The sequence below is a fragment of the Pituophis catenifer genome, unplaced genomic scaffold, assembly GCF_029215685.1.
Source record: "Pituophis catenifer annectens isolate HBS135680 unplaced genomic scaffold, rPitCat1.0.hap2 SCAF_6, whole genome shotgun sequence".
NCBI classification, from domain to species: domain Eukaryota; kingdom Metazoa; phylum Chordata; class Lepidosauria; order Squamata; family Colubridae; genus Pituophis; species Pituophis catenifer.
The window spans coordinates 16,780,734-16,902,629 of NW_027256886.1; the positions used below are offsets into that span (position 1 = coordinate 16,780,734).

The window sequence follows — 121,896 nt, forward strand, 5'->3', positions numbered from 1 at the left end:
AATGTTGGAAACCAGAGGCAGCTAAAGATTATCTGAAGGCGAAGAACACTCAGATTAGACATGTTAGTACAGAATTGAACAAATTATTTTAACAATGGATGCTTTTATGGAGATTTTGGACTTATCGATTGAGAAATTAAGTTTAAGAATATCTAACATCATAGATAGTGGCCAACACTATTGCAGAAGAAGAACAATTTATTCTGGATAAATTTGAAATTGATCTGAATGTGGATTTAAATATGAAAAGCTATAAGAATGTTCTATAAAAGGATGACACACTGAATATACAAATGAAACTAACTGATGGCTTGATATTTAAAAGGGACATGCAAGTATTAATTGAGAAGAGTGATTTGGATTTTTTAAATTAGATTTACAAAAGAGATTTGTTTAAGCTTTGAAGGATTTGCTGGAAGGAGACAAAGAGAAGATCAAAAGAAATCAAACTCGATGACAATATTTTAAGGGATTAAAATCTGAGATGGGTGAAGTGCAGGGAAGGAACGTAACAAATAACCTTGGCTTATTTGATCAAGGTTAAAATAGTTATGTAGTGATTTCAGGTAGCCCTTAGTGGTCTTTTGATGACTAGGAATGAATGAAAATGCTTTAAGTTTTTATTGATAGTTAAGAAATGAATTATGGGAAGAAATGTGCATTTATGTATCTGAAAAGGCAGTGATAATTTACAAAAAGTGTTTGTACTTGTCGTGATAAGGGGGAGTTACTTCTTCATTCTTTTCTCTTTTAATCTTATTAAGTTTAGAAATGGAAAAGTAAAAACTGTATAAAAATAATAGAAAAATATAAAGAAAAAAGAATGAAGAAGTAACTTCCCCTTCATTATTATTAATTTTATTAATTATTTAATAAATATTTAATAACTTAATTTTATTAAGTTTAGAAATGGAAAAATACAAACTATATAAAAATAGTATATAAACTATACAAACTATATAAAAAAAGATATTTATTAAATATTTATTAAATAATTAATAACATTATTTGAAAAATAAAACAAAATGTAGTCCCTAAGGCAGGGGTCTCCAAACTTGGCAACTTTTAAGACTTGTGGACTTCAGCTCCCAGAATTCCTCAGCCAGCAAAGCTGAATTCTGGGAGATGAAGTCCACAAGTCTTAAAGTTGCCAAGTTTGGAGACCCCTGCCCTAGGAGATGTTGATCAATTTGTGTGCAATATGAAGGCCCGCCCATTTATTTACCTCTTATCAAAAAAAAAATTAAACACAAGCCAATATGTTAGCTTTACTTTTAAGCATGAGCCGCTATGGATTGCTTCCATATCTTTACTACACTGATAAATACTCGATGACAAGGTTGTTGATGTCCCACCATGGCTTACATTAGACCTAAAATATTGAGAAAAATTCAATCTAAACAATATACAATGCTGATATATAACATTAAGAAAAGCTCTGTCAAATGATATTATTTTGATCGCCCAGATGATAGAATGATAAGAGCTGACTAGATTGGGAAAAAGGATAAGTAAGCCTCTACATGCACACTGCACCGATATAATTCATTGTTTAACTGCTCACTGATGAGCAATGAACTAAACCACTGTTTCCCAGTGCTACACAATGATATTCAGAATACTGGATTTATAGTTTGAATGAAATGTCTTTAATTCAAATTAAATAATAAAAATATATTATAAATAAAAAAAAACCGTATGAGCTGGTCTGTGAGTGTTAAATGTACTACACTAAACTTGTACGTTAACAGAAGAGCTTTTAATGCCTCTATTAAAGCCAGGTGTCACAACCTGGATCAAGTTAAGAAGCACATTTGCCATCTGTACATTATTGATTTCTTTGAAGTCAGCATAAAGTTATACAGACACATTATTGATGTCCCGGTTCCATGATCAACACTACAGAGTTCGGTTTCCTATGGATGCAAGAACAGCTTTAGAGACTTAGATTTTGTCAGAATCTGTATTTGCAAATGCACAAGTAGATATGAATGGAAGTAAAGAGATTCACTTAACAATGTATAGTTAAGCTGCAACTTTAATTTAAATATGCAGTTAGCATCTACATTTATTTCCTCTTTATTTTCTCCCTGGAGTAAGCATAGGTTCCAAATGGATTAGGATTCCAGTACGGATTCTAGTCTTAATAGGACACATTTATGTCCACATTTATATTTTTAATTAGTCATGTTTGAATGAGTAAATAACAGATTTATTCTATTTAATAAACTTTTATAAAGCTACAATAGCAGTAACAGAGTTGGAAGGGATCTTGGAGGTCATCTAGTCCAGGGGTGAAATCCAGCAGGTTCTAACAGGTTCTGGAGAACCGGTAGCAGAAATTTTGAATAGTTCGGAGAACCAGCAAATATCACCTCTGGCTGGCCCCAGAGTGGGGTGGGAATGGAGATTTTGCAATATCCTTCCTTTGGTCCTTATCCAATTAAGATAATTGGCTTGTTTAGGCTTTCTACAGCTCACTGTATACAGAAGAAGAACATGTAGTCATCTGGATAATTGTTGATCTCCAACTTCTGCAGCATTTACCAGCACAATCATATTAAATACTTACATATTAAATATATTGATTAAATGTAAATTAAATTGAGTTTGGTTTTCTCCTGGCCTCATCTGGCATTTTGTGAAATGTGGCCGGTGGCATGCTAGAACAACAATAGTAGAATACTTGTTCTACTAGAGGGGGACGGAAATCTACATTTACCTTCAGGTGGCAAAATTATTTGAGGGGGTTGAACAATAGATGGAGAAAAGCCTCTCTGCTTTTTCCCTCAAGGCAATTTTGACATGTATGATTGCACCACTAGATTTCATATGTCTCTCACCTACAGGTAACAGCTAAGTAGCCTATTAGTTTTCAGCAACTTTGGCTAGAGGGAATAATAAGAGTAACAAAAAATGGCTTCAGACACGATGTTTGATTGGGAAGCTCAATCTAATTTATAGCAATCCAGTTCTAGTGATAGTAATACATTCTTTCATGATTGTGGACTAACAAGAAGCAGAAGCGCATATTGGAGGTATGAGGGGTATATACTTCCCATAACTGAAAATATTGTGAATCTAAAACACAGGGGAGATACTAAAATTGAGAGTTCTTCGTTTGTTCATTTCAACCCAGATGATGACTCCATATAGGAGTTGCTATGCAAAATCCTTAAAAAAAAACTATAAGGATTTTGCACCTTAAAGTCCCCCAAAATTGGATAATGAAGCCATTTTAAAGTGAATTTGAAAGTTTAAGGATTGCTAAATTAGCCATATGTTGCCTGTAGCTAAACTAAGGGATCTGACATAGCTATCCTTTTGATAAAGCCTATTTCAAAAATAATCTGCCAATATATTTACTGAAAAAGTAGACAATGAATCTTGCTTATTTACAGATGGTGTCCATCACAAATGAAAGCTATATATCTATAGTGCTGACAACTGTTTATTTTCAAATATGTTTCATGATCTTCCTAATAAGTCATGCTTCTTACCTCTGAACTCTGGAGAGTTGTATATTTAGGTAACTTGAATAAGAAACACTTGGAAGTATCACCAGAAAACATCTGGCTGAACTTAAGCTTCAAATGTTTACTTCTCCATGTCAGTTTTTGCTCTCTGCAGAGAATCAAATCTATATGATGCCATCAAATAACACATTTACTGATTCAGCTAATTTTTATTGATTTTTTAAAAAAAAAATGTAAATGCATTTGTGATCTGCCTGAACTCAAGGTTAAGCACTAAAATTACACTATGGAATATCTTACAAGGTTTCAGAAAAGATAAGTAGATAGGATTTAAGACATCACAGGGACATTCGACGAACTCTTGAAATATCAAGTAATACATGGATATGGAAAAGGATGCCAAGATCCCCATGGTGTTCTTGATGTGTCTAATGGTATGGTAATGGAGAAAAAAATAATATAGATTTTTCTCTAGCTGTGGAAGCTCAGAGTCAGACAGTTTTATACAACACACTGTGCTATGTAGGATATGAACTGGCTTAGTATAACAGAATAACAGAGTTGGAAGGGACCTTGGAGGTCTTCTAGTCCAACCCCCTTCCCAGGCAGGAAACCCTATACCACTTCAGACAAATTGTTATCCAATCTCTTCTTTAAAACTTCCAGTGTTGGATCATTTACAACTTCTGGAGGCACGTTGTTCCACTGATTAATTGTTCTAACTGTCAGGAAATTTCTTCTTAGTTCTAGGTTGCTTTTCTCCTTGATTTGTTTCCACCCATTGCTTCGTGTCCTGCCCTCAGGTGCTTTGGAGAATATCTTGACTCCCTCTTCTTTATGGCAGCCCCTGAGATATTGGAACACTGCTATCATGTCAGTCCTAGTCCTTATTTTCATTAAACTAGACATACCCAATTCCAGCAATGATTCTTTATATGTTTTAGCCTCCAGTTCCCTAATCATCTTTGTTGCTCTTCTCTGCACTCTTTCTAGAGTCTCAATGCCTTTTTTTAAATATTGCTTTTATAGTTTTAAAAGTTCTATTAATAATTATTGTATTTAATAATTATTATATAATAGCTTTAGGTAATTATTAGGTAATATATGTTTTTAGATAAGGATTGCTTTATTTATTTTACTGTTTTATTGGATTGCTATATGCTGTCCCTGAGACGGATGGCCATATAAACCTGATTAATAAGATAAATTTAGCAAAATCACCAACTAGATCCAGAGATCATGCTAAGCTAAAATTCAACCATGGTTTCCAGAATCATTGGCAGATATACCTGATTTTGTGCATCAGGCTAAAATGAAAACCATAATTGCAAATTAGGCTCTTGGTCCTCATTATGGCTTCCACATTAAATCAATTTCTTAATATCGTTTAATATTAATCCAAAAAAACCCCAATGCCAATATGTGTCAACCTGATCTGTGAAATTAAATTAAATAATAGCTAGCAATGTTAATTTTAGCTCCATCCAGTCACCTGGACTCTACCCTAATAAGGGCTACAGAGTTGTAAAAAAGGGAGTTTCATGTTAATTTTAGGCCCCAACTCTGAAAGTCTTACATTCCTGTACCAAAATTCTTTCTGTAAACCAAAGAAAGCATACTGAAATGATGCAGAGCAACTTAGAATCAAATAAGACTTTTATCTCTACATAATTTTAATCAAGATTTCTTTCAAATACAATGGTCATTGAAGCTGTGCCAATCATGTTTTATGCAGCAGAGTAAAAAGAAGAAAAGAAAGAAACAAGTGAAGCTATGGGTCACATTAATGATAGATCTGAATAAATATCACTGTGCACTAATATTAGATTCCAGTTTTCTATTCCGCTGAGATTTCTCCAGCTCTATGCATCAGTACAGCCTAATTTAAGATATTTGTGATAACAGAATTCATTTATTCCGATACGCTTACCAAAAAGGAAAAAAAAGAGAGAGAAAATAATCATAATTGTATTTTCCCCCAGTGGGCGCAAAAGAACTTAGGAGAGGAAAATTTGTTCTGAAAAACTGTTGAATGAGGACTAAGCTGTAAAGATTCCCTCCATCACCCTTCAGACTTAAGAACACTGGATTAGTTTAGGTTTGAAAACAATGGGCAGGGAAAGGAAGAATCTTTAAATATTCAGCTTTACTCTTGCCTTGTGCACAGCTTTTTAACTAAAATTTCAGGCATACTTATGTCATGTGGACTCCAAAACACTGTCAGCTTCAACTGTAAATGAACCAGTTGTAACTTGCAACTAACTTATGGAGAAGCCCATTTTATGAAGAACCACAGGCATATAAATTAATACCAGCATAACAGTTGAAAAACTATTCTATTCTATTCTATTCTATTCTATTCTATTCTATTCTATTCTATTCTATTCTATTCTATTCTATTCTATTCTATTCTATTCTATTCTATTCTCACTGTTACTAAGTTCACACATTCTACTAAGATTTGTGAACCAGGGATGGGTTCAAGGGGTGGGTTCTACTTACCTTTACTACCGGTTCATAGCGGGGCCGTGCAGAAGCGTTTTGGTGACATCGGGGGCGGAGGGCGGAGCCTCCCGACGGTTTTACTACTGGTTCTATAGAACCGGTGTGAACCGAGGGCAATCCACTACTTACCTTTACTACTGGTTCGCAATGGGATCGTGCATCTGCTCTCGCTTTGCTCACGTGCATCGATGCACAGATCACCTATGATGACATCCAGAGCAGTGGGCGGAGCCTCCCGCCGGTTTTACTACAGGTTCTTGCGAACTGGTCCGAACCAGGGGCAACCCACCACTGGTGTGAACCCAAATAATTGTGGCTTATGAAGGAAAAGTGGCTTAGCACAGAGGAGGAACCTAGCCATTTTAAAAACCTTCAACAGTTTTTGTTTTTCCCTACCCTTATAAAATAGGATACAGATAGACCTTGGCTTACAATCATTTAACAAAGTTACAACATTGCTGAAACTCACAACTACTTCTCATATTCACATGATCAAAATTCGGCCACTTGGCAATGAGCTGGTATTTACAACAGTTATTTGATCACAGGGTCATGTGATCACCATTTCCCCAGATGGCTTCTGACAAGTAAAGTCAATGGGTTGCTGGATCTGTTTAATGACCACTGATTCATTTAACAACTGCAGCAATTCATTTAACAACCCTGGCAAAAAAAAGGTAGTGAAATTGGACATGAGTCACTTAACAACTGTCTTGCTTAACAACAGAAATTCTGGTCTCAATTGTGGTCATAAGTCAAGGATCACCTAGGTGTCTATGGAGGTTCTGGGTCACCCAGGTCACAGTTGTCCCAAAGTTGCTTTTTCAAGAGGCAACTGGACTTTCTGGGTTTTCTTTGAAGACGTTTTGCTTCTCATCCAAGAAACTTCTTTTCGCCTGATTGCCTAGGAATTTAAATTTGTAATATACTAGCTAAACCTGAGCTGAACAAGATGCAATGCTGTGAAAGCAATAAACATATCCTCTGAAAGACACAAGGGCCGATGCAGGGAGGAAACAGCAGAACCTGAGAGGGGAGGGGCAACTTAAATTCCCTCTACCAATGCACAAAGATATAGTGATTCCTTCCAACAAGCTCCTATTTGCACGAGGAGATTTTTGTCCTTGAAAAACAGGCAACCACAATTCTCACCCCAATTTTATTTTATCATAACATACCTATCTTGCCCAAACCTAAAGTCTCTTTCCACCTTATAAAAACATAATCAGGTAAGACCACACCTAGAATATTGCATCCAGTTTTATTGCATCCACACTATAAAAGAGATGTTGAGACTCTAGAAAAAGTGCAGAGAAGAGCAACCAGGATGATTGGGGGACTGGAGACTAAAACATATGAAGAACGGTTGCAGGAACTGGGCATGGCTAGTCTAGTGAAGAGAAGGACCAGGGGGAGACATGATAACAGTGTTCTAATATTTGAAGGGCTGCCACAGAGAGGAGGGGGTCAAACTATTTCCCAAGGCACCCGAAGGCCAGACAAGAAATAATGGATGGAAACTGACCAAGGAGAGATTCAACCTAGAAATAAGGAAAAATGTTCTGACAGTGAGAACAATCAACCAATGGAACAGCTTGCCTTCAGAAGTTGTGGGAGTTTCATCACTGGACGCTTTCAAGAAGAGATTGGACTGTCATTTGTCAGAAATGGTGTAGATCTCCTGCTTGGGCCGGGGTGGGTGGGTGGACTAGATGACCTACAAGGTCCCTTCCAACTCTGTTAATCTGTTAATATAATGAAGTCCATTTTAAGGTACAAAACTGTGAAATGCAGTTTACAGATCCTTTTTAAGTTTTTTTTAAGGAAAAGGAGCAATTTGTTTCCCAGTATAAGCTCTATCACACAGGAAGGACAAAACTGTCTACCTTAAACATACCAACGGCAAGGTCAGCAAAAGGTGCTGCATTGCTTACTTGGGAGAAGAGGGTGATGGATAGATGTAGGTGATCCTGTTGGTAATGGAGCCTAAAGTCTGTATGATTTCTCTTCCTAAGCACTTTGAATGGAGCTTGGAAAGCAAAACTTATTTTGGTCTGTCACGCACTAGCAAAACAACTGTTAAGGTACTGAACAGAAGGTGACTCACATTAAAATAACTTTTAATGTTGGTCAATGTTAGACTTCACTTAGATGTGTGTGAAACCCTTCAACATCTCCAAAAGCATTCCAAATGTGTTAATCGTATGCTAAGTGCAATTAGCACTTGATAATCGTTATGAAACTGCTAACAACAGTAACCACAGTTTATAAAAGTGTTTATTAGTTCTTTGTTCCAATACCCTAACCTTTTCACACCCTTGTCTTTAACCCCGATATACCACATGGAAATCAGTTACTATTAATATCATCATCTTCCCTCTCATACAAGAACCATCTTCTGCTCTTACCCCATATTATGACACACTACAATATTCATATTATAAACACACTCCTACTGCATTCAAATATTCAAACTTCTTGTGGCCAGATGATTATGATTTCTCTTTGCAGTAGCATGTTGGATTTCCATGCTTGAGATGAAAAAACCCCATTTATCTCATGGGTGTCAAACTCGCTGCGTCACGTTGCCATTACGGGACATTTTGTCACGTTTTCCCATTCGCGGAGCTGGGGTGGGCAGTGAAGATCAGAGACATAGAATCAAAATCATGTGAAGTATTAGTACTGCTTTATAAATCCTTAGTAAGACCACACCTGGAATACTGCATCCACCACATTAGAAAAAAAGATATTAAGACTTTGAAAAAAGTGCAAAGAAGAGCAACTAAGATTATTAAGGCCTGGAAACTAAAATATATGAAGAATGGTTGAATAGAGAAAAGAAGGACTAGGGGATGACATGATAGCAGTATTCCAGTATTTGAGGGGCTGCCACAAAGAATAGAGGGTCAACTTATTTTTCCAAAGCACCAGAAGGCAAGACAAGAAACAATGGATGGAAACTAATTAGGGAAAGAAGCAACCTGGAATTAAGGAGAAACTTCCTAATAGTGAGGACAATCAACCAGTAGAACAGCTTGCCTTCAGAAGTTGTAGGGGCTTCATCACTGGAAGCTTTTAAGAAAAGACTGAAATGGTATAGGGTCTCCTGCTTGAGCAGGGGGTTAAACTAGAAGACCTCCAAGGTCCCTTCCAGCTAATTAATCACAAAGCACCAGCAATATCAAATTCCAATCATTTGTTTGCTGTGATATTTTGTGTTAACTGAAGTTTCTAAATCATTTTGCAAGGCCAGGCAACATAATCCGAGATATGCGGTCCTTGTTTTTTTTTTTCCATCGGAGAAGAGGGGCTGGAGGGGGACGGTGGCTCCGGCGGTGATACGAACGGCCGTGGGGCGATGCCCCCCCCTCCCCCTCCCCCCCCCACTCAAAGCAGCAGAACCAAGGCGGTGCTGGCGGTGGAGGCCAGTTGGCGGCGCTGGTTGCCCCCCCCCCATGCATCTGTTATGGTGCTGGGGTGGGGGGTGACACTGGCTCCGGTGCGACGTCTGCCACAGAATGCTGCAGTGGTGGCTTGCTGAGAGTGGAGAGGAGAAGCCGAAGTGAGGGGGCCTGGACTTACAGATCGGCAGAGGAGGAGATGTTACCCTCCTCTGGGGATATTGTTTCCCCCCCCCTCCTTCCCCCTGCCTTCCCCCCCCTTTTTCATGGGGGGTGGGGCTTACGAACTACTATGCTCTGGACATCCTGGACCCCCCCCCACTATGTTCCACTCATGCCCTCGCTGGTAGGAGAGACTGAACACCATTTGAAAGAACTGAGGGATTTTTGTATCCCAACGGGGAGGATAGAACATTGTTCCCGTTAACCCTTGTAACGGGACCGGCCATCGTGAGAGGATGGTTGGCTATTAGCCTCTGTTGGAGAAAAAGAACATTGGACCTTCTCCCTGTCGTGAGAGGACAGTGGAGTCCAGCTCTACAAATGGACATTTTTGTGATCTGTATGTTCAGTCACCCCTTTGGACTATGATAGACCCCCGGACTGGCCTTTTTCCCATCTCTGGTTCGGTTGATGCTCCAAAAAGCCGACCTTCTTGCGCTGCGAGACTCCCCCCTCTCGCAGGCCTGGCCCTCCACATTATCGAGGGCCTATCTTGATGACGGGCTTTGGAACCCCGAGAGATGGCATGTAGCGAAGAGGGGGTTGAGGGGTTTTTTAGGAAAATTTTTTAAAAAAATTTTAAGGGGACCCGGGAGGGAGGGGGGGGGTTGTAAAAGCGGACCTGGGGGGGTCCAGATAGCAACCGAGCGGGATGATGGGTCGATTAGTTGCAGCAGGAGGGTCGCGAAAGGAAATTCAACCGGGAAGCAGGGGGATGACAGGAAGGGCTGTGAAATTGAAATAATGAGTGGGAGGGGCAGGTATGACGGACGCAGGGGGCCATATCAAGTGTCGGGGGTGCGCATACGCTGTTTACGAGCGATTGCGCACTCCGGCCCCCGATGCGTGACTCGTGTCCTGGGTTGTGTAGAGTCTCAGGCCCTGGGTCCGCGGCTGATGTTGTGTAATGCCAGGTCGGTGGTTAATAAAGCCCCCCTCATTTGTGACCTTATTTCGGAGGGGGGTGCGGACCTGGCAGGTATCACGGAGACCTGGTTGGGCCAGGAGGGGGGGGTCCCCCTCGTTGAGATGTGCCCGCCAGGTTTCCATGCATTTCATCAGCCAAGGGCCCAGGGGAGGGGTGGGGGAGTGGCGGTGATTATTAGGGAAAGTCTTTGTCCGAGGGAGACCACTGTTCCTCAGATAGCCGGATGTGAGTCCCTCTGTGTAAAGTGGGGCCGTGGGGTGCAGATGGGTTTGCTGACTACGTACCTGGCTCCCTGCCACGTGGCAGCGACCCTGCCCGAGCTACTCGACGTCATTGCCGGGGTGGCGGTTGATACCCCCAGACTTATTGTCATGGGGGATTTCAACCTTCCATCCGCGGGTGAGGCGTCAGAGGTGGCTCGGGAGTTCATGGCTTCCATGACGGCCATGGACCTGACCCAGTTAGTTCAAGGCCCCACTCACATAGGGGGACACACTCTGGACCTGATTTTTGTCTCTGGTCAGTGGTTGAATGATCTTGGTAGAGGGGACCTAGATATTAAACCCTTGTCATGGACAGATCATTCGCTCCTCCAACTAGACTTTCCTACCGCCGCCCCCCGCCGCAGGGAGACGGAGCCAACTAGATGGTTCCGTCCCAGGCGCCTGATGGAACCCAAAAGGTTCCTGACGGAGCTTGGGCCGTGTCCTGAGACCCTAACACACGACTCGACTGAAGAGCTGGTGGCCGCCTGGGAAAGGGCGGCCGCTGGAGCTTTGGACCGCGTCGTGCCTTTGCGGCCTCTGACCCGATGCCGATCTCAACTGGCTCCTTGGTTTTCTGAGGAGCTGAGAGAGATGAAGCGTCGGAAAAGACGCCTAGAGAGCATTTGGAGGACTAGCCAATCCGATTCCGACCGGACACAGGTGAGGTCTTATATCAAGACCTACCTAGTGGCGATAAAAGCGGCAAAGTCTAACCACTTTTCCGCTCTTATCGCATCTGCAGAGAACCGCCCAGCCGCCTTGTTTAGGGTGACCCACTCCCTCCTCCGGGGGGGAGTGCGGGAAGATCCCTTGCAGGGTCGCGCTGAGGATTTTGTGCAATTCCTGCACGATAAAGTCGCTCGGATTCGGGATGGCTTGGACTCCGACTGGATGAGTCCACGGGAGGAGACGAGGGCAGGTCTTGAGAATGTTACCTGGGAGGAGTTTGATCCTGTGACTCCCGAGGATGTGGATAGGGTTCTGGGTAAGATTAGTGCCGCCACGTGTTTATTGGACCCGTGTCCCTCCTGGTTGGTGCTGGCCCCCCGGGAGGTTACACGAGGCTGGCTCCAGGGGATTATAAGTGCTTCTCTGAGTGAGGGTGCCTTTCCTGCCGCCTTGAAAGAGGCGGTAGTGAGGCCCCTCCTCAAGAAGCCTTCCCTGGACCCGGCTGAATTAGCCAACTATCGTCCAGTCTCCAACCTTCGTTTTGTGGCGAAGGTTGTTGAGAGCGTGGTGGCACGACAACTTCCCCGGCACTTGGATGAAGCTATCTATCTAGACCCGTACCAGTCGGGCTTCAGGCAGGGGTACAGCACTGAAACGGCATTGGTCGCGTTGGTGGATGATCTCTGGAGGGCTCGGGACAGGGGCTGCTCCTCTGTCCTAGTCCTATTAGACCTCTCGGCGGCTTTTGATACCATCGACCATGGTATCATGCTGCAGCGGTTGAGGGGGTTAGGAATAGGGGGCACCGTTTTGCGGTGGTTCTCCTCCTTCCTCTCCGACCGCTCGCAGTTTGTGTTGGCAGGGGGACAGAGGTCGACCTCGAGGCATCTCGCATGGGGAGTGCCACAAGGGTCGGTCCTCTCGCCTCTCCTGTTCAACATTTATGTGAAGCCGCTGGGTGAGATCATCCGTGGTTTCGGGGTGAAGTGTCATCTGTACGCTGACGATACTCAGCTGTACATCTCCACCCCAGACCACCCCAACGATGCCCTTGATGTGATGTCCCGCTGCCTGGAGGCCGTGCGGGCCTGGATGGGGAGGAACAGGCTCAGACTCAACCCCTCCAAGACCGAGTGGCTGTGGCTTCCGGCGCCCCGATATGGTCAGCAGGTGCCATCGCTGACTATTGGGGGTGAATCTTTGCCCCCCACAGAGAGGGCTCGCAATCTGGGTGTCCTCCTGGACGCACGGCTGTCTTTAGAAGAGCATATGACGGCCGTGGCCAGGGGGGCCTTTTATCAGGTTCGCCTGATTCGCCAGTTGCAGCCCTTTCTGGATCGGGACGCCTTGCGCACGGTCACTCACGCCCTTGTCACCTCCCGGTTGGACTATTGTAATGCTCTCTACATGGGGCTCCCCTTGAAGAGCACTCAGAGGCTCCAACTGGTCCAGAATGCGGCCGCGCGGGTGGTTATGGGTGCAACCCGTTGTGCCCATGTGACACCCCTCCTGCGCGAGCTGCACTGGCTCCCAGTGGTCTTCCGGGTGCGATTCAAGGTGTTGGTTACCACCTTTAAAGCGCTCCATGGCATAGGACCCGGGTACCTTCGAGACCGACTTCTGCCACCAATAGCCTCCCACCGACCAGTTCGCTCCCACAGAGAGGGTCTCCTCCGGGTGCCATCAGCCAAGTTATGTCGGCTGGCGACACCCAGGGGGAGGGCCTTCTCTGTGGGAGCTCCAGCCCTGTGGAATGAATTGCCCCCCGAAATACGAAAGATTTCCGACCTCCGGGTGTTTCGCTGCGCTCTGAAGACCCTGTTGTTCCGCCAGGCAGGGCTATTAACATAATGTTTTAAATTGGGGTATTTTAAATTTCTGGGATTTTAATTGGAGCCTAATTATTTAATGATTTTAAATTTTAATTGTTGTCGTGTTTTTTGTGTTTTTAAATAGGCTGTACACCGCCCTGAGTCCTTCGGGAGAAGGGCGGTATAGAAATAAAATTATTATTATTATTATTATTATTATTATTATTATTATTATTATTATTATTATTATTATATGGATTATGCAACAAGTCTACTTTGGGGTAAGTTGAAACATAGCTGGCACACTAGGAAGAACCTTGAGTGATAAAGGGCATCATTGCCTTTAATTATTATTCGTTACTTATTAAATTTATATGCTGCTCATGCCAAAGATATCTCCAGAAACAATCCCAAACTATGAAACTGATGCTTAAAGTGAAGTGAATACTACTCACCTCCAGAAATAGCACCTTTGTCTTTCTGGACTAAGGTTCAATTTATTTGGCATTCACCCAACCCATTATTGTACCAGGCATTGATTCAGCAATTCCACTGCCTCATCTGGATCCAATAAAAAAGAAAGGTGGAATTGGATGTCATCATGAAGATGACACTTTAAATCTCAAGATGATCTCACTCAGCAGTTTCCTCTGGAGGTTGAACAGCTTGGAAGTAACATATAGCTTTGCAGCCCCCCACCCCACCCCCGGTGTAAACTCCATGAGGTCCAACAGAAATCCTACAGCATCACAAAACCTAAAAATATGTTGCATTTAAGAATGTTTGGGTCTGATCAGTTATCACATGCTGAAGCACTTCGCCCAGGAAGGAGATGTTCTGTTGGCTGTTGACCTATTTTTTTTTAAAAAAAATATCTTCTGAATATTATTCCCACTACAGATGTATTCGCGCTACAATTTCCACTCCCCCTTGTATGAATGAATTTATAGTGTTCTGAATCCAACTGTACAACTGTTTCCTACTAGATGTGATAACTGATAAACTAGGGGCGTCAAACTCGCAGTCCGCTGGCCAGATGCATCACTCACTGTCCACGCCCACCCCCATTTTAGTGAAGGGGAAAAAAGTTGCAATACATCACATGACAATGTGATGATGCGTGTTTGACACCCCTGTAATAAAGCATGAGGGGTTGAGGTCAAAGGCAATGAAGCAGGTCAAACTCCAAAAAATACTTTGTCCATTGCATCAAGACGTAAATAAATGGTCAACTGTAGTCTGGGGGGGGGTGGCCAGGATGTGTGTGGCCAATTTGATGTCACTTGTGTCAGGGGCGCCTGTAGTGGCCCAAGCGCTCTGCCAGCAAAATCTCCCAGCAAAAACTCCCAAGTTCTGTTTTCAGCTGCGACGGCTTCCTGCAACTCTCTGCCAGTGAAAACGGAGCTCGAGAGGGCCACGTGCAGCCCTCCTGAGCTCCATTTTTGCTAGCAGAGGCACTGCGGGCAGGTCCTTCGCTGTTTCCAGGCTGGCCCCGTGGGCTAGATCTAAGCGGGTCTCAAGTTTGACACCCCTGACATAGATTAATGTCAATGAAACCAATTTATGATTCACCAATTGGCACATGACCACAGCTGTTCGAGCCCATGAGCCTGTTTTAAAGAGATTTCAGAGAATAATTCATCTTTTCTTCCCTCCCTCAGAAATTGTACCATTGATCCTCTCTCTTTAACAATCCCCACAGACCTGAATGCTGCAGCTAGCAATATAAAACAGTTATCAAGAAAATAAATCCAATTAAACTTTTTGCTATAAGGCTGAACTATAGGCTAAAGTCCAAACCACACAGTTTTATTCAGACAGAACATAACATGCAAGCATTTTGACCAACCTCACACTTTGACTCTTAATTATTGTGGCACAGCTGCAGCCTAGTTCAATCTGCTTTCTTGAGGCAAACACAGGTTCAGACCATTGTATTCATACATTTAAAAAGGAATCTGAAATGACAACAAGGACAATTCCATTGTTTTGTACATTTGATCCACTGTAGACAGAAAGATCTTCAAGTTACAAGGTAAGAACCTACTATGGATTGCTCATGAACATATTGCCTACTTGATAACAATCAGAATTCACAAACTGGTTTGAAATAGGCTTGAATATTATGATTGAAGGACTAGTCTGTAGCAACAACAAATTACAGAGAATTTCTCCATAAGATAAAGAAGAGAAGAGAGGGGTTACTGGGCTGTAGAACAAAACATATCTGAAAACAACCTGAGACTCTACAAATGTAAGAATCGCAATAAAGATATATTTCTCAGATTACTAAACCATGGAAGTGTGGGTGTGTGCTTTGCCTGAAGAATTTAGTATTCAGAAGACTCTGCTTTTGAAGAGTTTCCCTCCAATACTATAAATCAACTAGAAAAGTGGAGAAAAACCCTATTATATTGTTAATAAAATGTAAACACTGCAATATTTTATACATTTGCTGAGGTATAAACACTTTCCCCCCTCAATGTCTTTCTGACATCAGCAAAGAATACAAGTATTGATACTGAATAAGCATATGGAAATAAGGTACTCATAACTCCACAGAGACCAACAGTGCAATTCTATCTATAGCATAATATTTATTCAGAACTAAGCTCCACTGAGTTCAGAAAATTAACACCCAGCAAAATTGCCTAAATATGAAACCAGAGGAAAACTTTGTATATGATGTGGCTACTGGAATAGAACATCTTCTGGATGAATACTGTCCTCATCTCAAAAGAAAGGAAAAAATGATGCATATACAGTGCGCTTTGTTGTGATATGATCTAGCATTTTTTCATTATAGGTGTAACTCCTTGTAGAGCATAGGAATAAGTATATACTGCAGCCACACAAAAGCAAAGCAAAAGTTGTATCTTGTCCAAGGTTTTCAGTGTCAATGCGATCAATGAAAGTATTTGCATTTAGAATCAGGCTGGAGTTGGCTCCAGGTTCAATCCCAACATCTGCAATTAAGAGGAACTTCAAAAATAGCCTAAAGAATTTCTGCCTGCATTCATACAAAATATTTACGGGGATTACCTACTGAATTCTAAATTGGGGTTTGCCAAAGTTAAGCAGACTAAACTGCCACTCAAACAAGCTTAGCATGGCATTTGAATAAACCTGCATGATCTTCACCCAACCAAACGAAACATATTGCATGAGTACATCTAATATTGACTAGTCCCAGTGTCCCAACAAGGAGGCCTCTTCTAATATGCCAGATGTATTCATTCATCACATCAACCCACCCATCTCACCTAAGCAACTGGGGGGGGGGGGTGTTTCAATACAACAAATGTACTATAACATAAAACATAAAGAAGAACAGAGTTAAAAACAGAATTTAAAAGGTTAAGATTAAAAGTTGAAAAGGAAGGGGAAAAAACCACCCTCAGGACCCCAACCACCCCTTTGGTTTCCTAACCTAAGACTCTTCAACTCTATGCCAATTGGCAGAGCCAGGTTTTCACTCTCTCTCTGAAGGCCAGAAAAGTGGGGATCTAACTCACCTCTAGCGCAAAGGGTTCCAAAGGGAAGGGGCCACAGAAGAGAAGGCTCTCTATCTGGGTCCCCGCCAAGCGAAATTCTTTAACCTACGAGATCCCTGCCCTGCCCAGATGTTTTGTGGATACAGGTAATATTGGTTAGTCTTTTGGCTTTTCTAACCAGGTGGCTTCCCTAATAATCAGATTACAATTCCCGTTTTCCCATAAAAACTCTTGATGTGTGAGAGTTTTCTCTCTCTCTCTCTCTCTCTCTCTCTCTCTCTCACACACACACACACACACACACACACACACACACACTGAGAGGGGGGAGGGAGAGAGGGAGGGAGAGAGAAAGGGAGGGAGGGAAGGGGAGAGAGGGAGAAAGAGAGGGAGAGAGGGAGGGAAGGGGAGAGAGGGAGAGAGAGAAAGAGAGGGAGAGAGGGAGGGAAGGGGAGAGGGAGACAGAGGAAGAGAGGGAGGGGGGAAAGGGAGGGAGGGAGGAAGAGAAAAAAGGAGAGAGGGAGGGAAGGGGAGAGGGAGAGGGGAGACAGAGAAAGAGAGGGAGGGAGGGAGGGAGGGAGGGAGAGAGAGAGAGAGAGAGAGAGAGAGAGAGAGAGAGAGAGAGAGAGAGAGAGAGAGAGAAAGAAAGAAAGAAAGAAAGAAAGAAAGAAAGAAAGAAAGAAAGAAAGAAAGAAAGCAAGCTATCCAGGGATGGAATGGGAACGGAAGACGCACATTTTTGCAAGATTTCCGAAGAGGATTTCAGGCAAACTAGCTGAAATGTTAAAAGATTCCTCGCGGAAGCGGCCGCACTCTTCTCCCCGACCTCCGTTCCCACAGTCTCTCCCCCTTCCCACCCATCACCCCCCCCACCCCCCACCACCACCCGACCCACTTACAGGTCGCGCCGAAGTTGCCCCGATTCCCTGGTAGCCCCAAGACCACCAAAGGTAGAGGCTGGGCTCGGGGTCGCCGCCACCCTTCGTGGAAGAGAAGAGCTGGAACTTCAGGTGACGATGCCAGGCAGGCAGGCAGGTGTGGCGGGAGGACAGCCGGGCAGAAGCTTGGCAGAAGAACCGCCGCACATCCCAGCGCTTTGATGGCAAGGGCTCACCGAGCGCTGCCACAAGGGAGCAGCGGCTGGAGAAAGCGTCCGCCCGCGGCAGTTTGCGCCGGCTTTCTCTCGCCCACCCGGCGGAGACTTCGCGGGAGCAACAGGCTCCCCTGCAAGCTCCACCTTCCCGCTACCGCCGCCAGAGCCTTCCAAATCACTTAAGCTCCCGCAGAGCCAATCAGAAGCTTTCGGGATTTTCGAGCGTTCCGCCCACCGCTTAGAACGGGATGGCTGAGCGGACTCCGCGGTGGACTCGGTGGGGGAGGGGGGGGAAGAAGTTGCTGGGCCGGTCGCTACCTACGACGCTCGGCTGGCTCAACGTTGGACGTTGAATGTTAGCCCCTTTGGCCCCAAAGGTGCTTTTTCAGGAGGCAACTGGATTTTCTTGGTTTTGGTTTTTCTTTTGAAGACCTTTCGCTTCTCACCCAAGAAGCTTCTTCAGCTCTGACAGGATAGTGGGGAATGGAACCTATCCTGTCAGAGCTGAAGAAGCTTCTTGGATGAGAAGCGAAAGGTCTTCAAAAGAAAAAAAACAAGAAAGTCCAGTTGTCTCCTGAAAAAGCACCTTTGGGAACAACCATGATCTGGATGGCTGAGCATCTCTACAGACTGTTAGCCCCTTCTGGTTTTTGAGAAGGGATCAAATTCTCTTTCGTGTAACCATCCTTTGCTGTAGGAAACAGGTGGCTGCATCCTGGAAGCACTTAGGTGCCCAAGTAAACAAAGCCCCTTTGAGCTTATAAAAGTTGGTGAACTCAACCCAACCGAGGTTTCCAAGGCTTTGTTCTTCCAGTAGAACGTGAGGAAGAGCTTCTTAGAAGCTCTGCTCCATCAAAGTAGCTCTTCCTTTAACTTCTAAGGACCAAAACGTTTCCCAGTACTGTACATTTGTAAATCCATTGTTGAGATATTAGGAGACTGAAGGCTAAAACATAGGAGGACCCGTAGCAGGAATTGAGTATGTCTAGTTGAATGACTAAGGGTGACATGATAGCAGTGTTGGATAACTATTTGTCTGAAGTGGTGTAGGGTTTCCTGCCTAGGCAGGGGGTTGGACTAGGAAACCTCCAAGCTCCCTTCCAACTGTTATTCTATTCTATTCTATTCTATTCTATTCTATTCTATTCTATTCTATTCTATTCTATTCTATTCTATTCTATTCTACTCTACTCTACTCTACTCTACTCTACTCTACTCTACTCCAATGTCTAAGGGGCTGCCACAAATAAGACATGGGTCAACATATTGTTGGTTGCCCTAGTTACTATGTTGTGATGGTTTAACAGAGCTAAAATCTCCATATTCCTCAGCTCAATGAAGTTTTCCTCTGGATTCCATTCACTAGGAGAAAATTCTTCATTGCCAACTTTAAAATGTGCAGACTTCAAATCATACATCTTAAAGTTGCCAAGTTTGAAAAGCACTGATTTAGGCCAATATGGTTAGTGTTGGTTTCAACTCTGACTTCCAGCTGAGAGTCTTTCTTAATCTTAGCTAGTGATATCACAGATGTCTGCAGAACAGGATATTTTGCACTGAAAACTTAGGCACAATCACTGCATCTCCTCCAATCAATAGTAATTAGTCTAATTAGGTCTCAAATAGCTTTTGAGTTCCCTTTTTAAAGCAAACAACTAAGAGGACCAAGAAACTTCCTGTTATTTTGTACTCATTGAAGATGATCAGGGGCTAAATATTAAGTTATGTAAAGAGATTTAATGAGTTGGATCTTGGGGGAAAAAATGACCCAGATGTTGATGTAGAATATTACAATACTCTTCAAATATCCAAAATAGTGTTATATTAAAGAAGGTCAGGGTTTATTGTCTCTCATTCCAAAACACAGAAGACTGGATTCAAGTTTCAGGAAGAACATCCCAAATGAATTATTTTTAAAAAAAAGATACTTAACCATTAAAAGCATTTTGACAGTAAAACCAATTACTGGAGTAGGCTTCCTTTATTGGATTAGATACTCACCTCTATGGCATGTTTTAATTTGAATTTCTGCCCTGAGTGGTGATGATGATGATGATGATTAATTTAATTAAGTACAGGACAAATTCAGAATAAAACAAAACTAACACAATTACAAATCAATCTAATATTAACTCAGAATTCTTAAAACAATGCAAGAACAATACATTTAAATCAGTGCCGGGGTTAAGATCAAATCTATTTACATCCATAATAATTTAAAATAGATGATAACAATAGAACTGCCAGCTAAACAGGAATAGTGTAAAATATCAAAACTTTAGGGTAACCCACTAATCAAATAAAACAGTCTTTAAAACCCTATCACGGTATAGGAATTTTGCTACAAATATATCACTTAATACTTTGCTGCAGAATAGTCATAGTAACTTTATGTAATTACAAGTAAATTCAAATGTAAATGAGGTTCCAGGGAATTAATTTTAGCAAGCCCAGGCCACGACTTTTGGGAATATGGCCTCTAGTAGGTCAGTGAAAGGGTATTCTGTATTAACCTAATGTTTCATTTTACTGGATGGTATTTACTTTTGAATAAACAAGTAGGGTTAGATTGTGCTAACCTAAAATAACCAAAAAGATCTACAGTAAACATCATGATGGCCATCTATTTTTTACCAGCCAGCTATTGGTAAAGAATGAGTCACATATCCAAAGGATATTTGAAAGAACTTTCATAACATTACTTTATTATGCTAAGTGCTTTTAACCTAACAATTTTTCAGTGTGACCATTTTTCACACTTACAACAGTTGCAGCATCCCCATGGTCATGTGATCAAAATTCAGATGCTTGTCAACTAACTCATATTTATGACGGTTGCAGTGCCCCAGATCACCTTTTGTGACTTTCTGACAAGCCAGGACAAAAGCAAACCAGAATCACTTAACCCTATTACTAATTCAACAATGCAGTGGTTCATTTAACAGCTGTGGCAAGAAAGGTCGTAAAATGGAGCAAAACTCACTTAACGAATGTTTCACTTAGCAACAGAAATTGTGGACTCAGTTGTGGTCGTAAATCCTGTACTTTTTATGCTGCATTTTAGTAACATTCACATGTCAGATGTCATTTCTCTGACATGGAAGTAAGTTGCACTATTAATGCAGAAATTGACTCTTAGTACAACGGTAGCTAGTTGTAGCTAAATAAATCTTGTTTTTAAAGCAACAAGAACCATTCGTGGTAATAGATTTTTCTCAGAACTTAATACTAGGCTGATAGGAGAGGACCGTATTATCTAGTTAGGATAGTTATGACTTCTAGTTAGAAATCCAAAACATTTTAAAGCTCCATATTTTTAAAAGAACAAACTGGTTGAACATTGTTATGCCAGAAATGACTGCTTTCAGATTTCAGGTGAAGATTCTGCTGCTTTATTTCTGTTTCTCCTGTTTTTGCCCTAGGAAAGCCATCTATTCAGTGATGCTGGAATCACCTTGTGATAAAAACTGAAGCAATATATAATAGGGAGCGAAACAGACAAACGTTGGCCACATCCTAGGAGATTAGTTTCAGGGAAGTACGAATGTGTTCAAACCACTCTTGCCTCAAATATTTCATACTTTTATTTGTTTATTAAATTTAGAACTCCATGGCACTCTGGATAGCAGACATTAAAAATAGTTAGAACAATAAAAACGAGAATAGAATCAGACCTGTCCAGTACAATTTCAGTACATAAAGACTGTATTCACACAGTAGTTTTAAGGTAGTTGTTAAATATCTAGCAATTGTATTCAGACAACCTGTTTAGCTTAGTATGAACCTTGATTTATTTTTCCTGTGACTTAGCATATTTGGTCCCCCAAATTTGGTCCTATTGCATTTGCTGATAGAAATAGAAAAATGTATCTTTAAAGCAAAGCAAAGGAGATAGAAATCACTCTAAACAAGCTACTGCAAATATCCCGAGACAGCCATGATTTCAGTCCAAGCTGACAACTATAAATTCGAAGGATGGAAGTTAGACATTCCACAGTATATTTTTTTTCTAATATCTTCTTTTTTGTGCAAGTAGCATTCTACAAACCCAGAGAAATAAATAACTAAATTTAATTTAGTGGAAATAGTGTGTGAACTCAGCCATAGTATTCCATCTATTTTTACTTTTGGAAGTTCTCTTGAACAACTAGACAAGATGCAGGATGTGGACAGTGATGGTGCCAAACATTGGTACCATACAAGGAGCACTAACTTCAAGCTTATTTCCACAATTAAGTCCAGCATTCAGTCCACAGCTCACCCAATGTGGCAAAATGGTAAATGACCTTCACTAGGTGGTTCAAAAAACAATTTCATATCTGAATTAATGCTAAAAAAATACTCTACTTTCTCTCCTGCTCTTTCTTGGAGACCTAGGTACACCATGGTGCAGATGGTTTGGGTGCAAACACTTGAATTTGGTTTAACTTCATCTCAGTTAACTTTTGACTCAAGGTAATTGACTGGATCAATGGAACCTTTTGAAGTGTTTCCACAAATTCTCAATGCTTCCATTCGAACCAAGTTAATATGATGTGGACACAGAACTCATGTGGGAAATCTCTTTTGCAGTCCAGAAGTGGAAGAAAGAAAGAACCTCAGCTTGCTTGTAACAGTCCACTTGGAGAAGCAGGTGCTGGTCCCTTAAGTCTCATATCTTGCTATTGCATAATGCTAAATAGCACAGAAAGAAGAGATACAGTTGTTGTGGCCTGCCAGCAATCAGTGGAGCTGGTGACAGATTTGGACAGTGAGGAGGTTGGGGAGGAACACGGGCCAGTCCTGGAGTTTGGGGAAGGCTCTGAGGAGGCAGAGAGGGGCCAGGGCCGTATGCCAGTTATCAGCTGCCTTCGGAGTCAGACATCAGTGAGGCAGACGAACAGCTGGAGCCTATTACCAGTGTGCGCATGTGCAGAGTTGCCAGACGAAGGGAACAGCTAAAGAACAAGGGTCGACTTGGGAGTAAGGCCACAAGTGGACGATGAATGGCCCCTCCCAGAGGGAATAAAAGAGGAGCGAAAGGTGAGTGGAGTTTGCAGGAGACAATTAGTTCGCTTAATTGGTGTGTGACTCTCCGAGACTCCTTGCCAAGTTTTGAAGATATCGGCCTGGCAGTTTTCCAAGCCAGAAAAGGTCTGTGACTGTAAATTCTCCCTTGAACGACTTTGCTGGATGTGAACGAGAGGAATTCACAGTAACTTAATAAAAAGGGTTTTTTGTCAGGACAAGGAGTCTGCTTCATGCTCTTGGGAAGCCTAGATCAGAACAACAGTATGAATAAGATGTGGCATTAGGACTGGGAAAACCCAGATTCAAGTGTTTTCTCTATGGATGACTTTGGGCCAGTCATTTACTCTTAGCCTAACCAACCTTACATAATTGCTGTTGTGAGGAGATTCCCAGGAAACCTTGTTTGATCCTTTAGATGAAAAGCAGGATATATATTTATTTATTCACCCAGCTGGCCTTCATGGTTGAGATGAGACTAGAACTCATGGTCTCCCAGTTTCTAGCTGGGTGTCTTAACTACTAGACCAATTTGGAAATATACTCAAAATTACAAAAAAAAAAAAAATTCTAGGATTTGTCCATATAGATTGACATCATCACTATATTTCTCTCTTGGAATTTCCTTGTGCAGCATATTTAATACAAACTGCAAGAATTACCCTTGTTCAGAATGCAGCTCTCCTAAGTGATCCAGATACGTAAATAGATGCACATCATAATTCCTGATTCAAATCTTTATTTATTGAATATTAACAAATATTACTAATTCCTTAAAGTTAATACAGATGCCCACTCTGGTGCATTCTCAGCAACTTATAAAATATTAGATTAAAACAAACAAAAGAAAAGGAAGACAGCCCAGAATGAAAACAACCATTAAAACAAAGCACATTCGCCTAAAAAACAACCACGTTAATTCCAGAACTGAGAACAAAGCCAGGGGCTTTTTGGAATCCCAGGAGAGAGGATCCCATGTGTATCTCTGGGGTGCTGTTCTAGAAAGTGGGGACTGTGACAGAGTAGACACTCCCTATGTCTTTTAAAATGACAGCTTTTAATAAACGAGACCTGGAAAGTACCCACTCTACCTGAATGTACTGGGCTGGCAGAAACAATGGGAGAAAATGGTACCTCGGATATAACTAGGTCCTATACAATGATGTCAAACATCCAGCCTTTTAAATTGTATCTGGAAGCCAACTGGGAAAATAAAGACAGTATCATGCAAATACAGCAAAATCAGAAAATCCTGTTCCATATTTATTTTGCCAGTTCACAGCAAAAAAATATATTAGCAAGTACTATAGCACATAGAGGAGAAAAACATATTGTTTTGCAGTTTTATAGACAATGAGAATGCTTCTTCTCACATAGGATATGCCATGTGTAGCATAAAGCAGAGTCAGGGCACTTAATCTCCAAAGAGCAGGAGATAGATAGATAAATCGGCTTTAATTCAATGGTCTCAAGCAGGGAAGATGTTTTAATCTCCAGTCATTGCTGGAAAATGTAAATGAAGTAATTGGAAATTGGATGGGTTTGGTGAGCATGCATCCTAACACCAGCAAACTGTTGGGGCAAGAAATGACAGCTATGTCATATTTATTTATCAGGAGGCTTAGAAGATCTAACAGTTACAGTGCCCAATAACAGCAAAAATGGTAATGCTACAGGTTAGAAACACTGCTGCTTTCTAAGGCAATATGCATCCCTGTAGTTAGGCAAATCACATTAATGTGCAAATGAGATTAACGGTTCAAGGCTATGTATAAGCTCAAAGATAAGTCCAGTTATGTTAGAGGGTTCCAAAATTTAGAGCTGCACACATCTTTAAAGGATAAAATTGGCAGAATTCCTAACCTATCTTTCCATTTTCTTTTCTTCCTTGGGAGCCCTCAGGAGAAGATAAGTTGCTAAAACTCACAAAAGTTTAAGCTTTGCTCTGGATGCACACATAATTCAAAATTAAAAAGAGAAAGAAAAGTGCTTGGTATTCAGAGGCGTCCATTCCTAACCCCATGAATCTGAAATGATGAAGCGTTGTGACACAAACTCTATCTTTTCTGTTATCCACAAGTACACAAGGGGCAAAGCTGTTATTGCAATATCACAATACAAGTTTTATTGTGCTTCCTCCTCCCTCCTCCCTCCTCCCTGCCCCACTGCAAATCCCTATGCCATAAGGAAAGTACACACCCAAGAATGAGGTATACACAGTGTAGTAAATTCTAAAACCAGATTAACAAACACAATTTCTTTCTCTTATAACAGGCTGAGGCAAGCCATATGGAACTATCCAGTGCCAATTTATCTTAACTGTGCCTAATGTTCTGTACACATACAGCCAATATGTTCAGTAGGGCAGACCCGTAGATGAAGTGGGCATAGGCTTATCTTGCTGTGCAGTTCTTTATGTATGTGGTTCTTGAACATTAGAGACACATCCCTCTTTGTTCTAACCACAGTTCATTGACTAAGTCACAAGAGCTGAATCGACACATAACATTCAGCCATAAATCACAAAACAGCTACATTCTCAAATTCCATTAAGCCAAAACCAGAGAATCCACACGATAGGTTAATATGATGCTCGAACCTAGCACAACTCAGTCAGCTTCCTAGGAGCAACTGAGAAGATGTTGTCAAGGTCAACTATAAAAACAGTCTCTCATTTGGAGATCTTAATACCGCATTACTTCTTTGGATCTCCTCTCTGCCCTTGCTCAGCCCTTGCTGAGATGACACAGTAAAATAATATTTGTGCTTACAACTGAGTTGTCTCTCTGACCATGCTAGAGTTCCAGACCATGTTACCTCATGGAAATGATGGCAAACCATACACAGTCCTCTTTTTTCAGTTCGGATTTCTTTGTTGATGATAACCTATGGACAGACTCACCTGTGCATCAACACTCAACTTTCGTTTTTGCTCTTTTTTTTTTTTTTAATTTGATTTATATGCCACCCTTCTCCGGAGACTCAGGGCGGCTTACAATGCGTTAAGCAATAGCCTTCATTCTTTTGTATATTTTATACAAAGTCAGCTTATTGCCCCCACAAACTGGGTCCTCATTTCACCTACCTTAGAAAGGATGGAAGGCTGAGTCAACCTTGAGCCTTGGAGAGATTCGAACCAGCAGTAATTGCAGGCAGCTGTGTTAATAACAGGGTGCTTAGACCATTATACTATCAAGGCTCTGTTGAGAAGGTAGAGCTAATCTATATATTAGCCGAAAAGTTCAATGCTTCTCTGGGTCAAAAGGCTAACCTCTGGTTGGGAAAAAAACAACAACCCTATTTAGATATTGTCACAGTCATTATGTTCCAGGCAATTTTCAGAGACTCACCTTTTCTACTTCAGTGCTTGCATCTGAAACATGAAGATAATAAATAAAAGTGTTGTATTTGCATATTTAAATATTCCTCGTGCTGTAGTTATTAGCCAGCTTTGGCAAATTGAAAGGCATTGTGCTAATGTTCCAGCAGTAAGGAATTCTAAAAAAATGGTTAAGACCTTAATCAGAGCTAAAACAAAACAGTACAGGTAATCCTCGATTTACAACACTTCACTTAATAACCATTCATAGTTACACTGAAGGCACTGAAAAAAGTGATCATTTTTTCACACTTATGACCTTTGTGGCATCCCCATAGTTACGTGATTCATATTGACAACTGATTCACATTTATGATGGTTGCAATGTCCTGGGCTCATGTGATCACATTTTATGGCCTTCTGACAACCAAAGTCAAGGGAGAAGCCAGATTCCCCCCTTAATAACCACGATACTAATTTAAGAACTGCAGTGATCCGCTTAACAAATGTGGCAAGAAAAGTCATAAAATGGGGTAAAACTCACTTAAGCAATTCCTCACTTAGAAACATAAAGTTTGGGCTTAATTGTGGTCGTAAATTGAGGATTACCTGTATTAAACAATGTGGAGCAAGACAAAAGATCAAAGAAAACAATAGGCCATTATATAAACCAGCTAAGCTAAAACAACGTTCATAATCACACGATTTGAAAAGCTTTCCATAACATTTTAAAATGATCACCAAAAATAACATTTTAAGAATGGCTTTGAGCAGACATCTCTGGAGATGTCAATTTATGGCTGGAGTGCAACTGTGACAAATTCATACTCACCCATTGTGGTCTGTCTTGGTAAAGTTACTGAAGAAATACTGCATGTAGGTAGAATCAGTAGTTCAAGTCCCGAGAAGTAAATTATTTTAGACCCAAGCTAGTTATTTGGACAGATACCTACAGCAAATTGAATGAAGATGACAAAACACTAGCATAATCCATCCTGACATTTTGGGGGGCTTCTTATCAGACTAGGCAATTGTTTACAGGCTGGATTACTGCAGTGCACACTATTTGGGCTACGCTTGAAATCCCTTGTCTTTGCTTTCTGCACATAGTGCATAAATGTAACTGCAAGGCTGTTAAGTGAGAAGATAAATAAGATCAAGTAGCAGTAATCTTGAAAACACTTGGACTGATTGCTTCTGAGCAGCCTAGATTAATCCTTGTACTAGTGCAGAATGGCTTACATCAGTGTTTCCCAACGGTAGCCATTTTAAAATGTCTGAACTTCAACTCCCAGAATACTCCAGCATTGCTGGCTGGGGTATTCTGGGAATTGAAGTCCAGACATCTTAAAATGGCTACCGTTGGGAAACACTGCCTTACATGAATCTGAATTCCTGAAAGACAATCTCTCTGAAACTAGCCAATCTATGTTGAAACCAGTGAGGAAGTTTCTGTTCTCCATCCCAAGCAAAAGATTTTGTCAAACTTTCTTCATTCTTTTTTTAAACATACCGTATTTTTCGGAGTATAAGACGCACCTACCTTTTTTGGTGAGGAAAAGAAGAAAAAGAAATCTGCCTCTGCCTCTGCACAATTTTGCCTCATTGCAGCAAACAGCAAACAGCCTGCTTTACTTTCATTTTTGTTTTCAGCATAGCTTGATTAGCACAAGGAAAAAAAAATCTGCTCCAGCAATTTACCTCTTTGCAGCAAGCAGCAGAGCCCTGCACAAAACAGCTGAGAGCAAATCAGCTGAGAGTCGGGAGGCCGATCCAATCAACTTGTGCTAATTAGGCTGTACTGAAGCTGAAAGGAGCTGTTTCTTCTTGCTGTTTGCTTGCAAGGAGGTAACTGCTGTGAGGCAGAGGCCAAAGGGTAGGAGGCAGTGGGTGGGCGGGGCTACATTCGGTGTATAAGACACACCTAAATTTTCACCCCCTTTTAGGGGGGAAAAAGATGCATTTTATACTCCAAAAATACGGTATATTTATTATGTTTTATCAATGGGAATAAAATACAAAAAAAAAAAAAAACCTCAGAAAAAAAACATACAACAGTAACTGTTAGGAAATGGTTATTGCCTAATTGGTTGGCCAGGAAATATATAAGCCAACATTGTATGTTTATATTATGTGAATGTATTATGTAGCTTTAAGAACTGTGCTGAGTCATTCTGTATCCTGATTGGCTGAGCTCTGTAGCCAATGTATTTAAGGAGAGCTAAATTATGGTTAGTGGGGACACTACACCATTTTTACCTGCTGCTACGCTGTAACTCTTTTTGATCTCTCTATGGTCAATTGATTGATCATGATTATTTATTTACTGCTTTCTGATATTTATTGAACTGTTTTTATATTGTTCCTGATTGTTCCTTGTATTTTTCTACAAACTGGTAAGAATAATTTATATCTCTGGATTGATTTAATATTGCACTTTATATGGCTAAGACTTGGATTGTTAAAGGACTATGATTTTGCTTTTCCCTAAAAGTAAAATACTATAAAACCCAGTTTGTCTGTATGTTATTCACAATCACTCTCAAAACGTTTCCGTGCGTAAAACTCTAATGGTACCCTGCTTTATAAACCACAACTTCAGATGGATATTCAACAATATCCTTAACAGTAACAACAACAAAAAATGTGTACAAAAAAGAGGGAAAAAATGACCCAAACATCCAACATTAAACATTAAAAAAAAAAAAATCCACCCTGGCTGGATGCTGAAAAAAATAAATAAATAAACTTGATAAATTCTCCTCCCCTTATATAATGGGTCTGTATAAACTTTTACATCCTTACACAAATAGACAAATATTTCAAATGAAATATTTAATTTATTTAATAATCAAAATGACCCAAAATCTAATACTATATTTTTAAAAAGTGAAAGAAAAAAAAGAGAGAAAACCAACAGTAAATATGTTAGACCAAATATTACACTAGTCTTCAAAGCTCTGTTAACCTTCTGTTGTTGTATTTAATAACTATTAACTCTAATCAAGGCAGATAATCTCTGCCTTTCATCTCTGAGATGAAATTAACTTTTTTTTTTCTTGAAATTGGCTTTTTCAGGCCTCTTTACTAACTCAGGCCTCTTCTCTTACTCAGTACCCTCAGCTCAGTTGCTTGTGAACTTCACTTTTTAAATTATCTTAACACGCCCTTCAATCCCTTTATCTGGTTGAAAGAAGTAAAAGAGTTATCTTTTATTCTGGTTTCTAGGTCTCATAATAACTTATTTTCTTTCTCCTTTCAATGTTAGGCAAGCATTGCCTAACAATGCTTGCCTAACATTGTTAAGCATCTGAGAAGAACATCCAAGCAGAAGGCAAAAAATCCACTCAAGCAAGAAAAACAAGGACAAAAATATAGTATCAGTTTCTTCCCTTCATTCTGGATACAAAGGCAGTGTTTGTAATTGCATTAAACCATAATATGAGTAAATTTGGTTCTGGATTCATATATCATCTGACTTGCCAAATATAGTTTATCAGCAAGGCATGGTTTATTAAATCATTGCTTAGCAATATGTGTAACTTTACACAGAATTCATGAGTTAATATACTAAGGAACAATGTAGTTTGTTTCATGCATGAGTAAGGACAATATGGTTTGTTCAACAAATGCTGTTTTTAAAAGCCTGGTTTTAGCATTACATATGCATACAACCTCAATGATACGACTTCAAGATGCTCTCAAGTCTCCAACATTTACATGGAAAATATTTAGAGCAGGCATAATCATTGTAAATACATACAGTAAAATCTGGCATTTAATCAGAAACCAGGATCAAGACTTGTGAGCAAAGAAATTGTCAAGCGCTGGGTAAATCAGGAGATTCAGGTAGTTTAAATGACTGTAAAGATTTATTGCAAGCTTAAGCTCTCTACAAGAATCTGAAATACTAATGGAAAAAAGGAAATTAGCAGGAGTTAAGAAAGGCATTCAAGGAGGGCTGGACTTAGATGTCTTGTGGATATGCAGGGACTCATGACTAATGATGTGTTTGATCCCTCCTTTGGGCTCAACCTGGTCATCTCCTACAGAAATATATAATGTTTCAGTCTAAATAACATTATCTCACTACTTCCCATGCATTCAGGTTAATACATTTGGATTCATATTCTGTTTGTTCCTAATCCTAACCCTGCCTTACTTCCAGACATCTATTATTTAAAATTTGAGCAAACTTGGAGTATGTTTGTTTTATGTACACAATTGTTACACTGCTGGTTTTTGTTATCATCTATCTATCTATCTATCTATCTATCTATCTATCTATCTATCTATCTATCTATCCATCCATTATAATCTCATTATAATGAGAGTGAAGAACTAGGCAGGTGAGAATTTACCAAATAGATTGCTTGAGATTTTCTTGCTGATCCTAATCTGTTGACATTTTAATAAGTTCAAAACTGAATCTTCAGGATAACCATAACTTTATTAATATTTAATTTAGAAATGCCCAGTCCCATACATCAAAGACAATACTGTTGACTATTCATGGCAATAAAAGGATTCCATTTCATTTCTCAAGAACCTGTATTGTAGAAACCAACATATCAGAATACAATGAGGAATCCACTGTAGACTGAAATCAGATATATAAAATGGATTTGGATTATTTTGTAATCTAAGGCATCCTATAAAAAAATGAAATAAGTACTGGGATGTGCAAAGTGACTGCAATTTTTCTTGGCAAGATTTTTCATACCATGAAACCAACATTATTTATCATATTGTATACCATCACAGGGAAGTCTTATCCCTCTGTTCCATAAACCAGAAGAAGCTATTGCCTTTACTGATTCAACTGCTGGAAAAGATTTAAATATGATACAAAGCAATGTAGTCACATTACTTTTCGAAGCTAATGGCCATAAGTTTTGGAGGGGTGATTTGTAATAGGCTTTGTAAAAGCTTGAAACTTGGATGGGCAGGCTAAATACAGATTCTGGGTTCACAGAAGATATAGTGTGGCAAGTTGTACTTTAATTCAACACAATGTGTCAACTCAGACATTGTGCTTTGTAAACAATTTGAATTTGACATGATGAAATGATTAGAATAATAGCTGAACTCTGCTATGGTAGACTATTACCTATCACAATGTTGTAGAGCACTGCACACCAGAATAACTAGGCACAAGAACAGATTTTTTCCCGAACGCCATCATTCTGTTAAACAAATAATTCCTTCAACACTGTCAAACTATTTACTAAGTTTGCACTACTATTAAACTTCTCATTGTTCCTATCGCCCATCTCCTTCCACTAATGACTGGATGACTGTAACTTTGTTGCTTGTATCCTTACAATTTATATTGACTGTTTTCTAATATGATTAGTTTCCTGATGGGGAACTCATCAAATTTGCAGATGACACCAATCTGGCAGGAATAGACAACACTCCAGAAGATAGACTCAAGATACAGAAGGATCTTGACAGACTTGAACGTTGGGCGCTATCTAACAAAATGAAATTCAACAGTGAAAACAGCAAGGTTCTACATTTAGGGAAGAAAAACAAAATGCACAGGTACCATATATGTGGTACCATGCTCAATAGTAGTAACTGTGAGAGGGATCTTGAAGTCCTACTGGACAACCATTTAGATATGAGCCAGCAGTGCGCAGCAGCTGCCAAAAAAGCCAACACAGTTCTGGGCTGCATAAACAGAGAAATAGAATCAAGATCACGTGAAGTGTTAATACCACTTTATAATGCCTTGGTAAGGCCACACTTGGGATATTGCATTCAGTTTTGGTCGCCACGATGTAAAAAAAATGTTGAGACTCTAGAAAGAGTGCAGAGAAGAGCAACAAAGATGATTAGGGGACTGGAGGCTAAAGCATATGAAGAATGGTTGCAGGTATGTCTAGTTTGATGAAGAGAAGGACTAGGGGAGACATGATAGCAGTGTTCCAGTATCTCAGGGGTTGCCACAAAGAAGAAGGAGTCAAACTATTCTTCAAAGCACCTGAGGGTAGAACAAGAAACAATGGGTGGAAACTAATCAAGGAGAGAAGAAATTTAGAACTAAGGAGAAATTTCATGACAGAACAATTAATCAGTGGAACAACTTGCCTGCAGAAGTTGTGAATGCCCCAACACTGGAAATTTTTAAGAAGATGTTGGATAACCATTTGTCTGAAGTGGTGTAGGGTTTCCTGCCTGGGCAGGGGGTTGGGCTAGAAGACCTCCAAGGTCCCTTCCAACTCTGTTATTCTATTCTATTCTAATATGATTTGATTGCTTATTTGTTCCCTATGACTATCATTAAGTGTTGTACCTTATGATTCTTGATGAACGTATCTTTTCTTTTATGTACACTGAGACCATATGCACCAAGACAAATTCCTTGTGTGTCCAATCACACCTGGTCAATAAAATTCTATTCTATTCTATTCTATTCTATTCTATTCTATTCTATTCTATTCTATTCTATTCTATTCTATTCTATTCTACTCTACTCTACTCTACTCTACTCTACTCTACTCTATTCGATCACTTAGGTATCATTGTACAAAGAATTACGGTAGATGGAGGTTCCCATGGTATTTCTAGAAGTTAAGATTGTCTCAGAGACTTGAGTTCTTTTTTATTCATACTTTAAGACAGGGTCCCCCAACCCCCGAGCCGTGGCCTGCTATTGGGCCTTGATCCTTTTGAAACTGGGCCATGGAAATGGTAGACGACTGTAGACAGATGCATCTCCATTTGCAACCACGTGTGCACGTGCTTCATTTGCGTGAGCAGTGGGCGTGTGTGCCCACCACTCACGCAAATGGAGTTGCATGCATGCACGCTTGCTCACCGCACATGCAGGATTATCCCCTCTCCCCCCCCCCAGTCCGCAAAGCTGAAAATGTTGGGGAAATCTGCTTTAAGAAACCAGAAGTATTGAAACACTCCCTGTATTCTATACCTCTGATCAGCTCACAAATGATCAAAAAAGCCTTGAATGGTGTTTGCACTGAGAGCTTTGAAAGGTCTATGGGAATTACATAAAGAATTAGGAAACCAAATGACACTGAACCAGTTTGAGGAGATTACATCCAAAGATCATTTTGCAACCATTTGCTCTCTCTGTGGAGGTTTTTCAGATCTGTATATTTACAGATGCATTTCTCTCTCATGTATCTTTCTTCTTTAAGCAACAACATGGACAACTTAAAGAGGAAATCAATAGCAAGCTTCTCAAAGAATTATTTATAATGCACAGTATAAAAAAAACCTGAGAATCAAATTAATAGTGTTCAAGTATTTTAGGTAGCACTAATCATTAGAACGAATTCATAATATGGCTATAACTGTTATGGTTTTATAACTAGTTATAGCAATTTATTTGTACACAAGTCTTTCCCAATAGTATGCATTTTTCTTTCAAAATCAGCTGCTGCCATCTGGTGTGCATATGTTAGAGCTACACAATAACCTATAAAGATATTTAAAGTCCTTTCAGTGATAAGTAAGAATTTCCAATGTCTTAAGTTCTGGACATACATTTTTTCAGAAGCCGGAAGAAAGTTTAGAGACAATGGAGCTAATGGATTCAAGTCTCCAAGACCAGATGGATTATATCCCAGGGTACTGCCTGAACCACTTTTGTGATTGTTGTGCTAATCATTAAACCACTCTTGTAATATCTGAAAAGTCCTAGTAGGATGGGGGAAAGAGGTTGAAGAAGGGATATATTATAAGAGCCTTGGTGGCGCAGCGGACTAAAGTGCTGTTAATTAGCACTTAGCTGCCAGCTGCCTGCCGAGTTCAAATCTCACCAAGCTCAAGGTTGACTCAGCCTTCCATCCTTCCGAGGTAGGTAAAATGAGGACCCGGATTGTGGGGGCAATAAGCTGACTTTGTATAAAAAAGAACACCGCTTGGGGGGGAGGGGCGAAAGCCCTACTAAGCAGGTATATACAAAAGTATGAAGGCTATTGCTTAACGCATTGTAAGCCACCCTGAGTCTCCGGAGAAGGGTGGCATATAAATCGAACCAATAAATAAATAAATAAATAAATAGATTGGCCAATTTATAGTTAGTGTTTTGTCTGCATCCAGTCAGTATTACTTTAAAAATCACTTTAATGTGATAATTTAGGCAATAAGTCACAGCTATGCTATGAAATAAATATTGTACAAATGCAATTTCCTTTCTGTATCTTTCTCTCTCTCCCTCTCTCTCCACCCACTTAACAAAGAATCTTGATACCTGCATGTATATACACAAATGGTTATTAAACTATTCTTTACCACCTGGGATTTCCAAGACCAGCCAATGAATGCCAGTTTTGTCTAGTGGTTAAGACATTAGGCTAGAAAGCAGGAGACTTTGAATTCAAGTCCCACCTTAGGCACGAAACCAAACTTGGGTGAGTTTGGGCCAGTCCCTCTCCCTCAGCCCAATTCACCTTACAGGGCTGTTGTTGTGGGGAAAATAGGAGGATGAAGATGTGTTGGATATGTTTGCCATCTTGAATTAATTGTAAAAAATAATAAAGGGAGAATATAAAGAAATAAAAATAAATAATTAGCTAGGGAAGATGGACATTACAATTACAGTCCACACATATTGAGAAGACACCAATTTGAGGAATGCTGTTTTATAGATTTATAGCTTGACCGCACTGCCAATTAAGGTACCTAAACAAATGGAAAACTTATGCCATGTGTATGTGAAGAATGCAAACACATATCCAATACTAGCTGGATGCCAGTGCTTCGCTACAAAACTATATGTTTGGGTGTGATAAATTGACACTTAAAGCCTGAAACTTAATGTAGAATGTGGAACTCCATAGCATCAGAGCGTATTAATATAAGGCAACTGGCAGTTGGAGCAGAGGGGGAGGGGGAGTAGAATGTCCCAGCCCACAGGCCAGATGTATCACACGCTGGTCATGCCCAGGCCCAGTTTAGCGAAGGGGTTGCATCAGAGCATGTTAATATAAGGAAACTGGCAGTTGGAACAGAGTTCTTTTCAGGTGGGGAGGGGGAGTAGAATGTCTAGCTCCTTAGCATCAGAGCATGTAAATATAATACTGTATATAAAATACTAATGATCTGATGGTCATTTTGAAAAATCTTTTCTTACCGAGCACCTAGAAGCCAAGAGGAACATACATGCCAAATTTCAAGTTTGTAGGCTTTACCGTTCTGGAGATTTCATGATGAGTGAGTGGTATTTGGCTTTTATATACTATATATAGAAAAGCACAGTCTAAAGGGCCATCTTTCTGATATCTTGTGAGTCATGTCATTTATGTGAATGATGCTCACTGTCACTCAGGCTTTAGTTACTTCCTGACAGGATTACTGCAATGTGCTTTATATGAGACCGTGCCTGAAAAACACTCAGAAACTTCAACTGGTACAAAATGTATCAGCAAATGCAGTTTTGGACACACGAAGTTTTCCTTGCCTTACATCTCTGACTACACCGACTCCCATGAATTTTTATTTATTTATTAAATGTATATGCCATCCATCTCACTACCCAAAGCGACTCTTTGGCATGTGTATGTTTCAGATGCAATTCAAAGTGCTGGTAATTACTTCGAAAGCCGGCATTGGACAGGTTATTAAATATTCTTGCACAAAAAAGAAAAATGAGTATCTGTAATTGTGCTACTATGACAACAAATCATAATTTCCCCACATTTTATGATCTCCTGTGGCTGCTGGGCATCAGTTTTCCATGTCCAGTTAAAGTCCTCTCTGTCTACATGTGGTCTGACCTCCAAGGTCCCTTCCTGCCCTATGATTCTAGTCTATTTTGGAATATTTCCACTAGGTGGCTTTTAAGTTTGCTTCCAGAATCATCTGATGGACTGATACTCCCAGAACTGTCAGGAATTTAGATCTGCCCTTTGTTTAAGAGGAGAGATTAAGTATGTAGGTCTTAATTTTTTGCAGCTGCCAGTCCTGTGCAGTGGTGGGATTCACCAGTTGTAACAACTGGCTCGCACTTCCGCGCATGCACATTACGATAGAAAGTTACCTTCTACTGAATCCAGAGTGAGTAAAACAGCTGTGGTTTGACAATCCCCTCTGCTGTGCCTATCAGCTGGGCTTAAAACAAAAGAAATATAGGTAGGTTATAATGGAGGGGCGGGAGGGCCCATCTGATCATGGGAGCAAACTGGTTCGCTCTCAGCTGATCATCAGAGCTACCGGTACCCCCAAACCGGTCAGAACCAGCTGAATCCCACCCCGGTCCTGTGGATTGAATAATAGAAAAAGGAGTGTTGAATGTCTTGATGGGGATTTGAAATACAATTGCATTAGATTGGGTTGTTTTCTATCTAGAGCAAGGCCTCTTCTATTCCCCATGGGTGCAGCAGGTAGAAGTACAAGTAGTTCTTCACTTACCACAATTGAGCCCAAAATCTCTGTTGTTAAATAAGGTATTTATTAAGCAAGTTTTGCCCCATTTTACCACCTTTCTTGCCACAGTTGTTAAGTGAATCACTGCAGTTCTTAAATTAGCAGCATGCTGCTTAAGCGAATCTGGATTCCCCATTGATTTTGCTTGTCAGGATGGTTGCAAAAGGGAATCACAGCAACCGTCCTAAGTACAAACCAGTTGCCAAGTATCTGAATTTTGATCCCATGATCATGGGAGGCTGCAAAGATCGTGAGTATGAAAAACGATCATAAGTCACTTTTTTCAGTGCCGTTGTAACTTTGAATGGTCACTAAGTGAACCGTTGTAAGTCACGGACTACCTGTGCTGTTTTGCTTTAGCTCTGATTAAGAACCATTTTTTTAAAGAATCCCTTACTACCGGAACATCAGCACAATACCTGTAAATTTGCCAAAACTGGCTAATAATTACAGCATGAGGAATATTTAAGTCAAGGATTATCTGTAGCGGGTGTGGTGAGGGGATTACCAGATGATGGCTGGGCTGGGATGTACGGTTGATTATTGAATATTTGACTGGTTAAATGGTGCTCAGATACAGAAAAAAGGGGTGGTATGGGCAGAGGTGGGTTTCACATAATTTTACCATCGGTTCGCCGCGCACTGAAAATGTGAGTGCGTGTGTGCTTTCCATGCATGCGCTCAGCCTTCTGTGCATGTGCTTTGCTCGTGCACGTGACTTGCACGCATGTGCGTGGCTAATACATGGCTAAAAAGGATGGCATTGAGTGAGCCAGGTGGGTGGTGGCGGGCCCACCCACAGATTGCCATTACCGGTTCTCCCAAACCACTCCGAACCAGCTGAATACCACTTAATGGGAATTAAGACTGATGGGAGAGAGAAGTCATACAGTTGTGATGTGTAAGGGAAGACAAAAAGGTGGTCCCCAATGTTTTTGTTATTTTATCTTACGACCACAATTGATCCCAAAATTTGGATTGCTAAGCAAGGCAATTAAGTAAGTGCTTTATTTCAGGATGTTTTTGCCACGGTGGTTAAGCGAATCACTGAAGTTGTTAAGTGAATCATGCAGTCATTAAGTGACTCTGGCTTCTCCCATTGACTTTTCCATTTTGGAAGCTGGCTGGCAAAGTGACAAATGGTGGCCATGGGGATGCTGCAATGGTCGTGAGAAAAACGATCCTAAGTCACTTTTTTCCAGTGTTGCTGTAACTTTGAACATTCACTAAATGAATGGTGGTTAAGTCGAGGACTACCTGTAGTGGAAATCTGGTGATAGGCTGTTCTTGGGGAATGAAGAGTCAGTGCTTGAAACCGATGTCACATTCCAGACTCCAGTGTTCAGCCCCCGATGTCAAATGTCTGTATCCTTGCTGGAGACTGTGAGTTTGGTTAATTAATTCATGACATGGTTTCCATTCATTTTGAGGCAGAACAGCAAAACCTTGCAATTTAACACAGCTAAGAAAAACTGCACTGAAGCACAGACATCGGAGTGGGGAGCAGAGTGACAAAATGTGTGTCGTGTCATCATGTAAACTTCGTTAACTTATAAAATTGCAGGTAGTTTTAAGACGCAAAAATGTATTTATTTATGTGTTACTATTTATTTATTAAGATTAGAAGATTAGAATTCTTTATTGGCCAAGTGTGATTGGACACACAAGGAATTTGTTTTTGGTGCATATGCTCTCAGTGTACATAAAAAGAAAAGATACATTCGTTAAGAATCATAATGATAGTCTTAGGATACAAATAAGCAATCAAATCATACTAGGAAACAATCAATATAAATCGTAAGGATACAGCAACAAGTTACAGTCATACAGTCATACGTGGGAGGAGATGGGTGTTAGGAACGATGACAAGATTAATAGTAATAATAATTAAATTTATATGCTGCCCATCTCTCCTATAAGGCAGCTTTGGGTGGCTAATTTATGCCATCACATCATCAAATGCATGTAACAATTTTTCCATCATGGTTAGTTGTGGATATCTTGTTTGCAATCAAGCAAGGAATCGAACTTATAGACTTCTTTACTTTTCTAAGCCTATTCCCCCAAAACTAACATTCCTCCCTTCAGAAAAATTTTCAAAGTTTTCATTTTGTTTCACCATGGTCCTAAGCATTAAAAAAAGACATTAGATGCGCTGTCTGCCATGAATAGTTTGTTAATCCCTAACCACTGATTTAGGTTTTGTATTGTCTAACTAGCTCCACCCTGCTGCTCCCATTTTAGCAAAAGGAGCCAAGAACATTTAAATTCTGCTCTCAACATTGCACGTATTCTGACTCTGGCTACCATTAATCATCTCAATGTAAGACTTGTATCCTAATTTTATCTTGCATTTCATAAGAACAAGCCTATCCTTTTTCAAAATTCTCTGAAGCATGTAGACATTTGCACAGATAGATATTTCAGATCTGGAAATAGGACATAATATCAGGTACTGCTAATAAAACTGAAACTGTAGAGATGTTTGCATAGCTTTGTTTGCTCACAATAGCCTGGGGATCCACTCTAGCTCTGAAGTCAAGCCACCTGTATACAGATTTTGACATTTCTGTAAATCCTTTCTTGAATCCAGCCACTTCTCAATGTTAAGGTGAATAGTTCAAGCCAAATGTATAAGAATATTTCACTTTTCATTCATAAAGGGAGACCTTTCCCTCCTGCCCTAGCACATTTTCAGAGAATATTTCTTCTCGCATATTTACAACTGAAATAATTCAAGAATTCAACAAGCCTCTCTTGTTCCGAGTCTTTAAACAATTGATATTTAGGAGTAAAACTTTGAAGCATTATTTAGCAACTGTTATTAAAAGTTGTTAACATACATTATCTTTCAGTATTTGTCCAATCCTGCTGACACTTGGGAGGGCCATATTAACACCTTACCTCACCTACCATCCTCCAGAAGTCCAGCTCATCCATCTAAACCAATGCGTCACGCGTTGGCCATGCCCATGCCATTTAGCGGGGAGAAGAGTCGCAATACGTCATGTGACACTGTCATGACATGAGTTTGATACCCCTGATCTAAACCATCCAGAGTGCCAGATGAGTCACAACTGTCTTACAATGGGGTACTCTGTAAGCAGTCAGTATCATTGTAGCTTCCTTCCTTCCCTCCTCCCTTCTCTATTGCCAGTCAGTTCTAAGAACCAGACTTATGACCAGTAAATAAAACTGTCTTCACTTTCTCTAAATTGTTGGCTTGATTGTAGAATACAAATGTTTAATATGGAATATAAACAAAGCAAATCCTCCTCAAAAGAGAAATACTTCATTATTTGAAAAAAATTATTTCCATTCTTCCATTGTGGGTTTCGAAGTGTCGATTATGATACATAGAAAGGCTGGAAAATTGTTGAACTGTGACTTCATCAAGTAGAGATTGTGGATGAGATGCTATTGATGTCTTCTCTCAGTACCTAGAGAACAACAGGCTTCAGCTAAACGTTGGCCAGATTGAGTGGATTTGGGTTTTGGAGCCTCCTCTATCTGGTGATTTATCTTTTTTGAATAGGATTGCACTGCTTGAAACAGATCCAGTACACACTCTTAGGGATTCTTCTGGACTCATGATGCCTGCTCAAAGAGCATATGGCAGCCATGGCCAGCAACGGATGGACACGCATTACTGGTAGTTGGAAAGTTCTTCAACAAAAAGGAAATCAAGTTCTAAGAAAACTTTACTTAAAAATTGGAACTATTTAGTCAATTAAATAAATCTGAAGAATTAAAAGACCAATCAATCAGCAAATGTTTTATTTTAAATGTAAGTATTGACAAAAGCAACAGTTAGGATATTATCATTGCAAATTTGCAAAAGGGATGTGGCGTCACTGACTGCAATAGGCGGGCATAGAAATTCAGTAAATAGATATATTATGCTCACCATAATTTACATCCCATCTTCAAACCAAAATAATCTAGAGATAAAGACTCCATGAATGAAATTTCAAGATTAATAACAATAATGTACAACAACACCCTCATCATTTGGGGTTTATTGTTCAACTTTCTTATAGCTCTCGATGTCCAGATGCTTTTGTCCCCATCTCAATGCTATTCAAACGTGAACTGCTTACCTTTGTTAGATCAGCCATAGTTGACTGCTATGACTGCTTTAAAGATTAATAGATTTATTACCTCATAAGGCTGGGGACGATGACAACGGTCATACAAAACTTCTCTGGGCAGAAAGTTAAACTTTTACTACAACAGTGCAGCAATGCCAAGCTTCTGGAAACTATTCCAATTCAAAGGCTATCAACCGGTCAACTATAAACAGGCCACTCGCATTTTTAACTCATCTCTTATCCCACTCTTAAGATGTAGCAGCCCACTATTAAAAAAACGAGGCTAAATTAATTATGGAGTAACGCATGTAACCATGCAGCAAAACCTCCTTTTTTAAAATTAAGGCTTTATTTTATTATATAAAATACAAAGAAGGTAAGAAAAAAGTAGGAAATTAAGGGAAGGAAAGGGAGCGGGGGAAAAGGGGGTGTGAGATACAAGGGGAAAGAGAAAAAGCAAGAAAAGGGGGCACTGACTTCCAACTCTTCTGAGCAGTGCACAAGATAAAACACACTCCAACCTCAGCTTTTTGCTTTTACCCATTTAATATATAACAGCAAAAACCTCCTTTTTAACCCATGTAGTCTGCCGGTGCAAACCGAAGCTGCCTAAATAATATTTTAAATCCATTGTATGTAAAAAAAAGAAAACAAAAGTCCAAAACTATTTGAGGACCGTCATCTATAAACGTTGGAAAGCACAGGGCGAACATATTTGGGTTGCAAAGGATGGGACGAGCCCCCCACCCCACCCCACCCCACCCCACCGCCAAGGCGGCAACCCAGAGATTGCAAAAAAAAAAAAAAAGCCAACGCTTGGCTGCAATATCGGCGTGTTCCGTAGTTTGCAATACGCGTACAGTTCCCACCACCCCAGCTGCAGACGCTCTCATATTTTGCTGGAAACCAGAGAAAAAGACGACCGAACCAGAACGCCCCCTCCCCTTCCCTCTCACATATTATCCTCCTGGCGCGCGACGGCCCCGCCCTCCCCGCCAACAGCCCCACCCACTTCTCCATCTCTCTTTCCCTCCTCTCCCAAAGCCGGGTGAGAGAGAGAGAGAGAGAGGCGGTGGGGGAGGAATTGGACTCTCCGCGAGTCCCAGACAGACGCGCCGAACGTCCAATGCGCGCGCGCGCTGCTTTCTCCTAGAGGAGGGGAGTATCCAGAAGCTGTGCCCAATGAGGCGGCGGCCGGAGCGGGACTTCCTTCAGGGATCCCGCTAGAAGGGAAAAAAAAAAAAGGCAGCCCGGCAGCGGAGGTGACACGTAAGTGCGGGGTTTGAATGGTGTCAAAAAGAAAAAAAAGCGAAGGCGGAGAGCCGGAGAAGAAAAGCTTCCTCTTTGGGGCAGTTTGGCAACAACACACACACAAGAAAAGTAACTTTAACCGGGAAAGGCGCTATTGGAAGAGTCCGGTTGCCTTGGTGGAAGAGACTCTCTCGCCTTCCACCCCATCCCCTGCCAAAGCGAGAGGGGCGCTGGGCAGAAGAGCCCCTCCAGTCCCGGGAGAAGGAACCGTCCCCCCTGCAGCAACGCTTGGCTGATGCTTCACCTTGAAATCCGGCAGAGGAATTGATGGAAGCAAAAGGACGAGCCTGCCTGGAGATGCCCCGTTTCTTCTGAACTTGCATCTTGCTGGGGACGACGCCTTCCTTTCGGATGCCCGCTTGAACCGACCCTCTCGGGAACCGACCCTCCCTGCAGGCAACGCCTGATCTCGGTCTCCTAGGAACCTGCAGCTCTTTGCAAAGCTGGCTTGCTATGACCTTGAATCCCTGGCAGGGGTTGTAATAAGCTGGTTAAAGTTTGCACCGGGGGCCTATGGCAGCAGCCCTGCCAGGACCTCCTCGTCCCTGAGGTCTCTTCCTTGGTTCATGTTGTGATGCTGAGGCTGCTGAAGTCCTAGGTGGACATCGACTTGGATTCCCCACCTCCAAGGTTGGGACTATGGGAAACGGGATGTGTTCCCGAAAACAGAAGCGGATCCTGCAGTCTCTCTTGCTCCTCACCGTGGTGTTTGGCTTCATCTATGGGGTGATGCTGTACTACGAGTTGCAGAACCAGCTGAGGAAGGCTGAAGCTGTGGCCCTCAAGTATCAACAGCATCAAGAGTCCCTCTCGGCACAGTTGCAAGGTAAAGTTTGCCTTCGATTCCTCCTACCTTGGAGAGTTCCTTTGGAAGCTCCACCTGTTTCTCACCTGGTGACTTGGGCCATGGTTCCCATTGCACCATACAGAGGCTTCACTCACCATACTTTGCTGACATGCCTTTGGTTAACCCAAAGCCAAATGTGCTTAGTGTGCTATGAGAACTTACTCCTTTGAGTTTTTGGGTCCTGGCAGGTGTGATATTCTAGTGAGATTGGTGACGCCAGTGTTGAAATTAACAACAACAACAACAACAAAAAAAAAAAAACTATGCACAAACAATTTTTTTTTTAAAAAAATGATTTATATGCCGCCCTTCTCCGGAGACTCAGGGCGGCTTACAATGCGTTAAGCAATAGCCTTCATACTTTTGTATATTTATACAAAGTCAATTTATTGCCCCCACAAACTGGGTCCTCAATTTACCTACCTTAGAAAGGATGGAAGGCTAAGTCAACCTTGAGCCTGGTGAGATTCGAACTTACAGTAATTGCAGACAGCTGGTGTTAATCACAATGCTATCAGTCTGTTGAGCCACCAAGCCACCCAATTCTTGGTTGGGTGTGCACAAAGTCTATTGGTTTACAAATTAGTTTTTTTTTTGCCAAGTTCTAATTTGTTACTCTTTAACATTAGTAGAGTTGTTGGCGTAGTGAAATTCCATGTAGCAAACTGTATCTAATAGCCTTTGATAGACATAATTCAGAAGTCAGGTCAATCTTTTGAAGTGTTCACTGTGTTCTTAGTTCAACTTGAAAATGAGATGGAATCAGTAACATCTGGAAATCTAGATTCTCTTTTAGAATCATCTTGAGAACTGTCATATCTTACAATAGACAAGTCCTTAAATTATCTCTGTATTGTGTAAGAATTGCTATTGATTAGCACTAATTAGCTAACGTAGTTTCTTTAATAGGTAAAAGACGCTTTCAAGTTGAGTTTGACTTCTTGAAACTATATTCATGCAGTATTCTGGACACATAATAGGAATACTTTGCAACTGCTTTCTTATTTTTACTTTATAGTCCAGCCAACCGCTCAAAAAATTGCTAAGCTATTTCCTATTCAAGTGTCTTGTAGCGCCAAGCAGTGTTGAAAAAGCATACCTTTTCTGATCAGTCAAGGCAGACTAGGTGCTGCCATCTGCTGAAGAATTGTTATAATTAAATGATGCCAAAATGCTTAATTGATAGAGGACAACATCTTTGTTGCTGAATATTCTCTTCTTATGAAATATACATCTATATATTGCAGTCTTTAGTGCTCTCAGAGCTTGGTTGTTTGCTTGCAAGCGTTTCATTATCCAAGTAGATACCATTACCAGTGTACAGGTAGTCCTTGAGTTATGACTACAACTGAGCCCAACATTTATGTTGCTAAGTGAAACATTTCTTAAATGAGTTTGCCCCATTTTACAACTTTTCTTGCCACAGTTGTTGAGTGAATCATTGCATTTGTTAAATTACTAACATGGTTGTTAAGTGAATCTGGATTCCCCATTGACTTTTCTTGTTGGAAGCTGATCACATGACCCCGGGACACTGCAGCCATCATAAATATGAACCAGTTACCAAGCATCTGAATTTTGATTATTTGACGATAGGGATGCTGCAATGGTCTTAAGTGTGAAAAATTATCATGTCACACTTTTCCGAGCTGTTGTAACTTTGAATGGTCACTAAATGAACTATTTTAAGTCAAAGACTACCTGTATTCTCTCTCTCCCTCTTCTGCTCTCCCTATACTTTCTGGATAATACAGATTTCTCAGGGACACAAAAGTTAGTGATCTTGGAACTAGCATGCTGTAAAAAAAATGTAGAAGCTAAAATTTGCAGAAAAATGTTTAAGAGGATCCTCAGAAGAAATTGAATATATAAAATTATATTTGGTCAAAATCAACAGTCAAATAATGTGGGAAACAGATCAGTTTGTTTCTCATGTCATCCATTCTGTTAAATTTAACTTTATTTTTAAATTTATTTGATCCTTGCTATTGTGATTTGTGAATAATGAATTGTGGTTTGATACGTTGTAGAAATCTACCCAGTTGTAATTCATTCAATAAAAAGGTAAAGTAGGTCCTGTGGATTTTACTCCGCTAGTCATTGCTGACTATAGGGGGCTATACTCATCTCCATTTCAAGGCCATTGACCCAGTGCTGTCTGAAGACATTTCCGTGGTCATGTGGCCAGCATGACATCACGGAGCGCTGTTACCTTCCCACTGGAGTAGTATATATTTATCTACTTGGGTTTGAGTGCTTTTAAACTGCTAGGTTGGCAAATTCATTCAATAAGTACAATTAAAACCAAACCTGGGTTTATCATGTTTTCTGAATCCAGTCTGTGTAAATGCCCTATATTGAAGAGAAGTAGCATTTTGATGAGAGTTGGATTGTTTTAAACTAAGGAATCTTGTTTCTCTGAAACCAGATGTGCCAAAGCTGAAGTCAGATGTGCAAAAAGTAGGGGCTTTTAAATAACTTCAGAGATTGGGAGGGGGGGTTTACTAACCATCCCTTTCTCCTTTGTTTTATTGTTATGATGACCCTGGACAGGCATTAGATATGGGAGTTTAGCAACTAGCTGCTGGGTGGCTTTATGGGCAATCTTAAGTTTGATGATTGATCTGTCTATCTGTCTATCTGTCTATCTATCTATCTATCTATCTATCTATCTATCTATCTATCTATCTAATTTGGAGGCTGCCCAACTTGAGAATTACATAGGGTGACCTATAATTCAAATTTACAGCTCTATTTCTTGATAGTACTTGGAACCTGCCCCAATTGCAAGAATTTCTGGGTAGCATACCATAGCAAAAAGGAATTAAAAAAGAAAAAGAAAAACTTAACAATAATACTCCAATCAAAAACAGAAGGAAATGTTTTTAATCAGCTAGGGCTCATTGAAATAAATGGATTAAATTGTTTTGGACTGTCGACAAGGGGGAGGTGACACATACTTTTGGGGACTACAATAGAAAAAGCTTGCCACATTGTCTACACTCTATGCACCTCACGAGGCCTTCTCTAGATTATTGAACCAGACCAGCAATCCAAGTCTGACAAGACTACACCTGATACTGCCCAGTGCTGCACTACAAAAGGCTTTAAAAGTAGTGACCCATTGATTTGATCCTGGAAATGTACAAGCAACTAATGAAGCAACTTCAATATAGGTGTTATTTTACCTTGCAAGGATTAGTCTAGCAATAATCTGTCACATTTTGTACCAGCTGTAGCTTCCAGGTAATCTCCAAAGGTAGGCCCAAGTAGAATCTATTGCAGTAGACCAACTGAGTGATCAAGTTGTGAGTTACTGACATTTGCATAATATTTTGCACTAGGGATTAATAACATATTCCTCTTCAGATTTTGTTAATCTCCAATTTTCCTCTATTCTGGCTTGCGTGTTTAAACCACGTGAGGGTTATTGCTCCAAATATTTGCAGACTGGATCCATTATACATAGCTGCCCAAAAATAAGGCTTGTTAAATTGAATCAGATATGTGAATAAACATGCATATATTTTTAGATGTATAATACATTATTATTATTATTATTATTATTATTATTATTATTATTATTATTATTATTATTATTTAATTTGATTTATATGCCGCCCTTCTCCGGAGACTCAGGGCGGCTTACAATGTGCTAAGCAAATAGCCTTCATCCTTTTGTATATTTATACAAAGTCAGCTTATTGCCCCCACAACTGGGTCCTCAATTTACCTACCTTAGAAAGGATGGAAGGCTGAGTCAACCTTGAGCCTGGCGAGATTCGAACCTGCAGTAATTGCAGGCAGCTGGTCTTGATAACAGGGTGCTTTAAACCACTGTACTACCAAGGCTCCTGCATCATTATTGCATCATTACTTTAGAATTTATGAGATTACGAGTTCCAATTAATGAAATAAATACATGTTTTATAAATGTGAATCATCAGATATTTAGCCATTTAAAAAGAGGTATATTGAAATAAGATTTCATCCAGATTTCCTGAAGTATTTAAGACAAGTCAATCTGCTGGGGAAAAATATGGTTCTAGTGATCAATTTTGCTTGCTGGCTAATGACATGATGCTATAATGAAAGATTGTTAATCTCTAATGCGTTTGTGAGAATTAATGTTCCATAAAGCAATGTTGAGAAGTGGAATCTAAAAGCATAATTACACTGGAATTTTGGAATTGGGATATTGGAATTTCCATTTAGTACTGACATAATGGATATAAACATTGATATCCCATCTCGTGAAAATCAATTGTGTTGGAGATGAATATTGGAAATGCATTTTTGAAGGTCACAACATACAGTAATTAATATTGTTAAAGCATTAATTATTAGAGCCATATTAGTAACTATAGTAATTTTCAGCCTTTATATGGCATACAGTTGTTTTTCCAAAAACATTGCATTCAGAATCTTAATTAATTTAGTTATTAGTAGATCTGAAAATTATTACATCAGTTTCTATTGCAATCCAGTTAAAAAATTAATCCATGAGTTTTCAATTTTTTTTAATGTAACCATCCATAGACATACATGCTTCATAAGAATGATGTTTTCTGACTTAGTTCTGACAACCTGATTGTGTAGATTGGCAGTAGGGCACGGGCAACATTCCTATGTCACATCTGCAAGACCTTAGAATTAAACAAACATAATTTTAAAATTACTAGAATTCCATGAGATAATAATGTAGGTCATTTTGTCTTTCTTAGACAAGCTCTTGCTTAAGACAAGTATGGTAAAAGAATTTTGTATGCTACTGCACTCAATCTCTAAAATGAGATCATCAACATCTTAAAGATTTTGGGTGAATTCTTTTGGAGAGTCGATGTTTTCATAAAAAGGACACAAGTAAAGTCCACAGAGTAGGGGCACACTCACAGAGCAAGGTCCAGGTTTCCAAGTCTAAGCAAGCTAATCTGGTTAAGCAAGTCCACAAAGCAGAGTCCAGACACACAACAAATGGTAGTCCTCAGGGCAAAGACAGAGCAAAGACAAGGCAAGAGGCAGTCCTAAAGGCAAAGCAAAGGGCCAAAAGCAGTCCTTGCAAAAGGCAAGGTCCAAGACAAAAGACCGAAAGCACTCCTCAAGGCTAGGCAAAGCAAGAGGCGAAAAACAGTCTTCAAAGCAAGGCAAGGCAAAAGGCACGAGTCAAAGCCGGGGTAGTGTCAGCCAAAACAAACCATTGTTCCTGGCAAAGACTAACTCTCCATGGCTTCTCCTTAAGTCACTCCACTCCAGGTGTTCCTTGTGAGGAGGAGTGGGGCAAGTAGACTTGCAGCCCTTCTCTGAGCTTGTCTACACTCCGCTCTCTGTACCCCTCGGATGGAGTGGATGAGGCAGCTGTTCCTCATCAGAGGAGATCTGTTGTCTATCAGCACCACTTCCTGTCATCAGCTGATCCTCCCCTGTGTCTGTGCAGGCAGACAGCTCTTCATCCGGTCCACCACCTCCCCCCAATGCCTGAGGGGCCTGGGACAGCATCGTCCTCAGCTACTGGCCTCTCCAAACATGCCAAGGGAGATGTACCATGCCTGCTAGATGGTCCCGTTTCCAACTCCTCCTCCGAACCAGGCTCTGATGGGGCAATGAGAAAAGATGCTGAAATTATATTTGGGAGCGTAGAAGATATATGCCCGTTCTTTGAGTGGTTGTTCTTTGTTCAAGCATATGTCTAAGAATGTATGAAATATACTATTAATAAATAATTATTATATATTTTACATAGGTGTGTACTATATACTAGAATACAATATATACTGTATTCCCACACCCCAGGTTGAAACATGCTAGGATTATTGAAAACTGGCAGACCTGTACAAGCCAACTACTGTGCCCCAAGTGATGAAACAGATATTTTGGCTAGAAACCGACAATGTGGCAGATGGACCACTCTGGCAGCTTGGCATGTTTGTTGAACGTATTTGGAGAGCAGTTGCCGAGTACGAACATCCTGTCCCCATACAAGGTTAGAATTCAACGTGTCAGCTTGCTTCTACCGATTTGTTCTTGGCAATCTGGAAAACTACCAGTCCTTTCTCCTGGTTTTTTTTTTTTTTTCCCTAGTTACAGGAAACTTCGGCAAGTTGCTATTTTTGGAGCCAACGGTGGTATTTTCATAGCAAAATAAGCGCACAGGGCCATTGCACCATAGTGGTCGGTCAAGAGGAAAAAGATCATGGATCACAGAGCAGTTTATTTGAATAGGTATTCATGAGATAATCCGTTAATACGTAATCTGAATACATTGGGTAAAGTCTCATCCAAGCTCTGTTGAATCTTCTGTTCAGACAAATAGGAGGCTAAAATTCTGGGAAGGGAGGTGTGTGTGAGTATGTGTGGATCACTTTTCCAACTATGCTTCAATGTGTTTATGGTAGGGAAAAGACCCACCAACACCCACTGTTTGAGATTATGACTTGTGCTCCAATTCAAGAATTCTGTCTTCGACTTTCTGTTGACAAAAAGTCATACAGATGTCTTTCATTTGCAAATGATCAAAGAATGTTGCAGTCATCAGGTGATGAATAATGAGCATTGTATAGTCCTCTTGCAATTCTCTGTGTTTCCTTTTGGGTTGGTTAGCGCTCTTTGTCTCTTTTGTTCACATTAATAAGTTGAGGATAAATAGGATTGTGGAGCAGGGAGAGGAGGCAGCAGGAATGTTTTAAGCACAAACGTCTGTTCTGGATGACAGCACAAAAACCAAGGCTGTATTCTGCTATACCCGCGGAAAGCTCAGTAGGAGAGGAATGCTATCTACCATTGAGAAAACTTGGGTTACAATGAATTAGATTCTTTTTTTCAGTTTGGGGTCACACTAAAATAATAACCAGTTATGTGTGTACTAATATATAGGTTTATTTTTAGAAGCGTCAGGGACTATTGTTAATGGTTGGCTGTTGTGTATTTGTACAGCTGCTTCCTAGTTAGAATTTCTGGGTCTTAGTTCATTCATAGTGCTAAATCATGAATGGTTTTTTGACTCTGGCTTGTTAAAATGACCACGCCATTCAGTTCACAATACAGCTAGTTTTCAACTTATGACCACAATTGGAACCAGATTTTCCATAGGCAAGAAAGTTGTTTAGTGAATCATTTCCAGCTTCCCCCAATGACTTCGCTTGTCTGAAGTCACCTGGGAAGGTCACAAATGGTGATCACATGACCCCAGGACACTGCAAACATTGTAAATATATGCCAGGTGGCCAGCACCCCAAATTTTAATCACATGACTATGGGGAAATATGATGGTTATAAGTGTGAGGACCAGTCAAATCTTTTTTCAGTGCTGTTATAACTTCAAATGGTTGCTTAATGAATGATTGTAAATTGAGAATCATCTGTAACCTTATGCTATTTTATGAATGATAGTATAGGTCAGGGGTGACAAACTCAAGGCCCGTGGGCCAAATCCGGCCCGCAATGTGGTTGGATCCAGCCCGCGGGACTATCCTGGTCTACCCAATGCAAAGAGGAAAGACCCGGCCAGCATGGCTTCGGCCCGGTCTACCCAATGCAAAGAGGAAACATGCCAGCAGTTTGGGGAGTGGCGTCAAGCTGGCCACGCCCACCCAGTCGGCCATGCCCACCTGGCCCCCCAAAATCAACCACAGCCCTGATGTGGCCCTCAATGAAATTGAGTTTGACACCCCTGATGTAGGTAGTCCTGTTCATGTACACTCTTAAAGGAAGGGTAATGGCTTGGAGATGTTCCTCAGGCATGGGTTCTTGGGATCCGGATATGGCCCCAATGCAGAGGTTCCTTTTTCTTAAAATTGTGATATTGATAAATATTTACTTCTTAAATTGTGTCATTCTTCAAGCCAGAGATGTTCTCAAGGCGGTGTTGGGGGAAGCTTTAAAAGAAATCAAGAGGGTAGTCTTAATTGTCCAATCAAAGCCTTGCCTCTTTTTATATATATACACACTGTGTGTAAAAAAGGGGGTGAATTGTCAGTCCCATAGAAATGACCACTATCTTGATTTTCTAAAAATCTCCCTGCAAATACTGCCGTTTCAAACTATCTTTTAAAATTTGAAATGTTCCAGACTAATAGTCGAAATAGAGAGGCAGAAATAAGCAAATATCATAAAAGAAAGGAATAACATTCACATAAATTGCACCATATTGTATTTTTTTTCACTGGTGGAATGTGTGTGACCTCCCAAAGTTTGGCAATTTGCACACCTGGCATGGTTAATTGATTGCTGTTTCAGTTTATATATCCTTCCAAAACTTTCAACGTCCAAGAAAGTTGAATTTTCTTATTGTTTTTAAAGAGGAATATTTAAGCACTATATATAATAACATACCTCTGAAAGTAGAGACAGGATGCAGATTTGTTATTCCCACGATCACTGACCAATATGTTCTGTATACACAGACATCTTCCATTCCACAGTTTCTGAAATATGTATAGCTATTTGTAAGAGCTTGACTTGGGATTGTTTTTAATGGCATTTTCGCCTCCCAAAAATGTATATACTTTCTCTAATTATAGAGCATGTTTTGCCTGCAGAAGGGTAAATAGTATTTCTTCTTGTTTATGTCTTACCAAGACGTGAGTACATTATTAGAGAAGAACTGAAAAGGTATGATGCCATGCCCAATTTTTGCAGACTTCAGTGGAATTAAGATAATAGCTGTTAAGCATATATAATTCCATGCAAGATTGTGATTAAAAAAGGCCTCTCTATAAATAGTTACGTTTTTTTCCAGTCTGGTTTTACCACTTGTTCTTTTGTGAAATGGATACTGATGTAATTTTGGAGCACTGGAATGTTAGCTCAGCACGCTACACGGTTTTAAATAGGAAACACTCCTATTTAAGTCCTTGGTCTTGAGGAAGAATTTTAAAAAATGCCTGCCCAGACTAGCTAAAATAAATATGATAGCATGTAAGGTCTAGACAATTACCACACCATGTTTCAAATAAAATCAGTCAGCTAGTATTAGACTGGAGTTAACGTCTACCTAAAAATAAGACTGAAGGAAAGTTGGAAGTTGTCTTTAAGTCTGTGTCTCAAAACAGAAACATTTATAAATAATTTTTTTGTTTTGTGAATCAGCATCCTAAAATTATACTGTGATGTCCTTTAATGTTTTTCAATTTCTGTTTGTTGCATCTGAAAGTCTCCAACAGTAAATTAATCTTTTGCATTGTATTAGACAAATTCTTTTGTCTAATGTATTTGTACCGGGGTGAAATGCTCCCGGTTCGGACTGGATCACCTGATCCGGTACCGATGGCGGTGGGTGGTTCGGAGAACCAGTAGCAAAAATCCCTGCCTCCCCCCCACCATGCCCAGCTGAGCCGCACGATCATCAGAGGCTTTTTTTTTTCTTTTAAAAGCATTTTTTCTACAACCTCTTCCGACTTTGCTTTTAAAAGTAAAAAAAAAAGTTTCTGATTATCGCACGGCTCAGCTGGGATTGTCAGAGGCTTTTCAAATCATTTTTTTCTGTAACCTCTTAGCCAAAGAGGTGGTAAAAAAATGCTTTGAAAAGTCTCTGACAATCCCAGCTGAGTTGTCTGATCGGCAGAGAGGTATTTTTTAAAAAGCCTCTCTGATGATCCCAGCTGAGTTGCCTGATCGGCAGAGGCTTTTCAAAGCATTAGAAAAAATGCTTTGAAAAGTTAAAAAAAAAAAAAAGTTGGCTACGCCCACAGAACCGGTAGTAACAAATTTTACATTTCACCCCTGATTTGTACTAATGCCTAATAGTCTGTCTGCAGTAGACTTGATCGTGAAAGGTTGACTTAAAGTTTGATGTGTACAATCCAACAGTACGTCCAGAAAATAGCTTAACATCATAAATAAATTTTTAAAAGGCTATGTGTACTTAACAATAGTAACTTAACAGGAGTAACTTATTTATTTTATTTTTTTCAATTTACATCTTATGTTTTTGATTAAGCAAGTACTAATGGAGTTAAGAAGAGTTAAAACATATATTAACATTAATCCTCTCTAGCTATACAGTCATCTCTAAGATTCTTTCTGAGCAGCATGGAGTGAAACCGCTGACAAGGCCTGACTTAAAGAGATGTACAATGCAGAGAAGGTGGTGCAATTGATGTCGAAAGTCCAAGTCTCACTGTTTCTTGCCTTTACGATCAAGATACCCTGCAGAAAAGAACACATTTTGGAATTAGGACTAGAAATAACAGGCATAAGCTCAACTGATACCTGGTGACTTAAATATGAGAAACCTATTAACAGCCAGAACTGTATTTATTTATTGGTTCGATTTATATGCTGCCCTTTTCCGGAGACTCAGGGCGGCTTACATGTCGTTAAGCAATAGCCTTCATACTTTTGTATATACCTGCTTAGTAGGGCTTTCGGGGCCCCCCAAACGGTGTTCTTTTTTATACAAAGTCAGCTTATTGCCCCCACAAACCGGGTCTTCATTTTACCTACCTTCGAAAGGATGGAAGGATGAGTCAACCTTGAGCCTGGTGAGATTTGAACTTGCAGTAATTGCAGGCAGCTGGTGTTATCTTAACAGTGCTTTAGTCTGCTGCGCCACCAAGGCTCTTTATGGAAGTCTACTTATGGAAGGTGTGCTCTGAAAATGTTTAAGAAGATGCTGGACAACCATCTTTCATGTATGGTTGAAATGGTTTTCTAGCACTTTACAGAGTATTGGACTAAGGTGATCTTTTCTTTCTTTCTTTTTTTTTTACTGATTCTACAATCAGTGGAAAGTTATCGCTCACAGAAGACCCAAACCCTACAGAAGAGACAAGTAGTTATTTATTGACTGTGTAATAAGCACTAACTGCCACCACAAGCATGACTAATTACAAAACATTCAATTCCAACAGAGCAAATTGTTGAGATTACTCCCTGATGTGTCTTATAGCACAGGAATGACATTTTCATTTGCTTTATTGTTTACAAGAATATGTTAAATCAGACATCAAAAGCAATGTGTCTGCTCTATGGACTATGGAATAAAGAAAGGCAGATGCTATACACTTGAATCGGTTTCAAATGATTTCACAGCAAATTGGGAAAATAGAGAAGAAACAGAGGGATACCAATACTTTTGGATGCATCTGTATATTGTGTAGATGTGTTATATCAGAAACAAGCCATAATTTAAAGCCAGGGATTGATTCTGTAATGGATATTGCTACCAGATTTGGGATGCAACAATCAACACAACTATGAAGTGGCAGCAAAAGCTTTCAGAGAAATCTGAATCTAGAGTTGCTTGGATATTTGCAGCTCATGTTTAGTAACCCTCATCTTGGAAGTTGACATGAAACAGCTGCTATAAATAGGATTTTCCTATTTCCGGATGGCTGCTAAAAGGAATGAAACTAGGAGTAAAACGTCAAGTTACAATGACACAAACTGAAGAGTTGATTCTTCTAGCTCTACCCTCTGTTAGTGATCCTTACAAAAGATCCTAGAGCATGGGGGAAGTACCAGAGGACTGGAAAAGTGTCGTTGTGGTCCAATTTTCCAAAAATGGGGGAAAAGAATGCAACCAGGAACTACAGACCAATCAGCTTGACATCAATACATGGGAAAATCCTAGAAAAGATAATTTCTTGAAAACTCCTGATGTGCAAGTAACTAAAATAAACGCCATTACACTGAATGTTCTCCCAAGAGAAGATGAAATTTGTCCAACAGTTTTTAAGATGAGGCTTGTACTGATAGTCTTTTCATAATCTAATCCCGTGATGGTGAGCCTATGGCACGCGTGCCAGAGGTGGCATGCAGAGCCCTCTCTGCTGGCATGCATGCCATCGCCCCAGGTCAGATCTCCATGGTGTTTCTTTTGTCAGCTTCTGTTTCTCTACAAACGACGAAACAGAAGCTTACAAAAGAAAAAGATCTTACTTCTTGCTGCACTGCCGGTGTTGGAATGCCCCGCCTCTTGCCAGCCAGCTGGTTTTCGGGTCTCTGCTGTGCATGCGCACGCATATCTGTGCATGCACATGTCCGCATATGTCTATGCATGCACACCTTGCAGTTTGGGCATGCACCTGTGCGCAGTTTGGGCACTCGGTGTCTAAAAGGTTGCCATCACTGGTCTAATCCCACATATCTCCATTGAAATGAACTGGGAAGTTATAATTAACTTTGGCTTTTTTGCTTTTTTCTTTTCTTCACAGGAGCAGAGCAAAGTGGGAATAAATATGTGGTAATGTCTTGAGCTTACTGTGCTGCTTATTTTTAAAAGCCAGAATTTAATGAATTTAGGCAGTCAGAACTGACATTTAAGCCTTCAGTAGGATGCTATTTTAATAGTGCTGAACAGAAAATATCCTTTAAAAAAAGAGTCTATGAGTTTTCTTAATTAAAGAGAATCTCTTTTTGACATTTGTTTCAAAGAAAAAAAAAAAACTTTGCTAAAATTCTCCTAGAAGGATTGTGGTATTCTTATGCTTGGTTTAATGAAAAAGTAGCCACGGTGCCAAATATGAATATCCTATCTCTTCAGAAACCTATAGACATAGGCATTCTACCGGAAAAACATGAGGCATTCTACCGGAAAAATATGATAAAAAGGTTACATATCTGGTCTTGCATATATTAACCGCAACTAGAATTGTATTTGCACAGCAATGGAAAAATGATGAGATTCTGTCTGAGAGGAATGTAATTAAGAAAATATTAGAATGTGCAGAAATGGATAGATTAATGCTCACTATTAAGGATAAAGAAGAAACTGATTATTTTTTGATATGGTACATATTCTATTAATGGCTAGACAATAGAAACAGAAGTTAGAAAGGAGGTTATAAAGAGGAAATGTTAATGTGGAGAGTTGTTAAAGAAGATGATGTTAAGTATTGTAACTATATTATTATATTATTAATATTATGGTGATGAATACTAAAACAAATTGTTTTACGACTTCGTCGTAGCCGATACTAACCCTCTGACCCCCAAACCCTTCCCTTTCCGTTCCCCAATTCTCATCTTCTCATTGGCCGTCTTCCAAGTCAGTCTCCCCAACTTCTGACCTCACCCCACAGGAATGTTCCCCCCTCCCATCCCATCTCCTAGGGGTTATTATCTACAGAGAAAATAAGTAGGGGAAAAGTCAAGCCTCATCTTTTTATGGCAGCATCAGAATGCTGACACAAATATGTGGATTATGATTGTTTAAAATTAACTGTATCCAGATCACACACTGGGTGTGTGTTTGATGGAAATTGAATGTTATATAAATAAAACAAATAAAACATAAAGAAAAGAAAAGAAAAGAAAAGAAAAGAAAAGAAAAGAAAAGAAAAGAAAAGAAAAGAAAAGAAAAGAAAAGAAAAGAAACCTATAACCACAGTAAATTTCCATATTTCAGTTAAATGTGGGGAAGTAGTGGTGAGCAACTTGTTCTTATTCTTTGGGAAGTGTAGGTTGTTAGTGTAATGCTTTGGAGTAATGGCAAATAGAAAATTAAGAAACAAGTCTTTAAGTATCTTCCCATTTCCGTTAAAAAACACTAAAAGAATTTCATAGAAACTCTCAATTGCGTGGGACAAAAAAACTTTTTCCGTTTGAGAAGACTTTTGAACAATTCTCCACCAATCTCTACCCTCTAATGGGAAAAGTACCACACTCCATGGCTAGATTTTGTCTTTTTAAACTTGAATTCAGGGCTTCAGAAGATCAAGTAAATGTGCTTTTCAGCTCTTTATTATTTTAAACATTTAAGTTAAATTGAAAAGTGAAAAGTTGATGTTTTCACATGTCATTTATTATTGTGATTAATTTTTTTAAAATTTTATTTTGATTTATATGCCGCCCTTCTCCGGAGACTCAGGGTGGCCTACAAGGCGTTAAGCAATAGCCTTCATACTTTTGTATATTTTATACAAAGTCAGCTTATTGCCCACACAAACCGGGTCCTCATTTTACCTACCTTAGAAAGGATGGAAGGCTGAGTCAACCTTAAGCCTGGTGAGAATTGAACTCGCAGTAATTGCAGGCAGCTGGAAGCTAAATACTACCTTTAACAGTAGCATTAATCTGCTGCGCCACTCAGGCTCTTGCTTAATTTTGCTTAATTTAGCAAAAACACTTCATATGACGATTTGAATCATAGATGAGATAGGGAGAGAGAGAGAGACAGAGAGGTCAATAGAAAAATGGATAGGGAGGTGAATAGGTAGGTGGATAGATAGGTGGATAAGTGATAGATAGCTGACAGACAGGATAGATAGATAGATAGATAGATAGATAGATAGATAGATAGATAGATAGATAGATTTCGTAGAAAGAAGTATTAGGTCTGCCAATCAAGCTGCTTGATTTTCTTTGCTTTTATCTGTTCCAAAATAGAAACAGATGGGAACCAATATTTGTCCTGAATGTCATTAACTTTTATCACCAAAGGAACAAATTGATAGCTTTAACTAGTCGTGGTCTTAAGGGCTGGTAGTGTTTTTTTTTTTTTTGCTTCCCCCTTTATCTTGCAATAAAACCCGCATTCCGGCTGTAACCGTTTTTAGATAGCAGCAACCACATCTTTCTTGAGGTTTTGTCTTTGTCACTAATCTTTTGCAAAGAAGGCCTGAGCCAAGAAACAATAGCAGCAGCAGAGGTTGATTCATTATTATATCACATGGGAAAGTAGGTTATCAACATTTTGGTGCTTATATCAGTCTGACCCATCAGATCTTGCAGAGATCTTGCTACGGGTACCCTTGGCCAGTGATTTACATTTGGTGAGTGTCAGGAGACATGCCTTCTCTGCTGTGACGTCCACTTTATGGAACATCCTTCCCCCTGAAATTAGATTGGCCCCATCCCTTTTGACATTCTGTAAAATCCTCAAGACCAGGATATGTGACCAGGCCTAGGAGTTCGAGACCTGGCTTGATGACTGCACTGTTGAGGAGGGCATTTCTTATTCTTCCTCCATTTTCATGGTATTTTGTATTTTGTATTTATTTATAGATTTATTATTTATATATTTATTACCAGGGTTTTTTAGATATTTGTATTCACTGTTCTTATATTTTTAAACTATCGTCGTGCACTGTCCAGAATCACAATGATGATAAATAAAGAAAACATTAAAAAAAAACACTTTTGTGTCTCGCTGGAAAAGATGTATTTCAGAACTGATTGCCAACCTATAAAATATAGATCTAGACATACTTCTAAAATACACTTGCTAAGGTAAAGTCAACCAATCAATCCTACTTTATTGGTCTAAAGATGTTCTTTCAATGCTACAAACTCCTAGAAACCTTGTACCTTGGAATAAGTCAACAAAACCTACTTGGACTCCATTTTCTTGAAAGCAGTGGACGAGGGCTTAATCAGAGCTAAATTAAAACCTGTTTGCTTCAGGGTTATTTGATAGTGATAAATCTTATTACATCATATTTGTGTTCAGTGTTTGCCAGATTGTTTTCAACCTGTTCACTTCAGGGTCAGTAGGTAATGATAAATCTTATTAGATCATATTTGTGCTCAATGTTTGCCAGTTTGTTTTCCTTGGAAAGGTGACAAACAGGGTAGGAGTTTTTACACCCACACCCACACCCACACAAACACAAACACAAACACAAATACAAACACACAAACACACAAAATCAACCCATACTGAATTATTAACTTGTAAATTTCATTAGCACAAAATGTGCTGATGGGCAGTAATTAGGGTTGTTTTAAAGAGACATTAGCTAATTTCATGGAGGACAGTCTTAAAGGTTTATGTACCTCTAAACTATATGACTCAAAATTCCAGTTGTGGGGAGCAGTGATGAAAAGGAGATATATCTCTGTGTCTTACTTTCAGGTGTACCAGAAGCCACCTTGAGAAAGAAACAAAATGTTGGGTTAAGATGGTCGTTGCCCTAACCCTAATCTAGCAGGACTTTATGAGGCAGATAGTTGGTTCAGTATTAGTCTACTTTCAGAAAAGAGTTTTCCATCCCTAACTGAAGATGTTGGAGACTTAGTCTGAGATTTTCTGTGTCTAAGACTAAACAGCATATTGCCCCTTTTAAAGAGACCCTCCTGTTTGTTCCCCATAGGATCTGAATCAGGCCTTCCTAGCCAATAGACCGAGCCTTCTTGCATTTTCCTTATTTTTGTTTATTTTCTTCTAAAACTCATATCATTTTGAATGTCGTTTCATTAAATTTATATGGAATAGTAAATTAAATCTTATCTACCCCGTGAAGTTTGATATCTGATTTTCAGATGGCAATGTAATTATAGAAATTTACAACATGCAAGCTCCTAATAGCGTCCTTTCGGCTGAACAACTTGGCCATGCCTTGTGGCAGGGAGAAAGGAGAATGCGAAAGGGATGAATAAGCTCTTGGTTTTCAGGAGCTCTTTTTGCCAAGTGGAAAATTTTGGGGAAACAGAGATTCTGCTTTTATAGATGGCCTGTTTGTTTCTGTTTTTGTGTGGGGTTTGGAGCTTATACGCAGTAGATACATCTACCTAATACTGATTTTAGAAGTGTTTATTCTCAAGCAAAATTCATAAGCATTTCAGGACTTATCCTAACAAAATATCTTTAAAAGATGTAATAATTCTTAGGTTCGATCTACAGCACTCTGTTAAATCTGTAGTGATCTAATGAGCTGTACATGCAAAGAGGTTAATGCAGCAATATTGTATTTTGTGCTGTGCTCAGAATAAATATCCTTTTTGAATAAATCATTAGTTTGTTAGGGAGAAGAGAGAATTAGAAGGGACTTTCAATAGAAAGTTTCTGGGCGGCTAAGAAAGAAGTGTTTCATACTTGTCTATTGAAATCTCCATTAAAATGAAGATCAAAAATATGACAATAAAGTACAATATATGTCAAACTTTAGAAACTTTCCAAGAAGCTTAGCTCATTATAAATGTGTCAGAGATTTTGTAGTATTTCATAAATTGGACAAAGGTAGAATCTGCATACCACTATCTTCCTTGGTGCAGTACAACTTTGTGCTGCTACAAATTTGCCTGGAATATGAACATGAAATCAACAAAAAGAGATTTTAAGATCTGTGAATTATTATTATGTTTTGCCCCCTTCTGAATTTTTCACTGAATGTTATTTAGAGCTTCATGTTAGTTCATCTATAAATAGAATCAAAGTGAACAAATGACACCAAAGTTGAAACAAACGTTTGTCTAACATGTAATGTGCCAGTTTGAAAGCACAAGGAATTACAGTTACACCATATTCTGCTGCAATAATTTTAACTGAAGTTTTCCTGTAACTGATGGACAGTATTTCAGAACACTATGTAGAAATGTCGTCCCCCTTTTCAGTGGCAAACGGCTTCAAACCAGTAACATTTTAAAGATTTTCTAAAATGAACTATTCATTTCAGATCCTCTTCAACATTTCAAGGGCATTTAGGTCTGGATTTGGATTTGATTACTCTAAAACATTTAATTTACTCTTTATGCTCTCTGTTTAGATATGCTTGTACATTTGGGATATATCATCCGCTTTGCACTTCAGCTGATAGGTAGATAACCTGTGAAATTCTTTAGTAAAAAGCAGACTTTTATAATAAGAATTTATTTTGGTAAAGTCAACAGTGTTTGCTGAAATTGATAAATTCATTAATTATAGAAAAGGTACTATCTACATTTATTGATGAGTGGTAACTTCTTAAAGACTATTTGTGTAAAAATGAAAAAAAAATCAACTTGTGATTTATGGTTTTGGTAATTAGGTAAGATATATTATAGGAAGAAGAGTAATAGAATGGTATTTTAGGAAGAGAATTTAAATATATATTTGTAGTTATAACTGCTATGAAGTGTATTGGAAGCCACTTCATTATATCCTTTTTCTAATTTTCTTCAACTTTTTTTAAAATTCCCTTGCACTTTTTGCTTTTACTTTGATTTCTTTCTTTCCCCCTACTTTATATTTGGTTCTGTTAGTTTAGATTGTTTTATTTTATAATTTTAAATAAAAATTATATTTAAAAAAATAACAAGTTCTTTCTGTTCCAAAGAAGCATGTCATCCCTAAACCATGATATGACCATCCCCACAATTGACAGTTTGTTATAAAGTTCTTATTGTGTAATTTAATGCTTGGGTTCTAGTATACATTACATCAGTGGAGCCAAAAATTTTCACTTTGGGCTCATCTATATATAGAATATTCCTTTAGAAGTATTGAAGATAATCCAGTAGCCTTTTGAAAAAGTTAAGATGAACATCACAGTTCTTCTAAGTGAACTGTGGCTTCTGCCTTCTTGCTCTTCATGAATCATTACCTAGTGCTATTCTGATGATGGAGTTGTGAACATTCAGGCAAGATAAGAGAGCCCTGCAGATCCTAGACCTTCTTTGTGAATTCCTGTGTGGGTTTATGCTGTGCTTTTGGAATGATTTTGACAGGACAGTAACAAACACTGTTGTTCCAGATCACCTCCATTGTTCTTCTTTAACTGAATTGTTGAATGCTCAGAGTTCTAGAAATGGCTTTGTATGGGTTTCAGACTGATAGCCATCAATGTCTTGCTTGCAGAGGCTTTCAAATATTTTGTTTGAACAGAATATGGTGTGATTTTAAAAATCTGCATGGTCAGAACTTTACTGTAATAAGTCAAAGTCTTGAGATTTATGTAGGACTGGGCTAGCCCAAATCTGCTCTGGTCATTTAATGAAATACTAAAGACCCTGACCCTAATCATCCCTTTAATTGAATTGACTTGAACTAGATAATTATTTGGCAAATCCCAAAAAGTATATAACTAACATAAATTAAAAAGGCACCAAACTTTGATATTATTTGTTCATTCAGAGTCTCTTTATAAGTACCCCATGATGTTCTGATAACATTGGTCCTTTAGAATCATATATCTAGCTTTATGCTACTGATATTTTTTATCAATATGATATTTTCATGATATAGTTGAAAACTTCCATTTTGCGTTGAGGAGTCTTTAGCTGGAAGTTCAGAACTCTGAACTGAGTGAATTGTTTTGACTTTGAAATGGTACAGGATTATATTAATTTACATACAGAAATAGAGTTGTAGAAGCATGACAGGCTCCATCCCTTTTAGCCTTTATCTCTTTAGTAAGAATGATTTACAGATTTAGACCTCTGCAAGGGAAATTAGTAGTTTTCGTAAAACTAGTAGTAATATCCTGTTTCTCCAGTTCATCTGCGCTACCTGCAGTTACATAATTTCATTGGAGTCATATGGAAAATTTGAACGAAGCACAGTCATCTACAACGGATAGTTTGCAAGAGATCAGAGCAACACAGCAGAAACCATATGATAATTCTGCATCTTAAGTGGATAGTCTAGAGAACTTCAGCCTGCATTTACTCTAGTGCTGACACTCTGTTTTCTCTAGGAATGTAAAGAATGTTTCAAATTAAGACAATTTCAAATTTCCAACCTTCTGTTTTGAGCTCAGTACATCTTATTTTAAGTTCTAAACCACTGGACTGATGCAGGATGGTGTTTCAAATGCAAAATGGGCCATTTCAAGCATTTGGAGACTTTTCTGAACTCCAGACATTTCTACTTCAAATTTCAAAAGTCTTAACAACAGCTCATTTCAGAACTGAAGCAAAAGTTCTGCTCTCAATCAGGATATTTCACATTCAAAATTTATTTATTTATTTATTTATTTATTTATTTATTTATTTATTTATTTATTTATTTATTTATTTATTTATTTATTTATTTATTTATTTATTGGTTTGATTTATATGCCGCCCTTCTCCGGAGACTCAGCCCAGCTTACAATGCGTTAAGCAATAGCCTTCATACTTTTTGTATATACCTGTTTAGTAGGGCTTTTGGGCTCCCCTAAGCGGTGTTCTTTTTTATACAAATTCAGCTTATTGCCCCCACAATCCGGGTCCTCATTTTACCTACCTCGGAAGGATGGAAGGCTGAGTCAACCTTGAGCCTGGTGATATTTGAACTCGCAGTAATTGCAAGCAACTGGCAGCTAAGTGCTACTTAACAGCACTTTAGTCTGCTACACCACCAAGGCTCTTGTCTCCTTTTCCCAGTCTAGGAGTCTTGAACTGGGCTCAGTGTTCAACTCTCATGAATTATATACACCACAGGAACTCAGGAACTCAAAACCTAGGTTCAAAAATGCTTGTGAGAAGTCATTGTTGGGTGTGTGTGGGGGCCAGATAAACTTCCCTGTCTAGCTGTCTACATCCGAAACCTTCTCCATTGCAAACATCCACTTGACTTCATTTACACTGGGAGAACAATAGGATGATGCATTCATCCAAATATTCAGCCATTTGGGACTTTAAAGGCCTGTATCAAGCCTTTGATTAGGCCTTGGAAATGAATTGGCAGCCAGACCCGATCAATAGTCCTGAATGTAAGCTATGATCCTGTTTTGGATAGGTTCACACATTGTGCTGAGCTGGTTTGTTTTAAGCCCAGTTTATAGAACCATCTATTCTGACGTGATTTCCAGATAACACGGGGCCATGAACCATGATTTATAAACTATAGTGGGTGGGTCCATTTATCATACTAACCTGAAATTGAATAACATGCAATATATTTTGAAGTGAGTTGTCCCTTCTCTGGTACTCCCATCCCAGGAGCAGTAGCATTGCATAACTGAGACATCCCCCCCCCTTTAACATACCAGTATGTTATGACATTACATACATGGGGCAATACCTCTGCCCAATAGTGATGAAGGTACTGTTACAAATACTGGATACATTATGCCCATAATGCCATAAATTGCACTCAAAATATATCTAGCAAAACTAAGAAGAATGCAACATGTTCTGAATTTGAAGCCTTATCCAGGGTTCCAAGATGCACTGAGCAATTCTAAACCTAACTGTCTTTTGTCATAATGATCTTTACAGGGAAGTCTGGAAGTTAAGAGATCTGGAGAATGTGTAAAACAAAGCTTATTGTTTCACACACACTCCCCAGCTTCCCTAGCTCCCCACTTGTTGTGGTCCACCAGCAGCCTGTGGAGCTGGCAACAAAGTCGGACAGTGAGGAGGCTGGGGAGGACAATGGGCCAGTCCTGGAGTCAGGGAAGGCCCGGACGAGGGCTCTGCGTCGGAGGCAGAGATGGGGCCAGGGACATCTGGGAGCGATGCGCAGACTCCGGAGCCTCCAGAGGCGGATAGCAGAGAGGCAGAGGAACAGGAGGAGCCTGTTCCTAGTGCATGCATGCGAAGAGCTGCCAGAAGACAAGAGCAGCTAAAGCAAAAAGGACGACTCGGGAGTAAGGCCAGGAGATGATTGGTCCCTCCCACAAGGCTTAAAAGAGCAGCAAAGACTCTTGGGCTATTTGTAGGAAAGCAACATTGCTACATTTGTTTCTTGTTTCTGAACTTCGTGGGGCTTTGTCAAGAAAAGCCTTTGGCAGGGTACCAAAGAAGACAAAGGTTTGTGATAAGGCCGAAGGACTTTTTCTGAAGGACTTGTTTTGCAATTAATTTGGACTAAGCTGAGAATGAAGTAATCCTCAGCTGTTCTAATAAAATATGTTTGTTTAGGACTGATTGTGTCTGGTAAAACTACTTGGGCCTAGGTCACAACACCACCCTCACCCCTTTGGTGCTTGTCAAAGAGATTTTGAACAAGGCTGTGAGTTCAGATTCTTGGATACGAAGGATAATCTTTGTTCTTTTTCAGGATGGTGAGAGATTTCTTCTGTATGTGCACGTGTGTACACACATATATACCTGAGCAATAGGGGTCTGAAAACAGTGGAATTTGAAATGCTTGAAGTCCAGCTCAGTTGTTTGGAGAGAGTGTTTCATTTCACATTTGAAATGTTCTCCATACACCAAACAAGCAAAGACAATTGGTGCAATTTCTGGAGAACTGAATTTCATCATATATCCACTATCTGTAAATTTTAATGTCAAGCTGAAGCAATTTAACTTTGTAGGAACAATCCACCATCGTCTGTTCAAGCATCAACTTGAATGTGTAGAATATTTTGCTTGGTACGTGCATTTTTATTGATACCTCCGTGTTCCCTCACACACCCATTTTCAAAACATTTAAATATTTTTCTCTTGACAGTTTATATTCATTGCTCTTAAAGGTAAAAATACCTTTGAGTCAAGCTCAATTGCCAACACCCACAGGGATGTAGTGTGGTTGGCCTATCTAAGTTACCTTCTGATCCTTGATAACGTTGTCCACGTGCTTGCTACTTGCTGGGAATCTTCATTCTTACCATCCCTAAAATATATATTTCTTTTTTAGTTGAACAGCTACTTATTTCCCTGCAATTTTTCCCTCTTTTTCAGTGGTGTATGAACATCGATCAAGACTAGAAAAATCTTTACAGAAAGAAAGGCTTGAACATAAGAAAGCAAAAGAAGGTAATATTTACATTTCAGATGAATTTTAAAATATTTTATCAGCAGAGAAATGACATTTGTAGGGTAGGAATTCATATAGGCAATTTAGGGTGGTATGCTCCTTTAAAGTTGGCCTGGATTGAAACTGTCTTTTTAAAAAAATGACAGGCTTTTGAATGTTCTGGTGGTGATGGTTGGGTGAGATTTCCACAGCTATGCAAATAAGAGCTGATTGTTTTATGGTTTCTTACCACCATCTAGTGGATAAAACCCATTTTATCTGCAACAATTTTCTCTGCAAGCAGAGACATATTTCATTCAGCAGAATGGAGCCAACCACTCAGTCTGGTTGAATTTCTGTTCTGCCAAAAATGACAATAGGCATGGTAGTAATCCAATTAACAATGAACATTCTGGTGTTTGAAGACTGGATACATATTGAAAAGTCAGGTGCAGACTGAACTAAAGGCTTAGCAGAGGGTTGAGTTAGTCATTTGTGCCCTTTTCCAGAGACTAAGGAATTTTATCTCTCAGTAAAGCTAAACTGAAAAGAGATGAAGAAGCTTCTTGGATGAGAAGCAAAACGTCTTCAGAGAAAAACCAGAAAGTCCAATTGCCTCTTGAAAAAACACCTTTGGGACAGCCATGACCTGGATGACTGAGAATCTTCACAGTCTGAAAATTAGTTTCTTTACACACAAGGATAACTAGATACGTGTCTTTGTGATTGAACTACAGTACTGCATTTACAACATTACACTATCTGTATCTGGATATCTGATGCACTCACTTCAAATCCCATGAATTAGCATGAGTTGCTTTTAAACCTAGTTGTTATCTATTTTAATCATGACTGAAGTGCTATTGATTTTAACTGGCGCCAAGTGCCATAATTTGGGGGGACTCTGCCACAGGCAGAGTCAGTTTCCATATTTATCAGTTCTCAGGTACCGCTCAAGGGTATATGGTAATTGAATGCAGAGAAATTGTGTATGGCTGAATTACTGTGTGAAATCTTGACAGTGAAAGGAAGTTTGAGCTAGAGTTGCCTCCAAAGAGAATAGCTGTGATTCTGGGGTTTTATTTATGTATATGTTCCTGAAGATCATTCATTTTTCCCCTTTTCATTTTTGTATTTTAGACTTTCTTGTTTATAAATTAGAAGCACAAGAAACATTAAATAAAGGAAGGGTAAGTCAGCAGAAGTAATTGATAAGTTTTTCTGCACGTAAGGATTTTATCAAAGCCTTTGAAAAGTCAAAGTGTAATGAATAAGATCTAATTGTCTGAATTCTGAATAACTTTAAATATATAGTCACTTCCTGAAAAGGAGGGATTTTAAGCAATGGTGTCTTCCAGGGTTCTAGTACTGGGATTGATGCTTTTAAATATGATAAATGATCTAGAGTGTGTCACCAAATCAACTGTAATTTGGAATTCTGAAAATGTTTCTGGTGTTTTTGCAAAATAGCTGCTGGAAGGGAGTGATTTTACCCAAGTCCCATGGACAATGGAATCAAATACGTAATACTCCTTTCCCAGAATGCTTCCTGTCAGATCCACTGTCCCTTTTCTCATAAAGTTAACCCCAGTTAACAATTTACTTTTTTTGGGGGGAAGGGCAGGTGAAGACATTTCTGAATGGAAATATTGGTCTTCAGCTGTCCAAAATTTTTATTTTCTGAAAAAGCATGTAGGGCCCATTGGGAGCCCAGCTGTATTTTTAGAAGTAAGGATTATGCTGGAAGCTTGTACTTTGATTTTGTACAACACGACAGCTTTATATTAAAAAAAAATGTAGAAAGTCAGGTGGGGTGTGGAGTTTGGCAAATGACATATGAGGCTTCCTCAGAGACATCGATGCCTCACTAAGAATGCTTGAACTGGAGGAACAATGTTGTTAAAGGTGATGCCACATTACTTTCAAAAGTATCATCTGAAATAGAAAAATTTGTTATTAAAATGGAAAATTTAGGAGCCCTGATGGCACAGTGGCTAGAGTGCAGAATTGCAGGCTAACTCTGCCCACTGCTTGCAGTTCAATTCTTACCAGCTCAAGGTTAACTCAACCTTCCATCCTTCCAAGGTCAGTAAATAAGGAAACAGATTGTTGGGGGGAATATGCTGACATTGTAAATCTCCCAGAGATGCTGTAAAGCACTGTGGGGCAGTATAATAACCTAAGTGCTATTGCTATTGTTAAAATAATTTTCAAAATAAGCATAAATCCTGCAATGGGGGAGTTTTTAATTGTATGCCATGATGAGATCTGAGATGCTGGTGACTTCCCAAGAAAATGATCTGGTAATGGACAATTAAATAAATTTAAAAATTCCACATTGGGGATAATTAGGAATAGAATTGAAAATAATTACCGTATTTTTCTGAGTATAAGATGCACCTTTCCCCCCCAAAAAAGAGGGTGAAAATCTGGGTGCGTCTTATACTCTGAATGTAGTCCTGCCCAGCTTCTCAAATGGAGTTCTCAGAGGGTGAAAAAAAGCATCAGAAACGAAGCGTCAGAAAAGAAGCCCCCAAACAGAACTTCAGAAAGAAAGCCCCCAAACAGAGCTTCAGAGGTTTTTTTCTGAAGCTGTTTCGGAGGCTTTCAGAGGCAGAAAAGAAAGTTTTTTTCTGAAATGGAGTTTCAGAAGTCTCAGAGGGAGGGAAAAAAAGCAAAAAAAAAAAGCAAGGCACAGAGCTGACAACTAAGGAACCTGTTGCTAAAATTCATCTCTGGGAACAGCTGATTGGGGGTATTCCGGGAGGCCGATCCACCTGCCAATCAGCTTTTTTCTTATTTTCCTCCCCAAAATCTAAGGTGCATCTTATACTCCGGTGCGTTTTATACTCTGAAAAATACGCTATGTTGAAACAGTTCTCAAAGTGATGCCAACAATAGCAAATGCAAGGAAGTTGCTTGACCTTTTGTAACAATTCTAAACAGGATTTTGGGGATTTTTTTGTACTTGTTCCACCATTCCACCAATGTGCCCCACATTCATGTCACCCTGAGGCAGGTTAGTCAGTTGTGAGTAGGATCCCTGGATAATTCATGGCTTTCATATGAGGGAACAGAGAAATATGGCAGACAAGCTATGGGCAAACTTTCCATTATCTTCGCTGCTGCAATGTTTTTAGATGATTGGATTTCAGCACCCACATCTTTAGTCAGTCTGTAATCCAGATTTGTTTCAGTGTTGTCTAGAAATGCTGGATTTCTACATCCCTGAACCTCCCCAAGTTGGGACGTCTAGCAATTGAATTCAACACTTCAACACAGCACTGAGCCAAGAAAGTATGCAGCTTAAAATCTGTGCACCTCTATGGGCAAATTCAAGAACATGTTTGCAATTTCCATAGGACGGAGAAGTGCCATAGCTATGCCAAAAGCAGTTGAGGTCTTATCTAACTATGTGTTTCTTTTTGTTTGTTTGTTTGTTTTGCAGCAAGATTCCAATAGCAGATATAGTGCACTGAACGCACAACATCAGATGCTGAAGGTAGATACTTGAGTTGTTGTTGTTTTCTTAATGGTAGGGAATTTATAGTCCTTACAGCCCCGATCCTTCACATGCAGTTAGTTTCCTGGCAAACAAAGGAAATTTTATGTAAAAGCTGTAAAAACAGCCTTGATAAATTTGGCAAAGGTGCTTTACAATCAATGTAGGTATTCCTGATGGACCTAAACACTTTTCCTGAACCTTGTGGCTACCATATGGGTTCAACAAGGGTGCCTATGCTAGATTTGGAGAATCTTTTATCTGCTTAATATTAGAATATCCATGCCATTGAATGTAAGATTTAACTTGAAAACTGTGGAAGAACTGAAAGACTTGAAAACTGAACTTGAAATCTCTCAGAATATCATTCCACCATTGAACCTACCTTCTGCTCCCCTTTTCGGCTACATAAAATAGGCCCATCTCTGTCTTTATCCAGTCTTTAAATAGAAGATGATGGGTGGGTGATGATGATGATGAAATCAGGCTTCTAGTCCTATTAAACATTTGTCAAAATCTCCAGTTAAAAAAAAATCTTTTTTGACTTCAGTGAGTCTGCTAGATTTTAGGAGAAAGCTGGCTTCCTGATTGCAAAATGTTTTCCATCCAATCGTCACCTCAAATTTCTTCATACTTTGAAGAGAATTAAAGATACTTTTCACATACGAAACCCCCACAAACATTTCATACGTTTGATGTGTAAGTACAGAAAGCAATTGGGTGTGAAAGGTTTATGGTTTGGAGTGGGAACCCCGGGAACCTTCTGAGATAGTACAATTTTGGGAAGAGATTTTAAGGATCAGAAATATTGTGAAATATTGTTAATATCAGTAAATAGGGATTTACTGATCTGAATTTCAAGATATGCTAAAATGTCATTTAAACTTAATCTGACAGGGTTCCATCTTCCCTTTTCTTCCTGTTTTACATTTGTGATATTTTATTGTTACTGATATACACCTTGCAGGAAAAAGAAAGGATGGAAGGAAGAGCATGTGTAGCAGGGTAGGGCTTAACCATGCCTTAAAATGGGTTGAAACTTTTTTCCAAACTATTTTTTTCTTTTTCTTTTTTAATATATTTTATTATTTTTTTAAGACAAACAAACATTTAATACATCAATCCTCCCTTCCCTGTGACGCCTCGGTGTTATCTTCTAGGCTTCTTTTCCATCTTCCATAAGTTTCTTCTATCTTCATATTTATCCAAACCATTCTAACATTTCATTTCTAAAGCAATATTATAATGATCATTTGTACACAATCATAGTATCAATCATTTATATCTCTTTTCCAACCAACTATAAAAATAATTCCATGTTTTAAAATATTCTGATTCCTCCTCATCTTTAATCATCAAAGTTAATCTATTCATTTCTGTACAGTCTAATTTTTTTTATTACTTCTTTTTCCAAAGATATTTTCTCTGATTTCCAATTTTGAGCATACACAATTCTTGCAGCTGTTATTACATGTATAATCAAATATACACTTTTTTCTTATCTTTTCGATGAGAGGAGGCTATATTCTAAAAAATGTCAGAAAGTATCAAAATAAGGACAGCTAGTTTGGTGCAGTGAAGGCATCAGGCTAGAAACGGAGAGACCATGGGTTCTAGTTCCGCCTTAGGCACAGCTTGAGCCAGTCATTTTCTCTCAGCCCTAGGAAAAATAGCAATGGCAAACCATTTCTGAAAACCCCCACCAAAGAAAACCAGACTTGTCCTGGTACTCTCTGAGAATCAGGCATGATTGAACCAAAGGAAAAAAACAATCAAAATAAAGAAGTAGGCTAGAAATGGTATACTGAGAGCATCATCATCAACACCGCACAGTCCCCCCCTCCCCCTAAAAATGATCATTGTCTCATCCTTGGAGTGATGCTGCATTGAAAAATCAAAAACAAAATTTGGCAGCTACATAGATCAAGAAATCCTTGTGCTGTTTTCTTGTTTTGATTTTGTGCTATGCAGAGCCAGCATGAAGAACTAAAGAAACAGCACTCAGATCTGGAAGACGAGCACAAGAGACAGGGAGATGATTTCAGCCGAGCAGTTGATGAACACAAGCAAAAATATGTGCAGTTACAGCAAGAAAAGGAGCAATCGCTGTCCAAGTTAAAAGGTATAGAGGGATGCTGTTTAAGTACAGTAGTGGCCAAAATTGTGGAAACCTTTTGGGAAAAGTGTATTTTCTAAAATTAGTTAATGACACCACTTTTTTGGGGGAGTAGTACCATGAAATTATATATCAATGGAAAGATAATTTAATCAAGAATGTAATGCAATAACTTTTATGAAGGATCTGCTATTAGAATAGCAGTTACAGTATAAAGAAGAAAAGTGAAGCACGTAGAAAAAACGAGATATACAAAAATTATCATCATAGAAAAAATAAGATATACAAAAATTATCCCCATGTCAGTTAATAACTTAATTGGATAACCTTTAGCATGAATTACGGCCTTACAACGTCTTCCCATAGAGTGAACCAAGTCTTTTAGTTCTGCAGCTGTTATAATGTGAAACCAAGATTGAATGATGGCTTCTATTAACTGAGTTTTATTGCTGGGTCGCTTCTGACTAGCAAGTTTCTTTAGTTGGCTCCATAGATTTTTCAATTGGGTTACGGTCTGGGCTATTCCCAGGCCATTCCAGCAGTGGAATATGATTATCTTGAAACTCCAAAAAAAAAAAAAAAAAAAAAAGTGGTGTTATTAGCCATCAAACCTCAAAAATACACTTTTCCCAAAAGGTTTCCATAATTTTGGCCACTATTGTAATTTTGGAGTTGGAGAATGTAGGCCATCCTGTAGAGCCAGATCTCATTTGACTAGTAGGTAGGAATGAATTATGGGTTTTTGCAGTTTGATACAGCGGTGGGAGGCATCTGTTTGGGCAAGACAGGTCTATTCATATTACGATTGAGTTAGTTAATATTTGAAAACATAAATCAATTAGAATTCCTCCCTCAAAGATATGTCTGTTCGAACACTTTTTTACACTGAATTTTAAACAGAATCCATGTACAATCTGCAAGAAGAAAACAGACAATTGAGGAGATCCCACCAGGATATTCATACTCAGCTGCAAGATGTGAAGGTAAGATCTTGATCTCCTAAAAAGACATGAGTGGCGAGAAAGAGAGAAATGCCTCTTTCTTTACAAAGAGGAATAAAAATGTTGCCATGATGTATGTAACACAGTGAGAAAAATGTTTCACTTTTGTGACTTAAAAGAATATGGTCAACATTTTTTTAAGTACACATTGTAGCATTTTGGAATTGTTCACACAGATCACCAATGAACAATTTAACGTATCATCACTCTACTTCTTGCCCTCTGAATAATTAAAAAGAGAAGTAAACATATTTCTTGCATGTAAACTGTTACATTTTGATTTTTTAAAAAATCAGTAAATTACTAAATAAGCCAATATTAAGCCCTGGTTTTTACATGTTAAAAAATCACATTTCTATCCTTTAAGCCACATTTTTGGCTTCCATATATTGATAATAGGAATGTGACTTCCTATTCTGACTTTCATATGGTTTTGTACACACATACCCATCACACTATTCCCTTTTTGAAGTTGACAGGGTAATTCAGAGTTCAGAACTGTAATAAGAAAATAATAAGCTGAAGACATTAAAGGGATGAGATAATAAAAGAAGAGGAGATCTACTTAATTCTACTTTATACTAACGCTGTTCACTCCAGATATCTATCCTTTCAAATCCTCTTTGCTTCTACTATATCTGTATGGTATTTCATACTGTGTTTATCATTTATTTCATCAGCTCCAATTTTTTGAGTTTCTTCTCAACCCATTCATTCTTCCTTCCTGTATGTTTTCTGCTCCAGCCACATTCTTTTTTTTTTTCTTATGACTGATCAACATCAAGATTTTTCATACAAGTAGTCCTCAACTTATGACAGCAATTGGGAGGAGAATTTCCTTTGCTAAGGGTTGCAGTACTGAAGCATGGCTACATCACTTAGCAGCAGCAATCCCTGCAGTCCTGATTGCTGTTGTTAACTGAATGTCATGGTTATTAGGCCAGGCAACTTCCAACCTGGCTTCCCACAAGCAGGGTCAGTGGGTGTTGTGGCCTGTCGGCTACCGGCCCCTCCAACAGCTGAATCAGATGAGGAGGTATGGGAGTCAGGGTCAGCATCAAGGCAACCTGAGAGCTCCGAGGAGGAAGAGGGAATGGAGCTGTCAGAGAGAGAGAGACAGAGGCGGAGCCTGGGCTGTCTGCCAGCCCTCAGATGGAGAGTCAACAGCCCCCAGGTCCGGAGGTGGCTGATGAGGAAGAGGAGGAACAGCTGGGTCCAGTGCCTGACACGCAGATGCGCAGAAGGCAGAGGAGAGGAGAGCAGTGGAAATCCGTGGGCCGATCCTTGGAAAGGAAGAACACCTCTGCTAGCGAAGCCCCACCCTAGCTCTGGGGATAAAAGGCAGGAGGTGGAGTTGAATAGATGTGGCAGACACACTATTCATCTTCCGGCTGGATGGACTTGTTAGCCTGGGGTGAGAGGGAAACTTTTTGCCAGGGTTGCTGGCGGTCCTAATAAAGGAATCTTTGAGTTAACTTTAGGGGATTTGTTGTGTTTGGGGAGCTGGGTCAGAACAGGGGGGAAGCTGAGATGAAGTTGCAAGTCCCAAATCTACAGGTAGGTAAAGTGGGAGATGGAGTGAAGATGCACATGAGGTGTGGTGTGGGAAAGATACATGAGGGTGCGAGGGAAGGTCTAGGAGGATGCAAAAGGATAGGAGGGGGTGAGAGAGACTCAGTGGAGGTCAGGTAGGATGCACCAGATGCAAAGGGAAGTGTGGGTTGGAAGGCTGCCTGAGGGTGTGAGGAGGTTCACAGAGGCACTGCATAGGTTGGGGACGATAGGGTTGGAGTGGGTGCCCAAAGTTGCAAGGGGGTGCACGAGAGGCCCAGCATGTGTTGGAGAGGGGATGCTAGAGGTACCACACAGGTCAGGGAGCATGTGAGGAGGTGTCTGGAGACAACAGTCAGAGAGGGAGTGTGAGAATCTTCTGCTAAAATGATTATGCCAAAGAATCACTTTTCTTATTCAATGCTGAGTCTCTGAAGGTTGGAATCTGAAGGTTTTTCTGTACTTAACATGACTCATTCCCAACCTTGGATTCACATCACCTGTATAACCCCCCCCCTCCCCCCCTCCCCTTTCCCCAGCATTCACTCAGAATGTTGCACAGTTTTTGTGAGAATTCATTCCTCATTTTTTTCATTATAACAGTTCACTGGAGCGTAACATGCAGCACTTGCCTATAAATTTCTATTTTCATACACTCTTAAAACAGTCTGAGTAATACTAGTTCATAGTTTTTGGCATTCAGTTTAGCTCTTTTATTCCTAATTGAACTCACACCTTCACATTCATGCATGTATTTATCAACAGCATTGCACAAGTTCCAACTACCTTCGTTCAGATTTATTACAATCCTCTTAGATTCTCAGGCATACAATGTACCTATTTTTCTTTCTTTCATTCATTTCAGTTATTCATTCAACCTTTTTCCATTTACTCCATTAACATTCCAAGTCTGCAGTCTTCCATAAACCATGCTTGTTGCCAAATGGATCATAGATAGTTCACAGATTAATTATTTTGGCTTGTAATTCTCTAGGAATTATGAGCTGCAGAATCAGTTTAAGACTAGAGTAAAAAAGGCAGTATCTACAGAGAACATTTGTCTGTGTTCAATTTATAAATGAATGGATAAATAAAACATATAAATGTTGCTTGTGGTGTATTGAAATCAATACAATAATTACACCTAATAGTTTTTTTTTAGCAGATGAAGTTCATAGAAACGTCCAATGCATTAGATGGTGGAAGAAACTTCCTTATTTGTTCAGAACCATTTTTCTCTTGAAATGTATGAGGAAATAATTTTTATTGATGGGAAATGAGGAATAATATTTTTCTGTAGAAATTCATGCACAAAACCACTGATCCTGAGAACAAACTAGCTGGTATGTTGGATAGTATAGTATAAGATAGGATAGGATAGGATAGGATAGGATAGGATAGGATAGGATAGGATAGGATAGGATAGGATAGGACAGGACAGGACAGGACAGGACAGGACAGGACAGGACAGGACAGAATATGTGTGTATATGTGTGGATAGTATAAAACTAAGCTTTCCTCCATGGGATTCATTTTAATTAGGAAAGACAACCTATTTAACTTTAGAGGCTATTTGGGTTCTGATGTATAAGGCTAATTAAGAATAGAAAAATCAATTTTAGCGTTTTTTTCTTGCTAAGTCTTTATTTTAAATGATGGCGTATTAAATCTCCCACACTTGACTATATTCAAACGGCAAACTTGTACACTAAGATTTGTCAGTCATAGTTTATGTCTGTTCTCAATCTATGTTTTCTAGTTGTGACTGCATAAACCCACCCCTCATTTATTAAAGCTTGATAAAATGCACATACAGTGTAACCTCATATTAATGAACTTAAATGGCATGAATGAAAACCCTGTTATAATTACATCATTTGTCATAAATGGTATAATCTGTGTCATGCATAACGATGGTGCTGAAGATAACATACTCTTTGATTTAATAGTGAGAAACCACTCCTTTTAATTTATGTGTTAAACTGAGACTTTGCTATATATTTAATAAAAGCAAGGTTAAAAAGCAAGTGTCTTGCTTGACAATGCTTGACAGCCTCCTTAAGAAATATCTTTTAAGTTTTGAAGAAACACTTGGGCTCACATTTGATGTGGTATTTTCTTTTGTGTAGTTTCAGCATAAGAATTTAATCTCCCAACACAACCAGCTTGTAATGACACTGGAAGAACACAAGAGCGCACTAAAAGCTGCGCAGGTCAGCCACCAGATCGGCATTGCGTTAACAGTGGTGGTTTTCTTTTCTTCCTCCCCCTCACCCCCCAAATCGTCTAATATTTCTTGCTTCTTTTTTTCCTGCTGATCATAACTTTTATGCATGTAAGCGTGGGTTCTCTGATTAATAACCAGCTGCCCTCTGGGGCAAGATCTGCATGCCTAGAAGGATTTCTGCTATACCAGAATTGTGAAGCTAAGAAATCAGTGCCAAACTTTTTTGGCACAGCTATAGTAATATGCAGGTAGTCCTCGACTTACAACCACAATTGAGCCTACCATTTCTGTTGCTAAGGGAGGCAGTTTGTTAAGTGTCTTTTGCCCCATTTTACAACCTTTCTTGCCACAGTTGTTAAGTGAATCACTGCAGTTGTATAATCTGAGGCTGTAGTGACTGTAGAAATCATTTTGCAAGACTGAATACGTTCTCCCAACCTTCTCATTTTATTTTCATGTGAATCAGGGAGGGGGTTCAGATGTTTCCTCAAATTAGTTTCTTGGAATAAATTCAGCCCTCCCTGTATCCAACTGTTGCTTGGGTAGTGATTCTTCCTCTATCCATCAAGGTCATTCTATATTCATTCTACTTTGAGAGTTAGATTCTGCCTCATTTCTGCCAGAGCTGTAGCTATGTAATTTACACCTGAATATAATGAATATTTCTTAAAGGTAAAGGTTCTCTTCACACATATGTGCTAGTCCTTCCCGATTCTAGGGGACGGTGTTCATCTCTGTTTCAAAGCTGAAGAGCCAGCGCTATCCGAAGACATCTCCGTGGTCATGTGGCCGGCATGACTAAATGCCAAAGGCGCATGGAACACTGTTACCTTCCCACCAAAGATGGTTCCTATTTTTCTACTTGCATTTTTTACGGGCTTTCGAACTGCTAGGCTGGCAGAAGCTGGAATAAGTAATGGGAGCTCACCCCGTTATGCGGCACTAGGGATTTAAACCGCTGAATTGCCAACCTTTCGATCGACAAGCTTGGTGTCTTAGCCACTGAGCTACCGCATCCCTTTTATTTATATATATATCTATATATCTATATAGATATCTATATATATCTATCTTACCTAAGAGTAATTATGTTGTTACCCTGAGGTAAGATGGGCAGCCAATAGGTTTTACAAATAAATAAATGTTGTTGAAGGGAAGTAAAAATAAAAGGAGCAGCATACCTAATCTACTGCCCCAAATTATAAAATATTAGCAAAACTAAAGCCAAGGGAGCCTTAATAAGTCCTTGGATCAGGCTGGGGAGCCAGAAGATGTCATGGGAGCCAATGTCCTCTCCTGCTTCCAATCGTGGCCTTCTCTCTCCCATCTCCCGTCATATCTTCCTTAAACCATAGTAACTCAGTGAAGTTATGTTGATAAACAGATTGTAGTTTGATTTGTGTGCGTATTTGATTTGATTTGAATTTCAAAAAAGGAAGAAAAAAAAAAGATAAACAGCAACAGAAAAAAAATCCTTATCTGTTTTGCTTTGCCTGTCCATATCTTCTCTTTTTATGCATAACATCTTTTTTTTTTCCCCTTGAGGGAGAACAGACATGGCTGGTCCGCATATCTTTTTACCCTGAAACTAGTCTCAGGGCTCAGAACTGTCCCTTGAACACAGCATATCTCCTTGGCTTTCCAGTTGATGCCAATTCCATTGTTTCTGCTTTATAAGCAAAGGCTGGTCATGGTATTTTTCCTACATTTGGATTAAATGTCTTCTATGTGGCATTAAGCTAAAAACTGCTGTCATTGACATCAGCAGAGCCTTTTCAAAAGCTCTTAGTTTAATTTCCTATCGGCTGCTGATTGGAGATGAGTGCTTTTCATATCAGGAAGTGGATGAGGACAGGGAAATATGCTGGTGTGGTAAAGTATATGGAAAAGCATTTTGGCTCTCTGGTTTAGGAACTCTATTGCAGTTGCTTCTTCAATATTCAGTTTTGGTCGCCATGATATAAAAAGAAGCTGAGACTTTAGAGTGCAGAGAAGAACAACAAAGATTATTAGGGGATTGGAGGCTAAAACATATGAAGAACGGTTGCTGGAATTGGGTATGTCTAGTTTGATGAAAAGAACTAGGTATGATATGATAGCAGTGCTCCAATATTTGAGGGACTACCACAAGGAAGAGGAGGTGAATCTGTTCTCCAAAACAACTGAAGGCAGGACAAGAAGCAATGTATGGAAACCAATCAAGGAGAGAACCAAGCTAGAACTAAAGAAAAATTTCCTGTCAGTTAGAACAATTAATCAATGGAACAAGTTGCCTCCAGAAGTTGTGGTTGTTCTAATACTGGACATTTTTAAGAACAGATTGGACAACCATTTGTCTAAAACGGTATAGGGTTTTATTTCTATGCAGTTGTTGTTGTTTTGTTTATAAAATCTCTTTAAACTTAGTCTCTATCTACTTGGCGATTAAGTTGGTGAAAATAATTTTATTTTTATCTATGTAGTTTTATAATTTCTTCCCATGCTCTCTGGCAGTGATAATTTCACTAGGTGTTTTATAGTGAAAGGTAGGCCCAATTTAAGGTTTGCTAGATGGATGGTGATTGTGGACCCTCATGCTTAAAATATTGTATAGTAATAGTCATAGCACTTAGACTTATACCGCTTCACAGTGCTTTACAGCCCTCTCTGAGCAATTTACAGAGTTAGCATATTGCCCCACAACAATCTGGCTCCTTATTTTACCGACCTTGGAAGGATGGAGGACTGAGTAACCTTGAGCCAGTGAGGATTGAACTCCTGGCAGTGAGCTGAATTAGCCTGCAATATTGCATTCTAACCACAGCGCCACCATGGCTCTTAGCCACAGGTATAATAACATAAGCACATTGCAAAAAGCCAATAATCACTGCTACTCCATTCACTCAATCATGTCTTCCTTTCTGTAAGGCTATTAAAGTTAACTCCACATGCAGCCTTCATCACATGGATTTATAGGGAGTTTTGAACTAGATGGTGTCTATTGGTGTGGGTCCATCACCAGGCCTTGCTCTTGTGACCTAGTAATTGTGCTGGAGAATGAGCAGTAGTTTGTTTCAAGGAGCTATTCTGTCACCTCTCTCTGTGTGTATGTATTTTATCAAGAGTCACTCTTTTTAAACACTATAGACAGCAGCAGGCTGAATTTAGCCTGCTGCTGAATTTCCCAATCTCTTACTCTCCAGGTTCTCTCCAAGAGTCCCCAAGAAGTCCTGGGGTTGATCCATTCTTAAACAAACACTTTTGTTTAAAAAAAAGGAAGGACTATCCTTATGGGCAACCGAACAAGACAGTCCTCCCTCCCTTCCTCCCTCTCCCCCTTTCCCTTTCCCTTCCTTCCTCCTTTCTTTCTTTCTTTCTTTCTTTCTTTCTTTCTTTCTTTCTTTCTTTCTTTCTTTCTTTCTTCCTTCCTTCCTTCCTTCCTTCCTTCCTTTCCTTCCTTCCTTCCTTCCTTCCCTCCCTCCCTCCCTCCCTCCCTCCCTCCCTCTCCCCCTTCCCCTTCCTTCACTCACTCACTCACTCACTCACTCACTCACTCCCCTTCCTTCCTTCCTTCCTTCCTTCCTTCCTTCCCTCCCTCCTTCCCTCCCTCCCTCCCTCCCTCCCTTTTTTCCACTTCATTCCATTATGCTTTCTATTTGTAGGTGGGTTTTTTTTTCCTTCCCAAAGATTGAAGGAAGATGTAATAATTCACTACTGACAGTTTCTTCTGCGTGGCATGAAAAACTAATCCCCTTTCTGGGCTATGGGGATTTTCTGCTAGACTTTGCATGTCTGCTGTAATGTATTAAACTGATGCACTCTGCTGCATAGAAAGATGTAGCTTTAGCACATGGACATTTTTGATCAAATGTGCATGTTTAGTTAAAATACCTGCATCAGCTCGGAGCCTCTTGCTTCCCTGCATTTATTACGGAGACCAGCTTCTCTCTCAGTGAAATCTAATGATTACATTTGATTTCTAGTCTCAGGTGGAAGAATACAGGCAGTTGAAGGACACCTTAAAAAAGATGCCCAGTTTCCAGAAACCTGAAAAATTTGAGTCGCCACATGGTTTGCCTGTGACACCTGTGCCTTCTCCTCTGAGTGATTCCAAAACACAGGGCACAGATGCCGCTAAAGAGCAAATAGAGGTAATATGAACTGACTGTATTAAGGCAAAGCAATCTTATTTAATCATCATCATGGTTATTAGCATTGATACAGTGCTCTGAACATTACTGCAGCAGTAGTCCGTGTAACAATCCTATTAAAAAGGTCGCTGTTATCATTTCAAAGGGCAGGAGAAGAGAAGCTGAGCAGGACAAATGATTTAATCTGGATATCACATTAAAACAAAGTTTTTTTTTTTTTTTTTAAAAAAAGCTAGAATGGTAATTTCCTAAGATAGTTTTCACTCAGCCAGGATATGAAAATTGTTTAGTCTTCCGACAACGAATTGTGATCATTATGGCAATAGCAGCGTCCAACTATGATAAAGGACACTTATTTTATTCTAGCAATTATTTAATAAACACCAGGGCGTTGGCCACAATAAGGATCTGATTTACAGCCAAGGCTAGCACTGGAATCTTTCTTACAGAGCTCCCTCTTGGGATAGGTGAAAAATTGCCTAAAAATGAAACTCTCCAACATCTGTGGGGGGGGGAAATCATACAAATTAAGGAAAGTATTTTCGGTTGCAGGATCTGATGTATTTCTTCATTTTCTGCTGCTGTGTCCTCCATCTTTAGATGTAGACAGGCCACAATCTGTTTCTGTATTAGAGGAAATTTGGGAGAGGAATAGAAGCTTCTGGAAAATCCTTGAATCAGATTCCAACTTCATCAATGTCCCTGACTCCTGTTCCTCTGTTCCAGGCATATGAATTAGTAGTGAACCAGATTTCCAAATGGCAGAACATAACTATAACATGTATAACAAGCCTCAGCTGGTTTGGCGGAAGCCTGAAATTGCAGGAGAAAAATATATTTTGGGGTGGGGGTTGGGAATTCTTGAAAATGGACAATAGGACGAAGGATACCAGAAACTATCAATTGGCATCTGAATGCAATTATTGACAACAGACAATGACAATTTGAACTATCATAAGTAAAAGTTGTCTGACTATAATTTTGACATCAACTATTCTGAAGTGAGTTGCAAGACCCATTTGCCAGTTTTACAATGGTCATTTTAAGTAATTTGACCTGACTCCATTTTTATTCAAATGACTTAAATTAAGCATGGTACATTTTTCACATCATAACCCATGTTACACCAGTATGTTGTCTATTGGCATGTAAGCTAAGTTTGTGAATCAGTCTGACTAGGGTTAGCAACTCAATGCACCCCAATTGTAATAGTTTTCCATTTTTTATATTTGTGAATAACTTTTAGTAAGGGTTTTAATTACAATAGTAAAATCTAATACCAAAGAAAGTAGACTAGAGAGAAAGAATGAAAGGTGCAAAGGAGAAGAAAAAAATAGAAAGAAAAGTAAACGTCTATGGAGATTCTCAATCATCCAGGTCATGATTGTCCCAAAGGTGCTTTTTTCAAGAGGCAACTGGATTTTCTGGTTTTTCTTTGAACACGTTTTGCGTCTCTTTCCAAGCTCTGAATCTGAAGAAGCTTCTTGGATGAGAAGCGAAATGTCTTCAAAGAAAAAGCAAGAAAGCCCAGTTGCCTCTTGAAAAAAGCACCTTTGGGAGAAAGAAAAGTAAGAATATAGTAGAGAGAAAGAAAAAAAGAAATATGTAAAGTGACTTCCAACCTTCATCACAAGTATTGTATAAACGATTTTTGCACCCCCTCTTAGTTTACAACCAAAGTTCTCTTTATCCCATATCCCATCTCTTATAGACAAATCCATAAAGCATAATCTTTTCAGGCCTTGGATGGATAGGCAAAAAAAGTCCATTAAGGATATCAGTTCCAGACAAAGTGATGGTGGCAGTTATAGTAGAGAACACATAGAGGACATCCGTTTTTATTCTAACTGGGCTGCTAGGACAAATTCAACTTTATAAGTATAGCAATAAGAATTGAAGAATGTAAGTTCAATTTAAGGCAGCTACTCAACTGCCTTGAAACTCATTGAATTTGGTACTCAATGCATTTTTATATGAACATATTGTCCCGGTATTCATCCGACAAGCTAGAACTTGTCAGGGCTTCCTTATGACTCACTATATTATTCCTTATGGGAAAAAATTGTTTGGTACTCATTGTTTGTGGTAATCATTGTGCTTCCTAGAACCAATTAACAACAAGTACCGAGATACCACTGTACAGTGGAATTGTTGGATTGGATCGACATAGCGTGAAAGGACCGTGGTGAAATATGATTTCTAGATGTTCAGATTTTTAGTTATGGAAAAACATCAGTGTCATCTGGGTAGGGCTGCTTGCACTTCCAGCACTACGATGTAGGACTCATTTTGTTATGTGTGTCCAAAGTATAAAAGAATCCAGCAGAAAGCTGTCAGAAATGGCAAGTCTTCATTTAAAATGAAATAAATCATAAATATTCATTTAAAAAAGGTTTCTTTGGGGATTTTCATGTTTACCGAGTTTGATTTTTTTTTTGCAAATGTCACAATTAATGAAATGTTTGCAAGAAAAAAGAAAGCCGACTCTGTGAATATCAATATTCCAACATTTTAACCCTAAACTACACATATTCTCCACTGTTGTTATTGCAAAAAAATGATCAGACTTAACTACCTAAACTTGTCAGAAAGTTTAGCAAGGATATTTACAGAGCAGGTCCACATGAAGTCATAGATGGCTCTGGCCATTACTCTTTGGCCTGCTGAAGACCAAGAATTTTCACCAGTTCAAATAGAGGTTGACGATGGTTTCCAAGGACTTTGTACCTTAGTTGGACTAATCATGGGGTCTTCTGAGTAAGATCTACAGTACATGTTTGATGTCAGAGTGGTAAGTCAGCATGGGATGTGCTAAGTCATAGCCCAGAGTAACTTACAAAGTAATAGATATTTCAAGAACAAAGCAGCATGGTATACCAATACACAATACCAACAAGTAGTCCACACTTACCAACCACAGTTGGAACTAACAACTCCACTGCTAAGCAGCATAGTCATTAAATGAAACATCACACAATGGTACTGACTTACAACCTCAGTTTTGGATGCAGTGAATTACCTCAGTTCATTCGTAATTCACCTTACTTGAAGCAGTTGTTTGCCTTCTATCATAGCCAGGTCAGAATCTGGATACGTTATCTGAAATGTCTATTTTTCTTAGATCAGCTACTAGATAGTTATTCTCCAGCCTGCCTAGATGTGTTATGGATGGAGAAGTACAGAAAGCTCAAATGTATGTATAAAAGAGACAGCAGAGCAATACATGACTCACAGTTTGGATTTTCCTTTCACCACATAAGTAAAGATGGCGGCTTTAAGAAACATTGCAAAATGTTTCTGCCCTCCCAAAGGAAAAAAAAAATGAGACAATATTACCATCAGCCAATGTAAACCTCTTCAGGACCCCTCCCTGAAGTGAAATAAGGTGGAGCTTGGTTGAAATATAGGTAGTCCTTGACTTATGACCACAACTGAGCCTGGAATTTTGATTATAAATTGTCATGACCATTAATCAAGACATGGCTGTCTCACTCAATGACCACAATCCCAGCACTCCCCATGCCTCACAGGGTAGGAGAGACCTTGGTAGTCTTGATATGTTGATATGCTGGCATGTGGAAATTTGCCAGCTGTATGCGGGCTTCCTGTATCCTCACCACCACTCCTGAAAAGCCTGGCCTTCTCTCCTCTCTCCCCACTGGCCTTCTCTCTGTCCCATCACATCCAGGTCCACTTAACCTTTCCCCTTTCCCTGCAGCAGCTGAAAGGTGCACCCAGCCAATGCAAAGCTCAGCTAGAAAGCTAACAAATGCAGTTTTCATCAAGGCTAGAGAAGCAGTCTTTCTCAAGGCTGGCCAGGAAAAGAAACTTCACTAGCTGACTTTCTACAGCACTGCAGCAGAATGCTTAACATTATTAAGTATTAATATTATTAATTGATATTAGGCAGAAATATTAACCCAAGGCAGAACGTAGGCAGAAAATTGGATGGATGGATGATGGAAAACAGGAGTATCCTACCTCACACAATAAGCGTAAATATGTTCATGGATTCCCATTTGACATCTTTAAAGTAATTGGCAGGTACACTCACAATTGGCTACTATATTGGATATGGTGAGTCACAATACACCAATTTATCAGAAAGCTTTCCACTAGAGTGGTGTAAATCTTTCAAAGGGTACTTCATTTCAGCAATGCTTCAAAGTTATCCCTTGAAGATGTTTTCCTTGGGCTCGCAGATACAATATCTAGAATCAATTTCTATGCATTCTAAGCACTTGAGCAGGATGCTCTTCCAGTCAGTGACTTTTGTACAAGTTGCAACTGAACAAGTCACTTCCAGATATTGGCCGGAAGCCATTTTGAGGCTTCAGAGAGATACAGAGCACCGTGTTGAGGAGAACCACATGGTTTCTTTGTCCTGATAAGGAAAAAATTCATCATTTCTGCAATGTAAAGCAGGTTAATGAGGAAAGTGAAGCTGCTTGGTTTAGCTTTTCCTCTGGTATCCTTTTGGGACCTTTGTAGAGCTCAAAGCCATTCTGTAAATAAATATAATGTCATATTTTGTTCCTTTGCTTTTATTTTTCTTTTCTTTTGTTGTTATTTTTCTGTATTGTACTTAGTGAACCTCGCAGAGTTGTTGGGAGTTGGGTGCTATACACATTTAATCAATATATGCATAAATAAATGGCTGGTGCTTTACTTTGCCTGCCTGCTTTCCATCCATCCATCCATCCATCCATCCATCCATCCATCCATCCATCCATCCATCCATCCATCGATAAGGCAACTAGGAAGGGATCTGTCCAGGAATACCTTAGCAGTGGTAGGCACCTTACTGCCTACCTACCCACTAGAGCAGGGGAGTCAAACTTGCGACATCACAGGGTTGTCATGTGACTTATCGTGACTTTTCCCCCCTTTGCTAAACAGGACATGGGCGTGGCCATCATGTGACGCATCCGCTCATGGGCCAGAAATTTGACACCCCTGCACTAGAGTGTAAACATATTTGTTACCTGTTTCAAGCAATTACTAATCTTGAATTCCTAAAAGTAATTTATCTTTCAGCACCAGCAATGGTAGAAGTTGTATCAGCCACCCTTCCCTTGGTGTCTGTGCTTTCTTCTGCTCTTGAGACATGAGTTTCTTCAGATACAGAGAATTTTTCCTCAACATTTTTTTTTTTTTTAGGCGGGGGAAAGGGAGAATTCCTTTTTTCCCCCTAGATTTTATTTCTTAATTTTCTTTTGCACCTGAGAAAGAGAATGATACGCCTTCCAGTTGACACATGAACAGCTAAGATGGTCAAAAGAGGCGGTCTCTCTTTGATTATTTTTCCTTTCGCTTTCTCACCCACTTTCAAGATCACCATATGTCATGATGCAAAGCATCTTGTACATGGATGAGGCTGGGATTTTCTAGTTGGGCTGTTTCCAGGGGTGGGCTGCTGGGGGTCTGCAGGGGTTTGGGAGGACCTCTAGCTAAGATACTGTGCAGTTTGGAGAACCCCCAAGTCCCACTCCTGGCTGGCCTTGCCCACCCCACTGCTCCCAGGAGTCCCCATGTGGCGCATTTTGAATGCAGGTAAGTGCAGGGTGCACGCAGAGGCTCGGGGAGGGTGAAATGTGGGCCTACCGGAAGTTCTGGAAGGTGGGAAATGGGCCCATTTCTGGCCTCCAGAGGGCGTCTGGAGCTTGGGGAGGCTGTTTTCGCCCTCCCATAGACTTGACAAAAGCCTCCAGAGCCTGGGGAGGGCAAAAATGCCCCCCCTTGCAGTCATGCAAGAGGTCGACTAGGCCACGCCCACCATGGCCACGCCCACCCAGCAACCAGCCAGAGAACCCCTTGCTAAAATTTTTGAAGCCCACCTCTGGCTGTTTCACACCTTTGTTGCTGGTTAAAGACAGGTTTTCAGTGTTTTCTACCATAAAATGATTTTTTAAAAAAAAAATTGATTTATATGCCGCCCTTCTCCGGAGACTCAGGGTGGCTTACAATGCGTTAAGCAATAGCCTTCATACTTTTGTATATTTACAAAGTCAGCTTATTGCCCCCACAAACTGGGTCCTCAATTTACCTACCTTAGAAAGGATGCAAGGCTGAGTCAACCTTGAGCCTGATTTAAAAAAGTGCCATTGATTTTCAGCAACTATCAATCTTTTTGTCCTATTTAACTATAACGAGGGAACAGGTTGTTACCTAGCATTTGCTCTCCTACCCATGGTTTATTTTCCCCCTCCCTGTTCCATTTGTATCTGTTCTGGGGAGATGTTTTAATTGGGGGACTGGTTGCTTGCATCAAGAAAATGCAGCCCTTGGCACAAGAACAAGCAAGCTAGTGGTCTGTAATATAAAAGTATGAATCATAGCATTGATTTAGCTTAGGCTGCGCAGGCTGGAAGTAATCCGAAAAGGGACCTTTGTGTCCTTCTTACTCCCACAGCATATGGACAACCATGCATAATCAGATATGGTCCCTCTGTGAATGCTTGTGTTTAATAAAACATTGATAGAGATCTTTGCTCTTTCCAAATGTCACATTATTATAGTTTAAGCAAGGTAAAGCAGTCTAAATTCCAGATATCGTCTTGTTTGTGTACAAAAAGCTTCAGTTTTATTTCCTAATGAAAATCTGTAAATCTGTCTTTTTTTCCCCTTTAAGATTGGGATGAAAAAAAAATAATGAAATCAAGAAAGAATAAACAGCAGGAATGGGTGTTTCAGATCGGGAAAATGTAGCTCTTGGAAGTAGTTGTGGGTTGTGGGATTGAGAAAAATAGGTTCCAAGAATATTACTGATGTGGGACATTAGCTGTGAAGCAAAAATACAGATTTACATAGGCAAATTGAAGGGTTTTTTAGGGCTAATTTCACACATGGATGTCTACCTGTGGAAGTCCTAGGTCTTAATATCTTAGCAGTCTGATACCCAACTATGGAAAGCAATCCAGTTCTGAAATTGCCACCAGATTATGCTTAATGTGGCCTTAATTCTTGAGTCATAATAACTGACGAGAAACATCTGTTTCTATCTCTGACAAAATATATACATGTGAATTTATCCTTAAATATCTATTCAGGTTGTGATGGATTAGAATTAAAGTCTGGCTTTATGATAGCAATTTCTAGCCAAGTAGTCTTAGAGAGTAATACCGGTTAAAGCTAAAATTGGGTTCTGTAAAGATTCCACTTAATTTGTGTATAATATGTCCAATAATTATTTCAGTGCTCACTTTGTCTCAAACATAAAGCTATTTTCATAAATAAAACATGACAACATAATTCCCTGGACCTTACAGGTTGTCCCCTGTATATTGTATTTACCTTCCTTTTTCCATTCTTGATCCTTAGGCTATTCATCTTGAGAATGTGAGTTGACTGAGGGATAGCTTTTGAATTATGTAAAATGTGTACCGAGGCACACAAGTACTTTCTTTAAAAATGCCTAAATTCCTTACAGCAAGACTATATAGACAAAAATTGCAGTAAAATGTTTAAAAATGATCCTTCGCCCTAGTTACATTTTTTAAAAAGAATTAAGTAAAAATAGTGTAAAATACATCATCAGTTTAGCCAAAAATCTGGATTTCTTCTAAACAAGATAAACAAGTGTTTGCTTTTTTTTTAGGACAGCAATTATCTCAGCATTTTGTGGTGAGTACCTCTTCCTTAAAAGGAGAAAGAGCCACAAAAGGATAGAATATAAATGTGGGTAAGCTTAAGAGAAATAAAAGTGGAATTAAAATTGAAATAATTCAAATGCAGTTCTTATAATTAATTCTTATATGGTTATTATAATATTAAAAAGGTAAAGCTTCCCCTCGCACATATGTGCTAGTTGTTCCTGACTCTAGGGGGCGGTGCTCATCTGTTTCAAAGCTAAAGAGCCAGCACCATCCAAAGACGTCTCTGTGGTCATGTGGCCGGCATGACTAAACGCCAAAGGCTCACGGAACGCTGTTACCTTCCCACCAAAGGTGGTCCCTATTTTTTCTACTTGCATTTTTTACGTGCTTTCAAGCTGCTAGGTTGGCAGAAGCTGGGACAAGTCACCCCATTAACGCGGCACTAGGGATTCGAACTGCTGAACTACCAACCTTTCAATCGACAAGTTCAGCATTTTCGCCACTGAGCCAGCGCGTCACTATAATATTATTATAATATTATTATAATAATATTAATTATAACTAATTTGTTTCTTATTCATTTCTTTCATATTAAACATAATTCAGTAGCAACTGTTTGGAGGATCTCTGGAGCCATGTTCAAAGATCCATTTCAAGACCCTAGACCAGGGGTCTCCAAACTTGTCAACTTTAAGATTTGTGGACTTCAACTCCCAGAATTCTGGAAGTTGAAGTCCACAAGTCTTAAAGTTGACAAGTTTGGAGACCCCTGGTCTAGACTGTGAGTTTCTAAGTTTAGCAAATCTCAGAACAAAGATGAATGTTTCATGGGTTTTGTAAAACAAAAAAAAAAAAAATAGAACATTTGTTTTAGGTCCTTCAACTGAAAAACAATTAGCAAAAAAGCTCTGTCCTTCACCATTCTCACCTTGAATGGGCCTATTATCAGTGATCTATTGCAAAAGTTATACGGTCTCATAAGGGGAGGAAGCAGTTCATAGGTGACCTAATTCTAAGCTATCCTAGCATTTTAGCAGCAAAACATAACACTTTGAATTTTGTATTTTTTGCCAGGCAAAACTTCCAAAACTCCTTTCAAAGGCTGTTCTATTTTCCCCCTCTCTGCATCACTGTAGAAAAAAAATATGATGTATATTCTAACTTTTCCAATGTATCTATAGTGATTTATGTGCTGGTTAGATTAATATTCCTCCAGGAAATCTAGGTCCCATACAAGAACTTCTTCCTCCATTTTTCCCCCTATAATAGCAAACCAGGAAAAGAAAGAACAGCAATCTTGCAAAGTAGATTGGATAGAACAATCATATTTGACCTGAAGTCATCTAAATGAGCTTCCATGGTTGAGTGGTTTCCCAATCCTAGCCCAGTTTTATATATTTTAACTGCCACATCAGACTGTTGAAAGCTTGATAGGAAGTAAATCCCTTGAAATCCAATGTATAGTCCAGAAGCATATTATTTGAAACTAACCTCTCAGATTTAATGATTTATATTATTGTAGATTATGCAAAATGGTGAGCAGTCACAAAGGGGAGAAGAAGCTGTTAACGTAAACCCTAGGGAAGGAAGAGAACAGACAGCAGAACTTTTTCATTCTGACAGAAAAGTGGTAGAAGGTCATGGGCCACGGGAATTAAATATTCAGGAAAAGCAAGAAGCAGGAGAAGATGAGGAACAACATGCAGAGCAAGATGAAGAAGAGCAGAAAAAAGAATTGGAAGAAGAAGAAATGGAGCAAGCTGGGCAACCAGAACACTTAACAGATGATCTCGATCAAGTCCCAGAAGAACATGAATGGAAGGACAAAGAACAGACTGATGAGGAAACCAACATGGTTGGAGAACACAACCATTCACAGGTGGGTCCCCTTTTTCCCCTAAGAATATTTGCATGTTTAAAAAAGCAGTCTTCCTCAAGTCAAGTTTGACTCTTGGTGGACATCTTCATACTGTTCATGGACATGATTCATTCATTATTCATTATTGTTTCTGTGGCAATAATGGAAAGTGGCTTGCCATCTTTTTTTTAACTTTCCAGTCTAGACCACAACCTTACGATTTCTTGTGTTTCCCATCTGAGTACTAACCAGGTCTGCTAACTTAGCAATTTTAGCAATTTTGAGATTGGCCAAGGCTCTGAATCAGGTTAGGTCTTTCTGAGAACCATTTGCAGGTTTATTTGGAAGTCAGTCCCAAATAAATAAAGTTAATTAGAATAAATTGGCTACCTTTGATATATTAAAACACACTTGTTGTGAATTTTAGGTTATCATTGCTTGGCAGCAACTGTTGTGGCCCGCCAGAAGCCAGCAGAGCTGGGAGCAGATTCAGACAGTGAGGAGGTTGGGGAGGAACATGGGCCAGTCCTGGAGTCAGGGGAAGGCTTGGATGAGGGCTCTGAGTTGGAGGCAAAGAGGGGGCCAATGCCATCTGGTAGTTCTTTGCTGAGTCCGGAGTCTCCGGAGTCTCACCTCAGTGAGGCGGAAGAACCTGTTCCCAGTGTGCATATGTGCAGAACTGCCAGGAGACAGGAACAATTAAGAAAACAGGGTCGACTTGGGAGTAAGACTTGCAGATGATTGGCCCTCCCATAAGACATAAAAGAGAAGCGAACAGAACATGAGCTTTTGCAGGAAGCAATTAGTTCATCTGGTCGGTAAAAACTGTGAAAAAGTTCTGTTTGACTAAATTTGGCCTTGCCCTGCGTATGGCAATTAGTTCTCTGGCAGCATTCCAAGGGAGATAAGGTGGGTGTTTGTAAACACTCCCCTGCAAGACTGTTAGATAAGCCTTTCGGACTGGGAATGACAATAATTCACAGCCATATGAATTAAAGAGGTTTGCTAGACCTAAGTTTGTGCTGTATACTTTCTAAGGAAGCCTAGATCAGAACAGCAACCTCTGGGTGCCTCCTGTCATTGGCAAGGGTTGAATTAATTTGTAATTAATGGGGAAGAAAAGGGTGTTGGATTGTAGACTAACTTTGGCTTCATTGCATTTCTAACAATGTACCATTTCCCCCCGAAAATAAGACCCCGTCTTATATTTTTTTGAACCCTGAAATAAGCGCTTGGCCTTATTGCCATGCGCTCAAAAGCCCAATTGGGCTTGTTATCAGGGGATGTCTTATTTTGGGGAAAACAGGGTAATGGTATGAGGGAATGACCTTGGGAGGCAGGAGAAGAACTGCAATCAGGGAACATTCAGATAAGAGGCAGCTTAGCCTGCAGCAAGAATGTGAGTGTGGCAAATATCTCAGAAAGGACTCTTCCACGTTTCTTGGGTTGAAAAGGCGATGTGGAAGAAATGTATTTTCAGACTGGCAAGATTAATGCTTGCCCTAATCCAGAAAAAAAGCAGGCCCAGCTCAATTAATTCTACTTCATTGTAAAGATACATTAACAGAATCTTGTTAGTCTGAAAGGCAGTTTTTTCTACTTGCAGATTTATCTTTATGAATCCAGAATGCTCTTTCTTCCACCTTGGTGTAACTTAATATTGTGGCAAATTCTTTCACTTTAAATATGATATGCATCCAGCAGCCAGAATCCCAGAGGTACAGTTTATGCAGGTCACATTTTGTACAGAACTATAAATAGAAGTGTCAAGAAATGCTTCTACTTTCTAGGTCATATCTTGGGGCACCAAAATATATGTTTTCATTTGTTTCAACTAATTTTCAAATTGAAGCTTAGACAGTGTGCCAAGCCCTCCTGATGTTTCAGGCTTCCGAAACTATTATCCCAATGCCAACATTTGATGTTATCTTTGTATTCATTCTAAGGAAGAATAAAATTATAGAAATTTAGACATTTAACCTATCTCAGAAACATTTAAAATGGTCATTTCTCCCTAGTCATCCTTAATTACTACTGCCAAAGGATGTATTTAAACTTTCCATTCAAATTCTGTCCTACACCACTTCAAACTGTTGTCTCATTTAGCTTAATATTGTCTTTCCTAGCTCTCAAGAATGAGAGCCTTTTTTTAATACCATGAAGTACCTTGTCTTGAGAAAAATTAGTGGTGACTGGATTTGATAAATGTAAACCTGGCCCTGGGAATGAGAAAAGGGTGAATTTTAAGTAATTAGTAGTGGAGCTCATAGCCAAATGTGAGTTAGACAATGTAGATCAGAGGTCTTCAAACTTGGCAGCTTTAAGACCTGTGGACTTCAGCTCCCAGAATTCTCCAGCCAGTAATACATTTTTTCTTACCAAAAGCTGGAAAAGAAGGCTTTGGAAATGAGGCTACGAATTGGCAACTCTTGTCTAAAGTCTCATGCAGATGTTTTTCTGTGTCTTCTGGGATACCAAAGTAGAACTTGGGATCTTCTGTGTGCAAAATAACATGTTACATTACTTGAGCGATCTTGTATGTGTGTTCCGCCAGGAGCCACCGTCACCCACGAAGATTGTAACCAAGTACAAATCACCTTATGAGCAGCAGCTGGAGCAACAGAAGCTGGCTGCCCAGAGAGAAGAAGAAGCCAGCCGCCTAAGAGACCATCAGGAGGCTCTGCATCACGAGAGGCTTCAGGAGCAGTTGCACCGGCATCAGCAACTTCAAGAGAGAGAGCTGATGCTGCGGAGACAGGCTGAACAGGACGAAGAACAATTTAAGCAACAACTCAGGTTGTCTTTGCAACAAAGGGCCCCACCTTCCCTCAGATGAGAAAGGAAGAATGTATAATTTGTCAGAAAATTCTAGAACTCTTAGGATGGCCTTTTTTTGAATATTTTCTATTTCAGGGTAGTAAATAATAGTTACATAAACAAGGCCTGAGAAGAAAACAGACAATTCTCTAACGAATTGCCTATCTGAGAAGTAACTGTTTATAAGATGGCATTTGTAATTGCTGCCCTCAAAAAGTGACTTTTAAAGTTTTCAGTATTGGGACTGTGTGTCTCAAATGGTCAGTAAAATAATGCCTGTGTATCCTTTAGGAATCCTTTAAATCAGGGGTGTCAAACTGGATTTCTTCAAGGGATGGATCAGCATTGTAGTTCTCCTCTGCGGATCATCCGGGGGTGGGGGAGGGAGGAAAGGAGACGGGATGGATGCCTCCTGCAGCACCCTGCCAGCCAGAGGCACCATGGGCTAGGGTCCTTTGCTATTTCCCCTGTGCCCCGTTTTGGCCGGCAGGGTGCTGCAGGAGCCTGTCCTGGCCAAAAACTCGACACGGGTAATGGTGGTCGTGGGCACAGCCCCCCCCTCCCATGTCCCATTTTGGCTGCCAGAGGCATTACAGAGTGGTCCTTGGCTATTTCCAGGCCGGTCCTGTGGACCAGATTTAAGCACCCTGTGGGCGACATCCCACAGCCTTGAGTTTGACACTCCTGCTTTAAGTGATTCATATTCCGTTGGTCAAGCTTTATCATTGTTTGTGTAAACTGTGTGCAGATAAGGACAGGCAGACAAGAGACAGAATTCATATATCTTATTATATACAGTACACTGAGATATATTACTGTCTGTTTTTTGTGCTGATTTTTTTTCCCTGAGGAAGGCAACCTTATTGTTTAAACCAGAGGTAGCACCTTTTTGATACCATAGTCATGTTTGGAATTTTGAGAACATATCCTGGGTTGTTCAGACAAGATTGTTGCTACTTGGAAGGTTTTCTTAGATACAGAATGGTCGGGGATAAGAAAACATTTGTTCACTAGAAAGCAAAATCAAAAAATTGTTTGTCCCTCAGCCTCTGCTCACCACTACCCCCAATATTTTCTATTGCCCCAATGTACTTTTCTATTATTTAAGGTAAATGTAGAAAATGCTTCTATGTAAAGCACTAGGCTGCAGTCACCCACCATTGGGCCTACACAATGTTGAAAACAATTATAGCCCTTAGAGGCTGAAGCTTCCCATCTATTTGCATACATTTGTTTCTTCAATTTTGGTTAAGTTTTAAGGGGGAAAGTTATTTTAGGTAAAGTGAAATGACAGACACCAAGGCAGCGTGCATGTTCTTAGGCATAAAGAGATACTAAGAAAGATTCTGCTGTTTTTCTGCTGTTGTCCATGAATTGTGGCTCCTCCCCAATCCATCTTAGATTTGTTTGGAACAATTTATTACTTGGCAAATTGTATAGGAAGATTGGAAGTATTGGGAAAATTGATCATCACAACTGTCCTTTGAAACTCCAGCAATGGGTGAGCTGGATGGACTGGTGTTCTAATTCAGAGTAAAACATATTCCTATATTTCTCTATCAATAGGATGGGTTTTAGTTCAGAGGGAGATATCATGTTCTTCTAATAGAATAGGAATTGGTGAGATGGAACATCTCAAGTTCAATTGCTGGCCTCTCCAAGTAGGGTTGGGAAGAAATTTTGTCTCAGACCTTGGAGAACTATAGACAATTATACTGACCTAAATAAACCAAGAATTTGACTATATTGTACTCATTCGTCCACCTTCTGGGTAATGTTAAGCTAGCCTGGAGCAAAAAAGAAACATAGCATTTATCAGCCCACATGTTGTATATCAATAAGGGTTCCTTCCATATGAATCTGAATTAATAGACCTTCCAATCATTTCAGCCAGCAATCCCATTATGACAATGTAGATCAGGATATCGTGCAAGGAGGAGAAGGAGGTGTACACGAAGAAGATGAAAGTAAGTAATAATTCTCTTAAGTTTGTCTTATTTCTCTGATATTTTTTTCATACCATTTATATTCCACTTAACACAGGTAATAATAGTATACAATAGAGCTTAATTGTTAAAAGAAACGTATTTTAAGCAGATAAAATCACCATTGAACTGAATTCCATCTGAAAAGGCTTGGAAACAGAAACCTCCTTGAAAGAGCAATTATGAAATATAATTTTAAAATATAAACATTAACACAACCATTTTTATTGGTTGATCATATCCAATATAGTCAAAAGACACTTGGCTTATGAATAGAATGGGTCATCATTTTGTGGTGTTACGATTTTCACGCTGAATCCAGAGCTGCGATGCTTTTTTATGGTGCTTCCAACAGTGGAATTAAGCTTGTGATGATGCTTCCTGCCTGTGGGAAGAAGGAATGAGATGGATTTTTTTTTCCAATTAGATTATGAGAGACATAACCAGCATCCAAGAAGAGTAGAAGATGATGATCAGAATAATGTAAATGATCAACAGGACCCAGAGCTGGAGCACCAGTCAGAGAATGAGCAAAATGAAGAGCCAGTAAGTGGCGGTAACTTCTCAGCAACTTTTTAAGAGAAACAGATTGTTTTCTATCTAATGTGTTCATTCATTCAATCTATTCATTCTCTCTCTCTCTCTCTCTCTCTCTCTCTCTCTCTCTCTCTCTCTCTCTCTCTCTCTCAATATATTTAACACCATTCAGTACCCAAAAATAGTTTGATAAACTGAAATAACAAAACTACCATATTTTTTGCTCCATAAGGTGCACCTAGGTTTAGAGGACGAAAACAAGTAAAAAATTTGGAGCAGCAGTGTAGGGCAGGAGGCAGAACCTGAGAGGACCACAGATAGATGTCCTTTCATATGCCAGCTCTGCCTATTGACTCCTGCACTGTGGAAAAGAGACAGAAGAGGCGGGCAATGACAAGGACAAAAGAGGGGTGGGGTGTTCAGCACTGTAAAAGGACCCCGCCACCGCGGCCCAGCTGCTATTTGCCAAAGGACCACAAAGGACTTTTTGGGGAGGAAAAAGTGTGCCTTATGGAGCAAAAAATACAGTAAGTTGAATAGCAATAGCATTTAGACTTATATACCACCGTATAGTGTGTTACAACACTCTCTGGGAGGTATACAATGTCAGCATATTGCCCCCAACAACCACTGTCCTCATTTTACTGACCTGAGAAGGATGGAAGGCTGAGTCAACCTTGAGTCCTGTCAGGATTGAACTCTAGGCTGTGGTCAGAGTTTGCTTGTAGTTCTGCGTTCTGACCACTGCGTCTGAATCAGGGATGGTTTCTACTTACCTTTACTACCGGTTCGCAACAGGATGGCTTCTGCGCATGCACAGATCGCCAATGACAACATCCAGGGCATTGGGCGAGCCTCCCGCCGGTTTTACTACCAGTTCTTGCGAACCAGTCCGAACCAGGGGCAACCCACCACTGAATGTAGATGGAATAGAGTATTTAAGAAGTGTGTGTGCTAAAGCAACAAGAAATAAGTCAAGAATGAATGAGTGATGAATGAGCATGAACTGAGTACAAAAGTGAATGACCAGTACAAAAATGTGGAGGTGCCTTGATCATATAGAGAAGATGTATGAGGATCAGTTGCAAAACAAATATATTCTTTTTGTCGCTACTGGTAGTCCTTGACTTATGACCATAATTCAAACCATAAGTTGTTGCGATTGTTAAGCGTATCACCATGTGTCTGAACCCAATTTTATGTCATTTTTGCAGCAGTCATTAAGCAAACACTATGGTCGATAAGTGAATCAATTTTAGCCAATTTGCATTTTTAGTATAAATTGGGAGAAAATGCTGGAAACTGGCAAAAAAAAAACCCAACAACATTGAAAATCACTGTCACATAACCGTGAGGTGCTGCTACAGTCATATAGATGAGCTTGATTGCCAAGCACCCAAAATGTGAAAATGAGGGTGCAGCCCTTGTAACTTCAAAATTGGGTCATAAGTAACTATTGGGGAGTTCTCTCTAACTTCAAACAGTCACTAATCAAAATCTACCTGTACTTCTTACCCTCCTGCGCTTTATATACTGCTATTTATCCCGAGAGAGAATATATATTAGCGTTTGTATGTTTGCAGACACAATAGCTCTGTAGTGGTTTGTATAACAGAAATATGTTACGGAAAAAGAAAACAACCAAGCTCAGAGAGCACCAAGGACCCCTTATTTCAACCCTGAGCTACAAATATTCTCCTTTATCGGTAGACATATGTTAATTCTTTTCCAGAAAGAGGAAACATAAAGCTGGTCAGGCCTGAAGTCATCATTTTAAGAACTTTGGGGAAAACAAAAATTAGAGCAATGATTGCCAGTTACCCATACACTATCCCACTGCTGAGCTTGACGGTCTTGTTATGAAAACAAAAAAGAACAGTGTGTCTAGAGGTGAAGAATCTTCAGATGGATTATGAAAAGAAAACAGTATCTTTAGGCTCTTTTCTCCAGAGACTGTTTTTGGGAGAAAGTAAAGAAGAGCTGTGTACGAGAGTAGAATAACAGTGCTTAGTGTTTAAATGATACCGAGTGAATACCAACGGAGTGCCTTTCGATTTCAGCAAAGATGTATATCCCATTTTTCTAAATAAACGCCAATTCCAGGGAAAAGACTATGAAAAGAGTATAATAAAGTTTTCAGAAAGCCATCCAGGAACATATATGGCTATAAAACCAGTAGCAGGGGCATTGAGAGCAAGAGATAGTTAATTTCCTTAGGAACCCAATTATAGAGAACCGCCCAGCCGCCCTGTTTAGGGTGACCCACTCCCTTCTTCGGGGGGGGGGAGTGCGGGAAGATCCCTTGCAGGGTCGTGCTGAGGATTTTGGGCAATTCCTGCACGATAAAGTCGCTCGGATTCGGGATGGCTTGGACTCCGATTGGATGAGTCCACGGGAGGAGACCAGGGCAGGTCTTGAGAATGTTATCTGGGAGGAGTTTGATCCTGTGACTCCCGAGGATGTGGACAGGGTTCTGGATAAGATTAATGCCACCACGTGTTTATTGGACCTGTGTCCCTCCTGGTTGGTACTGGCCTCCCAGGAGGTTACACGAGGCTGGCTCCAGGGGATTATAGGTGCTTCTCTGAGTGAGGGTGCCTTTCCTGCCGCCTTGAGTGAGGCCCCTCCTCAAGAAGCCTTCCCTGGACCGGCTGAATTAGCCAACTATCGTCCAGTCTCCAACCTTCGTTTTGTGGTGAAGGTTGTTGAGAGCGTGGTGGCACGACAACTTCCCCGGCACCTGGATGAAGCTATCTATCTAGACCCGTACCAGTCGGGCTTCAGGCAGGAGTACAGCACAGAAACGGCATTGGTCACGTTGGTGGATGATCTCTGGAGGGCTCGGGACAGGGGTTGCTCTTCTGTCCTAGTCCTATTAGATCTCTCAGCGGCTTTTGATACCATCGACCATAGTATCATGCTGCAGCGATTGAGGGGGTTAGGAATAGGGGGCACCGTTTTGCGGTGGTTCTCCTCCTTCCTCTCTGACCGCTCGCAGTTTGTGTTGGCAGGGGGACAGAGGTCGACCTCGAGACGTCTCGCATGGGGAGTGCCGCAAGGGTCGGTCCTCTCGCCCCTCCTGTTCAACATTTATGTGAAGCCACTGGGTGAGATCATCCGTGGTTTTGGGGTGAAGTGCCATCTGTACGCTGATGATACTCAGCTGTACATCTCCACCCCAGACCACCCCAATGATGCCCTTGATGCCCTTGACACCCCAATGTCCCCTTGACACCCCAATGATGCCCTTGATGTCTCGCTGCCTGGAGGCCGTGCGGGTCTGGATGGGGAGGAACAGGCTCAGACTCAGCCCCTCCAAGACTGAGTGGCTGTGGCTTCCGGTGCCCCAATATAGTCAGCAGGTGCCATCGCTGACTATTGGGGGTGAATCTTTGCCCTCCACGGAGAGGGCTCGCAATCTGGGTGTCCTCCTGGATGCACGCTGTCTTTAGAAGAGCATATGACGGCCGTGGCCAGGGGGGCCTTTTATCAGGTTCGCCTGATTCGCCAGTTGCAGCCCTTTCTGGATCGGGACGCCCTGCACACGGTCACTCATGCCCTTGTTACTTCCCGGTTGGACTATTGTAATGCTCTCTACATGGGGCTCCCCTTGAAGAGCACTTGGAGGCTCCAACTGGTCCAGAATGCGGCTGCGCGGGTGGTTATGGGCGCAACTCGTTGTGCCCATGTGACACCCCTCCTGCGCGAGCTGCACTGGCTCCCAGTGGTCTTCCGGGTGCGATTCAAGGTGTTGGTTACCACCTTTAAAGCGCTCCATGGCATAGGACCCGGGTACCTCCGAGACCGTCTTCTGCCACCAATAGCCTCCCACTGACCAGTTCGCTCCCACAGAGAGGGTCTCCTCCTGGTGCCATCGGCCAAGTTCTGTCGGCTGGCGACACCCAGGGGGAGCCTTCTCTGTGGGAGCCCCAGCCCTGTGGAATGAACTGCCCCCGGAAATATGTAAGATCTCCGGCCTCCGGGTGTTTCGCTGCGCACTGAAGACCCTGTTGTTCCGCCAAGCCGGGCTATCAACATAATAGTTTTAAATTGGGGTATTTAAATTTTTTGGGGTTTTAAATCTGAGCCAATTTATTTAATTATTTTAAATTTTAATTGCTGTTTTGTCTGTGTTTTTAAATAGGCTGTACACCGCCCTGAGTCCTTCGGGAGAAGAGCGGTATAGAAATAAATTATTATTATTATATCCTTCATAAGAGATTGGAGAGGTGTTTGTCTGAAATGGCATAGGGCAGTGATGGCTAACCTTTTTGCCATCGCATGCCAAAAGCACGTACCCACACCCATAATGCAATGGGGAGTGCACGTACCCACACCCATAATGCAATGCGCCCCTCCACGTCCTGCCCCATGCACATGTGTGCGTGACCCCTCCAGGCTCCCCCCACCCCTGCTCATGTGCACGTGACTCCCCATGTGCTCCATTCTCCCCTGCACATGCGTGCGCAACCCCTGCACTCCCCCTGCCCCCCCACGTATGCCCCCACGGCCCATTTTGGATCTCCCAGAAGCCTCCTGGGATCAAAACCAGGCCATGGGGAGGGGCAGCGCCGCACTCCCCCATGGCTTGTTTTGGGCTTGGCAGGCCTTCCTGAAGCCTCCTGGGACCAAAAATGGGTTACAGGGGGGCACCGCTCCCCCCGCACCCCGCCTGCCCCCCGTGCATGCACACGCAACCCCCCGCACCAGAGACCCAATTATCAGCTGGCTGACAGAGACGCACACACATGCGCTGTGGAGCTGAGCTGGGCGACGGCTCGTGTGCCCGCAGAAGAGGGCTCTGCATGGCACCTGTGCCAAAGGTTCGCAATCATGGTCATAGGGTTTCCTGCTTGAGCAAGGGGTTGGACTAGAAGACCTCCAAGGTCCCTTCCAATTCTGTTATTCTGTCAAGCACAAGATTTCATCCTAGCTTGCATGTCTATAGTTCAGTAGCTATAATAACTTCCACGATCAAGCTTACACTATATTATGTTACAGGATGAAATTCTATATTGAGATGAGATGAATCCTGATGACTCTAATGCATTATAGACTTACCCATCTTCTGTTGTTATAGTTATAGTGCTCATGAAGACCAATTTGCAAGATGACAAGACAGAATCAAACTGGCAGAATGAGTTGCTCTAATGGCAAAATAAATTACGCACTGAGTGGACTTGACCTTCAAGTCTATGGATGAGATTTACACATCAAGCAAAGCCACAATTTTGTTTACATGACATAATTACTGAGTTCGAACAACAAACTAAGCCTATATCAAACAGACCATTTTCTGATTCTCCATGATCAACCTACATTTGGTCATAAAGCCCATTGAGTGATTTTGGAACACTTTCAAACATCATGTCTATAAACTAGAAATCATAGTTTAGAATCATAATGGCTAGGTTCTTACATTCTGCAAAATCAAAACCAAACGTTAAACATATGGTTTAATCCAATGTGTGAGCCCCATCATTTTTTTAGTATTACTTGCTTTCCAAGGATGTTGTGGCATTTTTAAAAAACAAGTTAGCTACTGTATATGCATTCCACAACATACCAACTGGGTGAGAGGTTTGTGGCTGCCATACTTCAGAATCCATCCATCATCCGAAACCTTGCTTGTGGCCATGCACAAGATTCCTGAATAGAATGTGGAGTATATTACTCACTATCCCCAAACAGCAATTTTTTCAAAAATATTTGGAGGGCACCCTTTTTTTTTAATGTTTACAGCGCTCTTATTATCCAAAGAATAAGATGAATAACGCACCTTATTTCTAAAAAGGAATTTGTACCTAATTTACTTTCTGTTCTGCTTGCTTTACTTGTTTTTTAAAAAAAGAATTTATCAACATATTTCACACTGCCTTCATCTGTGCACTTATGCTGCTGACATGTTGTATTTTTCTTCTAATGGAAGAAAAAACAGAATAGAAATTTCTACATTAAACATATTATACAGGTCTTATGCTGAAAGGATATAAATGTAGAATGTATTTCTGTATTGCTATGTTATACGGTGTTAGGAAATGGTGTTAGACTTCTGAAAGAAGAGGGAGTAACCTGCTCCACTTTATATTGAGTGGGGCTTTCTCCTTTAAATTCCTGGAAATCTATCTTAGTGAAGACCTCACCTGGAAGATCAACACAACCCAGGTGGCCAGAAAGGCCCAACAGAGACTCCACTTCCTTAGGGTCTTGCGAAAAAACAAAGTGGAACAACAACTGATGACCTCCTTTTACTGATTCACAATAGAAAGCATCCTCACTCAGTGCATTATGGTGTGGTATGCTGACTTAACAGCAGCGGATAGAAAAACATTACAGAGAAAAACATTAAGAGCACAGCACAAAACATTGTGGGCTGTCCCTTGATACCACTAGATGACATCGCTAGGACTCGCTGCCTTGGATGAGTGAGGAAAATCCCCAGGGACGACTCACACCCTGGCCAGCGCTTCTTTATTCTCCTTCCATTGGGAAGGAGATATAGAAGCATAGTCAGCCGCACAAACAGGGTGAAGAACAGTTTTTATCCATGGGGTATCAGACTGAATGAAAAATAACTACAACAACATAGTATGATTGACATGCAGAGCCAGCGCGATGTGCAATAAGTTCACATGGTGCAATAGGATTGGGTGATTGTTAACAGGATTCACTGGGATAGGGATTTTTTTTTTTTGTCTTTCACTGTGAGTTGTATTGTGTTGGGGGGGTGGTTGCATGAAGTGAAGCTCAGCCAATCTCATAGTACACATTGTTTTGGTCCACCAGCAGCCTGCAGAGCTGGCAGCGGAGTCAGATAGTGAGGAGGCTGGGGAGGACAATGGGCCAGTCCTGGAGTCAGGGGAAGGCCTGGACGAGGGCTCTGCATTGGAGGCAGAGATGGGGCCAGGGCTATCTGGGAGCGATGCGCGGACTCCGGAGCCTCCAGAGGCGGACAGCATAGAGGCAGAGGAACAGGAGTGCACGCATGCGAAGAGCTGCCAGAAGGCAAGAGCAGCTAAAGCAAAAAGGACGACTCGGGAGTAAGGCCAGGAGATGATTGGCCCCTTTCCATAAGGCTTAAAAGAGCAGCAACGGCTCTTGGACTCTTTGTAGGAAAGCTATGTTGCTACATTTGTTTCTTGTTGGTGTCTTTTGTTTCTGAACTTCGTGGGGCTTTGCCAAGAAAAGCCTTTGGCAGGGTGCCAAAGAAGACAAAGGTTTGTGATAAGGCCGAAGGACTTTTTCTGGAGGACTTGTTTTGGAATTAATTTGGACTAAGCTGAGAATGAAGTAATTCTCAGCTGTTCTAATAAAATATGTTTGTTTAGGACTGATTGTGTCTGGTAATAACTACTTGAGCCTAGGTCACAACACACATGTTGTACTCTCACAATAAAGGTTTGAATTTGAATTTGATATCCAGAAGGTGCTAGTTAGTTCATAATATGTTAAACCTAAGTGACGATGGTAGTATAGTAGTGAAATATATATTGCTGTTGAGTATTTTTTTTCACTTCATCTTGTAAATGCAGAAGACAGTCATGGATGATATCAACCCAGCTGATGATCCCAACAACCAGGGAGAAGATGAATTTGAAGAAGCAGAGCAAGAGAGGGAAGAGAATCTCCCTGAAGAGAATAAGGAGCTAAAACCAAATAACCAGAAACAAGCAAATTCTGAAATGGAAGACCATTTGGTGGTGAGTCAGTGAAACCCAATGCCTCTCTTTATGAAATGATTGTAACTTCAAGTGTTATCCATGCATGGGTGAAAAGAACCCTTGCAAACATAAGGTGTAGTATGTGCATTATAACATCTTAAGGCTCATCTGCTGGTCATTCTGAATGGCTATTAGAGAAATTTAGATTTCCTATTGTGATAGCATTTTATGGGTTTCTTTTGCCCCATCTACCTCTCATATTTCTTTCAGATGAAAATGGAAAATTTCTAAAATCAATCTCAGGAGTCTTCCATCTTCTGTTCCTTGACATCTCTCCCTCTTCTGCTCCACTCAATGTTACCCTTGTGCATTTTTGATGAAGTGCAGGACACCGAAGGAATCCAGATGCAATGGTATGCATCATTGCATTAGATCTCCTTTATGAGTTATGCTTCGTGCACATGAGCATGGGTGAGCATCTGTAGCTTGAACGGAGAGAAAGGGAAAGGCTATAGGGAGGCGGGGGTAATCAATAAAGGAGAATAGAAATTGGAAGGAAGCTGTATCTACAAATGATTTATGAGAACTTCAGAAATCCAAAAGAGAAGAATTGCAAAGCATCAGCACTCTGTGGCCAAACTCTGCCAAGTATTAGAATCTCAAAACAAAGAGAGAAATAGAGAAATCTGTTTCCTTGTGTTAGACATGAATATCAATACAGTACCCAGCGGTGAACTGCATGAATGAAAGCAACGTTCTCAGGTGATTCTGTTCATGCATCAATCTGCCAACCAACAAGTACAGAAAAAAACATGTAAGAGAGTCTTCCCTAATGTAGTATCATCAAGATATAATGAATTATAGTTCCCAGAATTCTCAGCTGGCCTGATCAACAATATATGGGGAAGTTTGGTATGAGCAAAACTTAGTTTAGTTTTATCTATATAAAATTTATTTCTCTTCCTAAGCAAGCTTCTGCTTCTGGCTTTATGTAATAACAATAGGATATATTTTTTGGTTCAGCTTGGTTCACACATCACACAAAGGCATTTTGAATTTGGTTTGGTTTGGTTAACAGTTTGTCTAAACTCAACTGTTCTGGTTTGTAAATTTTAATTTGTATGACTTTAGTCAAATTGTGGCATATTCAAAAAACCATGGCTTTGCACAATGTGTAAACCCTGTTCCTATGGGCCAATTCTGACCAAATAGCGAAGTATTTTAATGAAAAATGGTGCTTTGATGCTATGTAGGGCATGATCATAACCAACATGTTGAAGTAGACCCTGGAGCAAACTTACCCCCAATGCAACTTGTGCAGCAAAGGTATTAACATGGTATACGGTATACGGACTCCTAATAATATCCGTGCATCCGCATTCTGTACCAGCTAAAATTTCTGCATGCTGTTCAAGGGTAGCCTCATGTAGAGTATGTTTATTTACTATAACCTCCAGACACCCCAAGGGGGAAAGCATGAACCCCAGCCTTGTTCCTGTAGTAGTTATCTATGACATAATGATTTTTAACAGTTTAACCAGTGCATACAATCATTTTCCAGTTACCAAATAACTAAAATTCTTGTGAACTCCCTTTTTGAAACCACTATATACATATTATTAATATTTGAATGTGCTACTTTTTGTATGATAAAATGTGTTGCATTTCTTTAGAATATTTCATCTCACCTTCCTTGGCAAACTCAAAAGCCATATAAAAACAAACAGAAATCACAACAGCCCTAAGACATAATAAAATTATGTTTTTATTTTTAGAAAAGGAGCAACATATAATAAGAGCTCAATTTAATAAATTGCCAGAAACCTGCTTGAACAATATATTGTGAACACATCAATTAAATTCTAATACAAGAGAATATATGTAGCTTTGGTGCTCTCTGAGCTTTTGATCGACTGATGATGTTACCTAGGAAATGTCTGCAAGTAAACAGCCAAGCTCAGAAAACACTAAGGACTCCACTTCAACTAAATGAATAGTTTTAATGTTTTAGCAGAATACCTTGGAGAAAGAGATTTCATAATGGAGCTTTGAACATCAGAAAATGTATTTTTCATGTCAGGCTTCTGACATTTTTCTTTTCAGTGAAAACCAAAATATATTAACCAAACCATCATTTAAATAAAACAACCTTTGATCCCATTCCTTTCTTAATTAAGAACGTGGGAGTAATCAATGCAAACCCTCCACTTATAGCCAATGATAATAGAGGAATACATTTGGAACATACCAAGATGGAGAGCACGATCTTTTTTTCCCCATAGAAATTGCTGATGGTATTGAGCTGTTTGACAGCATGTATCCTGAACATTTTTTCCCAACAATAGGGATTGAAACTCTGTCACCTTTAAACACAGCTGCCTTCTGCAGATTAACCACGTTCATGTTGATGTCATGTCACAAATCTCACCTTGACTTATTCTCCTGTTGTAGGAAAAATAACGGACTAGGACAAGCTCTTCAGTGCAGGAAAGAGTTTTTATTTGCGCAAAGGTTCAAACAGTCCGAGGACCACGAAACAAAAGTCTGAACAGTGATGACTGATTTCAACCAGATATTTATACAGTATAAAGACAAAGTTATTACGAAGAGTGCAACATTTCGCACGTAGAAGTTACCCTTTAATCTATCTCTAGGAAAGACATAACAGCCTGATTCCCACAGGCTCAGGTTCTCAGCTCCGGAGCTCAAGACATAATAAAAGAGGAGATAAGGGGCTCAAAGGCGCCTCAAGAGCAGTAAAAAGGACAGTAAGGGAAGCAGTTTTTCTTCTCTAGGATATACATGACATTTGAGGTGTAATAAACAGTAAACAACAGGATGTATCTGTTTAGGGTCAGTTTGCCCTTTTACAATGCTGTACCTACGTCAAATACCTTGTATCAATTCAGCACCTTGGCACGGAAGAGGCACTTCTGCCTTGACCAAAGATTTGGATTTCTAATATTTAAGTTTTATCCCAATATCGAATCCTAGCCTGGCTCATACCCCCCTTTGTGACTCATCTGAGATAACCAGACGAGTCACACCTCTAAGTCCTCTTCCTGCTGGAGCCTTTTATAATCCCACATAGCCATCACCTGAGCAGTAGTCTTACGTTCCACCAGCAAGGATAGACTTTTAGAGATAGTTTTAACAAACAGAGGTAAAATACATGGGAGAAAAATACACCCTGCAGCTATTAGTCCTACCAGGCCAAAAATGGCCTGCAGGCCAGGTAACTTTGGCCACCATCCTGAAAACATATCCTGTAAATTAAGGCCTTTCCATGTCTGGACTGGCACATGAGCTATTTTAACCATTTTATCTGTTATTTCCTTAATAACTTTTCCACTTTCATCAACTTCTATACAGCAATTAGTCAAATTAAACTTTCCACATACCCCTCCTTCCTTAGCTAACAAATAATCTAAAGCTAATCTATTCTGCATAATATATGTCCTTGATTTGACACTTTCCCTAGCTAATTGAGTAAGACCTTTCACAGTTTCATTGGTAATGATTTCAACCACCGCTTGCAGACGAATTAAACGGTTCAGAATGTATATAGGGGTCCGATAGCCATACATGCCATCTTCCGCCCATGTAGCTGGTCCATAAACCTCAATAATTCGCTCTGCGGGCCATTCTTCACTCCCCCAACTACGTTGGTTACCTCCAACCTTAACCTTTCCTATTGCCGATGTATCTACATGCCTTCTTTGTCTTAAATTTCCCACCTCATCATATACCGGGACACCTAACACCTGTCGGGTTTTAAGGGGAAGCAAAAAGAATCCAGGCCTAATTAATCCCAAGACACAGGCACCACACCAGGATTTAGGTAGAACCCCATATGCCATCTTACCACATATCCAGTATAGCCCATCAGGAGCCAGCCATTCAAGGGTCTGATTATCTGGATCCTTTAAAAAGGATAACCCGTTTACTTTAAACAAGGCCATTTCATCAGGTCCCTCTGTGGCATTTGCTCCTGACCACCATACCTTACTTTCCCATTTTCCTGTACATATGAGGTTTCCCACCTGATAACAGCCTGGCACAATCTTTCTCTGAAAACAAACATTCCCTACCAAACTAGTAGTCAAGGTCCAGTCTCCATCCTTACCCTTATTGTATGACAAATTACCCTTATAATCCATTTCTAAGACTTTGGAATAATTTAATTCCTGGGCTTCCCATGGCCATTTTTCTCCCATGTTAGTTCCTCCACAAACAAAACAATTTGATACATTCAGGGTATGGGCTATATCTTCGGCTAATTTGACAAAGGTATTTGTTACATAACTAGGAATTTCAGGTACATTCAACTTTTCCATTTCCAAATAATATGACCAGAACAATCCTTTCGTATCCTGTGTCGCCCTGGTAACTTTAGTGACATACCATCGAAGGGTTACAAGAGGGTCTTTTCCCTTTGCATAGATTCCTAATCCATAGTCCTCCTTCCATAATTTTGTCGGGGTACATGTAATCTTTATAGGGTTACATTGGTTTCGTTGACAGTTACTACTAGCTACCCCGTTTTCCAGCTTACATCTTTGAGAGCCCCCTGGCTGATCTCCCGTCCACATAACTGCACAAGTCCAGTATGGACAATAACTATATGTGTCCCGATCACTACATTCTCCCTGCTTTCGGCACATATATTTTTTGTCCAACATATAACTTCTTTCCCATTCTAATGTCCCACATGTTGACTTCCACACATCACAGTTACGATTGATAGCTAAACAGGCATCAAATGTTATCTCTACTGACTTTCCTAATTGTCTAAACTCCGTCTTATTTAAAAGTTCCTCTCTCCCACATTCAGTTGTGTATATTGACATCTCATAAGTAGTGATTTGCTTAGCTTCTGCCGGGTTGTAACATTGTACCTTATCCTTCAACACACACATGTGATATATGGTATTATTTACCTGACAGGTTTGGGGTTTATACTCCCCACAACCGTCAGGCTTCTGAGTGTGATAGATCAAAGTTTTAGAAACCCGTGTTCCCTGCAATGTTGTGCGTATGCATGCGTCACAGTTCTCCTCACTCACCGCTTCTGTTATGGGAATGTCTAGCTCACTTCGTAGTCTCATTACCCATCCGCTCATCCATAATCCCAGTCCAATGATTACCATATTCTGCATCCTCCCGGTCCTTTTTGTTCAGATCCCTTAATGCTCTCTCAACGGTGGGGGTAACCTTAAGTGTGTAAGAAGGTGTCGTTAACCCTATCACCAAATAGTATTCTAGTACTTCTTCTATGATTTTTATGTCACACTCAATCAAACACCCTGTACATAAAACACAGTCTATACAATGAGTGCAACAACAGCACTCACATCCACAATTACAGAACCAACACATTGGAAAAAAATCTTAATACATTCAAAAATCGCCCCTTTGCTTATTACAATCAAGATTTCTTTAATAACCAAACAGTTTATACTGAGTGGGTGTTCAGGAGCAGATCCGGGCAGTTAGGAATTGGAGTAGCTGGTGCCGTGATGTGCCTTGGTCGTCCACAAAACCACTGTTTATACCTGTAAAACACAATAATCAACAGACCCAATACCCCCAATCCCCAACACACCCACATCCAATTCTCCTCCCACATGGATCCTTTGTTCTTCAGCCACTTGTCGTTAATCAGTTTCCAAAAGAAATACGACAACCCGGGTATGTAGTTCACTCCTATGATCCGTTGAGGATCCCCACAATCGACCACACTTCCAAGTATCCTATATAAAATAGAGAAAAAAAACTATTTTTGAGCACGCTTGAATGTTAACTTAGTAGGGTTTTGTTTATCCACGATCACTTTCCATCCAGTTTCTGCCGCCGCCTTGACTCGTGTCCAGTGGATCCATGACTTTGATTCTGCAATCTTAATAGCAAGGGGAGAAGTCATAATAACAGTAAAAGGTCCCTTCCACCGTCCTTGCAGTGGCTCTTTCTTCCAATGTTTAACCCACACTTGATCCCCTGGTTTGAACGGATGACAATGGGTTATTAACCGGGGGGGCACTTGTTCCATCACGTATCGCTGAAGCCTCTCAACTTGCTTATTAAGTTCTTGTACCATTTCCATATTCCAGACCCCCCCTTTATGCCCCAAATCTGGCCACCCTGCCAAATTTCTTCTTAACAACCCTGGCGGTCGTCCATACATTAACTCATATGGCGACAACTTGTGCTGGCCCCTTGGTGAGCTTCGAATGGCATACAAGGCTAGTGGTAGAGCATCTGGCCATTTTAAATGACTGTCTGTACAAATCTTAGTAATCCTTTCCTTCAGAGTCCTATTCAAGCGTTCCACACATCCACCTGCTTCTGGCCGAAATGAACTGTGAAACCGCCACTTTATTCCTACCGCCTTTGCAACTGCCTGGTTAATATGATGGACAAACTCGGGACCATTATCTGAGGAGATATAACTGGGGATTCCAAATCTGGGAATGATCTCTTTCAATAATAATCTTGCCACTTCCCGCGCCTGTTTGGTCTTTGTTGGAAAAGCCTCCGGCCACCCTGTATACATATCCACCATAACTAACAGAGCTCTAAACAATCCACATCTAGGCATATCAGTAAAGTCTATCATAATATAATCCATGGGGATGTATGACCGGGGTATGGCCCCAGGGGGCAGTAATGGCCCTTGTCTTGGGTTAACCTTAGCACATGTAACACACTTTGCAACAGTTCCAGCAGCGACTCCGGCCAGCCCATTGATGTAATAGTCTCTTCCTAATGCCAATTCTAAAGCCGTTTTTCCCATGTGTGTTGTTTCATGGGCTAGGCGTCCTAGTGTCCATGCCATTGAGGCTGGTACGAAAATCCTCCTGTCTGGTAATACATACCACCCATCCTCAACCTGGGCTTTCAAGTCTGTCACTGCTTTCACACTTTCCTGTTGCGTATATGTTGGTTTAATTTCAGGGGGAATAACCCCTAAATCCATTGCTACACAGACAGATAAGTCGGGCAAAGGCCCCTCTTGCTTCGCCGCTTCCCTTGCCTCCACATCCGCTGCTCTATTCCCTATAGCTACCTTATCATCTCCTCTTTGATGTCCTTTACAATGCATCACTGCTACTTTCTTTGGTTTATTTACAGCTTCAATCAGGCGGCTAATAAGATGTCCATGCAAAATACTTTTCCCTGCTGAATCTCTAAACCCTCGTTCCTTATAAACAGCCCCATGTGCATGTAAAGTAAGGAATGCATATTTACTATCAGTCCACACATTCAATGTTTCTCCCTCAGCCCTTTCTAAGGCACGTATCAATGCCCACAACTCAGCCACCTGTGCACTATGTCCACTTCCTAAAGGTCCGCTTTCCACCACTCCTTCATCATCTACAATGGCATATCCAGACACCCGATATCCATCTACAATATAACTGGATCCGTCCGTATACCAATTGAACTGTGCATTGGGTAATGGGATATCCGTTAAATCAGGGCGGGTGGAATAAACTTTGTCTAATACCTGTAAACAATTGTGTTGGGTATCTACTTCCGTTGGCAATAACGTAGCCGGATTCAACCTATTAGACATTACCAAACGCACCTGGGGGTTCTCAATCATGATTGCCTGATACTTTGCCAATCTCTGTCCACTAATCCATAAGTGTCCTTTAGCATCCAAGACGGACTGTACCGCATGGGGAGAGTGCACATTTATTGGACAGGAAAAAGTAAGTTTATTACAATCCTGAATTAATTCTGCAATTGCAGCCAACACTTTTAAACAATGCGGCCAGCCTCGCGCCACTCCATCCAACTGTTTTGATAAGTATGCTACTGGTTGTTGCCAACTTCCCAACGGTTGAGTAAGCACCCCCACTGCAATATTTCTGCTTGTATCTACATACAAATTAAAAGGCTTCTGCAAATTCGGTAAGGCTAACGCCGGCGCCTGAGTCAGCGCAAGTTTTATATCTTTAAAGGCTTTTTTCTGTTCTCCCCCCCACTCAAGGGGTTCTGTATTAGCGCCCCTGGTGGCTGCATACAAGGGTGCTGCCATCAAAGCAAAGTTGGGGATCCAAATACGACAAAAGCCAGCCAACCCTAAAAAGCTTCTCAGTTGTCTCTTCGTTCTAGGTTCGGCCAGCATCAAAACTGCCTGTTTCCGCTCCGGTCCTAAAGCCCTGTGTCCTTTCTCAATATCATAACCCAAGTACCTCACCCTCTCTTTCACCAGTTGAGCTTTCTTCCTTGATACCCGATACCCACACTCGAGCAACAAGTCTAATAACATTTTAGTATTGTCCCAGCATAAATCCTCTGTCTGTCCAGTCACTAAAACATCATCAACATATTGTAAAATTGTATCCCCCGGTTGCTGAGGCATGTAGTACTGCAAATCCCTAGCCAGCGCTGTTCCAAACAATGTCGGGGAATTTTTAAACCCCTGTGGCAACCTAGTCCATGTGTATTGCATTTTTGTGCCCGTATGAGGGTTCTCCCACTCAAAAGCGAACAGCGGCTGGCTTGATGGATGAATAGGAATTGTAAAGAAGGCATCCTTCAAATCAACTACAGAAAACCACCCCGCCTGGGGTGGGATCAAACTTAACAAAGTATATGGATTAGACACGGCCGGGTGTAAGGTAACTGTTCGGCTATTCACAAATCTCAAATCCTGGGCCGGGCGAAAAGACCCATCTGCCTTTTTAATCGGGATAATTGGGGTATTCCATGGGGATTGAATAGGCACCAAAACACCCGCTTCCAAATATTTCTGTATACTCTCATAAATAGCATAGATCGCTTCCCATGAAACGGGCCGTTGCCTTATTCTGACTGGCATTGCTCCCGGTTTTAGCTCGACCACCACTGGAGGGTGGTGTGCTGCAAAACCTGGTGGATTGTCCTCCGCCCACAAACCCGGCACGCCAAACATCCTCCACTTTTCCTCCTTTTCCTTCTCACCGACCTGTCTCCCTATCATCAACCTCCAAATTTCCTCCGGAGAATGCCTTATGGTCATTTTCTGACTGCCTTCATCAAAAGAAATTGTTGCCCCTAATTTGCTCAGCAGATCCCTGCCTAGCAATGGAATAGGGCACTCAGGGATATACAAAAATTCATGTTGGATTTCAGCTCCTTTAAAATCACACATCACAGGCTTTAGGACCTGCCGTCCCATAATCTGTCCTGATACCCCCTGAACCTGGATTTTACGTGATCCAGGGGCTGCAATTTGCTTATTTACAACTGATCTACCTGCTCCTGTATCCACTAAAAATGTTGTCTGCTGGCCCCCTATCCTCATTGTAACCAACGGCTTAGGCGGGGGTTCTTCCAAGCCTGGTCCCCGTCAATCTGACCACACCATATCTGCCAATCCAATACTTTCTGCTTCTCTTGGTCCGGCGCCCCCTCTCGCTCCTCTACCAAAGCCTCGTCCCAAGCCTCTTTGTCCAAATCCTCTATTCAAGCCCCCTCTCATTCCTCGTTCTCCCCTTCTTCCTGCAAACTGCCCCCTCATTCCTGCTCCAAATTCAGGTCTTCTCATCATCCCTCTACCTCTCATCATCCGTCTGGGGCATTCTCTTTGCCAATGGCCTTCTCCTTTACAATAGGCACATTGGTTAGGACCCAGGGGTGTCCCCGGGTTGGGGTCGAAGCTCATTCCTCCCTGTAGTGCTACTGCCAATAACTCAGCCTTCTTTTGCATTCTGGCATCTCTCTCCTTCTTTTCCACCTTATCCCTATTGACATACACCTTCCGTGCCAATTCCAACAATTCCGTCGTGTTCTTCCCTAATGCTCCTTCTACCCGCTGCAATTTTCGCCGTATATCCTCATAACTTTGAGCTATAAACCTTTCATTCAACATCCGCACATTATCCCCCTGCCTTGGATCCACCTGTGTATATAACTCATACGCTTCAATCAATCTTTGCAGGAAACTCTCCGGGCTTTCATCCGCACCCTGCATCACTAGAGATGGCTTGGACATATTTACTGGGGGCTTCCCTGCTCTTCTAAGACTTTGCACCACCAAATTCTGATATTCCCTCAAGCGTGTCCGGTCCTGTTCTTCCTTAGGGTCCCAGCCCGGATCTATTTCGGGCGCCCGGACCAACACCTCCGGCTGCACATCCGCATCATTTGGCAACATCTCTTTCACACACTGCCTAACTGCCGCTTTCCACTTTTCTCGTTCTTCCGGAGTTAACAGAGTGCGCAACAACTGTTGTACATCCTGCCACGTTGGGTTATGTGTTAACATAATAGTTTGAAACAGGTCCGCCATCTCAGTGGGCTTAGTAGTCAGCGGCCCATAATGTTGCTTCCAATTTAAAAGATCAGTAGTAGTAAACGGCACGTATTGAAAAAGGGGCTGACGTTCCACCTGCCCCTGCTGGTTTACTATTATCTGATCCACCTGGCGCAAAGGCGCTGTAACTTCTTGCTTGCTAGCCTTCAGCTTCGCTGTTACCGCGCGAGTTTGCACCCCCACTTGCTCTCCTCCTGTTGCTTCCTTCAACCCCTTATCATCCCGATCTTCTCCTTCACTCCGACTACCTTCTTCCACCGGGGGACTTTTCCTTATTTTCGGTCTCGCCCCAGGATCGCTCATGCGTCTCTGATTTCCACCTCCCTCTCCTCCTACAGCTCCCGGCAACTGCTGCTGTTGGTCTAGGGGCTGCGCTGGGGGCTGCTGCTGCACTGGGGGCTGCTGCTGCACTGGGGGCTGCTGCTGCCACAATGGAGCATACGGTGGGGGTCTAACTAACTCCTCCTCATCTTCTGTCAATACTTTTCTCCTCCTTGAATATTCCTCTCCTCTTTTTGCCTGGGTTTTTTCTTGCTCACTTCTCCCCCCTTCTCTCCCCCCTTTACTCTTTCCGCCAGATCTGGATACACACAGCCTGACCATTTCAGCCTGACATTGCAGCAAATCCTCAGCTTTTTCTGTTAGGGCTCTCGCCCATTGATCAATGTATTGAAATTGATCAGGATATTTATCCTGATTCACTACGATCACCCCCCACAACTTATCCACCGTTTCCTCTCTTAATGATCCCTGCGGGGGCCACCCTGTCCCCAATAATGGCCACACATGCTTACATAAAAATTTTAATCGCTCCTTTGATCCTTTCGGATAGGAAGGGTTGCTAAAATACTTGTCAAAACCTTTTAGCATGCATGCCAAAGGAGTATTTGGCACGCTCTGAGCCCCCCCCATCTTATCACACTGCCGTCGACTCGTAGCCCCGGAAACTCACGGCCGCTAGCGAGAAATACGACGACTTAACCACCCACACAACCTGACACGGACTTCGTTAGGGTAGCCTACCCCGAGTCCAAGGGAGTGATCAAATCCCTTCTTCTGCCTTCAAATGAGACAGGTACAATTCTTTTACAATATACTCACTTAAAAAACGCTCCCACTCCGTAGATTCCTGGCCAGGAATTTGTTCAGACCACCTTTCCTGCACCGCAGGGTTCTTGGACTCGATCAGAGCACCGTTGGGGCCATGGGGTTATCGCGGCTGTCTCCCGGAGACGTATCTCCGTGGCGCCTGGAGAATGTTCAGGAGCGACCTCCCGATGGTCCCGAGGGGTCGAAACGGTCCTCAGCGAAATATCGCCTTGCACCTAGTCCCATCTGGGGTGCCAGCTGTTGTAGGAAAAATAACGGACTAGGACAAGCTCTTCAGTGCAGGAAAGAGTTTTTATTTGCGCAAAGGTTCAAACAGTCCGAGGACCACGAAACAAAAGTCTGAACAGTGATGACTGATTTCAACCAGATATTTATACAGTATAAAGACAAAGTTATTACGAAGAGTGCAACATTTCGCACGTAGAAGTTACCCTTTAATCTATCTCTAGGAAAGACATAACAGCCTGATTCCCACAGGCTCAGGTTCTCAGCTCCGGAGCTCAAGACATAATAAAAGAGGAGATAAGGGGCTCAAAGGCGCCTCAAGAGCAGTAAAAAGGACAGTAAGGGAAGCAGTTTTTCTTCTCTAGGATATACATGACATTTGAGGTGTAATAAACAGTAAACAACAGGATGTATCTGTTTAGGGTCAGTTTGCCCTTTTACAATGCTGTACCTACGTCAAATACCTTGTATCAATTCAGCACCTTGGCACGGAAGAGGCACTTCTGCCTTGACCAAAGATTTGGATTTCTAATATTTAAGTTTTATCCCAATATCGAATCCTAGCCTGGCTCACTCCAAAGCTGGGGTCGTCAAACTCACATCGTCACAGCGGCATCACGTGACATATTGGGACTTCCCCCCCTTCGCTAAACTGGCCGTGGGCGTGGCCAGCCCATGACGCATTCGGCTCACGGGCCGGGAGTTTAACAGCCCTGAAGATAGAACAAAATGGATGGAAACTCATCAAGAAGAAAACTAACGTAGAACTAAGGAGAAATTTTCTGACAGAAAAATTAATCAGTGGAACGACTTGCCTCTAGAAGTTGTGGGTGCTCCAACGCTGGAGGTTTTTAAGAAGAGATTGGACAACCATTTGTCTGAAATTATGTAGTGTTTGCTGCCTGAGCAGGACTAGAAGAACTCCCAAGGTCCATTCAAACTCTGCTATTCTGTTACATAAGTCACTCAATCCTGTTTTTTTTGGAGAGATGGCTCAAACAGGGATCTGCAGTCCTAGAGCCCTCTGGCAAATCAGCCCTTTTCTGTCTTTGGGGGATTGGAAAGAGATTTTACTAGGAAAAGTGGGGGGGAGGGGTTAAGCCTTCATGGAGTTAAAGTATTAAAGTTGTCAGCATTCCAGAAAAACCCCAACTCCAAGTAAAGACGCAGAAGCAAGCATTTTCCAAAGTTCTCTTTACTAGAATAGGTAAACTGGCACATCTGGGAAAACCCGAATCTGAAAAGCTCGGGTTTTCCTTCGGTAAGTCAAAGCTCCCCAAACCATCCCCTTTTCTCCCCAGCCGATCACATGCTCCAATCAACGTCCGTCCCATCTCTACTCAGCCCCCTGACCACTCCTTCTCCAGATGCTGGATTGCCCTGACCTTGACTGACAGGAAGAATGCTATTATGTCTACTAACCCCCTCTCCTAAATCCCTCCTCCTACTTTCCCACACATGAGAAGGTGGCAGCATTGAAGCTTCCGGCCTAATATGGCTTCCAAGGCTGGCAAAAGTATTGTTTTCTCCCCTCAAACACTTGAGGGGAGAGCTGCCCTGTACCCACCTTTTGCAGAGTGGCCCTCTATATGCCATTTTGTGGCCCTTGAACCAACAGGACTGTGTAAAAGCATTAGCAGATATTGAGGATAGCTTAAAATGTGCTTGTTACAAGGAGCTTTTGAAAGAAGAAATGCTTAATCCAGCATCTGGGTTTCTGATGTTTTAAAAAATTATTTAGAAGAGCATTGATCCTCTTTCTCCTGCTCAATATTGATTCTCCTAATACATACAAACTAGCATTATAAGGTCTAGACAATTTATTTATTTATTTATTTATTTATTTATTTATTTATTTATTTATTTATTTATTTATTTATTTATTTATTTAATTTGTATACCGCCCTTCTCCCAGAAGGGACTCAGGGCGGTGAACAGCCAAAATTAAAATACATACAATACAAAAGTTAAGATAATTAAAAAGAATTAAGTCATTGGCTTCCCAATTTAAAACCCCCAAGTCTATAAAATTTAAAATCCCAATTAAGAACCATTTAGGCTAGGCCGGCTTGGTGAAATAAATAAGTCTTCAGGGCCTTACGGAAGGTCCGGAGATCCGGGATCAATCGTATTCCAGGAGGCAGCTCGTAAATTAATAAACTTTAATTTATTCTTTTCCTCTGGATAAATTCATTACAAAGATTGAGATCAAGAGAAAGAGAGAAGCATTTTAAGAATAAATATTGAATTAAGTAATCCTGTTGCTAAACACTGTATCCACCTTTCACATCACCGAAAAGAGTTTAGAAGTGGAAATTATATTAGAATGTATTGTTTACAAAAAATGTCCAAATCATTTACTCAAGCATGAATATAATATTAATATAATTTTAATTGCTGTGTTCCATATTCTTAAGCATTGGCCAGATAAATTGTGTTTTATACTATCCATATTCAATGGTGACTTTCAGTACATTTCTAAATAAAAATAGTTTATTAAATGCATATGTCACCTGACGGCCAGTGACTCTAGGCAATCTAATTGCTTCCAGATTATTTTTTAAAAAAGAAATAAATACAAAAGTTTCAACACATTTTGGTCACAGTTGTGATTTGGAAGGCTTCTCCCAGTAGTGGGATTCAAATCCCGTTGCTACCGGTTCACTCATGGGTGTGCATACACTCGTGTGTGCATGCAGTTCTTCTGCACATGCGCAGAGACATCTGGGCGGGTGGGCGGAGCCTCCCACCACCGCCACTACCAGTTCGCCCGATCCGGGACAAACTGGTAGCAACCCACCACTGGCTTCTCCACAGTTTCATCTTGTGCTCCAGTTGCAGGCTTTCTTTCATTGTGGGGGCTTGCTCATAGTCACTCATGCCTTGGCCAACTTTCATTTGGACTACTAATAAAGGAGAATGCTTGTAGCTCAGGATTGGAATGAGGAGTTTTGTTAACACTGATAGTGCTATCTAATTTAGCTAATGAAACATCTGCAAGAAAACTTCCAAGCTCAGAGAGCAATGAGTCATTTGGACTCATTTTACATGGAGCTGTCTTTGAACATCACTTTGAGCCCATAAGATAGTCCAGAACATAGAACTCAGATTGTTAGGGGCAATTTATTTATTCAAAAATAAATACCTTTTCTGTGAGAGCTGCTCAGGTTACCTTTTGGGTTTCCAGGTACGACTAAATGTGTTCATGGTTCATTTAAATCTCTTCATAGCTTTGGCCTTAAATATCTTCTGGAATGTCTTCTCCCAGTGACCTTTGTCACCTGAAGAGATCTAAGAGGAAGGACTCCCTCTGGGTCCCTGCTCTGGGTCCCTACATATGCAGGGATCCTGGAGGCCAGCCCTGTCTTTGTGCCCCACTTTTCTGGAATAACATCTCTGCAGAGAACATCATAGTCTCCCCATTCTTGGGTTTCTATAAAATCATTGAGATCTGGCTGTTTAAGCCTTTTGATTCAGAAGGATGGAATGAATTCTTTCTTTAGCTGAATGTTAGTTGGCTAACTGATATTCCCAGTTCTCAGATTTCTTTTTTTTTGTTTGTTTGTTTATTAGTTTCATTAGTAACTAGTGTTGTTTCATGAATATTATTATGGTTGTATTATTTAAAAAAAAATATTACTGAGTGTGTTGGAGCAGCATTATCAACCTTATAAAGATAAATAATTTGTTTAAAATGATGGGAAGAGAACATCCAGTTTGTTTAGTGTTGATTAATAATGTATTTGCTTTCATCTCAGTCTTCGAATATATCAAAGCAATTAGTGGATAATCCAATTGATGTATCATATGTCTTGAGTGATTCATTCCATCAAAATTCTGGATTGTTTTGCATTTTTTAAAAACGGGTCTTATTCTGGATGAATGACACAAAAACCTACATTTATTTTTGCATACATCTTTGCCAAAATATGATCTTAATGTGAATCTAAAATTAAAATTTAGTGCAAATTTTAATGCAAAACGATAAGCATTTAGCACCCAGTATTTTTAGCTGAGAAATGTTTCAAAGGGTAGGTGAAAGAACTCAGTGAATTATGTGCTCATTTGTACCGCAACAGACTGCGTTTTGGCAGACAAAGCCTCTGTGCTTGAAAAGATATCCATGATAGATATTTCCAGCATCCCTACGTTAAACCATGTATCAGTTTGATTTTATGGCCCTGTGTATCAAACTATTCCAGATCTTTCAACCACAGTTAATAGACTGACCAAACTTATGCCTGTACAGTTCTCCATGATATGTGAGCTTTCAGATTTAAGTCTTTGCAATAGCCCAACCTGTCTATAGTTTTGCCTGACCTTTATTTATTTTTTTTTAAAGTTAATACTTATTTTCTGAGTCTGGAGCTGCAGGAATAAGAGCAGCAGAGTCTGTTTGATTTATCTGCAGGTGGTGGGCAATCCAGATCAGCAGGAAGACAATGTGGATGAGCAGTACCAGGAAGAGGGAGAAGAAGAGGTAAATAACTTGAAATTATGAACCCTACTTCGCAGGTTTATGGTGAGGATAATATATGGCGGTGGATTGAATTTATGTGTCCTGTTCTTCTTGGAGGAAGGGCAGACTGAATGATGAAATACATTACAGGAAAAAACTGCAATAATATATTTGAGTGGAACCATAAGCCCATATTTTTGAAGTGGCAGGTGTACAAGTCCAACAATGTAATGTATAGTCCATAATAATGTATAGGTAGGATGCGGTGGCTCAGTGGCTAAAATGCTGAGCTTGTTGATCAGAAAGGTCGACAGTTTGGCAGTTCGAATCCCTAGCACTGCATAACGGAGTGAGCTCCTTTTGCTTGTCCCAGCTTCTGCCAACCTAAGAGTTCGAAAACATGTAAAAAATGCAAGTAGAAAAATAGGGACCACCTTTGGTGGGAAGGTAACAGCATTCCGTGCACCTTCGGCGTTTAGTCATGCCGGCTACATGACCACGGAGATGTCTTCAGACAGCGCTGGCTCTTCGGCTTTGAAACGGAGATGAGCACCGCCCCCTAGAGTTGGGAACGACTAGTACATATGTGCGAGGGGAACCTTTACCTTTACTTTTTAGTTTCTGCAAGCAAGGACAAGCTAAAACAGTACATAGCCCAAAGAAGTACTTCATATAGAGTTAGTCCTCAACTTACTACCATAATTCAGCCCAAAATTTATGTTGCTAAGTGAAAAATTTGTTAAGTGAGTTTTGCTCCATTTTACGACCTTGCTTGCCACATTTATTAAGTGAATCACTGCAGTTGTTAAATTAGTAATATGGTTGTTAAGTGAAATCTGGTTTCTCCATTGACTTTGCTTGTCAGGAGGTCACAAACGGAGATCGCATGACTCCGGAACACTGCAAACATCATAAATGTGAGTCAGTTGCATCCGGATGTAAATCACATAACCATGAGGATGCTGCAACTGTCATAAGTGTGAAAAATGGTCATAAGTCACTTTTTTCAGTCGTTGTAACTTTGAATGGTCACTAAACGAACTGTCGGGGACTACCTATACTTCATAATCCTATTGGGTTAGTCGGCCCCACCCATGCTGTCAGAGGAGGAACAAGATTATAACTGCCAGAAATTTTATGACTGGGAATTTTTACAACTTTATTCCAAGATATTAAAAAGAAAATTAGGGGTTTTTTTCATTCATTCATTCATTCAATCAATCAATCAATCAACCTCTATAACTTTCCAAATCAACCAAGTGACTTACAATTCTAAAACTATAAAACAGATAAAAGCAATAAAGCAGTAAACACATCCACAAAATAAATACATACAGCGGCCAAGATAAATGTTTCCTACCCAATAGGTACAGTATAAGCCAAATGGGTACTTTTATCTTCTATAATCATTTTGTTCTTAAACATGTATATTTTTAATAGGCCCAAGGAGATCTACCCGAAGAGAAGAAAAGGAGGCTGGAACACAATGGTGAAGATCCATATGGTGAAAATGATGAAAATGTAAGCACTGCGCAATTAAATAATGAAGTGAAGAAGATGCTACAGTGGGAAATGGACTTCGATCTAAAATGATGTGCTTTATCCATTGAATCTCATTAACTATTACTCTTTCTGCTTTGATAAAAGCAAATGTATTCCTACTAAAGCAAATAAGTCTTAATCAGTGCGTGGACTGGCAAACACTTTGGAGCCTCATACCAGCTTTTCAGAACTTTTTACAAAACACAACAGATGCCAAATTCAACAGAATCAATGATACAGCCTTTGTGGGGGGAAGGGGGGGAGTGACTGCTAATTAGATTGTAGTGAAGCCAGAATGAATATCAAGGATGTATGGATTACCTGCGAAGCACTGTCACAAATCTGCATAGCATTAATAAAATGCTAACAAAAGACCCATTAGAGTGAAGGGATGCAAGCTTTTTCCAACCAGGGTTGCACTTGGCTTTTTATCACCATCTTTTCCAAGTAGGCAGCTCAGGAAAAAGCAGTGGAAAATTACTTTATTTTTAAATAAAATTGACATTAATATTAATTAGACAATAGATAACAGGATTGCATTTAATCATTTTGCTGCTGGATGGGTTGGGTACTCCAAATGCTTAGATTAATTAATTAATTAATTAATTAATTAATTAATTAATTAATTTGTCAGATGAAATTTATATAAATCTGAATGAGCAAAATAAAAAAAATTAAAATGTGACAGGAACAATAGGAAACATTCGTGCGCTTACATACTCCCTTTAGGGACCTCTTAAATATGGGGCAAGGTCCATGGATGCTAAATTAAAGCTGTGAAAGTTGATGGCTGAGACAACTCAATGGGGTAAGATTATGTACTTTAGAAGCTGCACAAGTGTGCATACTTCATTTATGACTCACCTTTAAAGAGCGAAAGGTGTAGGGCGCTAATATCATATCCCTTTGAATTTTCTCCCATTTCCAGAAAATTATCTGGAGGGGAGGGAAGCAATTCCATCTATTTTGCTGTAACAATTAGAATACTATAGAATTTAATCTAAATTTAAATCAGAATAGAGCAGGAAGGGACCTTGGAGGTCTTCTAGTCCAGGCCTGTCAAACTGGCAGTCCGCGGGCCAGTTGCGTCACATAAAGGCCACGCCCCCTGGTGCTCCGCAAAGGCAAAAAAAGTCATGATACATCACATAATGCGATCAAGTTTGACACCCGTGTTCTAGTCCAATCTCTGCTCAAGAAGGAGGCCCTTTCAGACAAGTGGCTGTCTGGTCTCTTCTTAAAAATCTCCAGTGATGAAGCCACAACCTCTAAACTCTTCCACTGGTTAATTGTCCTCACTTTTAGGAAGTTTCTCCTTAATTGCAGGTTGCTTTTCTCCTTGATTCCATCCATTATATTTCCAGTTATAAACGGTATTAGTTTTACTTCCCAAAAGTGTATCCTTTTCTCTATTTTGTTTGTTCATTTTTTTCAATCTGTGTTCTGAAATCGTCTCTCTCTTTTATCAATTTTGGATATCCAGGCTGAAGAAAAGATAAGCGAAGGAGTTGATCAAGAGGAAGACATTCAGGAAGGGAAGCAACAGAAAGAAGGACATGATGAAAACTATGAGGAAGAGGAAGAGGAAGAAGAGGAAGAAGGTGGTCCTGTTGCAGATAAAAGCCGCAGACGAGGGGAAATGTAATTCTGGGATTGTTTTCCTGACATTATGTGGAAAAAAAAGGGACGAGGTCAAGAGCAAAATTGTGTAGATTCTAGAGGGGAAAAAAAGATGAGCCTTTTAACAAAAATGAATATATTATTTTTTTTTTATTGGAGGTTTTGTGCATTTATATGAATACAGTATTTTTAGTGCATTCTTAATATAAGTTTTATGGGACAAAAATAGAATAGGAAAAGTAGTATTTTTCTTTTTTTTCTTAATTTTTTTATGATGCTTTTTTTTTTTTTAAAGGGGGGTGTATGTGTTTTTGTTTGGCATTGCCCAAATAGTAAGAAGCCAAGGTATTCTTTAAGCCAACGATAAAACTAGTGCCTGAGCTTGAAGCGCGAGGAAGGGCTGACTGCTCCCATATCTCAATTCATTCACTTCTGTGAGCCTACTGGTTGCTGACTTGCCCTGTGATCATTTTGGTTAGAATCAGACATGGTATTCAGCTGGTTCGCACC

The 121,896-nt window shown here is 40.3% G+C and overlaps 1 protein-coding gene across 3 annotated transcripts; it reads left to right on the forward strand.

Annotated features, from left to right (window-relative positions):
- Nucleotides 1-41,765: 41,765 nt before the first annotated feature.
- GOLIM4 (golgi integral membrane protein 4) lies at nucleotides 41,766-121,678 on the forward strand. Of its 3 annotated transcripts, XM_070945993.1 has the most exons (16): nucleotides 41,766-42,820; nucleotides 65,090-65,164; nucleotides 66,285-66,334; nucleotides 68,593-68,646; nucleotides 70,618-70,768; nucleotides 71,663-71,745; nucleotides 75,444-75,527; nucleotides 79,504-79,671; nucleotides 88,789-89,145; nucleotides 91,679-91,920; nucleotides 93,832-93,908; nucleotides 94,354-94,472; nucleotides 101,996-102,163; nucleotides 118,177-118,245; nucleotides 119,665-119,745; nucleotides 121,250-121,678. In XM_070945993.1, exons 1-16 carry the CDS (start codon nucleotides 42,634-42,636, stop codon nucleotides 121,409-121,411), a joined length of 2,127 nt encoding a protein of 708 aa, XP_070802094.1. In that variant the 5' UTR covers nucleotides 41,766-42,633; the 3' UTR covers nucleotides 121,412-121,678. The 3 variants fall into 3 exon arrangements, with proteins under 3 accessions (XP_070802094.1, XP_070802096.1, XP_070802097.1); XM_070945995.1 differs by lacking the exon at nucleotides 75,444-75,527; XM_070945996.1 differs by lacking the exons at nucleotides 75,444-75,527; nucleotides 79,504-79,671.
- The last annotated feature ends 218 nt before the right edge of the window (nucleotides 121,679-121,896 follow it).

Bases quoted from the DNA above. Each gene is read 5' to 3' on its own strand.
- GOLIM4 (XM_070945993.1), top strand. From the start codon at position 42,634: ATGGGAAACGGGATGTGTTCCCGAAAACAGAAGCGGATCCTGCAGTCT. The intron at 66,335-68,592 runs GTAAGTCAGCAG...TTTGTTTTGCAG, and splicing joins AAACATTAAATAAAGGAAGG to CAAGATTCCAATAGCAGATA. The intron at 75,528-79,503 runs GTCAGCCACCAG...TTTGATTTCTAG, and splicing joins GCGCACTAAAAGCTGCGCAG to TCTCAGGTGGAAGAATACAG.